The sequence below is a fragment of the Salvia hispanica genome, chromosome 6 (assembly GCF_029641045.1).
Source record: "Salvia hispanica isolate PSC_SH4W2 chromosome 6, Shi_PSC_v1, whole genome shotgun sequence".
Taxonomy (NCBI): Eukaryota; Viridiplantae; Streptophyta; class Magnoliopsida; order Lamiales; family Lamiaceae; genus Salvia; species Salvia hispanica.
The window spans coordinates 4661874-4799441 of record NC_142697.1 but is presented as its reverse complement, the minus strand read 5'-3'; the positions used below and the strand labels follow the sequence as shown (position 1 = coordinate 4799441).

At 36.9% G+C, this 137568-nt stretch overlaps 12 protein-coding genes across 31 annotated transcripts; 7 read left to right on the top strand and 5 right to left on the bottom strand.

The window, feature by feature from the left end:
• The first annotated feature begins 4102 nt into the window (after positions 1–4102).
• CRR1 (Dihydrodipicolinate reductase, bacterial/plant) lies at positions 4103–7572 on the top strand. 7 transcript variants are annotated; one of them, XM_089060327.1, is made up of 13 exons: positions 4104–4285; positions 4363–4457; positions 5365–5432; positions 5690–5834; positions 5913–6035; positions 6112–6186; positions 6269–6334; positions 6471–6566; positions 6649–6765; positions 6852–6944; positions 7022–7123; positions 7183–7269; positions 7349–7572. In XM_089060327.1, exons 3-13 carry the CDS (start codon positions 5386–5388, stop codon positions 7379–7381), a joined length of 984 nt encoding a protein of 327 aa, XP_088916453.1. In that variant the 5' UTR covers positions 4104–4285; positions 4363–4457; positions 5365–5385; the 3' UTR covers positions 7382–7572. The 7 variants fall into 7 exon arrangements, 4 of the variants coding, with proteins under 4 accessions (XP_088916453.1, XP_088916452.1, XP_088916455.1 ...); XM_089060329.1 differs by having other exon boundaries at positions 4106–4285; positions 5365–5533; XR_016132463.1 differs by lacking the exon at positions 4363–4457 and having other exon boundaries at positions 4103–4285; positions 7022–7118.
• A 7248-nt stretch (positions 7573–14820) lies between these two features.
• Positions 14821–15357, bottom strand: LOC148923103 (uncharacterized). The gene has a single exon (XM_089061392.1). The coding sequence runs from the start codon at positions 15355–15357 to the stop codon at positions 14821–14823; it is 537 nt and encodes a 178-aa protein (XP_088917518.1).
• Positions 15358–36410: 21053 nt separating this feature from the next.
• On the bottom strand, positions 36411–39095 carry LOC125207831 (2-alkenal reductase (NADP(+)-dependent)-like). Its single transcript, XM_048107330.2, has 5 exons — positions 38731–39095; positions 37946–38123; positions 37569–37735; positions 37407–37489; positions 36411–37044 (listed from the first exon to the last, which is right to left on the bottom strand). Exons 1-5 carry the CDS (start codon positions 38956–38958, stop codon positions 36666–36668), a joined length of 1035 nt encoding a protein of 344 aa, XP_047963287.1. The 5' UTR covers positions 38959–39095; the 3' UTR covers positions 36411–36665.
• Positions 39096–44247: 5152 nt separating this feature from the next.
• LOC125205557 (uncharacterized) lies at positions 44248–62908 on the top strand. Of its 2 annotated transcripts, XM_048104585.2 has the most exons (27): positions 44248–44487; positions 44574–44681; positions 45731–45906; positions 46561–46804; positions 46887–46954; positions 47038–47107; positions 47184–47537; positions 49464–49543; positions 49679–49730; positions 49932–50085; positions 50476–50563; positions 51076–51178; positions 51383–51470; positions 53452–53546; positions 54158–54337; positions 55391–55642; positions 56242–56337; positions 56809–56903; positions 56979–57042; positions 59046–59136; positions 59214–59287; positions 59816–60061; positions 60139–60212; positions 61404–61510; positions 61974–62092; positions 62301–62378; positions 62522–62908. In XM_048104585.2, exons 1-27 carry the CDS (start codon positions 44323–44325, stop codon positions 62729–62731), a joined length of 3531 nt encoding a protein of 1176 aa, XP_047960542.1. In that variant the 5' UTR covers positions 44248–44322; the 3' UTR covers positions 62732–62908. The 2 variants fall into 2 exon arrangements, with proteins under 2 accessions (XP_047960542.1, XP_088917115.1); XM_089060989.1 differs by lacking the exons at positions 44248–44487; positions 44574–44681; positions 45731–45906 and having other exon boundaries at positions 46687–46804; positions 46876–46954.
• Positions 62909–64300: 1392 nt separating this feature from the next.
• On the top strand, positions 64301–70382 carry LOC125203443 (DUF3754 family protein, putative (DUF3754)). 6 transcript variants are annotated; one of them, XM_048101785.2, is made up of 14 exons: positions 64301–64721; positions 64814–65071; positions 65238–65417; positions 66097–66232; positions 66681–67012; positions 67801–67930; positions 68729–68857; positions 68938–68982; positions 69146–69173; positions 69301–69397; positions 69490–69565; positions 69645–69698; positions 69771–69836; positions 70159–70382. In XM_048101785.2, exons 1-14 carry the CDS (start codon positions 64396–64398, stop codon positions 70300–70302), a joined length of 2001 nt encoding a protein of 666 aa, XP_047957742.1. In that variant the 5' UTR covers positions 64301–64395; the 3' UTR covers positions 70303–70382. The 6 variants fall into 6 exon arrangements, 3 of the variants coding, with proteins under 3 accessions (XP_047957742.1, XP_047957741.1, XP_047957739.1); XM_048101784.2 differs by having other exon boundaries at positions 69146–69194; XM_048101782.2 differs by having other exon boundaries at positions 69146–69225; positions 69476–69565.
• Positions 70383–78180: 7798 nt separating this feature from the next.
• On the top strand, positions 78181–80376 carry LOC125203570 (aquaporin SIP1-1-like). The gene is made up of 3 exons (XM_048101951.1): positions 78181–78579; positions 78967–79239; positions 80055–80376. The coding sequence occupies exons 1-3, from the start codon at positions 78277–78279 to the stop codon at positions 80199–80201; spliced, it is 723 nt and encodes a 240-aa protein (XP_047957908.1). The 5' UTR covers positions 78181–78276; the 3' UTR covers positions 80202–80376.
• Positions 80377–82698: 2322 nt separating this feature from the next.
• Positions 82699–86504, bottom strand: LOC125207290 (methionine aminopeptidase 2B-like). The gene is made up of 12 exons (XM_048106567.2): positions 86356–86504; positions 86101–86247; positions 85783–85822; positions 85585–85692; positions 84683–84782; positions 84444–84589; positions 84240–84331; positions 84044–84138; positions 83847–83943; positions 83469–83612; positions 83175–83392; positions 82699–83065 (listed from the first exon to the last, which is right to left on the bottom strand). Exons 2-12 carry the CDS (start codon positions 86234–86236, stop codon positions 82955–82957), a joined length of 1287 nt encoding a protein of 428 aa, XP_047962524.1. The 5' UTR covers positions 86237–86247; positions 86356–86504; the 3' UTR covers positions 82699–82954.
• A 1864-nt stretch (positions 86505–88368) lies between these two features.
• Positions 88369–91378, top strand: LOC125206136 (glutamate receptor 2.7-like). Its single transcript, XM_048105429.2, has 5 exons — positions 88369–88609; positions 88684–89942; positions 90032–90344; positions 90436–90818; positions 90894–91378. Exons 1-5 carry the CDS (start codon positions 88402–88404, stop codon positions 91326–91328), a joined length of 2598 nt encoding a protein of 865 aa, XP_047961386.1. The 5' UTR covers positions 88369–88401; the 3' UTR covers positions 91329–91378.
• Positions 91379–96093: 4715 nt separating this feature from the next.
• Positions 96094–101344, top strand: LOC125208533 (actin-related protein 7-like). The gene is made up of 7 exons (XM_048108169.2): positions 96094–96352; positions 98827–99042; positions 99274–99415; positions 100103–100347; positions 100467–100650; positions 100757–100824; positions 100925–101344. Exons 1-7 carry the CDS (start codon positions 96275–96277, stop codon positions 101075–101077), a joined length of 1086 nt encoding a protein of 361 aa, XP_047964126.1. The 5' UTR covers positions 96094–96274; the 3' UTR covers positions 101078–101344.
• An 804-nt stretch (positions 101345–102148) lies between these two features.
• Positions 102149–105547, top strand: LOC125205595 (MLO-like protein 1). 3 transcript variants are annotated; one of them, XM_048104637.2, is made up of 14 exons: positions 102149–102324; positions 102409–102466; positions 102670–102869; positions 102949–103065; positions 103128–103188; positions 103893–103993; positions 104103–104134; positions 104214–104291; positions 104356–104405; positions 104485–104525; positions 104612–104821; positions 104888–104955; positions 105034–105094; positions 105178–105547. In XM_048104637.2, the coding sequence occupies exons 1-14, from the start codon at positions 102202–102204 to the stop codon at positions 105388–105390; spliced, it is 1413 nt and encodes a 470-aa protein (XP_047960594.1). In that variant the 5' UTR covers positions 102149–102201; the 3' UTR covers positions 105391–105547. The 3 variants fall into 3 exon arrangements, with proteins under 3 accessions (XP_047960594.1, XP_047960593.1, XP_088916930.1); XM_048104636.2 differs by having other exon boundaries at positions 104060–104134; positions 104203–104291; XM_089060804.1 differs by having other exon boundaries at positions 103893–104134; positions 104203–104291.
• Positions 105378–109059, bottom strand: LOC125205596 (geranylgeranyl transferase type-2 subunit beta 1-like). 6 transcript variants are annotated; one of them, XM_089060807.1, is made up of 10 exons: positions 108920–109059; positions 107919–107973; positions 107536–107689; positions 107231–107347; positions 106734–106800; positions 106518–106666; positions 106043–106176; positions 105863–105961; positions 105708–105783; positions 105378–105609 (listed from the first exon to the last, which is right to left on the bottom strand). In XM_089060807.1, the coding sequence occupies exons 2-10, from the start codon at positions 107970–107972 to the stop codon at positions 105515–105517; spliced, it is 945 nt and encodes a 314-aa protein (XP_088916933.1). In that variant the 5' UTR covers position 107973; positions 108920–109059; the 3' UTR covers positions 105378–105514. The 6 variants fall into 6 exon arrangements, with proteins under 6 accessions (XP_088916933.1, XP_047960597.1, XP_088916931.1 ...); XM_048104640.2 differs by having other exon boundaries at positions 107536–107686; positions 108920–109058; XM_089060805.1 differs by having other exon boundaries at positions 108897–109051.
• Positions 109060–110625: 1566 nt separating this feature from the next.
• On the bottom strand, positions 110626–115113 carry ALF4 (aberrant root formation protein). Its single transcript, XM_048107621.2, has 14 exons — positions 114958–115113; positions 114677–114850; positions 114468–114617; positions 114217–114289; positions 113764–113939; positions 113618–113677; positions 113362–113512; positions 113166–113225; positions 112819–113087; positions 112666–112737; positions 112025–112102; positions 111729–111926; positions 111368–111419; positions 110626–111057 (listed from the first exon to the last, which is right to left on the bottom strand). Exons 1-14 carry the CDS (start codon positions 115006–115008, stop codon positions 110852–110854), a joined length of 1770 nt encoding a protein of 589 aa, XP_047963578.1. The 5' UTR covers positions 115009–115113; the 3' UTR covers positions 110626–110851.
• Positions 115114–137568: the final 22455 nt, after the last annotated feature.

Here is a 137568-nt window from a genome sequence, read left to right as displayed (position 1 = left end):
AGAAGGCTTGAAGAAGGGAGTCAATAGCTGAGGGCAACAAAGTCTATCTATACCTCGCTAGGTAGAGGAAGGGAAAGGGCCTATTTGAAGGAGTGCAGCCTGTTGGATTGACCTTAATCTTGTGGGGACGGTTGCCTAAAAGTTGAAGCTAGCTCATGCATATGTGTTTACGTGTTTATGTGTTTGTATGCTTTTCTTTAAGTGTTTTAGTTTCAAATTGTGTCTAGGTCTAGGAGTCTGTCTAGAGTCTAAAGAGTCGGTCAGGGGATAACCTTGCTTGAAATTCGCCTTATTCTTTTCTTGTCCTTATACTTGAGGACAAGTATGGTTTAAGTGTGAGCAGTTTGATAAGGCTAATTTCATGCATCGGTTATGTAGTGAAAAACATTACATTTTGCTGGGTCTAACACGGGTTCTAAGCCAGGTGTGTGACAGAATCGCTAGATCCAGGAGATGCTGGAGGAAATAGTCTAGCGAAGGAATGAAGTAGAAATGAGCAGAATCCAAGGAAAAAGAAGGCTTGAAGAAGGGAGTCAATAGCTGAGGGCAACAAAGTCTATCTATACCTCGCTGGGCCCCACTTCAACGCCTATAAATAGAGGAGCATGCAACACACAAGATATCACTCTTTTTCGCTCACTCTTAGCTCACACACAACACACACTTGGGAAATGGGAGATCTAGGGTAGTTTCGGTTTCAAGGGGGTTCATTCTTTAGAAATTTCAGTCGTAACACCATCCGCGTGAGAGCGAAGATACAATCTCTTTATTTTTAGTTTGTTTTGCACTCTTTTCGTTCGAACTTCACTTTTGGAAGTCGATTGGGCTGTTGATGTTACCGATTATCTATGCACTTCTGTCAGTTTTCGTATTATTTGTGTTATTTCAAGTTGATTTACGTTGATCCTGCTGTTGAGAGTTTTATTTCGGCAAGTTACATGTTGATCTCTGTTTTTGCTGCTTTGGTGCTCGATCTGGGAATTTGGTTGTAGATCTGCGGTGTTGTTGTTAATCGGAGGTTGTTGGTTAAATCGGAAGTTATGAAATGTTTCTTTGGGCTGGAGTTTGTGTCGGACGCTTGGATCCGGAGTGGATTTAGCGTTCGAGGTTGGATCTGAACAGGGGAAGTCGAGTTATGCATGGATTTTGAGTTTTCCGCTTGCTTTCTGTTTTACTTCGTCTAGCATCCGTAGATCTGTTTAGTTCTTAAATGTTACTCATCAAAATTGTTGAAATCTAGTCTGCTCTGTTCCGATTTCGCTAATGCTGTTTTCTTCTGAGTTTTTACGCAATTTGGTTGGAGAAGATGATGTCGCTGTTAGTTAGTACCTTAGTTAGTTGTTTTTTTTCAGCTTTTCGTCCGTACTCTGCTTTTTCAGTTATGGTCCGCATCGTCAGTTTGTTTCCCAGATCTAGGTAATTAGAGTAGTTTCTTAGATCTAGTGATTGTTCGGTTTAGTTTCCGTGCATGCTTTGTTGTTTCGCCTAGATCTAGCTGTTAGTGTAGCAGTTTAAATCCCAAGTCAAGTTTAATTTCCTCAACCCAAAAAATGCGTGGCAGCAGCCAACCCGAAAACAATCCCCAAATCTTTGAGCATGATTATTACGCATCCATCTCTGTGGGATCGATCCCTACTTCCCCGTGCTAGGTTTTAGTAAAGTGGTTGAGGGTTTTTTTTTTGAAGGAGTGCTCTGTGTGTCCGACGACCAAGATTTTCCGACGACCAACGAGTTCCTAGACCGTGTGATCTAGCGGATCTGCTGGACCTAGGAAACCTGTTATTTTCTTTCTGTGCACACAGTGACTACCCCATCTACTAGTGTGTCTAGTGGGACCTTCAGTCACAAACAGGTTCTCAAAGGCTAAGAATCTTTTTATAACATATTAATTCTTTTCCATGTCCACAACATCCATTTTCTCTCTAACTTTATATATTTTGACACTTATCTGACTATATGAAAGAAAATATAATTTTCCGTATCTTATAGAATAACTTTTATTGTCTCAATAGCAAATACATTTATGGTATATTTCTGAACTTTAGGCGATGATAGTTTGAGATTGCAAGGAGCATTTTAGTAATATTAGATATCTCATTATCGCAATAAGAAATACTTCCTTCGTCCCATAAAACTATGCACTTTCTAATTTTGGAAACTCTTTTCTCTATAATGAGGTTGTAGGACTCATTCTCCACTAACAATATTACTTACTTTTCTTTTATTCCTCTATTATTTTATCAATTTTGCATTAAAATTCACGACAAATCTAAAGTGTATATTCTTTTGAGACGGAGAAAATACATTTCTTGAGCTCAAAAAAATTATACTATGAATTGAAACATTCTTTAGACTCATCATGTCCGTGAAAAACCAATCCTTATATGAGAAGATAGCATACATACAAACATTGCAATTGATTTCCTGTTGTAATCAAACTTACATTGCGTTGTCTCGTTTGACAAAGAGACTCCAATATATTAAGCTTTATTAATTAAACAATAAAGATTAATTTTGCTTCTGAACATATGATCAAAATATGAATTTGATCTAAAATATTTAATTTTTAAAAAAATGATTCATAACAAATTAAAATATCGATGAAGTAGTCCTTTTTTTTATGATTCCGTAAAAAACTAATGGTCAATGCTAATTGCATAGTGGCATGACCGTTAGTTTTTCACGAAACTTTCAGAAAAGAACCACTCCAATAAAGACTTTATTTGATAAGGACATGTTTTTCAAAAATTAAATATTTAGGACCAAAATTGACAGATTAATCTACAATCTACACATATAATGATAACTTGTATGATCTACAACATGACTCCTTATCCTCTAGTTCTTGCATTATATTGAAATTCGCCTGATACAAAGACATTTTGCCAACTAGTAATTCTTAAATTCGTCAAATCAAAGTGATATAAATTTACATTTTATATTTCCACAAACTTCTTTAGGAAAATTATGCTTACATGCTTAACATGTACTCCCTCCGCCTATAAATAGGAGTCTCATTTTTCTATTTTGGTCCGTCTATGAATAGGAGTATAAATGGTAAAAATGTCTCATATTTCACCGACTCATTCCACTCACGTATCATTTAAAACTAATATAAATAAGTGGGACACATATTCCACTAACTTTCTTCCACCAACTTTTCTTAACATTTCTTAAAATCCGTATCGGAGAGGAATGAAACTCCTATAGCGGACGGAGGGAGTACTAATCTCAATTTCCAATAATCCTAAGGTCCAATAGTAGATGGGTCCTTTCTACATACGTAATTTCACATAATCACGCATTGATATTTAATTACGAAGCATATGAATTAATAAATGGTACTCCCTCCGTCCCCCATTAAGAGTCACATTTTTCTATTTCGGTCTGTCCCTAATTAAGAGTCACACTTCATTTTTACCATAAATAGTAAGTAGGTCTCACATTCCACTAACTCAATTCACTCATATTTTATTATAAAATCAATATATAAAAATGGGTCTCACATTCCACTAACTTTTTCAACCAACTTTTCTTTACATTTCTTAAAATCCGTGTCCGGTCAAAGTGTGACTCCTAATCGGGGACGAAAGGAGTATTTACTTAGGGTGTCCACTATAGTTGGCCGGGCCAAGCCACAAAACGTGGCCAAGTCATAAAATCGTGGCCGGGCCACCAACGCCCATGTTTTACACTATAGTGGACATGCCCAAGCCACCAAATAATTTAATTTTTTTCATTTTGTGTATATTTTAATTAAAAACGGGTATATTTATAGAATTTGTGTAGGAATGAGGTAAAAAAATGTGTATACTTGTAGAATTTAAAAAAAAAAAAATCAAAAAATATGGAGAGCCGCGGCTCAGCCGTGGCTCGTGGCCAATACAATTGGAGGGCCGCGACTCCCCTATAGTGGATACTCTTAGTTCAATCATTTGTCGAATTTAAATTTATGGGTTGTATAGAGCGTACTACGTGGGATGTTACGAAATTGAGAGCATATCAATCAGAAATAAATTTAATTCACAGGGAATTCCATATCAAAATTGAAGTATATAATGAGAAAGACTTTTAAACAAGACAATAAAAAAACAAGAGTTTAATTTCTTGAATTCTTTCTCAAAAGCCCATGCCCCATATTTCCCTCTAATGAAACATTATCTCTGGAAAAAAATGCAACTCTCATCCACAATTTTCCAATCATTTCCCAAATAAAACAGAGAGCAAGCAGAGTGGGAGTTTCTGTACAACTTTGGAGTGGATATCAAGTCTTCAATCAAGAAAGGTACACTCCAATTCCATCCAGTTTCAATATCTCTTCTCCTTCAGCATGTTCACATACAAATTTAACATTAATTCAAGCAACAAATCCTACCTTATCCACATCCACGTTGGCTGCTGCTTCATTTAATTCATGTTGGGCTCTCTTGAAATTGGATAGAAGTGGGCTGGAGATGGTGAGAATTTAAAATTAAGTCTATTCCATACTTAATTGTTTGGGTTGAAATAAATTGATACTTTTGGGAGAACATCGATGGATTAAATTAATGAACCCAGATTGATTAATCTCTCTGAAATAAAATCTTCGGATTAAATTAGAAAATAAAATGTGATTTTTATATTAAGGAATAAATCCAACAAGAATAAAATAATGACAGCCAAGTAAAGTGTGGGAATGGGTAAAGTCTCTTGTTAGACTGGCGTAAAGTTTAATGAAGAATCTCTCGAAGCTAAATTTTGCTTGTTAATGTGTTTCTAAAAAGGGATGACCACGATGAAAGTAATGTTGAGAAACGTAAAGTTATATGTGAAAGTTTTGGAAAGCAAAAGAGGCAGATCTTTTCTATCCTATTGACTGATATGGATAAAAATATAAAATATTTTTAAGATAATATTTGTTTAAGCAAATGACGTTGTTTTATCATAAATAAATTTGTTTATGTATATAAAGCTTATCTGTTTGATTGGAACTTATGAATCAAATTTGGGTCCGAGTGAGGATGGTGTCCCTACTCAGATTAGTGTACATTGGAAGGTGGCCACCTTCCACAGCACAAAGATGATATAGTGGAGGCCGTTGGGAGGTGGCCACCTCCCCGGCTGGAGAAAGATGTAGGTGACCGTGGAAGAGCACCATCTGCACGGCACTTGGTGTTCAGATATGGTAGAATTACAGAAAGAACTTAGACTGATCTACCGAACTTTAACTCACAAAGAATTTAGTAAGCTCGGGCCTTTAAGAGAAAACTCTCTAGTGTTACTTTGATGGCATGCCAATATTTTCAACGTATATGTGTATATTTCGACAATGTGATCACTGAGTACCTTTGTACTCAGCCTTGCATGTATTTCTTAAACGTGCAGGTTGAGCTGTGACAATGGAGAATGCTGAGCAGAGTTGATGATTTCCTTTTTATTTTAAGCTCTCTAAGGTGCATGTCTTCATACATGTGACCGTGTTCATTCCACTGCGTACTAAGATTATAGACAACATCGATTGTACTCCTATACTCAGATAAATATTTATTGAAGAGTAAGATTTCCATTCAAGTTCCTATGACATAGAGTTAAATTGAAAACTTTTCCCCTTTATATATAAGTGAATTTTTAGTTATTGTTTATCTCCTTTCTATTCTCCTTCTCTTATTCCCCACTCCTAGTCATCCCTAACAATGTGCTGCCGTGACAGAAACCCAAATTTACAAGTCAGAGTAGCCATGGCGGCAGCATCAACTTGCAGATTCCATCCCACAAACTATAAATATCTTCAACCTTCAAAAAGAGTAATTCCTTACATCTGTTGCACTGCACAGCCTTCGCAGAGCAACATTAAGGTTATTATATAAACTTAATTACTTGAGTTAGGCATATATTTTACTATAAATAAAAGAAATCTAAGAATTTGGAGTTAGGTGATCATAAATGGGGCAGCAAAGGAAATTGGTAGGGCAGCTGTGATTGCTGTGACAAATGCAAGAGGGATGGAGATTGCTGGTGCTGTTGATTCTCACCTTGTTGGACAAGACATAGGAAAGGTTATACATATTTCCTTGTTTTCCATTTATTTATACGTTTGAAATTGAGCTTTTTGGTTCATAATTTTGTTGTTAGGTTTGTGGCATGGAAGAGCCTTTGGAAATACCCATATTAAATGACATTACTATGGTATTAGGTTCCATTTCGCAGGTGAGAAGAAGAATCAATTTTACTGTAGTGAATTAGTGATCAAGAATATGTACTTAAGTTCTCAAAGTGAATACTACTGCAGTTGAAAGCAAACGCAGTTGTGGTGGATTTTACAGATGCTTCCTCGGTTTATGACAATGTGAAACAGGTTGGTTTAATTACATATGTACTGAAATGAATTAAGTCATTTAACAAGTTGCTAGGATCGATAGCTCCTCTATCTTGGAGTTATCTGACGTAAAATGTATGTTCTTATCATGGTTTGTCTTACTTATTTTCCCTAGGCGACGGCATTTGGTATGAAAACCGTAGTTTATGTGCCTCGAATCAATATGGAGACGGTTTCTGCATTATCAGCATTTTGTGAAAAGGCCACAATGGTCAGATTCAATTCACACACCTCAACCTCTTCAAATTCCTTCACATTTCACAAAATTAATACTGTTAATACATTACTTACAGGGTTGCCTAGTAGCACCAACTCTTTCCATTGGCAGCATACTACTGCAGCAAGCTGCAATTTCAGCATCTTTTCACTACAACAACGTTGAGATTGTTGAATCAAAAGCCACTGCTGGGGTACGTCGACTATTGATTCACTATTGTGACATTCGAGATGATGCTTGATACCTACTAATGTAGTAGTTTGGTTTTCATGGGAACAGGACTTACCGTCGCAGGAGGCAATACAAATAGCAAACAACATGACCAACCTGGGGCAGATGTACAATAGAGAAGATGCATCAACTAACATTTTGGTATGAAGAAATGTAAACTCACTCATCTTAATTACTCTCCTAGTATATATATGGATTCCCATATTATTTATTTGTAGGCCAGGGGTCAAGTTGTCGGAGAGGACGGAGTGCGGGTGCATAGTTTGGTTCTTCCAGGCCTCCCCTCGAGTACAACGGTCCACTTTTCCCGGCCCGGTGAGGTGAGGTACATTCAATATGAATACAACATAACAAACAATTCATATGATTATTGGAACAGGTTTACACCGTCAAACATGATATCACCAACGTCCATTCTCTCATGCCTGGCTTGCTTCTAGCAATCAGAAAAGTCGTGCGTCTTAAGGTAATTCCAACTTCATCTCAGTTTAGGAATGCATCAAATGACTAATATATTTATGAATTTGTTACCTGTGTTTATGCAGAATCTGGTCTATGGTTTGGAGAAGTTCCTGTAGCTTCACCAACACCCATAGATAGAAGCGAATGATTTATCACATCATTTCTTTTTTTTTGAGTTCTCACCAATTTTTTTGAAAATTCAGAGATAATCCTATTAAGGTTCACACCATTTTGTTGTTACTACTATATGTTTACATTTTTGTTTCTTTTCTATTCACGCGATCAAGGCACTGGAGACATCTTTACATGCTCTTACTCGAGACAATATTAGGTGAAAAGCTGGATTTTGATTACAACTAGTATTAACACTCACGGGACATAAGAGTTTCAAATAATGAATGTAAAATATAATAAATATATAGAAAATGAGAATTAAAAGCAATATAGAGATTTAAAAAAACAGAAATGTATTTATCTTGTCTCACTCAAAATGAAGAATTTACTATTCCCCAGTGAATGAAACATTTATGCAATTTTAATTTATAATCTAAGTGGAGTAAAAATAATAAAATTAATGATAAAAATAAGATGTGTGACTAATGATCAAAGAGTACGAATTAATTAGAATAAGATATACAAATAAAGAAAATATGTGTAAGCAAAAATATTTATTGAAAGTGCTATGCAAGTCATTAATCCAAATAAAAGGTAAATTAATATATAAATTTAAGAGCTTAATTTATAAAATAATAATTTGAAAAAATATATGCAATATTAGACATATCCATATTAAATATATGAACAATTTAAATCATTAAAATTTAAAACTTCTTTGAGAAGTCAAGTTAGAAAATTTTGTATTATCCAATAATCACATTTTAGTTGACTATTTATTTCTTTATTTTAATTTCAGACCATAGCATAACTTGATATACATTGCCAAAGACTAAATTAATTTTTTATATTGGAAAGAATAAATTTCTTACTTCCCGCCACATATACGTATAAAACATAAATTACTACTATCACTTTAAATAACTATAATATTTTATGCATCTTATTTGTTTTGAATAATGTTACAATTTACACTACTCTTTATATTAAGAAGTTATACAAACTTTATAAGTTAGATTTAATTTTAAATATATATAATTTCATCTTATTCCTTAGTTTAATCTATAAACTTAGTAGTATTGTTTAATTAGAGGCGAATTAAAATATAAGAGTTAAAAACTTTAATTGAGTAAATATAGGTTGAAAATTGTAAGCATTACATATATGTGTTGTTGTTTAGCTTGTGAATTAATTCGGAGTAAAAGTATTGCAATAAATGATTAGATCTCAATTTTAACCTAAATAAATGGAAGGCAAACTAAACTCTCTAGCACAATTCCAATTTAACTCAAATACAAGGCTAATTAATACTCCCTCCGTACACGAAAAATGGAACACCTTGTGAATGACACGGATTTTAAAGTAGAATTAGTAAAGTAAAAGAGAAATGAAAAAACTAAGAGAAAAGGGAAAAAAGTAAGAAAAGTGGTGTTAGTGAAATGTGGGGTCCATATTATTAGTAAGAGAGAAGTTGTTGAAAACTTTCCTTTTTAGAATGTGCCCTATTTTTCGTGGACAGCCAAAAATGGCATTTTTGCCCTATTTTTCGTGGACGGAGAGAATATATAAATTTAATAACTTAGTTATAAAAATATTAATGGTAGTGCTGATGCACTTTTTATTAGTACTAAACAAACCTGCAAGTATACAAAGTATATATAGTATAGCTGATACGCTCGGATTTTGCACTGTTTTAAGGCCATTATTTGGTCCGTTTTTTATGTCAAAGTCACTATACACGTCCATTATTTGTATATTTTATCTATTTTGGTATTTTGACGTGTTTTGTGAGAAATGTGCATAAATGAGCCGAAAAAAGGAGTCAAAACGCAAAGTCTGGAAATCTGGAGTCAGACGGCGAGCGTCGACCGCCGGCGCCTGGCGGCCAGAGCAATGAAGCGGCCCGCCTCGAAAAAATTACACTTGGAATAGAGTCTCACCCGGCGACCGCCGAAAGTTGTGCGGCGGTCCGCCGCCGAAGGAACAGAGACTCTGGACTCCAACGCGGCGACCGCCGGCCAAGGTGCAGCGGCCCGCTGGAGAAAGGCGGCGAATCCGATTAGCCCTAGATCTGCTCCAAGATTACCATATTTTGAAGATCTTTTCCTTCTACAATGAGGATTGACTTTTCCCTATAAATAGGACCTCAAGCTTCATCAACCATAGAGCTTCTTATTGCAACATAAATTACCAGAGATTAAAAGCTAGGGTACATCTTTGTGCAAGGAGTTGAAGAAGGATTTCAAGAACATCAAGAACGACAAGTATTCAACCTACGGGTTTTATTTGCTTTAGTTTTATGTTCAAATTGTCTTCCCTTCAATCTATGTGTTTAGCTTATTCCATCATGTGTAACTAAACTCATAGGATTCTATGGATGTGTTAGTAATGACTTTGGTTATACAATTCAAATTTTCTATTTAATATCCGTTTTATTTTACTTTGTTTCTTCCCTAAGTAATTCAGATGCTACATGATTGGGTGACACAATCTTGTATGATTTAATATAACTTGCTTCATAACTGTGAGAGAGAACTAGCGAATTAGGTTCACTTAGTAGACGCTACAGTTAGCTTCCCTTAAAACGGCACTATTAATTGAGAGTGAGGACTTTTCAAGGGTCTTAGGAGCGTTTTGGAGTTACGTGTTAGGATTGGCAACCCTAATCTTGTAATCAACGTTTGTATCGCATGAGCATAAGCTAGGCGACTCGTCCTATTAAAGTAATAACTGTGCTAGGGTATTGTAGTTTGGAATTTGTATAACCATAACTGTGAATGCACATCCCTGGAATTCCCTTATCTCTATATTTTATCTTTGTGTTTTATTTGCAGTTGTTATTTGCTTTTAATTGTTTTCTGTTTTCAAAATTTCCCAAAAACTTTCGGTTTTCCAAATAGTAATTGAGTTCTAGTAGAGGATAGACACTTTGTGTTCGTCTTCCCCGTGTTCGATATCCGGTATTGACCTTTAGCTATACTATATATACTCTGTATACTTGCAGGTTTATTTAGTGCTAAAAACTAGTGTGTCAATAGCTAAAGGTCAGTACCAGATATCGAACACGAGGAATAGAATCACAGACTGTCTACCTTCTACTATGCTTCTTTCACTATTTGGAAAAATGAGAGTTTTGAAAACTTTTGAAAACAAGAACAACTTGAAAGCAATAAAACAACTAATTGCAACAAATTAAAGAGATAAAGATATGAGAGATAAGAGAATTCCAAAGATGTGCGTTAACAGTTATGGTTATACAAGTTCCAACTACAATACCCTAGCATAGTTTATACTTCGATAGAACGAGTCACACTAGTTATGCACATGCGGTACAAGCGTAGATTACTAACACTAGGGTTGTCAAACCTAGATTTGTAACTCCTAAAAGCTCCTAAGACCCTTGAAAAGTCATCACTCTCAATTAACAGTATTGTTTTAAGGGAAGCTAATTGTAGTGACTACTAAGTGGATCTAACTCGCCAACCTCCTCTCACGATTATGTAGCAAGTTATATTAAATTTTCATCTAATGTGTCACTCAAACATGAATTATTACGGAACAACTTAGGGAAGAAACAAAATAAAAACAAAATGGATATTAAATAGAATACGGAATTGTATAACCAAAGTCGTTACTAACACATCCCTAGAATCCTATGAGTTTAGTTACACATAATTGAATAAGCTAAAAACATAGAATGAAGGGAAAACAAAGTGAACATAAGAAATAAAACAATAAAACTCAAAGGTTGAATCCTTGTAGCCTTTATCTTCTCTTGATTCCTTCTTCAACCTCTTTCACAATGAAGAACTCTCTCAATTTTATGCTCTAGAATTGTGAGGCAAAAAGAAGATCTAAATGAAGAGGTTTGAGGGGATATTTATAGTGGGAAAATCGAACTCTATGAGAATAAGGTAAAAGATGGCTAAGTTTGGTAAATATTGGGGAGAAAGTAGGTCAAACTCGTGAGCCGCGCTTTCGCAACGGGCCGCTGCATAATGGTTTGTAGCCTCTGACTCTTGGATAGCGGTCGCTATGAATAATCCTGTAGCTTCGGAAGCTCTTGTAGCGGTCGCTGCGCACTCTCCAGTGGTAGCTGGACGTCTTCTTGATTTCAGCACAACTTTCACCGGAGCGGGCCGCTACTGGTGCGGCGGTCGCTAGGCTCCAGCGGTCACTGTGCATGTTGCAGCGGACCGCTGGACTTCGTGAATGCTCCAGATTTTCAACTTTGACTTTTTCCTGTCTTTTTAGGCTCAAATATGCACAAATCTCACAAAACACGCCAAAAATACCAAAATAGAGAAAATATGCAAAATATGGACATGAATTGTGATTTTGACATTAAAAACAGACCAAATAAAGGTCTTAAAATAGTGCAAAATCCGAGCGTATCAACTCCCCCAAACTTACATTTTTGTTTGTCCTCGAACAAAACAATAAAGACACAAGAATAGACACACGGAATGCACAAGGACTAGACGTCGCAATTGCCTCAAAAGATGGAAGAAAAGATTAAGCATGTATTACCGCAATCAAATCAAGCAAGACTTATTAGTGCACTTTCATTACTAATTCGTGGAACACCTTGAATTTATGCACTCACATGTGGCAAACTTCCAAAGATGGGAAGTGTTCTTTCTCTCACTCTCAAAGCGTATATGACAAAGTGTATATCACTCAAATCATACATCATGCAAAGTTTACCATAGGCTTGCTCAAAGTCTAATCTCTCCTCTACTAGATGTGATTAAACCTCAAAAGTCTGAAAGGTCTTTATTTTTTATTGTAATGTAGGCTCTTTGGTAGGTGAGGAATATTTGGCTAAAAAGTGACTTCAAAAATAAAAATATCCCAAGTAGAGTTAAAGTGATTCCACTTTTCTAATAAACCACGACACTTTTAACACTTATTTTTCTCCTTCAACTCACTTTCCAAACCTTTGATTTTTTTTCTTTTCTTTTCACAACCTTTCTTTCTTTTTCTCTTTTTCTTTTTCATAAGCATCCTTTCTAGATCAAGCACACATTTTGAATTTTTCTATTTCACAACTTGCACTTTTCAACTTTTAAGCACACTACTTTTTATACTTTCCTCTTTATCTCTCCAATTCATTTACAAAAGATAATAAAAACTATACTAACCCAAGGAATTGTCCCCGTTTATTTGGCTTCCAAAGAATAGGCTCAAAATTGGCTCCAAAGGGAAAGTTTTTTAGAAGGTCGGAAATTTTGGGTATAAAAGTAGCTAAGAAAAGATGGCCTAACATCCTCCTAAATCAACTTAAACACGATGTAAACTTAGGCAGACTAGGAGCAAGTTCTAGAAACATATACATGAATGCAGATAAATCACACAAGAAAGAAATTAAGGCTCAAAACTCACAAGGTATAAGCATGATTCAAGGTGAACAAGTGATACGCTCGGATATTGCATTGTTTTAAGGCCATTATTTGGTCCGTTTTTAATATCAAAGTCACTCTACATGTCCAATAATTGCATATTTTATACATTTTGGTATTTTGACGTGTTTTATGATAAATGTGCATATTTGAGCCGAAAAAGGGAGTCGAAACGTAAAGTCAGGAAATCTGGAGTCCAGACGGCGACCGGCGCCCGCCGCGCCCGACGGTCAGTGCTCTGTAGCGGCCCACCTCGGAAATTCACGCTTGGAAACGAGTCTCGCCCGGCGACCGCCGGAGGTCATGCGGCGGCCCGCCGCCGGAGGTACCGAGACTCTGGACTGCAACGCGGCGGCCGCCGGTCAAGTTGCGGCGGCCCGCCGGAGAAAGGCAGCCAATCCGAATTGACCTAGATCTGCTCCAAGATTTACCATATATTGAAGATCTTTTCCTTCTACAATGAGGAATGACTTTTCCCTATAAATAGGACCTCAAGCTTCATCAAAATTAGAGATTCTTTTTGTAACATAAATTCCCAGATATTAAAAGCTAGAGTACGTCATTGTGCAAGGAGTTGAAGAAGGATTTCAAGAACATCAAGAACGACAAGGATTCAACCAACGAGTTTTATTTGCTTTAGTTTTATGTTCAAATTGTCTTCCCTTCAATCTATGTGTTTAGCTTATTCCATCATGTGTAACTAAACTCATAGGATTCTACGGATGTGTTAGTAATGACTTTGGTTATACAATTCAAATTTTCTATTTAATATCCGTTTTATTTTACTTTGTTTCTTCCCTAAGTAATTCAGATGCTACATGATTGGGTGACACAATCTTGTATGATTTAATATAACTTGCTTTATAACTGTGAGAGATAACTAGCGAGTTAGGTTCACTTAGTAGACGCTACAGTTAGCTTCCCTTAAAACGGCACTATTAATTGAGAGTGAGGACTTTTCAAGGGTCTTAGGAGCTTTTTGGAGTTACGTGTTAGGATTGACAACCCTAATATTGTAATCAACGTTTGTATCGCATGAGCATAAGCTAGGTTACTCGTCCTATCAAAGTAATAATTGTGCTAGGGTATTGTAGTTTGGAATTTGTATAACCATAACAGTGAACGCACATCCCTGGAATTCCCCTTATCTCTATATTTTATCTCTGTGATTTATCTGCATCTAGTTGTTATTTGCTTTTAATTGTTTTTAGTTTTCAAAAATTTCCAAAACTTTCGGTCCTCCAGATAGTAATTGAGTTTTAGTAGAGGATCGACACTTTGTGTTTGTTTTCCCCGTGTTCGATATCCGGTACTGACCTTTAGCTATACTATGTATACTCTGTATACTTCCAGGTTTATTTAGTGCTAAAAAATAGTGCATCAACAAGCAATTCACTAATGATGCACCTTTTAACTAAAACATCAAATCAATACGTCAAGCCATATTCAAACATAGATGAAATTAAATATCATTGTCAACTCAGTCTAATGCGTCCCTAAGCATGCGTGTTTCTAAGTTCTTCATGCTAAGTCCATGACATATTTTCAAGAAAATTCACCTTCGTTTTTTTTTAAATAATAATGTAACTAAAAACCAAAACAAATATCCTAAACTCACGGTCCACCACTTCATCCCCCCAAACTTATTTACAACAAAGTGTAGAATAAGTTTGTAGAGTCGGTAGGGGCATGAGTAAACTACTGAAAGCAAATAAAGATACCTTGAACTGCGTACGTGCTGGACGGGGTGAAAAATTCGAAAAATCATGCTGGAAACTGTATTTGGGCAGCGGCCACTGGCGATGGTCAGAATGTTTCCAGAGAGTGGCGAGCGGGCCGTTGCGCGCGTTGCAGCGGTCGTTGGCGAGAGTCCAGAATCCTGCGAAAATTTCAATCCAACATAAAAACGAAAATTAAACCAAAAGTACTTGAAAACTTAAGTAAAAATTGTCAAACACAAAAAACCAAAAAAATTAAAATTGTCTTAAAACAAAAACAAATGATACAAGTGCTCATTTAAAGTCATGAGCTTAACTTCATCATTCTTGATGAAGAGGAAAACGGGCATTGAGGTCTTCAAAGGCGCCAATGAGATAGGTGGTGTCACCCCTCATAGTTTGGCGCTCCTCTCTAGCCTCGGCGGCCATCCTTTGGAGCTCGGCAAGTTGTTGTCGTTGATGAACATCCTCTAGCCTTTGAGCCTTCCAAAAATTTTGTTCCGTCGCCCGCCAATCGCCTTGCGCTTCCCAACCTTGTTGATTGAAGGCGTTAACTTGTTGTTTCTCCTCCCAACGGTTGTCCCAAGTGTTGGACATGTTTTGCATGTAGGAGTACATCTCTCCTAGTTGGGCGAAAGTGTCGGCTTGGAACTCCTCTTGAGGATCCGGCCGTCCTCGTCGGCGGTTCCTCCTATTGCAGCGGTGGTGGCCCTCAACTTCCTCCTCCTCTTCTTCTTCTTGTTGCGGTGGTGCCCCACTTCCTTGAGCATGTGAATGCTTTCTACCCTCGTTGTATTGATCAATGGCAGCGAAAGTGAAGTCTTCCTCCGGGTCGAAGATGGGGGTGCGTAATGGCATGTTTCTCTTCTTGAATTTCTCTTGAACGGGGTTAGCCTCAATGGCTCTGCAGTGGGCGGAAGTGTCGAGCTTCCAATTAGCCTTGCTGTCCCACGTATCGACCTTAGTCAAATATGGGATTGGAACGGGAAAGTGATCCCGCTCCGTTTGTAGGAAAACGCTTGGCCACTCATGTCGGTCTTCAAAAAGCCCACCGCAAAAAGTACCTCATAGGTGATGAACATCTCACCCATGTCCGGAGTGAAATCTGTGGTCAGGATGCCAACGTGTTTGGCAATCGCCGTGATCAAGCCCCCGCAACAAATAGTGCTCTCGTCCTTCTTGGAGATGCGGTCGACATAAATGGTGAAGAGGATCCCAAAGTTGATCCCCTTCTTGTTGAGGAGACTCCACACCACGTCCAACTCGGTTTAGGAGACGCTCACACCGCCGGTCCGGGCAAACATCAACTGCATCATCGCCCGGTGGAGATATCGAAGGACGAGGTTGCGGATGGAGGAAGACTTGACATAGGCCGGGACAAAGTCCTCCCCATCTATGGTCATGACACCCTTATCAAAACTCATATGATTTTTATAAATATCTTTACTGTATATTTTTTTCACGAATTTTCTAAATTTTTTTTGATGTATAGATATTCGTAAATATTAAGGTCGCGGTCAATAGACGATACTTGAATATTGACACACTATTATTTAAATTTTTTTTGAATAATATCAATATATCAATATTCAAGTATCGTCTATTGACTGTGACATTAATTTTTACGAGTATCCATATCTTAAAAATATTTTAAAATTCTTTAATTATAAAAAGTTGAAGAATGAACTTTTCTTGGATGTCACCAAATTAAGTGATAATATTTAAGGTCAAATTATATTTTAAAAATATATAGTAAAGATATATATAAAAAAATATGAGTATGTGATAAGGTTATTAAAAATATATACCTTTCAAGGTATTGAGGGTATTTTCATCTAAAAAACTTGAAAATAGTAAAAAAGTACTTCGATTGATATTAACTTATAGTTGACGGTCCTGAAAATGTTATTTTTAAAGTTCACGGATCTAAAATGATACTTTGACAAAGTTAGTGGACAAAAAAAGATTTTCGCTCTTCTCTATAATAGGCGGGGGTATTTTCGTCAGCATCCTTTTAATAAAAAAAACAAAAATTAACACCTAAATCCCTAACCATCCGCAATTCTTCAGCATTGAACACTTGAAAATAGATCTAATTACGTGGGCCCCACCAGGTGAAGGGGTTGGCAGCGGAAGCGCACGCATAAATCAATTACATAATAATTCTGATTTATTTAGCGGATTATTTAGACAAATTCTATTCGCGCAATTATCACATGTATCATGCTCATAACTCAAATAAATCATGCTATAAATTAATTAAAACCTAAAACATGCTTTTCTACGATTTAGCTATTTTCCTTGATGATTCTCCAAAGAATCGCAGATAGCTAGCGCCTTCTCCACGTGAAGATCTTTAGTACTAAACCACGGATCTTCTGTCTGGTTCCCAGACTGTAAACTGATATCAGGGTGGGCTGATCTCACCAGTATACTAGGACTTTAATAAAGAAGACGGAAAACCTTTCCCACGGAGGAGAAAAATCGTCCCTTACAGTATAGGAGAGGGAGACGAAAATTTCGATGAAAAAACAAGTGTGTTTTCTGTCTCCTTTATTCTCCTATTTATATTAAGTCACATATTGGGCTCAGACAAGGATCTATGGAATGTTTTGGATATGGGCTTTGAAGAGCTGGACTTAGAAGCTAATGATGGTTAGCGAAAGCGTGTTCTAAAAAATAATGAAGAAAACCCTCGGTCCAGGAAATCCGCTAGACACTGGGTCTAGGAACTCAGAGAACCTTGAGCTACCTGTCGTTGGACACACAATCACTACCTTAACTCCCTCTTTAAAACCCTCAACCCGCTTTAGCTAGGAAAACTAGTACATGGAAGTAGGGATCGAATCCACAGAGATGAATGCGCAAGTAAACATGTTCGAAGACTCGGGGATTATTTTTTTTTTGCTGCTGCCACGCAACTTTTGGGGTTGAGCTTTAATTCCTAGACTTGGTAATTGAACTATTCTACTCTAACAGCTAGATCTAGGCAGAGACATAAAAGCATGCATATTAATCGAAATAGAGCGAGACAATTACTAGATCGAACGAACAATTTCCTGAATTAACCTAGACCTGGGAAAGCAACTAAATGTGGGGACCATTTTCTGAAAAGGTAGAGTACGATTGAAAAGCTGCAAAATAACTAACTAAAGGACTAACTAACAGCGACATCATCTTCTCCAACATTTATCATAAAACAACCAGCTAAAACAGAGCAAGAACGAAGATCAAAGCAAAGTAGACGGAATTAAACCGATAGAAATGAAGAACAGTTAAAACTAAAATAGATCTACGGCTACTAGACGAGGTAAAACAAGAATACATAACTTAAACAATCGAATGAAACAAAAACAAGCAGATCCAACCACGGGACGCTTAATCCACTCCGGATCCAAGCCATCCACAACAACCAAACATCATTTCCACCTCCGATCCTCACTAGTCTACGTAGATTCAACCGATCGACAACAGATTTCTTACAAACCAACTCCAAACTCAGATCAACCAACAATAATCAGCAAATCAAACCCAAAACAACACGATAAGATAAACGAAACATAAACAGACATATCCATTACAAAATACGAAATATCGAACGATAGAAACAACACCAAAGTCGAGCCTCGAACAGTAGACAGAAAATTTAAAAAAAATTGTTGCTTCGCCTCCGTAGAGACGGTGTTGCACCCAAATTTCCGATGAAACGAGAACCCCCCTACGATTTCCCCCAAGTGTGTGAGTGTGTAGAAAAAAAGTGGAAAACTAAGCTAGGAGATGAAAAGGTCTGATTCATGTTGATTGCGTGCTCCTTTTTATAATGGATAGAGCTTCTAGACTTTTCTTGCAATGCCCATTTTGCCCTTCGATTCAATGCTCTTTTGTCTAGCGCTCTTCCTTGTTCAGCTTATTTCCCTTATCGGCTTCCTCCACCAGGTGATCTCTATCTTCTTCCTGGGGTTGGCAATTTTCTCTACACACCTGGCTCAAAAAGGTTTGTTAGACCCGGGAAATCACAGAATTTATCCCTTAACCAATGCATGAAATTAGCCTTATCAAACTGCTCACACTTAAAACATACTTGTCCTCAAGTATAAAGACAAGAAAAGAGAAATAAGGAGAATTTCAATGCATGGTTATTCCCTGACCAAAGAGAACTCCTAGATCTAGACACTAATAGATCATGCATTAGCCCTGAAGGAGTGTTAGAAAATGTGATAGTAAAACTTCATGATTTTCTATACCCTGCTGATTTCCATGTGATAAAGATGAGTGACAACGAAACTGCTGAGTTTAGTGGCGTTCTTTTAGGAAGACCATTTTTGAGGACCGCTAAGACTATAATTGATGTTTTTGATGGCACCATCTGTTTAGATTACAATTGGCAGAAATTCACTTTTAGCATTGATGAAGCTATGGGGAAACCACTTGACGTGGAAAATCTCCATTTTGTGATAGGTAAATAGACGCACCTAGATCACACATAGCATGCTCGACTCTGACACCTCCTATAGTGATAGGTAAGGTAAACATCCCTGGGTCAGTCTGCTTCGACGGCATTATCCTCTTCTGAATTACTGCAGATACATTCACCTCGATCACATCTTTCCATCGGATTTTGCCTTGCCCGCAATGAACTCCTTAATGAATTTGCTAAACGGGGGCAGCTTCAAAGCCTCCAGGAACGGGAGATTGATCTCCAATTTTCCAAAGATCTCCATGAAATCCATGGGGTTGTCCTTTTTCTTCTTGGCAACCCCTCGGTAGGGAAAAGGTTTCACCCTCTTTGTTGCGTTGGTAGGATCTTCCTTAGAGGGTTCTTCAGCCTCTCCTTTCTCTTTTTCAATTTCTACCTCAGGCTCCGGGTCTAAGAAAAATGGGTCAGCCATCCGAGGTAACGGTCCTCCCAAATCATCGGCTTGGATATCATCCTCTGCTCTAACTTCTTCTTTTTGCTGGACTGGGTGGATAACATCCTCGTTCATCGGCACTGGCATTTCATCATTTACCTTCAGCTTGGGTCCTTCATATGCTTTCCCAGATCTCAGGGTAACCTGGTTGATATTTGCCCTTTCTGGTGGCTTTACTGAGGCTGGAATCCTCCCTTCATTCCCCCGCATGTCGCTCAGGGATGTCGCGATCTGAGATAATTGCTTTGACATCAGATCCATCGCGGCTTTGTGTTCCTGCTGAGCATCCTGGAGCTTGTGGACTACGTCATTATTTGCCAGTAAATTTTCTTGCATGTGCTGCTGAGAACTCACTAGGTCATGGACCATATCATCCAGATTCCTCTGGGGCCTGGAGTTCGGTTGACTGCCACTTGGCCCTTGACCATGATTTGGTCCACCCCCTTGATGCGGGCGAAAGTTTCCTTGACCTCCTTGGTTGTTGTTGTACTGATTCCCGGTCTCTGATTGTTGTTGTTCCTCTGGTGCGGGGGTACATATGAGTTTCCCTGGTTATTTTGATTCCTATTGTTCCAGTTAGGCTGATTTCCTTGACTTCCTTGACTCCAATTACCCTGTCCTCCTTGACTCCAGTTGCCTTGTCCTTCTTGATTCCTTCCGGACCAGTTGGATTGGTTCCCTTGGTTTCCTTCTGAGTTCGTAATCCGGAGTTGAGAGTTTTGACTTCCATCGGACCACCTGAAGCATGGATTGTCCCTCCATGGAGCGTCTTTAATATTCCACTGGTTCCAATTACTGCCCTGATTATTTTGGTTCCAATTTCCCACAGCATTTATATGGGCTGGACAATCCATCCCTCCTTGAGACCCGCAATAATTGTAACCATCCTCTGGACCCAGTGCTTGTTTATCTTTATTTGTTGGACCCGGTGAGTCGTTCTTCCCCAGGGCGGTTAGAATAGTCTTCTCCAGCTGCTCCATTCTAACATCCATCCTTGCATCCACTCGGGCATCCATTCTTTCTTCATTTTGCACTATTACTGCATCCGCACTTCCTCTCCTTAGGATGGTACGAGGTGAATCGTATGCCTTTTTTGCATCAATTAATCTTCCCAGTATCTCTCGGGCCTCGCTCACCTTCCTCTTGGTGAAATTTCCTCCACTAGCGATATTCATCAGGTCTTTAGACTCAGGTTTTGCCCTTTCATAGAATAGATAGTAGGTTTCTGCTTCCATCATCATGTGGTTTGGGCAAGCATCGAGCAGCCCCTTAAATCTGGACCAGTATTGACTCAACGATTCATCATATTCTTGCTTGCATTCCTGGATCTCCTTCTTAAGAGCATTCGTTTTGTTAGAAGGGAAAAAGTAATCCAGGAATTCCAACTTGAAATCCTTCCATGTGTTAATCTAGTCGGGTGGCAACCTCAATAACCACATGTTAGCGTCTCCCTTCAGCGCAAACGGGATCGCGCGTAGGCGGTAATCCTCCTCTATTGTATCGTTGGGCCTCTTCTGAATACTGCAAAGCTTACTGAACTCATTCAGGAATTCGTATGGACATTCATTCCTCTGACCCGAGAAATTGGGTAGAATACCCAGCACATTAGTTTTGATGTCGATCGCCCTCTGGCGCTGGGTAGAGACGATAGCCTAGGCTGGCTCGCCATCTAAATGGGCAGTGAGCCAGCCGATCTCCGGGTCGTCGTCGCCTGCATTGGCCATATCTTCAACGCTTTCCTCCTCGGTTTCTGAGGTTGACTTTGGTTCCTTCTTAACTGACGAAGTTGACTCCTCGTCGCTCTCCGAACTCAGGTGAACTGGATCCCCTGTTGTAAGCCCCGATCTAGTGGTAACTGGGAATATCGCTTCCTTGACCCGCCAACTAGTTTGGGCGCTTCTCCAACCAGGTGAGTTGTTCCAGTGTCCGAACCGGTAGCTCCTGTTCATAAACTGAAAAAAGAAACAAAAGAAAACATAGTAAATAAACTATTTACACCAAAACATTTGCAAACACACAAATAACACCATGCATCCCCGGCAACGGCGCCATTTTGAAGAGACTAGAGTAGACGTGCAGTGTTGTGTGATATATGTCACTCGATCTAACAGGTCCAGAGCATTCGACTAGACTTCAGATGCTAGAAGATCATGAAACTATCAGAAAGGGGTCGTTGGGTGCACTCTATTTCTTCAAAAACCTCAACCCACTATACTACAACTTAGCACAGGGAAGTAAAGGATCGATTCCACGAGGACGAAGGTGTTACGAAACTCCATTTGAGGATGTTTTGGGAAAAGGGGGCTGGCTGCTGCCACGCAATTTTGTGGGTCGAGAACTTAAAACTACTGGGTCTGAGAGATGGGAAAAACTTTACTCTACCTACTGGGTCAAAGAAATGAGAACGTACGGAACATGCATAACTTTTGAGAAATGAGATCGTACTGACAGGGTCTGGAAAAGCATGCAGAAAAGTAAAAAGACAAAGCAGATCGTACTGACAGGGTCTAGGGGACAATGCAGAAAAGCAAAGGACATGCAGAAAAGTACTGACATAAAGCAGATCTGGTTCTAACTACCAACAACTTCATTTTCTTCGGGAATCAAACGAGAATAGCAGATAAAACAGAGTATTAAACACCATGAAAACGGAGCAAACTTCAGATCTGAGCTTAAAACGAAAAATTAAAGCCTAAACTACCAGATCTATGCTACTGGACCTAAAGGATGCAGAAACAGAAAGTAAATAGCCATAATCATGCACAACGTAAACAGCAAACACCAGATACACGAAACTCCAACTCAAATACACCACGATTCAACAATTCCAGACATCTTCATACGCAAATCCACAACCTCCATCAACAAACCAACAGATCTCAGCTCCAAACATCTAACAATAAGCAAGAACGAAAGTAAAAAGCAAGAAATAAAGATCAACTCAGCAAGATCCAACAAAAACCAACATAAACTTCCATAATAACTAGAAATATGTTCGGATCCAGTAGATCAAAGCAAGAACTAGAGTTATGAAACTTAAAAAACAACAAGTACTTGAAACCGAAAACAAACTAAACAAAGCAAGTAAATATTGTTTCTTCGCCTTCACAAGGCGGTGTTACACAGCAGCAAAATGACGATGAGAACCACGATGGCCAGAATCTTCCATCTCCAAGTGCGCAGCCAGTGAAAATGAGAAATTTGAAGTGTGGAACAAAGGTATGGAACGAAAGCTTGAGCTAAAAGTGTGTAGAAGTGGTTGTCTTGTTCTTCAAGGTTGAGCTCTTTATATATGTGAGGCTCTGATCCCTAGGGTATCCCTCTGGTGATTTGACGCTCTTGCCCTTGAGTAAGACTTTTAAAATGATCTGCTCATGTTCCATTCTATTCCTGTCGCCAACTTTTAATTCTCCCAAGTCTGGACGACGACTTCTGATTTTTACTTCAATTCCATCTCTTTTGCATCTGCCAGGTCAGGTAACAACAACTCCTAGGTCCGGCTGATTTACTACGCACCTAAACTCATAAACGCACATTAGCGCCCCAAATGCACAGAATTTTAACCCTAAACCAATGCATGAAACGAGCCTTATCACATTCCATCTATGTTTAAGTGTGGCTTAACGTTTTGATTTGATGGTTTGGTGAAGAGGTGCATAATTAGTGAATTGCTTGTTCGCCTTGAATCATGCTTATACCTTGTGAGGATTTGAGCCTAAATTTTATTCTTGTGTGATTTATCTGCATTCATGTATTTGTTTCTAGAACTTGCTCCTAGTCTTGCCTAAGTTTACATAGTGTTTAAGTTGATTTAGGAGGATGATTGGCCATCTTTTCTTAGCCTACTTTTATCCAAAAGTTATGACCCTCTCAAAAATTTCAAATAATTTTTCCCTTTGGAGCCAATTTTGAGCCTTTAAGCCTTTTCTTTGGAAGCCAATATAATGGGGACAATTTCTTGGGTTAGTTAGTTTTTGCTATCTTATTTTGTAAAGGAATTGGAGAGATAAGGAGGAAAGTATAAAAAATAGTGTGCTTAATATAAAGAAAGTACAAGTTGTGAAATTGAGAAAAATTCCAAATATGTGCTTGATCTTAAAAAAAAAGAAAAAAAATGTGTGAAAGGTTGTGAAAAGAAAAGAAAATCAAAGGATTGGAAAGTGAGTTGAAGGATAAATAAATAAAGTGTTAAAAATGTCTTGGGTTTAGAAAAGTGGAGTCATCTTTACTCTACTTGGGATATTTTTATTTTTAAGTCACTTTTACCGTATGCTCAATGCTAACGTACATTGATTAAGAAACAATAATTTACAAGACCTCGTCTTTCAGAATTGACCGTGTTACCTTAAAGTGAACGACGCCCACAACCGGTCTACTAAAACAAAGACTTAGACTTTGTTAAGTTACTTATACATTTAAACATGTAATAAACATCCATTAAATGTAAAACATAACAACATTATGACAAAAATAATATGTTTATTCCTTTGGAAAATAAAATAAGACTTTTAACAGTATTCAATCACTCGAAAGGTGATTTCTAGTATACAAACTCTAACAATCTCCCACTTATACTCAAAACAACTTTCGAGTATACAAAAAAATGTGCACTACGTCTAATTCTCCCACTTATACTGAAAGCGAGTTGAGGTCTCGAGCGAGTCGAACTCCCATTCCTTCAACATGGCGTTCGAACGGTTTTACCGCCAATGCCTTTGTAAAGGGATCTACCAGGTTGTTCTCTAACGCAATCTTGACCACTTGTATGTCTCCTCTCTGCACTATATCTCTAATGATATGATACTTCCTCTCTATGTGTTTGCTCGCTTTGTGAGCTCTTGGTTCCTTCGAATTAGCCACAGCACCAGAATTGTCACAATAAATGGTGATGCTCTTGGGTAGATTCGTAATCACACCTAAGTCCATAAGAAAGTTCTTGAGCCATACAACCTCCTTTGCAACCTCCGAAGCGGCCACATATTCGGCTTCCATGGTAGAGTCTGCAATGCATTTCTGCTTTACACTCTTCCAAATTACGGCTCCACCTCCTAAGGTAAACTCATAACCAGAAGTAGATTTCCTCGAGTCTTGATCAGCTTGAAAGTCTGAATCAGTATATCCTAAAGGACATAGCTCGCCTCGTAGTTTTAACGTCCATCTGCCACACATCCCAATCCATGTAAGCTACTATAGACAATAGAATCCGGATCGATTTGATCATGGCCACCGCGGAGAAGGTCTCGTCGTAATCGACACCTTCCTTTTGGGTATACCCCTTAGCCACTAGTCTTGCCTTAAAGACTTTAACTCGTCCATTGGGTCCACGTTTACGTTTGTATATCCACTTGCTACCAATGGCAGTACAACCTTCGGGTAGGACAGATAAATCGTAGACGTCTTTGTCTATCATAGATTGTAGTTCCGAATCCATTTCACTTACCCATTGGCAATGATCGACATCCTCCTGTGCCTCTGCAAAATTCCAGGGATCTAGTACATTGCTGTCCGAGGAGTGATCCATAGATTCTCCCAAACCAATGTACCTATCGGGCTCATGAGAGACCCTCCCACTGCGGCGCGGCACTACAATATTAGGTGTAGAAGTTGAAGGTTCGGGAATTGGTTGTACAATTGGTACTTGTTCTTGGTTAATGGAACTTGTGACTGAAGTAAGCTCTTCTAGAACCACCTCACTGCTGGGTTTATGGTTCATAACAAAGTCTTCCTCTAAGAATGTCGCGTGAGTACTTACAATGACTTTCTTGTCTCGGAGAGTATAGAATTCATAAGCTTTCGATCCTTTGGGGTATCCTATAAACAAACATACCTCTGTCCTTGAGTCCAGCTTAGTTGGATCCTTTTCCAAAACATGAGCTGGACACCCTCATATCTTGAGATGCTCTAGATTGTGCTTGCGCCCATTCCACAACTCATATGGAGTAGCAGGAACAGATTTTGACGGTAAATTGTCCAAAATATGGCTCGCGGAAAGCAAGGCATGTCCCCAAAATGAAATAGGCTGTCGTGCATAACTCATCATCGATCGAACCATGTTTAACAAGGTCCTGTTCCTTCTTTCAGCTACGCCATTCTGTTGGGGTGTGCCCGGCGCAGTCAGTTGGGAATCAATTCCCTCTAGCGATAAGTAGTCCAAAAACTCGGCACTGAGGTATTTGCCTCCGCGATCAGATCGCAGGCTTTTGATACGTTTTCCATGATGCGTCTCAGCATAAGCCTTAAACTCCTTGAACTTGTCAAAAGCTTCAGACTTAAAGCGCATCAAATAAACATATCCAACTTTCGAGTAATCATCAATAAAAGTGATAAAATAGCGAAAGCCGCCTCTTGCCTCGGTTGACAGTGGTCCACACACATCAGTATGAACGAGTTCTAGTACTTCCTTGGCCCTATTACTTTTCACCCTAAAAGGTCTCTTAGTCATCTTGCCTTCCAAGCAGGATTCACACGTGGAAAATGATTCAGTATCTAGTCCTTTAAGAATGTCTTGATCCACGAGAGTTTGAATCCTCCTTTGGTTGGCATGACCAAGTCTAAGGTGCCATAAGTACGTTTTGTTCATTGAACTTGAAGGTTCCTTTCTTTTCTTTGAAATTTTCGATGCATTATTGAGGTCCAAATTTGTGATTATTAAATTGTGTAGATATGATTGTGTACAGATTGTTTTCCATGATACCACGACAGATATAAAAACCATCTTTCTTAATAACACAACTGTCATTAAAAGAAATCGAATATCCATAAAAAACCAAATTAGAAACTGAAATTAAATTTCTTCTAAAAGAAGGTATCAACAAAACATTCTTCATAACCAAAAATCTATCAGTACTAAAATGCAAATAAACGTTTCCCACTGCAACGGCCGCCACTTTAGTAGCGTTGCCCAGCTGGACTTCGATCTCTCCATCATATAGTCGTCTTGTCACCTGCATTAAGTCAGGATCAAAAAAAATATGATCAGTCGCACCAGTGTCTATAACCAAGTATGAGATGAAGTCGAAGCCAAACATGACTCGATGACTAGAGCTTGGTGCATACCTGTAGCCTTGCCCTTTTTAGGGCAGTCTGACTTCCAATGCCCCTTCTCTCCACACTTGAAACACTTTCCGGTTTGCTTCTTTTCCGACCTCCTCTTTCTCTTTTCCTTAGCTTCCTTAGGTGCGACCTGGTTCGTCACTTTCTTCTTTCCTGCGCCAGGCCTAGGGCCAGAGGAACGATGTGACGAGCTAACCATCGCAACCTTAGCTTGGTTCATGAGATCCTCTGCCGACTGAAGTTCAGTCAACAACTCAGCCAAGGTGTAGTTTCTTTTGTTCATCACAAAGTTGAGCTTGAACTGCTGAAAGCTAAGGGGCAGACTCTGAAGGATGATAGTAACTTGGGACTCGGCATCAATGACGCCTCCCAAAACCTCAATTTGATTGAGGTGGCTCATCATCTCAAGGAAATGGTCCCGCACAGATGAACCTTCCTTCATAGTCTTGCACATGATACTCCGAAAAGCTTGAGACTTAGCCGTTCGATTCTGAGTACCAAAGAGGTTTGTGAGATTTTGCATAATCTCGGCGGCAGTCGCCATGGCGGCATGCCGATGTCTAAGCACTGTTGACATGGAGGCCAACATATAACACTTAGCCATCTCATTTGCCTTATGCCACCGTTTATGTGCATCTCGCAGAGCCTGAGCGGCATTAGCCGCCAGCACTGGAGGCCGCGGAGTAGTGAGCACAAACTTGTACTCATCGGCCGTGAGAACGATGTCCAAATTTTGTTATCATTCTATGTAATTTTGGCCCTCGAGTTTGTTTTCTTTAAGAATTGCTGAAAGTGGATTGAGTGACATGTTGACGATTTAGTTTGCACTGCAAAACCGAATATTTACTATTTGTCATAAACTGAAGTGATGAAATTGAGGAGATTAACCATAAAACTTTTCAAATTCTCACAACTGTAAAATTAAAATTTTGTACCCTCAAGCAGAGGTCAATACGCATTAAAATTTTAACATTTTTACTGGTCACAACACCGACGAATAGTCCAGAGACCACAGCACCGCATGGCCGCCAAATTTTGCCTAAGCACGACCATCAGATTTAGTATTACAGAATCTTGTTTCTACAACACACTCCCATAACAATGTTCGTGCGTTGATAACAAGACCAAGCTATCTCGTAAAATTCTGTTTGGACTTCTGAAACTTGTAATTTCTTAGGATTATTGTCCCCACAGCATGGGTGGCGATAATATTGGAAACTACTTTCTAGTCCATACTATTTACATTTGAGAAGTCCACCTATATGAACTCGCTATTTCTTAGGATTATTGTCCCCACAGCATGGGTGGCGATAAGATTCAGAAATTAGCTTCATAAGTTGTGGACCAATCGATGGAAACCATATACAAACTTAGTTCGTAATTATCGCTTAGATATTTGAGTTATGGTTTTTCATTAATTATCCTTAGCCTTAGTGTAGATTAAAGGCTTAATTAAATTCTGTTGGCATTTAATTGACTAGATAATTAAATCTTTTATAATCTTTTAAACATCTTATTAAAGGATAATATATTAATTACTAAAGTTTAAAGTATTATTATTTAGATATAGTTAAAAATAAAACCCTAAATATTGACTTTGTGTTTCTGTCATCTCCGCCGCTCCGCCTCCTTCTCTCAATTCTCAAACCCAAAATCTCTCCACCTCTCATCACTGATTCACCAAGCCGTCGCCTCTAGCGGCCAGCTCCGGCACGGCGCCCCTCCACACCATCAAAGACGTCTTCACGGCTCCAGCTCCAGGCAAAACTCTACCCAAACCTTCAATTGCAAAATTATGTGACCCATCTGCCTCCCTCTCTACCTTTATTGTGTGGAGTATAATTCTGTATTTGTTTAAGAAGCAATTTAAGTATTTAATTTTAGATTCTTTTAAATTATGGATATTATCATGTTATTTTATGGTTTGTACTTTAAAAGTTGAAACTTTGTAGTTTGTATGCTTTTTTTTTCATGTTTTTCAGTTTTAGGTTTTTTGGTTTTTCGGTTTTTCATATAATTTCAGTTTTTTCGATTTGGTTCGATTTTTCAGTTTTTGGTTTTTCAGTTTTTGGGTTCGGTTCGGTTTCAATTTTATCCTAAATTCGGTTTTTCGGGTTCGGTTCGGCTTGGACGAAAAACCGAACCGAAACCCAAATGCACATCCCTAGGCATAATAGAGAATAGAGTAGACATATTTCATTTTTCATCGTTTGACTTTGAGTGAGACCTCCCAAAAACAATAAATGTTTTCCCCATATATGGAAGCAAATATAAAAACAAAAAAAAACACATAGTTAAAAATGGAGTGAAACAAGCAGATTGTATTGAAAGACTACGTGAAGGGTTTGATAAAGGAATCAATTTGATTCTAAAAACCTCAGAAATCAAACGGAATATTTCCAACGGTGCCTTTTTGGTGAAGAATCTCTATTTATCTTGCGATCCCTCATGGTGAAGATGGAGCGCAGTTATATTGACTCTTTTACTCCCGGCGAGGTCCGTGTTTTCCATTTTCCTTCACATTATACATGGGTTGTTTCAGGATTTCATATTATAATATGTCTAAAATTCCAAAAAAATGGCAAAGATTAGTTATTTTTCAGATATTCATGTATTACTAAATTCATAACTTAACTATTTTGCTTGTCAAATATTTACATTAATAAATAGGTTATTGAGGGATATGGAGTTGCCAAAGTAGTGGCTTCTTCGAATCAAAAATTCAAGAAAGGTGATTTGATTTGGGGCATGACGGGTTGGGAGGAATACTCTATCATCAAATCTACTGAGGCTATATTCAAGATCCCTTCAATGGATGTGCCTCTCTCCTACTACACTGGAATTCTTGGTAAATTTGTGTGTCAAATTATCCGTCGTGCATATTATTGTGTCAGTGCATATTATTATAGGATAATTTTTGCCTATAAATTTATAAATTTTCTTCAAATTATGGTTTTGCATATCGACTTTATAAATCACATGTAAATGATCAATCTATTAATTTGTTCTGATTTTGCAACCAAACTATTGATTCGTTTTGATTTTGTATTTTAACTATTAAATATGACATCAACCAAAATAATGATATATTTTATAGTTATATAATTCAATGGTTGAATTATGGTTATATAATTATATTAAACCATTTTAAAACCAAAATCTTAATCGGAAACAAAATCTGAATAAACCAATTGTGAAATACGGGTTTTAAAATGTTATGCAAACCATAATTTGGCAAGGGACCAAGTATTAATTACTCTACGTAATAGGTAATTAACAATAATAATGCACAACCACATCATACACGCATCGCTAACAAAAGTATTAGACTTAAGTAATAATCTTTAAATTAAATTTTCTGCATCTATCAGTGCATATTTTGACGATTCATTTTGTGAAGGTATGGCCAATATCGCTGCATATGTTGGGTTTTACGAGATTTGCTCACCGAAAAAGGGTGAACTCATCTTTATATCGGCTGCATAAGGAGTTGTAGGTCAGCTTGTTGGCCAATTTGCTAAGCTATTTAGGTGTCATGTCGTTGAAAGCGCAGGATCACAACATAAGTGTTAGAGTTTGTATACTAGAAATCACGTTTCGAGTGATTGAATATTGTAAAAATCTTATTTTATTTTCCAAGAAATAAAACAGATTATTTTTGTCATAATGTTGTTATGTTTTACATTTAATGGGTGTTAATTGCATGGTTAAATGTATAAGTTAACTTAACAAAGTCTAGTCTTTGTTTTAGTAGACCGGTTGTGGGCGGCGTCTGACATACTTGGATTTTACATGGTTTTAGAGGGTGGTTATGTATAAATTTGATCATATTTTGTCTATTATTGGACATGTTTATATCTACTTCTCTATTATGTTGGTATGTTGACCATTTTGTTAAGAATGTGTAGAAAAGGCACACAATATGTGGATGTGCAGCAGCCTTGGTTTGAGACAATATTTAGTGGAGATTTTGAAGTCCAATCAGCCCGTAATGCATATCAATCTCTTCGTCTTCGAAAGAGCTTCGCGTGGGTATCTCGCACACATCAATCGGAGTTCGGTAGAAGAAGTTATGGCCGTTACAAGAACACTGCGTTGTCCAGAAACTTTCAAGCGGCCGGGTGAATTATTACACTATAAATTCACCCGGCCGGGTACTGTAATTCTGCGCGAAAATGGCCAGAAAGTGGTCGAAAATGACCACCCGGCCGGGTGAATTTTGCTCTTTATAATTCCACCCGGCCGGGTACGATATTTTGGCGTATTCTCTTGCCAAAAACACGATTTTTTTATGGGAGATTAAAGGGAAAACGCCTAGGGTTCATATCATTCAACACTTACCGCCTCCAACACACACACACACCCCCAAGAACACCTTTGAGAGAGGGAATTGAAGATTAAAGACTTCCAATCAGAAGATTGAAGTTGTCATTCCATAGATTCATTCTCACAGGAGTATCTTAATCTTTTCTCCATGTATTTCATAGAATCTTTTGTTTTGAACATGGTTTTTATGAAGAACATGAGTAGCTAAACCCTATTTTGTAGAATTCTTGGTGATGATGCATTGATTTCATAGTTTTTATCCAATTAATTTTGTTCTTACCTTGCTCTTGTAGTTATTTGATTATTCTTGGGCTTATTCCTTTCAATTGCTTGATCACCACTTGATTGTGTAGGATTAATTAGATTAATCGGGAGATGAAATAATTAATCTGGAAATAAGAATAATTCACACCTTAATGCAATAAAACTCGGGAGAGTTGAGGTTTTGAGTGAGGTCTTTGACCTAATCTAGCTTTTGGGAGTTAGGGGTTTTAGGATTAGAAGGGGACTTCAATCTTAGCACCTAATCTACAGGTTTCTCACCTCGGGAGGGGGTTTAATCTATAATTGTGGTCGACTTAGTAACTCTAGAGATATCAAAAGGTAAGGCAATATGATTGGATAAGAGCTTGGAATTGTGCATCGGATCCTTGAGTTCTACAATTTTCTCCATATTATCTTTTCACTCCGTGTTTACTTGTTTTTATTTATTTATTTGTTCATTATATGCTTTTCGTAGTGTTAGAACAAAACCAAACATTTTCCGATTCTCTAGATAGTAGTCAATATTTGTTCGTGGTAGTTAAGTTGATACAAATTAGTCTCTATGGGATACGATACTCTTGCTTGCTAATTGCTACACCAGCCCCGTACACTTGCGGGTATCACTTGTATTAAAATAAGTTGAGTCAGCGTCCACTTTAAGGTAACACGGTCAGTACTAAACAAAGAAAAAGAAGAATTTCACGACCTAGATGGAATTAGACTATCCATCGTGAAAGGTTGCAATGTCAGTCCGCATATTTCTAAGCCTTAATGAAATAAGATGACATTGGTGTGGTAAAGCACTAAACGAATCTAACAGCAAGACTTGTCCTTGTGCTATCTACTGAAAGGCGAGGTCTTGATAAATATTTGTTTCTTAATCAATATAGGTTAGCATTGAGCATACGGTATTGATTATGCATTACTTTGACTTATCAAATGGTGCGGGTTTTTCGTAACCCAATAATCCTGATATATTGGGTAGTGATGATTAATATCTAGCGGTGCTAGGATTGCTATTATATTTAATCGTGCGTGAGGTGTGTCTCGTTTGATAATGTCCTCAAGAGGAGCGCAAAACAAGGTTTTATTATTCGGAACCTAGCTAGTTGGAGTTTGATCACTCTATGAATAATAAATAAGCGTTTCATGCTAAGTCCATTCTTGGAATTAATAAGAAATTAATTAATTAAGTCCATAACAGACATTAATTAATTAATGGACATTTTTATCTTAAGCGCGGGAAATGAAAGTTAAAACGGAAACCCGGATTACTTATAATTTCGGATTTGGATGGGGAGAGTTCAATATTACTTCTGTAGTGGCTGCTCGTATCCAACAAATCAAGCAATTTAATTAATAAAAAGTAAATTGGATGAGCTCATATCCAAAACCTTCCATAGATCCCTGTCCCTGTCTGGGCCCAAAGGAAATTAATATAAATAGGAGAATAAAGGAGACATAAATCATAATTTTTACTACCAAAATTTTTTGTCCCCCCCCCCCCCCTTATAGGAGTTGGGCGAATTTTTTCCTCTCCTCCGTGGAGTAGAATTTATGTCTTCTTTATTTAAGTCCTAGTATTTGACTCATGCTAAATTTGCAATCAATATGTCACCCACAAGTGTGTGGGGTATGTAGCATGTGGCAAGTTGAAATTATCGATCCTCGAAGACTAAATGCCGGCTTGAGTACTACGATGCAACTTTGAACACTATTTAGACTAATAGAAGGGGTTTTTGGTTTTTCTTAACTAAGATCAAAGAGCAAGTAAGCAAATAAGAGCAAATTAGGAAACTAAAGAAAATAAAAGGTAGTTTTCACACAAATTGGGAAGGTAGGGATATGGATCCGTTGGTATGGATCACGGGTGTTCACCTAGGGATCATGCTCATCTATTGGGTCTCATGTGTGGCTAGGAAAGTTGGGTTAGTTGGTTAGACCCCCTCTCGGGTGCATCTAACGCGTTGATCGGCCTCTAATGTCGGAGTCTCCTCCCTACACTTCAAGACCGACTCCTAAAACCTACGGACCCAAGCCCTCTCTCTAGCTATGCATCTCTCGATAACATAAAACGCACGGAGTTGTTGATTATTAACAATCTAATCAAGCATCTCTCAATGACAATAGTTAGAACAAGACATATCCAATTGGTAGCTAAGCAATTAGACAATGAAAAAGCCCAATAACCAACAAAACCACCACAAAAGAGATATATAAGCATAAATCAAGGTTTAACCCATGGATTCCATACAAACTTTACCAATATCCCTAATAAACACTTAGCTACTCATAGTGGAAGCTAAGACAAAAGAAAATACAAGAACAACAAAGGAAAACATAGTAGAAATGGAAAATAGAACTCCCTAAGGTGGACTTGATGTTGGGGAGAATCTTCTTCTTCAATATCTTGAAGATGGAAGCCTTCTTGCCTTCAAATCCTCTTGAATCTCTCGATTTCTCTCTCAATTTGAAGCTGTCAAAAACACCCGACCGGGTTTTCTCTCTGGAACCCGCTAGTTGCACGAAACGCCCGACCGGGTTTTCCGAGAATGGAAAACACCCGGTCGGGTTTCTTCTCTGGAATCAGCCATTTGCTCCATTTTGCTCCGTTTTGACCTGTTTTTACTTCAAAACTCCGACAAACTCATTACTTCATCTAATTGATGACTATATGAGTGAAAACATATTATAAACACCTTAATTCAACAAAAATATGGGTTAAACACCTCTAAGACCATCCTAAGCTATGAGTTTGTCAGTATTCCGGTGAGATCAGCCCACAATGATATTGGAGTACAGTTCAGGAACCAGAGAGAAGATCTGTGGTCTAATATTCAAAGCGTCACGTGGAGAAGTAGCTAGCCATCATCAATTCTTTGGAGAATTAATTAGTTATTATTTCTGCTCCGTAGAAAAGCATGTTTAGGTTTCAATATACTTAAAGCATGATTAATACAAGTTATGAGCATGATACATGTGAGAATTACGCGAATAGATTTTGTCTAAATAATATGCTAAATAGATCTGATTATTATGTGATTTATTTGTTCGATTAATTATTAAATTATGAAATCGACACGCGCTTTCGTTGCCAGTTCCTTCAATAAGGTCTTTTAATTATTCTTTTAAATTAATTTATTAAAATTCATCCACCAACTTCTTTTTTCAATTTGAATTTGCTTAATTTGTTGGTGATTAAATGAATATGGAATTTAATAGTGATATTTGACACACTACATAACTATACAGTCAAAAGTCAACTCTAATTCAAGGTTTAAAGTATTATGAATGTATTAACTTTAATAAAATACAAATAACCTCGGCAATTTCTTCATACTGAAGCAACAGTTTTATTTTGAGGGCTGCAATTACTTATGTTTTTAGAGTTAATTTATCTATATTTATATTACTTTGTTCAAGGTTGATCTTTTGAAAAACAAACAGGGGTTTGATGATGCATTCAACTACAAAGAAGAATCTGACCTGAATGAAGCCATAAAGAGGTATATATTTAAGTGGAAAAAATTTATTTTTACATATTCAATTTATAAGTGATAGAAGTCATAGGAATGTCAAAATTTATCTGAACCAAGTCTTTGCTACCTAGTGGGCCAGCTAGATATTGGTCGGGCCAGTCCGATCCAAACATACATATGGCCCATATGGCTCCAGCTCGCCACATAAATGATCAAATAATATATTTTTGAGCCCAAATTTTTCTTTCGGTCTAATGAGTTGAGCCCGGCCCGTGTTTCGTCATCTCTAATAAGTGTAAAATTTATCTAAACTATTTAGGTACTAGTAGTAATTATTTTATTTAAAAATGGAAATGATATCTCGAAAAGCGACAAGGAAAACTCATTGATTATGGAAACAAATTAGGAAAGTAAGTTAGGATAGTGACAAATTTGATTGATAATACTAATATGCTAATTTTATTTTTCCATGATCAATTTCAATTGACCAGGTCCCATCACTTTTTAATCAACTGTTTTCCTTCTTACTCAGATCAATCAATGCCAGATAATTCATTCTTAGTATAATGATAATCATATATTTTTATTATTCATTGGTGGTCATCTTTTATTGCCTTAGTTACCATAGTATGCAGCTCGCAACCGTGGGCTGGCCCGAATAGCCCGCTAAATTTATAGGGTTAAAATTGAAAATTTCTAGCTCGATAAATTACAGTCCGATTAGCCCGCACCCGATTAATCCGCAACCCGTTAAGGTCAGACCTAAAAACTAAGGACTAACCCGATTTGTTTGACTCCTAATTCAACACTTCATTGATTATTTTATAATACAGATAACTAAAAAAAATAACTTTCAAATTTATATTAAATATATAAATTATATACTCCCTCTGTCCCATAATAGATGACACACTTGTGAAATGACACGAGATTTCAGGAGATGTTATTTTGTGTGTTAAGTGGAAAGAGAAAATAATATAATTATAATAATGTGAGGGAGAACTTTTTCTAAAAACGGAAATGTGACATCTTTTGTAGGACAAACTAAAAAGAAAAGTATGACATCTATTATGGGACGGAGGGAGTACTAAATTTTATTAATATAATAATAGATAGAATAAATTAGAAACTTCAAATTCACTAAGAAAAACATTTAAAATACTAAAATATGCTTTGAAATTTCTTGATATTTACTCCCTTTGTCCGCCATTAGGAGTCTCGGTCACATTTGCGCACTCGTTTTGTAAAAATGAAAATAAATAGTTGAAGTGGAGAAATGGTAAAGTAAAAAAAAAAGAATAACTTAGATAAGACTCTTCTCAACATTATTCTCTCTCATACTTTACTATTTCTCTACTTTAACTATTTATTATCAATTTTACAAAACGAGTGCGCAAAAGTGACCGGGACTCCTAATGGCGGACGGAGGGAGTATGTTTTATTTTGCATAAATCTCAAATATTAGTATTTAATCGTGTTTATATTTGAATTTAAGCAGATATCTCAAATTTATCATAATTAAACGTTTTACATTTTATAAATATAGCTAATTTTCAACATTATTTATTAGATTGATCGCATGTTAAATTTATCGGTAGCTACCCGATTAACCCGTTAGGCTAGTCTAAAATCCGAGTTTTTAGGTTTAGGGTTGAACTTCCATAACCCGAAAAAACCATTACCCGATTAGCCCACACCTGAGTGACCCATAACTCGGGTAGGGTTGGACCAAAACTCACTGGGCCGACCCGATTGACATCCCTACCAGAGACGTCTATGGAAGTTAAAATTCAGAAATCTCGTATTTTAATTAAGTTTTATAATAAATAAATTAAATAGAAATAAAATAATTAGAGCCACAAATAGTGAAGGGAAGAAATAAATAAGAAATGGAGGATTGGAGGTGCTACCTCTTAATTTGTGCAATAGTTTGAAAATCAATAAAATTGCAATACAGATTGTGATATTTGGGATGATTAACCTTATTTAAGTCCTTCCTGTTTACCTTATTTAAGTCCTTCATGTTTCAATTAATAACAATACATCAAACTCATGACTATATATTTATAATTCATGATTATAACTTAATTTAAGTCCTTCCTTATTTTCGATGATTCACTCTTCGAAAACAGATTTACTCACGAGCAACCACCACCACCTGCTTCCCGACGTTGCGACCGGAGAATAAGCCAACGAGAGCCCCAGGCGCGCTTTCAATGCCTTCGGCTATATCTTCGACGTATGTGATCTTCTCTTCCTTGATTAGAGGCACAACCATCTCCATGAACTTCGGGTAGAGATGGTAGTGGTCGCTAGTGAAAAATCCTTCCATACGGACCCGTTTTATTATTACGTTAAGCAAGTTGTAGATGCCTTCGGGCTGCTCAAGGCTATATTGGGAGATCATCCCACAAAGCGCAACACGGGCGTTGAGTCTCATGTTGTTTAGCACCGCTTCGAGCATCTTCCCTCCCACATTATCAAAGTAGATGTCTATGCCATCGGGGAAATACCTAATAAACAACAACACAAATTGTGATTATTATCTATATAACGATAAATTACCGGAAAAACTATAAAATTTGGTCAAATTCTTTCAAAAAGCTAACAAAAAAAATTATATATTTGGATTTGCTATCCACAGACGTGGGATGATTGCGAACTAATCCATACTTCGTGGTTTTTTCAGCCGATTTACCAAACTTTGTGGTTTTTTGGTAGTTTTTATGAAATTTGTGTTGGATACAAAGGATTCTTTTCTTATATAAGAACATAAATATGTGTATTGTGTGTTAAATTACTAACTATTCTTCAATGTTAAATAAGTATACACATTTTTATAACAACGATAGATCATAGGAAGGCAAAAGGTCACCTCTTCAACGCTGCATTATAGTCTTGCTCTTCTTTGTAGTTGAATGCTTCGTCAAACCCGAATTTGTTCTTCAAGAGATCAACCTTCATCAAATAGCACATAAATCGATTACCAATCTAGCCAACAATCTAATAAGTTTTTGATAAGCTATTAGATTCTGACCTTTTCTTTGCTCCCTGCACTCCCAACAACGTAACAACCTGCGGTCTTTGCAAACTGACCAACGAGCTGACCAACAGCTCCGGATGCAGCAGAGACATACACAGTTTCCCCCTTTTTGGGAGAGCAAAACTCAAAAAAACCAACATAAGCTGTCATGCCAGGCATGCCTAAAATGATAACACCAAACACTTCGATTTTAGTCTCATGATCGTACATCTCCCATCGTTTTCGTTAACAGTTTAACTGCATACATAACTAGATAAATAACTTCAGCAGAATCACAAACAACTTGTTCTAGATCAGACAAATAGCACAAGGAAGCATGAATCAAGCGTGAAATTTGAAGTTGATAAACACAATGGGCTCGAGAAACTCACCAAGAATCCCCGTATAATAAGAGAAAGGCAAATCTTTATCAGGGACCTTAAACAATATGTTTGGATCTTTAATAAGGCTATACTCCTCCCAGCCAGTAAACCCCCAAACTAGCTCGCCCGTCTTGAAATTTGGATGAGACGAATCCAGTATTTTCGACACTCCAAATCCAGAAATAGGCTGTCAACGGAAAAAGGTCAAGAAACACAAAAAAATGCAACCAACATTGTATAAATGGAAAGATAACATTTTTTTATTTCTTTCCCCAAAATCTCAAACTATTCATCAAACAAGACCTCTGCAGAAAAATCAAAAAGACATAACAAACATTTTATCAATAGAAAGATATAGTTTTTATTTTTCTCCCCAAAATCTCAAACTATTCATCAAACAAGAAGCTCAAAAAGACATAACAAACATTTTAACTATGGAAAGTTACAATTTTTATTTCTTCCCACTATTCATCAAACAAAATATTACTACTCTGGAAATTGGCACGGGAATTAAAGAGATGTTGTTTTGTGTGTTAAGTGGAAAAAGAAAATAGTATATTTATATTAATGTGAGAGGGAACCTTTTTTTCAAAAAAGAAAATGTGACATCTTTTATGGAAACTAAAAAGAAAAATGTGACATGTACCCCAATTTATTATCTACACAATATTTTATTATAAGTCAATCTTTTTTTTGATAAAATAAAAAATTAAGGACCCCAATTTATTTCTATTCCAACAAGAAGAAAAATTAATTTCAACAAGAAAAATTTCACTTAAAAAAACTAAACTTACAGAATCCAGCGTGAAAGAAGCAATATAGTGGCCCTCGAGCTTCTTCATGCGGCTAAGAATGAAAGGATCACAAGATAAGTAGAGATTCTTCACCAAAATGGCGCCATCGCAACCGCTGGGAATTTTGAGCTGAATTTTGGAAGTTCTAAGCGACATATCAGATTTTTTCACATATGTTTCGACATAGTTATTGAGTACCACTTGCTTGTTGCTTATTTCCTCACCCATTTTGCCGTTAATTTTGGTGGGTTTCTGGTTTTCAACTTCATTGTTTTATATCTAAAAAGCCCTTGAAAAACTCTTGGCCGCACTATTCTTCTTAGAGCTGCAAATTAATGGAGTAGAAGTTTTGGTGGGTATGACAGGGAGCTCTAATAAAAAAAAAACAAAAATTAACACCTAAATCCCTATCCAGCCGCAATTCTTCAACACTGAACACTTGAAAAAGATCCAACTACGTGGGCCCCACCAGTCCATATAAGGAAACCCTAAACCCTAAACGGGTCTTTTATGACTTTAGGTTATGGTTGGCAAATTTTATTGTATTTGTAGGTCATTAGGTATTAACCTCACTATATTAGACTAACTCACGGCACAATATTTGACTTATAATTTTTATTTTGACTAAAGTTTAAATTTTGTCTGGCATATTTATTTAAAAAGTTATTTTGGTCCATTGTTTAAAGATTTTGTCAATTAGATAGAGTAATTGTATTTTAAAGTCCAAAATTAGGCTCGCATATTAAAAAAATCATATTTTGTCCTGTACATTAATAATTAATCAAGTGTGTTAGCTTATAGTTCTAACCTATGAGAAAATATTTCATGGACTAGGCATACGTAGCAAGGTGGATACATAGATTGGTATGCCTCACAAATACTATATTTATACAAATGGAATTCTCTCTCCAGCAGGAAGAATACACTACCTGCATGTAGTTAACAGCACAAATTCTTAAATATGGAAAATTTGAATAGTATACACAATGTCCACTAATAATATATACAATGAGGAGCGTCATCAAATAGTATATATACGCATTATAGATCCAACTTTTACGACTTAAATCACCCATTAATAATCTTTCATATCAATTAAAATAATTCAATACTACTAAAATGCTAGTACACCTTATTAGATTTAAATTACGTATACTTAAATATGAACTCATACAATTTTATACTACTGCTATTTATTACTCCCTCCGTTTCACTATAATTGAGTCATTTTACAATTTCGGAAAGTTTCTTCATAGTTGAGTCGTTTCCAAATATAGTAACTTTTTTCTCTTTTTTACTTTACTCTCTCTTACTTTTTCGTTCTACTTTATTCACTTTATACTTTATTCTCTCTACATTTTCCTCTTTCATACTATTTTATCTATTTATTTATCACACCCAACATTACTTTCTAAAACTCCGTGCCGAAAAGTTTTGCCTCAACTATAGTGAAACGGAGGAGTATTAAATTTAAATTAAAAAGTCACCATCTTATTTTTATGCCATTAAAATGATATTATACGTACAAAGTTAAAAAATTATTATAAAACCAAGAAAATAAAACTTTAGCAAACCTACACGTGGTAAAAAAAACCGTCAAGGACATTTTTTAATGCGATTAAGGACTCTAATTTGTGTTTCTAATTACCATCAACGCTTTAAAAAACGCCCTTATTTTTAGTATCTCAACTAAAATTAGATGTTGCAAATGGAAACGTCCTAAAAATCAAAAGATTAAGTTAATTTGTCCTTCATTTAGGAAGACTTTCTTTTTCGTCCTAAATGATTGTTATTTTTAAAAAAATTCCAATGCAAGTAATTGCATCAAAATTTTTGTGTTCCTAAAAAATAATTTTTTTATAGTGATTAAAATTACTTAATTATAAAACAAAGAAAATTAAAAAAGAATGGCGCATCTTTGAACTCCTGGAAATGAAAACTCAATTTTCAATTGATTTGAAAAATGATGGGATATTTAAGTTACGTATGCTTTATATATGGGTAGGTTTGTGTTAAAATGACAATCGCTCTTAAAGTGACACTGTGACACCACTTATACAGCAATATTATAAACGCTACACAACAATCTATAGATTGCTGTATAGCGTATTGGATATTGCTGGTCAAGAAAAATTGTTGTATAGTGTACAAAATACTGTTGGCCGTCTTTTTCAGAAATTTTTTTTTTTGTCACGTGACACCTTATTATTCGTCCACATCTACAAATGATTGACTAAGAATGATAGTGTGGTATTATTTTAAGAGGTAGCAGCACTCTAGAACTTCCCTATATAGTATTCAAATTTTCCATATTAAAGAATTTATGCCCGTTAACCTCGTGGTAGTGTATTCCAGCTGGAGAGGGAATTCCATTTGTCCAAAACGCAGAAATTTGCTAATGGAACGGTAGCAAATATTTAATATTCAAATAATTCAATTCATCCCAGCACCACCCCCCCCCCCCCCCTACCCCCCCCACCACCACCCGTACGGCCGTACCCACTACCCTATATTAAGTTGATAAACGATTTATTAAATCTGCACTTAACTTTATTTTTTAATCATCTAGTAGAAAACTTGGCATGAACTATTTCTTTTAATTCATTTACTTTTCTGGTAACAAATTCTATTGAATTTTTTCATAATTATAATATTTTTAGTTATATTTCATATTGAATTCATTCACATTAATATATTTTTTTGTTACACTAAAAATGCCATTGAATCCTTTCTAATCATTTTCTTAATATTTCGTATTCATTAATTGTTTTTGTAAATTGACTATTCTATGATTGAGTTTCAATAACGTACATTTGTTTTACAAGTAAGTAACTTTCTAGAATAATAAATAAAGATTTTAAACTAGACAACTCTTGGAAAAAGATATTAATTAATTAAAATTAAATAGTAGACTTAAATTGATTAATGGGTATTTATATCTTTAACACGAGAAATGATAAATTAAAGAGGTAAAGCCCGAATTACTCGTAATTTGGGATTGGACGGGCAATCAATATTATTTTACTGTAGTGGTTGATAATAATATTCTGTCGGACTTGTATTAAATTGGGGCTCAATTTAATTAGTAAAAGTCCAACAGGTTTGGCCCAAGTCCAACCTCCATGGATCCCTAATCAAGCCCTTTTCGATTCTGACAAGCTTTGCCCACCCAAAGGTCATTATCTGAGTTCGGGATACAGATTAGAAGATTCGTGGTTGAGTACGAAAAACATCTTGTGGAGAAGGTGCAAGCAATCGTCGATTCTTTGGAGAATCAGATCGGTAATTTTAAACCGTAGGAAATTCATGAATTAGGGTTCTTATTCTTTGTTTGTGAATTATATGTGTTCTAGCGTGCAATTGATTGTTTAATATGTGATTAATTGATCCCATAACGGTCAAATAGATCTGTAAATTTGATTTATTTGTTTATGCATGACTTCCGCTGTGCAAGGGGCATCTAACCCCAACAATCCACACTTATATAGAGGAGTTAGGATCATTACCAAGTCGATGTGGGACAAGATTTTAAGAGTTTTAACAGCAAGCGACCAAGTATCAATTACTCTGCCTAATAGGTAATTAACAATAATAATACATAACCACATCATACACGCATCGCTAACAAAAGTATTAGACTTAAGTAATAATCTTTAATTGAAATTTTCTGTGTCTATCACTACATATTTTGACGATTCATTTTGTGAAGGTATGGCCGGTATCACTGCATATGTTGGATTTTACGAGATTCGCTCTCTGAAAAAGGGTGAACTCGTCTTTATATCGGCTGCATCAGGAGCTGTAGGTCAGTTTGTTGGCCAATTTGCTAAGCTATTTGGGTGTTACGTCGTTAGAAGCGCCGATCCCAACATAAGATCTTTTAATTATTCTTTTAAATTAATTTATTAAAATTCATCCACCAACTTCTTTTTTTAATTTGAATTTGCTTAATTTGTTGGTGATTAAATGAATATATGCAATTTAATAGTGATAATAATTGACATACTACATAACTATACAGTCAAAAGTCATTTCTAATTCAAGGTTTAAAGTATTCATATGCATTAACTTTAATAAAAATTAATACAAATAACCTCAGCAATTTCTTCATGCTAAAGCAACAGTTTTATTTTGAGGACCGTAATTACTTCAAGTTTTTTTGAATTAATTTATTTATATTTATATTACTTTGTTCAAGGTTGATCTTGTGAAGAACAAACTACGAAAATGTACTCCCCCCATTTCTTCATAGTTGAGGCAGAACTTTTCAGCACAGAGTTTTAGAAATGAATGTTGGGTGTGTTAAATAAATAGATAAAAAAGTAAAAGAGAAGAAAAGGTAGAGAAAATAAAGTATAAAGTGAATAAAGTATAGAGAATAAAGTAAGAGAGAGCAAAGTAAAAAAGAGAAAAAAGTTACTATATACGTAAATGACTCAACTATGAAAAAACTTCCCGAAATGGAAAAATGACTCAACTATAAAGAAACGGAGGGAGTATATTCTTAAATGGACAAAATTTATTTTTACATATACAATTAATAAGTGATAGAAGTCATAGGAATGTCAAAATTTATCTGAACCAATGTCTTTACTAACTAGTGGGCCAGCAAGATAATGGGTCGGGCCTGTCCGATCCAAACATATATATGACTCATATGGCTCCAGCTCGCCGCATAAATAATCAAATAATATTTGGGCCCAAATTTCCCTTTCGGTCTAATGAGCTGAGCCTCGACCCGTGTTTTGTCCTCTCTAATAAGTGTAAAATTTATCTCAAATATTCAAGTTAGGTTTGCTTTTTCGGTCGGTTCTGGTTATAACTAGACTGGTTGACTAGTTAACCGATTTTAATTTTTGGTAAATCCTAAAACCGAAATCGGTCGGTTAAGACCGGTCGATTCCGGTTTCGAACCGGAACCAATTCCCGTTAAAATTATTTTAAAAATATTATGCTTTAATATTATTATTTAAATTTTGCGTAATATAAGATTTTATCGTAAAATATCAAGTTTTAATCGTGTAATATTATTACGTTCGGTCATTATCGAGCTGTGACAACTCGAATAGAATCGCTAACGGTAGAACTGAAATTTTTTGACACGACTCTAAAGTTAATGGGTTTGGATCAAACGTTATTGAGTTTGAGTCCATGTCAAAACCCAATAAAAATCTAATAATTTTTTGATTAAATTTAGATTAGATCAGATTGATATTGAGTTACTCCCTCCGTTCACGAATAAGAGTCCCGTTTTTCTATTTTGGTCCGTCTATAATAAGAGTCTCAGTTCATAATTACCATAAATGGTAAAGAGACTCCACATTCCACTAACTCATTCCACTCACATATCATTTAAAACTAATATATACAAGTGGGACCCCTATTCCACTAACTTTCCTCCACTACTTTTCTTAACATTTCTTAAAACCCGCGCTATTTAAAAACGAGACTCTTAATAGTGGACTGAGGGAGTACATGATAAAAATCCATTTCATATTTAATTTTTTTTATTTTTAATTTGGTATGATTGGTGTAGACTGTAGTAGTGAAACTGTAAGCTAATGCTAAACGAGGGAAAGAAGCAGTGCTCTGATGTCGTCATCGGCGGTGAAGTCATGGAGAACGGCGTTTCTGACTCTCAGGGACGAAAACTCGGCCTCGCCTCCTCGCGCCACCGTTGTCCGCCTCCTTGACAAATTAATTTTATCCCAATCCCACTCTCTCGTTGCTGCTGCGCCGCAGTTGCCCCCGCACGAGGTACTCTCTGCAACTTCCGATCTCACAAAATCTGATTTCATCCAACATTTTTCCTGCCGATTCATAATTTGTACTTGCACTCGCAGCTCACATCCGACTTTATGCTATTGCTGGAGTTGGTTCGCGACCACCTCTCTTATTATCAACAAGGAATTGAAGATGCTACTCACACCTTCGTTAAATTATCTGCACTGGTACATCTTTCATTGTAGTTGTGGATTGGATTTTCATATCGTGCTTTACTTTTGATGTTGTTATGAGGATTAGAGTGATGAAGAACAACTTATTGAGTCTCAGCCTCTCGTTTCCACTTTCCCCCTTCTTACCAAATTAGGGATTTCAACTCATTTTATACAAGTTGTTGAATTAAAAATCAGTATAATACAAGAGTTATAACACATTAGCACCTCTCAGATCTATTGAGCAGCCAAAGCAACATGAATGATCTCCTGGAGGTAGGTTTATTATTGGAATGATCAAGGATAATTATCATAATGAGAAGCAAATATAAAACTTGTGTTTGCCATTAAGTACGTTCAAATCAGTCACCTAAATCGCTCTACTTTATTACCTAAGCTATTCTCGACCACCTTGCATATGTAGGATCGTAAAATATTCTGTGGCTATTGTGCATAATTGAACTAGGTACCACAAGTAAGTATTTCTCTGCTCGCCTTGTAGATTAAGAAATGTCTTCTTCTAGTCTAATGAGTTAGAATCTGAAGATGCGTGAATGGCTTCTATAATAAAAATATTATCTTTGAAAATGTGATGTTGGACGCAGCTACCGTAAGTCATATCAAAATTAACACTTGGAACCAAGTCACGAACTACTAGTGAACATCCTAATCAGCTACCGTATCCTGTGCAGCTTCCATCGCAGTTTGGTCCCTCATGTTCAACCATTGTTGGTAACTTCTCATTTAATGATTTCCTATCGATTCCTCTCCGCTCAGAACAACTTCGTCTCGAGGCTGAAGTTAGAAAATTGACCCTCAACATTCACTTCATTTGGCCAAGTAGCATTGCTGTGATGAGTTTAGCTAAAACGGCACTGTTTTGTCAATGATTATCATATGAATTTGCATAACTAATTTTTGAAGTTAAGAAACAATTTTATGTTCTTATCACAATAAAAGAAAATGAGACAGGTTATGAGCTTGTATTACAAAAATTAATTGGCCATCATGATTTTGCAAACAAGTTTATGACATTTGCAACTGAATTTTTTCATTTGTTGCAGATCCATGGAATCAGTCATTCCTCTTCGCTCGAAATGAATTCAACAACGTGGGCCCTTGTGTATGACTCTTTCAAGAGGATAGTGCAGGTTTTCCTTGGAAATGTTGAAACAGAGATGGCTATTGTCAGAAATGCTGCTCTAATCAAACCCACCAAGGATTGCTTAGAAAGTTTAAGGTGTGGTGATTTTTCTTCCTCTCTCTACATCCTCCCTCCCCTTCTTCTTTCCATAATGTTGTAGTTTCAGGGCACATGAGAGGAAGAGTTGCTCCTAGACCTATAGAGCATGAATAAAACGGAGAACACAACACGGGACAATGTTATCCCCCAACTAGATTAATGATATTGTCCCTCAGCTAAGCTGATTACAGATTTATTTCCTGCATACCATCTTTATAGCTAGATATACATTTCTAAATATGTATCTGTCCCTTCAATTGCTAACCTTTTCCTCGATCCATCTTTTGACAAGAGTAAACAACCCGTGGCCAATACTGGTGTAGTTTTTCATTCCTATCACATGTCCCCTGAAATGTTTCTTTCACATGCTTAGATGATGTAATTAGCATAGTCATACTAAAGGATGCTTGTTTTCTTGGCACAGTGTTTCATTTCTGGGAATGCTTGCTGCTAGTTCTTTGTCTTAGCATTAGCTTAAAGCTGCTTAAGTTTATTACATTAACTTTCTTTCGAACTTTAAAACTTCACTTTCTCTTATTCCTTTAGTTCACAAAATTTTCTGACTTTGGCTTGCATCAACTGCACTTTTTGCCGATAAATTAGTAGATACATCACCTATGGCTAACAAACTGTTAGTTATTCAATTTTCAGGTTACTTTTCAGTTTATATAAGACATCTGCTTCACTCTCTGAAAATGGGCAACTGCTGAATTTTGTTCTTGAAGTGGTTGAGTATTTTCAAGGAGACTCAAAGCATTCTACATATTTTAATGACAACTATTCAGTATCCAGAGGTGCGTGCGAAGTCCTAACAGTTGCTTTTGCCATGGTTGGTGAAGTATACTCCAGAGTAGGTGCTTCTTTGCCAGTTGAAATCTGGAAGTCAACAGTTGTGGTATGTATCCATTGTAGTTCACTTGAAAAAACTGGCTAAAATAGCAACACGGAATTTATTTAATTGTTTAGCGATTTTGTAGGTCCTGAGAAAGGTTATGGACAGCTTGGCTTCTAAGAGTCTTTTGATGGAGGATAATACTGTTGCCAAGTAATTTTCTCTTCCTTTCTAATCAGATTTTTGTTTGAAGAATTTGTTCTTGAGAAATCTAATGGTGTTAACATATTGATCAGGTTTTATGTTGAGCTTCTCCAGTGTCTGCACTTAGTTCTTGCAGAGCCTAGAGGATATCTAGCAGAACATGTAAGAGACTATGGCATACATTGGTTGCATGTTTGGACAAGATGCTTTGCAATTATCCTTGTGTTAAATGTTTTAGGTGGCTGGCTTCGTGGCATCATTGAGAATCTTCTTCCCCTGTGGTCTTGTAAACAAGCCACCCGTTATGAATCAACAAACTAATCACATGAAGGGAGTTGGGTCGACTAGCCAAAACATGCCTTTTCAAGTATCAAATCAACCTAAAAGTGGGCCAAGCAGCCCTTATAGGCCTCCACACTTACGAAAAAAGGTTGCTGGAAATCAACAGAGTAGACACGAGGAGAGCCTAGCTTCTTCTATGCATGAATTTATTTCGTCTGATTCAGATTGCAGTGATAATGATGGATCAGTGATCGATAACAGCAAAGCATATTTAGCCAAGGCAAGATTAGCTGCAATTATTTGTGTTCAGGTTAGTTCATTTTCTCTTCATTGTTTTTTTCCTATGCTTCTTTAGTTGTGCAGGATAAATTTTATGGCCATGTAGATCATTCCTTTTCTAATATTGTTTAGAAACGCCATCTTCTTTCTACCTTAAGTGTCAACATGATCAGTCAAACTACCAAATTAGAAAGTTCTAGCATTTGATCATGGATTGTAAGCCAAGCTCATTTTCGACTTGGTTCCAGCCTGAACAGTTTTTCCAGAGAAAGCTTAAGACACATGCTCTCTATATTAAACAATATAAGTTGGAATACCATGCAACCTTATTATTTCACAACAAAACACATCAGGGACCGATTCAGCTATTTAGATTGAATTAGAATAACAAAGCCCAAAAAATGTTTGAATTACCATCGCCAGAGGAGGGGCTGGCAGATGATGTAACCCCATCTTTTATGAACTACTCCCTCCGTCCCGACTAAGATGACACATTGCTTAGCCGGCACGGGGTTTTAGGAGTTATTGGTTAAAGTGTTTAATTGGAGAGAGAAAAGGTGGGTGTAGGTATTAAAGTAGAGAGATGAAGATAGATGGATATTTTAATAGGAGTGAGAAAAAGTGGTTTGAGTGTATTAATTGGAGAGAGAAAGTTACCAAAAAAGGAAATGTGTCATCTTAGTTGGGACAAACTAAAAAGGAAAACGTGTCATCTTCAGCGGGACGGAGGGAGTAATAAATAATCAATTGAACCTAGCTTGGTTGAGGATTGTGTACTTGATGTTTTTGAAAAAGAATACATTCATTGTTGATACCATGTGCAACTGAACGTAGCTTGAGGGAAAAGAACCGAAAAGAACCATACCCCTTTCATTGTCAATGGAAATTCATCTGCACATGTTTCTTGAACATGCTTGTTGCAAGCATGGTTTCTTGAAACCTCCAATTGAGGATCCTATTCTTGCTCAGCTCTTTGTCTTTCACCAATAAGATGAGTGCCAAATAAACCATCTGACTAGTGACTGCAATCTTAATCTCAAGCTGTATATTTGTTGTATATTTTTTAAATCTTTCCTAGTAACACCTTTAGTTGCAGCTGCTGCATTGTTGTCTTCTCAAGCCATTATTTCAAATAACTGATCCACTCTAAATCTGACTTGATGCAAACTAGGAATGTTTCGGTGGACTTAGGGCTGGGGAAAAATATCGAAAAAATGATATATCGCTCGTATCGTATTGAAAAATATCGAAAAATTATCAAATTTTCGATATATCGTAATTTTCGTTACGATACGATATCGTATCGTAAGTTTTCGATACGATAACGATATGAATTTCCTTATATCGCGATATATCGTTTTATATCGAAAATACGATATATATCGAAAATTTTCGATATATCGATATTTTATTTTCGATATATATAGAAATTTTCGATATATATCGATATTTAACGATATATCGAATTTCGGTACGATATATCGAAATATCGATACGATAACGATATGAAATTTTTTTATATCGAAAGTTCGATATATCGAAAACTTTCGATGCGATAACGATATGAAATTCTTTCATATCGATATTTTCGATACGATACACGATACAACGTTTTCGATACGATATATCGTATCGACCCACCACTAGGTGGACTTAGGATAAAGCCCTCCGAACACCATCACGGCTAAAATTTCTGATGGGCGAATTGCACAAAGTAGAGAACTTCAATTGAGACCCTTATATATGTAAATATATGAAGACACTGCTACTTAAATTGTAATAGTTCCATATTTTCTAGACAGATAAAAAATACTACACTTTATTTTGTAGATGACTCTTCTCAAAATTAACCTTTATTAATTCCAAGTCAAGAATTTGTATCAGCAAAACTTATTTGTTTAAATTGGTAATCTATGTTATCTATTTCTTTCCTCTAACCCTTGAATTTCGCTCGAAGGATCTCAGCCGAGCTGATCCGAAATTGTTTACAGCCCAGTGGACAATGCTTTTGCCATCCAATGATGTGCTACAACACAGGTTAAGATGCTCTCCTCCATCTCTTGTTTATGATATGCTATGGTATATGAATCATTCATGGGTTTGGGTTCACTAAACATTTCTTGTCCTACTTGTTTTGTTCTTATAATTTATTTACTCTCTATCTTTATGTAGGAAATATGACACTACTTTGATGAGCTGCTTTCTTTCCGACCCTTCATTAAAGGTTTCATTATATTGACTGCTGTTGTCAATCAAACGAACCATTCCTCTGCTCTTTTTATTTTTATATATCTTTTGTAAATATCTATGCAACAATCTCTGTATTTTATTCATCCAAGCACTCTGGTCATATAGGGTAAATTGTGTTCATCTTTCCTTATTTGAGTTTCTGTACTAACTACTAAGGCTGTAAACTTTTTCTTAGGTCCGGACTGCAGCTGCTTCTACTATTATGGCAATGTTGGATGGGCCTGCTTCTGTTTCCCTACAGGTAGCAGAACTTAAGGAGCACTCAAGACATGGGTCATTTACCACACTTTCAAGCTCTCTTGGGCATATCTTGATGCAACTTCATTCAGGTATTTGGATTTAAAAGTTCGTTTGCTTGTTTGCTTGGTACTTTTGTCTTGTCACTTTATGCATGATTTTAGCAAGTAGTTCCAATTTTGCCAACTCCAACAATAGAATTCAGCGACGTGATGACACATCAGATGTCTTTGCTACATAAAAGTGAATTTTAGTCAAATTTTGTGGATTATGGTTGGTATAAGGTTAGGTTACATATTAAGGCATGATCATATTAAGGCATGATTGATGATTTGGTTCCGATTAAATTCACAAATTGTCCAATTTGCAAATAATTTTCAACATGTTGAGTATATCTGATTTTTCTCCCTACTAAGCCTTTCTAGAACTATGATGCTCTAAGAACCACAGTATGATTGACGGATATTCTTTATATTGAGCAGGTACATTGTATGTAATCAAACACGAAACCAGCGATAGATTGCTGGCATTGTCATTTAAAATCCTAATGCTTTTGATAGCATCCACACCGTAAGTTTTAGCTTCAGAACTTTTAAATTTTTTCCCACCTGCTTCTATTGTATTTGTCCCTTTTTTTAGATTAACCATATTAGGTTGAATATGTGAAGAAACAATGGGTTTACCAGTTCTTCGGAAGCCTCTATGATTAGTGAAGGCTTTATGCTCCTATTTTTATGTTCTATCACAACTTGTTCTTTGTTCATGCCTTCTTGGGTGTTCAATAAATAAATTTTGGTAGTCTTGTATACAATAAAACAATGAAGGCCTAAGTTCATTGTGCTTGACTTGTGTTTAGCTTTTATCCTTATTGAACTGATGAACCACAATTTTGGTAGAAAATTTGTTACCTTATTCTGTATTCTTGCTTTTCTGGAAAGAAGACATGGGGGTCCTAAGTCACTTAGTGGAGAGTTGACAGAAGTGGAACCTCTTATTAGAATTACTTGCATTAGCATTTAGTGGTGATTCACAAATGCATCAATTAAATGTTCAAATGGGTCCAACTGTTCTTCAATCAATAGATATTCAAGAATGCCTCCTGAGCTGCTCTCTAGGGTTATCTCTTCCCTCCAGTCAACAGTTGAAGAGGGGTTTCCATATCATAATGATCGGAATAGCTTACTGGTAAGTATCAAGCTCCATTTTCTGGCTTCTTTTGGGTTGTGGAGTTTGTTTATTTGTCATGTGTGCAAATTTCAGTCAATTTCTCAAAGATTCTATATGGAGCATAAATTTATGCAGAAGAATTTCTCCAATTGATGTGCAGTTTCCTGTTCTATACTCACTGTTGCCTTGAATTGATATCTTTGCTTGGTTCCAATTTTGCAGGCTGCGGCAATTGTTTGCTTAACCAGGGCTCTTTCTGTGTCTCCCTCAATGCATGTAAACAATATGCTGTTAGGAGAAATTTCAGCAGGTTTGTTGCATGTCACCATAATTCAACACCTACCATGTTGCATTTCCTTGTTCCTTGGTTGATTTCTTGTTTTGTCCTTGATATGAATGGGCTTGTAGCTGTCCGCTATTCTCAAATTAGGACCGCTTCCTCAAGAAAAATAAGTTGAGGAGAGACAGCAATGATAAATTTATCATTATTACAAAACTGCATACATATAGTCTCAGGGCTGTCTATCTATGATGGAAATGCCAACAAGAAAAGGAATAATACTTAGTTCTAGTTACAAATAGAATTGACTGGTAATATAATACTAATTGTACATGTAACACCATCATGTTTGATGGATCTTTTCTGGTACAATATGGTTGAGTATGTAGTTCCACGAGCCTTGTAGTTTAGTGGCAACCCTAACTATATAAAGTTCGATTCCTAGTTCCCCATCCCCAAACTCAGTTAAAGATGAAAGGACTGAAAAGTTTGGGTAGAATTAGAATACTCAAAATACTATTGGAACCAAATGTGATTTTATAGTTGAATTCTGATAAGGATAACTTTCTTTGTAAACTTATCTTTTCATTACAAAGAAATTTGATTAAAAACACAATGTAGAAATTATAAAGGGATGAGTAAGAATTGAGGCCCACCTATGACTATACAACTTAGTAATAACATCTCACTAGAGCTATGTGAGAGCATGCCCTAGCAGGCTTATACCTCTTAATAAAGCAGTGGTAGTAACCTTTTAGACCCACATACTACTTCAACCGTTGTATGAAACAGCTAACGTGAGATAGTTGAAACTTTCTGTACACTGCCAGTTGATACAATATGATCCAGAACTGAGTAACATAGTCATAATAGCACGCAAGTGGCACACATGGTCCTCCAATCACAACTGTAGACCAGAATACTATAAAAACCTCGAGCACAATACGTAGGCGTGGACGTAAATGTCATTCATGGCAGACCGAAATATTTCCAATGCAGTATTTAAGCCATATAACTTAAATAAAAACTTGAAATGGACGAAATGAGTTTCAAATGCTAAGTGATGTCCTCAGGTTCAATAGGTGCAACTCAGATACGATGATAACCCAAACATTTGCACTGTGAAGCTCGTCCAACATCTCTTGGATGCTTGGAATCGGGTACCTGTCTGGAACGGTTTTCTTGTTAATCTCTTTGCACTCAACAACGAATATACAACTAACATCCATCTTTGGAACTACCAATGTCGATGTCGAAGGACGGCGAAACCTTAGGGATTTTTAAGCCCATTACCAAATCTTCAAAAGCCCTCTGTTGTGCATGACCATAAAATTGTATGTTGGCAACTTGGTGACAAATTTTGAAGGCGAAGCCAACGCCTAAATTCGAGCATGCATCGATGTTTCTCCTCAAAATTGGCCATGTCGCCTCGGTGAATGGATGTTGTCAATTGACCAACCACGTCAAGGCGACCAAGACGGCCAGTGGCCAAATCTATCATTTGTTTTGTAAAATAAAAATAAAAAATAACAAATAAATTAATAATATGTAAAATAATACTCCCCTTGTCCTGCCTCACTTGAGGTATTTCTTTTGAGCACGAGAATTAGGAAAATGGTGTTCAGTGAGGAAGTGGAGAGAGAATAAAGTAGAGCAGATAATAAAGTAGATAAGTGAGTAGAGAATAAAATAGGAGAGATAATGAAATAGATAATTAGAAAAAGAGTAAAGTAGGACAAAGAATAAAGTAAGATATATTAAATGTATTGTTTTTTGCCTTAAAAAGGGAAATGACTCAAATAGTGTGGGACAATTCAAAATGGAGTAGGAATTAAGTAACATGGAACGAATGGAGTAGTATTTAGTTAAACATCGTAAAATTATCATATGTACTTTATATACACCTTCACCTTGTTTAGATCTTCTTTTATCATCTGTACTTTTTTTGATTAAGGAATTGTAATGTTACTTCAGGGTTAATTGATTTATTTGCATTATAATATTTGACCAGGATGTTTTGAAGGCCAGAGTTCTGGAGTTCTGTGTACCTTGTTTCGATATTCCGAACAATTATCAACCCCGTCAATAAGCTTAGAAGCACTTCAGGTGACATTTTTCTCTACTGAATAAACTAACATCTATTTCTATTTTTCGGAGGTGCACATGACATGAGCATTATGTTGTATCATGCCCAACTCTCAATTTTCCGGAAAATGCACTATTGCATACTGGTGACAACTTGTGGACATGAAATTTAGTTATTTGAACTAATCATTGTGAACAACCATTAACATGAATGATTGTTGCTATTACTTTTCTTTGTCTATGCCTCTCCTTTACTTTCTATTGATCCCCGGATATCAAATGGAGTGCTTGCCATTGCCTGATTATACTGAGTTTGAACCATGCTTGCTCTATACCACTACTAAGTCTTTAGTAGCCCACTTTCCTTTTTTTTATGGGCACACATGCCGTACGCCTTCAGCTCTCTAGTTTTTTTCTTGTTCTACCACGGGCCGTCCTCTACCATCCTCTATGTCTATGGATGCTTCTACATTTTTGCATTCTGTGCTTAACTACAATAACGGCATATGCACCCACTTACTCTGACTTTTGAAATGTAGAGCTTAATAATTTTAGTGTGAAGTATCCTCTGTTTCTTTGGTTCAGATTTAGTCAGACAATTATAATGTTTTAATTGTTTGCTCTTGCTGCAGGCTCTTAAATCTTTGTCTCATAATTATCCCAATGTAATAACCTTATGTTGGGAACAAATTTCCTCAATCATTTATGGAGTATTGGGTTCCTTTCCTGATGAGTCTTCAAGACTATGGAGAGGTAATGGTGAGCAGACTGCTGCACCATTGAAGGAGAGAGTCATTACTGCTTCTGTCAAGGTGGATTTGTTTCCTTTCGACATTGATGCCATATTTTCTCTTAGTATCTTCTATTATCTCAGCACATTTAAATGATCCAACAGCCTCCTCAATGTCTCAAATGCTTTTAGTTCCTCGCTCAGTATCTGATCTTCCTCTTACTGTATCAGTCAATTTTTGTTCCTCGCTCGGTATCCCTCATCTCTTGGGTACACTTTACCTTTGTAGTTAATACTCCCTCCGTCCCCAAAGAGTATGAACTTTGGGTTCGGCACGGGTTTTAATAAATAAGGGGAAAAGAGAGAGAGAGAGAGAGAAAGGGTAGTGGAAATAATGTTAGTGGAGAGTGGGGTCCACATTATTATAATGGTATAAGTGTTAATGGTGATGGTACAAGTTGTAAATAAAATGATGTGTAGGGGTAGTATGTTGTTTGAATTTTTCAAAATTAGAAAGTTCATACTCTTTAGAGACGGATGAAAAAGGAAATAGTTCATACTCTTTGGGGACGGAGGGAGTAAGAATTTTCAGGTTCATATCTTAAAGCTACCCTGTACATCAGCAAGGGAAGATACTTGTTTCTCCATTAGGGAAATACAACTGCCATTTAGAAAATCCTCAAAGAGAACAAAGCACAAGAAGTTTCGCATAGATGAAGTACTATATTATAATTGGCTATTTAATTAAGATTGGTGTGGTGACATAACAATGTTGAACACTCTAGTTAATTGAATGACATTTTTTGCAATCTTTTCTTTTTTTCTTTATACAAAATTGCTTTATCTCCTATGTTCTGTATTTCCATTTAAACGTCTCAACTGAGCCAAATCACGTATTATGTGCTTTTGTTATCATTATTCAATCAATTTCTCACATGCAGAGTGTTCTGTGCTAATTTATTAGTTCAGTATTAGTTTAAATTTTTTAACTAGAGCTTGGTGTGGGAGCTAAGTCTTTGTCCTGTCTTCTTTATATGCAGCATTGTTAAAAGTCAATATTTGCTATTTTTCTGTATCTCTGATGAAAAGTGACTTTCTAGAGTCTTGACTCATGAACTTGTTAACCTTCGTGCAGGTTTTGGATGAAAGTCTTCGGGCTATTTCTGGCTTTAAAGGAACTGAGGATATTTCAACTGATAAATCACTTGATAGTCCATTTATGTCTGACTACGTGAAAACGAAGGCAATCTCATCAGCTCCATCATACAGTTTAGAGATTCCTGTTTCAACTATTGATGATTCTAAAACATATGTCTTAGCAAGTGAGAGGTGGCTGGAAGCAACAATCAAGCATATGCCTCTCGTTATTAATCATTCTTCCGCGATGGTTAGTTGAAAGAAGATTCATTTTCTTCAAGTCTTTAACTGTGGCCATGTTTTTTATTAAAAATAAAGTAAATAATGATATAAATACCTCTTAAGAAAATGAGCTCCTAGAGATTTATTTCTAATTAGTAGAATGCATAATGTTAAATTAAACTAACCAGTATAAAAAATAAATTACTTCCTACTTTTTTGCAATTTTCTGTGGATGGATGATATATTTTTGGTTCGTTATATTGCAAAATGAGACATTGCAAATTCAAAATAAAAAATAAATATAAAATGCATTAAATATCTATAAGTAAATTTAGTAATGACTATTAAGAAAAAAAAAAGTAGTTGGACATGTCGAACCTTGATTTATTTGAGAACTACCTTGCTACCTTTTTCTGATAGTTTCTATGAGGATTTTGTATTTCTCCTTTTTTTCTTTATTTTCCATTTATTCAATATGAGGTTAATGTACTCTTGTTAGCTTCTTGATTCACTGAATGCATTAGTGTTTGGTGTTGAGCTGCATATCATGATGTATGCAACTCATTATATGAATCACAAACTCCTTAAGTTGTGCAAGTGGATCTCATTTTTCCTTTTCTTTGATAGGTAAGAGCTGCATCAGTGACCTGTTTTGCTGGAATGACTTCTCCTGTTTTCATTTCCCTTCCAGAGGACAAACAGGAATACATAATTGTATCTTCAGTAAGTCTGTTGTAAACTTGTAGCTACCTGTTCTTCCTGCTCTCTAGAACTCCTGGATTATTTGACATGTCTACCAAAATTTGTTCCATTTGCTTAAATCTTACTCCCTCCATCCATGAAAAAATGCCTACCGTTCCATTTTCTCCTGTCCACAAAAAAGTATGCCTAATCTATTTTAGGACACTACCCAATCTCCTTCATTATCAACCTCAATTCATTCATATATTTACCTAAGTACCACTATTAGGCATGTTTTTCGTGGATGGAGTACTTTTTATCTTTTGCTATATTTTTAAATTCTAATGCTGAGACAGAATTGTACTTGTGACTAACCATTAAACTACATAAACATGTTTGTCTGATGGCAGTAAATCCACAAAATTTCAGCCATCAACTGACTTATGTACCTTAATAGCAAGTTAGGACAGTGCTGATTAAACTCATTTACATTCTTGCATTTATTCTTTGCAGATTAATGCTGCACTAAATGACGAGGTTCCTTCAGTTCGGTCAGCTGCTTGCCGAGCCATTGGTGTTATTGGATGTTTCCCACAAATATACCATAGGTAAACAAAAGCTGGTAAGTCTCATAGTTTCCTGTGCTGGTAACCTGAGATATACTCAAGTTCATTCTTTTGCAGAGCGGAAGTCCTGGAAAAGTTCATCTTAGCTGCTGAGCGCAACACTCGTCATTCACTGGTCTCTGTAAGTTCTAATGCCTCTGATCCTAGTTCCTTTTCTTGCCTATCTTTTGACTTATCCTCTCTCTCTCACACACACAAACACACACGGAAACACATACGCAACACGTACACACATAATTAGTCCAACTCCAGAGTCATGATCACTTTTCACGTACTCCCTCCATCCCATTCAAGTTGACCCACTTTCCTTTTTGGTTTGCCCCAACCAAGATACCCATTACTAAAATTGGAAACACCTTTATCTCTACTTTATTCACTCTCTCTTACTATACTCTCTCCACTGAACACAAAATAAAACTGCATAAAATCCAGTGTCGCCCAAGGAAGGGATCATCTTCCTTGGGACGGAGGAAGTAGTAAACAAATATACTATTTGTTCTGAGGGTTAAGTTCTAAGTGCAGAGAACATGGAAGAGATGCTTAGACTCTTTAACAAAACATGATATACTAAAATTTCTATTTACCATCATTAATATACATGATATACTTCAAACTTTGACATTTCACCAAATGGCTTGTAGCTAATTCTTTTTTATCACCTTTTTTTCTGGTGAACGGGGTTCAATCAACAACCTAAAAAAAGAAGAAGAAAAGAACCATGAGATTTTGTTCCCTTTTATAGTTTTTGCTAGATAGTTTTTGCACATGCAGGATGTCCCATCTCCATTGGCGAATGCCCAATGCTTGCTCTTGACGCAGTTCCCAGATGGGCTTTTGTTACCTTCTTTACGATGGAATGACCCTCTGTATGTGCCGCTCATGGTCCACAGCCAAGCCCTTCTCACGCAGTAACAGTTTCATTGTACATTGTGGCTTTTCTACGACACCAAACAATTCATCAATTAACTCAGCCCCCATTTCTTCGTTCCCCATAGCCACAAACAATTAGAAGAGAAATTCTCTTATGTCCAAGCATTAGTTGCGGACTTCTCCTCAAAGATAAATCCTAGACGAGTCCTTCTCGTCATGAGTCCTACTAAGTACTAATCTGATCATATCTATTGAAGTTGGAAAAAGAAATTCATAGCATTTAACTAAATATAATTTGATTAAAATGATAATGACTACTCCCTCTGTACGTCATTTATAGGCCCATTTTGACTCGCCACGGGTTTTAAGAAAATGGGGAAAAGAGAGTGGAATTAATGTAGGCCCCACTTTTGTATGTTGGTTTTATAATAGAATGTGAATGTACTGATTTAGTTGGATGTAGGGTCCATTTACTCAAAATGCAAAAAAGTAAATAGGACTCAAAATCGCGGATGTACGAAAATGGTGAAGTGGGGCATTTTTTCGCAGACACAGGGAATAATAAACTAGATTAGTAAAAAGCAAAAGTGTTGGGCATGGCCACACTTGCACCTTTGACCTTTCCCCTTCTGGCATAACTTTATGTGTAACATGTAGTCATGTACAATCTCCAACACTTCTGTTGACATGCTTCTTATATCTTGCATATGTTTTCTCGGTTAGTTTAGTTGATTTCATACACCAAATGAAAGAAATGAGTAGGTTGCTTACAACATACACTTTTTCAGTATAACCTTTACCAGGCTCATTTTTCCTTGAACAATTGTAGGAAATTTGGCTTTTCAATAGTGGCTTTGTACGTTTCCGGAGTGACCCTGACTGAATTAAGCACTAATTAAGCACTTACATAGTTTCTCCAAGCATCAATTCATGAATTCTGTAGTTTCATTTAGCACATCATTATTGTAAGAACAATGTAGAACATCAAGTGTGATAGCTTTTGGTCCTAGACAATATGTTTTTTATTGGGTAAATATATGAGACCAATTTTGGACTTTAGTCATTTTTAAACCCCACTTTCTCTTGACTTTTGAAATTGATGTCTTAGTTCTATTATATTGTTGAACTATCTTGGTTGTCATCTCTTTGCATGAATTAAAAATTGAATTCTGAATGGGGGAGTTTCCTTGTCTCGTTTGAGATTTCTTTCTTTATGTTTTCTAATCAAATGAATGTATTAATTGTAATTTCCAGGTTCGTATTACGGCTTCATGGGCGCTAGCGAACATATGCGATTCTCTTAGTCATTGCTTGGATGCACTTTATGCTGGAAGAGGTTCAATTGGTGGGCATTGTTGGAGTTCTACCTTTGATTCACTGAAACTTTTGATTTTTTTCCAATCTAATGTCATACCTTGACAGGATCTACAAAATATTCTGAATCCACATCACTGCTTGTAGATAGTATGTTGCGACTGGCCAGGGACAATGACAAGGTACAGAGCCAAGTGCAACATTTTTCTAAGAGGCTGAAATCTTAATCACTTTAATGATTGAATGAAGCCTCAACTAACTTAGGGAAATTAAAATTCTCTTTTTCTTATCTGATTAACAAACCTTAGGATGCATCTAATGGAGCTGATTCTATCTGGTTACTTGTGTGCTCTTGCTATAGCATGTCCCAACTAGTGCTCTCTTCTTTTGCATGTCCCAACCTGTGTGAGTTTATGATGGCCTTTACATGCCCTTTCTTTCTCATGTCCCATCTATTGTGAATTCATGATCTCCTTAACCGAAAGCTGTATATTCTTCATCAACATAAATATCATCGTTCTTATTCTCTGGAGCAGTCAAACCTACATAATACATGTGCATAGACCACAGGTGTATGGTGTTATAATATGCTCATTAGTGGCAGTTGTAATGTGGTTTTAATATCTCAAAGCATAAATTTTCCCAGCACCTGTTCCCGGTGCATCTCTTGCCCTATTTTATAATCATGTTTTAATTTATATGTGGTACAGGTAAAAGCAAATGCTGTTAGGGGTCTAGGAAATCTTGCAAGATCTATCCAATTTACAAAGAATGTACCTGTTGATGGAGATCCATTGGATTCCATGCATTCTAAAATTGAATACCATGGCACACAAGGATTCAAGGATCATATAAAAGAAAGGTCACAATCAGGTCAAAGTTCCTCAGGGAGTTTTGATTGGCTTGATCAGATGGTGCAGGCTTTTCTTTCTTGCGTCACAACTGGAAACGTTAAGGTTAAGTGAAATCTGTGATTAGTATTGTGTTCTTTTTATTTTGTATCATTGTTCTTGAAACTGAGCATTGCTAACAGGTTCAGTGGAACGTATGTCATGCATTGAGCAATTTATTTCTGAACAAGTCTTTAAAGCTGCAAGACATGGATTGGTGAGTGATCTGTTATTGTAGTTGTTTTATTGGAGATGATGGAAAGACTCGAGTTACATGCTGTGCATGAAATTGGAAGTTTAATCAACGAGGAAGAACTCAAATTCTTTCAGTTTATCGAGTATGCATCATATTACTGTAATTCAACTTCAGTGATTAGGGGGGTTGAAATGAGTTGCTGAAGAAATCATTAAAGTTAGGGCCTCTACTAAAGTTTGTTTGAATTCTATATTTGTTAAATGCTAGATCATGATTCTCAAAGTTGTAGACATGTAGTGTGACTTCATTGCTGCTTTGGATATACTTAGAATTGAATGCTGACAGGAATGCCATTTGTTTGCCACCTTGCTTAGTGTAGAAAGTTTATCACCACCTGCTAATATGTGTATCCTTTCAATCTTATTTGTTATATTCTTTATGCTATTCTTTTCTAGTCCACAAACTTCCTTTCTTGATATGTACACTTTTGCAAGTTATGCAGTCGTCTTGATCTGATTTCTATCATTGTCTTGTGCAACTTATTGTTGTAAAACTATTCTCTAGTGTGGCTATTGAATGAGCTTTTCTTTAATCTTATACTTTTTCTCCATTTGTCATAAATCATAATCATACTAATATTGCAGATAATCCAGATATGTCCTGACTCTAATGTCTGTTGGGTTTAATGGCACATATCTGATGTCATGATCTTGTCTTGTTTTGAAAATTGCATACTACTCCCTCCGTCCCACAATAAGAGTCCTGTTTTGCCATTTCGGTCCGTCCCACAATAAGAGTCTTATTTCACTTTTACCATGAATGGTAAGTAGGCCCTACATTCCACCAACTTATTCCTCTCACATTTTGTTATAAAACTAATATATAAGTGGGTCTCATATTCCACTAACTTATTCAACTCACTTTTCTTTACATTTCTAGTAACCCGTGCCATAACTAAATTGGACTCCTATTCTGGGACGGAGGGAGTAATAAAAACTCCTTGTCTTACTTCCCAAATATAGCAAGTGTCAACATGTCTTTGCAGACTGTTTTGCTTTGATAACTAATTTGTGGTGAACCTTGTTGCTTGCAATAACTTTAGAAGCATCTGGGGCAGACTTCGTAGGCATCTAATTGAGTTATTAATTTGGATGGCTCATCCATTCTAATTTGCGATTGCATATTCTAAGACTTCAATTGCATATTTTGCAGGTCCTCATCTGTATTCAGTATCCTTTTGTTGCTACTTCGGGATTCCTCAAATTTTAAGATAAGGATACAAGCTGTCTCTGCCTTGGCTGTACCAGAAACTATAAATGGTGGAGTATTAGTAGTTATATACTATTAACTAGAATGAATCTACGTTAATAATATTTCCCTCTTTCCAACTCCTTTACCCTTTCTTTTATTGTAGTATTTGTTTTCATGAAGCATTTTTTCCTGTAATACTAATTAGCGAAAATTGTATTAAAGAAAATTGTTTGTATTCTGGATCTACCATAAAACAAAGGGAATGAGCTGGTAGTTTTTATTTACACTGTTTTTTGGGTTAAATCTTAGACCAGCTCAGCATGGCCTGTTAAACCATACCTCAAATGATTTGAAGCTTAATTGCTTTTTTGCTTAATTTTTTTTTTTTTCTTCTAGCAACTTATAGAACAGTCTTGAGTGATGTTTAGTATCATGAGATTCAGTCTCTCTTTTCAGTGGATCTTCGATCCTTATCTTGATCTGGTTGTATTTTCATTTGTAAGTTTTTTCTTATGTTATATTGATTTGCAGATTATGGAAAATCATATTATGATGTTGTAAAAAGTGTGCAGCATGTTCTTGAGAATTTTAAATCAGATCAGATATCAGAACCTTCTAACTTCAAATACCGGATTGCCCTGGAAAAGCAGGTCAGCGTGAAAAATTCTTATCAACTTTGTTTTTTTCTCTGAGTTATTAATATGAATGTACTTAAATTTGCTGAAGGATAATATCTGTTGTTAACATTTTGATTGTCCACAGGCCATAGTTGGCCATCAGTAACTTGTATGCTTTTCAAAATACATGGATATATTTGTGCTTACAATTTTTATATTGGTGTTTATTTGTTTGTTGCAGTTAACTTCAACTATGCTGCATCTACTGGGTCTTACTTCAAAATGTGATCAACAGGCTATACAAGATTTAGTTGTCAAAGTAAGACGAGTGACGTTTGCTGCTGTACAAATGTGGTCATGTTTCATAGAGTTGCCTGCTTAAGTGCACATTCTTTTTATTTGAAAGGTGTATTTCGTTTGTTTTGAACCAAGTATAACTGTTTCATTATCTGTTTCATATAGAAAACATCATTCCTTGAGATTTGGATTGAAGACCTGTGCTCGTCTGTCGGGGATACAAGTAATTCCGTTGATGAGGCAAAGCACGCGTCTGTGGACCAGAAAAAGGATGTTATACGCAGAACAATTCAGTCACTGATTAAGGTATATGAGAGCAGTAATCACCATCTCATTGCTCATAGATTTGAAAAATTGGCCACAAGGTTGGTCTAAGTGAGAGTTGTGTATAGGTAGCAATGATAACCATGAGAACAAAAATCATACGGAGGACAGATGTGACGAAATCAGTTAAAACTAATTTGCGTATTCAAATGTTGTATTCGTATTGGTTTACAAAAGATCTATCGTTTGTCCTTGAGGGTTCAAGATTAGCCCTCTTACGCCTACTAATTGATGGACCCGAGATGCATTTTTCCTAGCTCATGTTAGTGAAGTAATAAATATCAAGAAGTTCCAAGGGCAAGAAGAGTTAAAGACAAGGCCAAAAACCCTAAACCTAAAGGAAAGGTAAGGAAGCAACTCAAAAGGAAACTAATGAGTGCCATTGTTATAGAAAACGTGGTATTTGAATAAAAAATGTTTTGCTTGGAAGAAGAGAAACGTTGAGAATCAAGATGGCCATGATTAGGCAGAAGAGGTAGACACTCCTTTAATTCTAAATGTTGTTGAAAATGACAGGCAAATTTATGGATTATGTATTCAGATTGTAACTTCCAAACGTGTCCACGGGAGGAGTGGTTTGAAAATCTCGATTAGCCATGGAATTATCTTGGTGAATGGAAAAATATAACAAAGTGAGATGATTATTGGTGGACGAAGAGAGTATATTTTTTTTATTAACCGGTATATTTCGATTCAATTAACAACTTCCTAGATTATAGTTTAATAAAGAGGAAGACGAACCTCTATAAAGAGGAAGATGATTAGCGAAGTGTCTAATGACATCTGCAACAGATTCTCTAGAATGTTCTGAGGGAATGAATTTGCAGTGGAACGCGTTGGAGCCCACCTGACGGGACGGACATCACATGCTGGCTCGGAGAGGAACAAGCTATCACACCACGCGCGCCCCTTTTGTAGTCAATGGGTGTTCGACGTGATGCCTATTGGTTGGGCGTGGAGAAATTTCACAATATGGATCTCAATTCGCTAACCTTTTGAAATTTGATATTAAATTCACTGACATTTCAGAATATGAGATCGAGACGTGCGAATTATTCAGAATAAGGATTTTTATTATCTTTCTCTTCTTTTTCTTATTATTTCTCTACCATCCTCTCCTTCTCCCTCTCAAGAAGTATGAATTCAGTTGAGGTTTTTTATAATTCACGATCTGAGCCACTGATCTTTTCCTATTTCTCACGAATAGCCTTATTTTATGCAACAAGTGTAAGAGATGAAAGTCACAATTTTTTGAACAACAAAAGTAAACATTCAAGACATAATTCTGAAATGAAAAGCACAACGACTAGACAAAGAGATATGTAAGAAGAATAGGATGGTCCATTCATATATTTCGTGAGAAAAATAATAAGAAAAAGAATAGAAAAAAGAGAAAATTCCAATAAAACAAAAAATTTGCCATATTGTGAAAGGTAAACGAATTTAAACTCATATTTTGAAATTTCTCGTTGGGCGTGGGAGTAGGCTTCATTTTTCCTGATTTAAAACTTTTAATTATAAAAACTGATTTTTAAGAATATGAAATCAAATTTTATTTATAAAAATATCTTAGGATACGTGAAAAAGTGATGAATAGAGCATGCAACGTGGAAACATACTGAAACCTGATATGTGAGGTTCATATCATTCTCTCTCTCTAACCATTAAACAACAACTCATTCCCGAGTTGAGTTGAGCAGAGAAATTGGTGACTCATGTCAGTATCTTCGCAGACTCTGCGCTACTGCTTCAGCCCTCTCTCATCCTCATCCTCATCTTCTTCCAATCACCAATGGCGCCGTGCTGCCTCCATTCGCTGCTCTCCCTCTCCCTCGCTGCAGGAGCCTCTAATCCCCTCTCGAATTCAGCTGCATAAGCCTCTTCCGCCCTCGCCAAATGAAGATAACCCTAGCAATTCCTCCGGAATTCAGGTGCCGAGGCAGAGATACATCTCAGTTTCCAAATCCGAATTGCTAGACGCCATTGTCTCCTCTATGTTCCCCTCGCCGGAGGAAGCCACTCAATTTCTCTCTCTCTCCCAGTCAGTAATTCCTCTTCGATCTATTCCTAATCACTTTTAGTTTTCGGTGAATTTTACGCCTAAGTTAGTTGAATTGTTGAATTCAATTTTAGATGCTTGGATTCGATTCTTCACGCCGAACACAAAACCATTTTAGAGGAAATGAGATGTTACTATGATGACCTCACTCTTTCCGCCAAGACTAATGCTGATGATTTTCCACCTGTGACGAATGGAGATAGTGAACATGAAGGAGATGAGACTGACTCCAAACCCAACCTATCATTGCCCTTTGGTTTTACACTCGACTTCAATTCACTCTTCGATTTTTCATCCAGTAATGATGAGAGCAATTATATCAAGGCTTCCAGGTCTCTTCTATGTTTCTTTATTTACTAATGAATTTATTAGTGAAAATAACTTACTTCACTGCAATGTGTATTATTAGTGAAAATAACTTACTTCACTGCTTTCACATAACCTTTTTTCATTTTTGTATATGTCCTGAATTTCACCTATTCTTTAATTTTTGTTTAGAACTGCCATCCCAGGTCATTTTCAACGCTCTTTGATGAGACTGCTAAAAAATGCTGAGTTTGAAGAGTTGTCTCCCAGGGATTTGATGTTGACTTCTGCTCTAAATACTGATTATCTCCTCACATTGCCTATTTATGTTGACTGGAAAAGAGCATCACTGTCCAGTGTTATTGTATTCAGGTAAAAAAAAATGTGTACAATGATTGCCACCTACTGGATGTCCGAATTGCTTCATCTGTTCATATATTTTTTGATGCTCTCCGTATCATATCTGCATTATGTTCTTTGCTCCTTTGATCAACATGAATATGTATTTGCGTAGACAAGGAAAATGTCTCTGTTTCCAATATGAATCTTGCCATCCAGTTAGTTACTGTAAGAGAAAGAAGGGTGCCTTGATTAAGATATAATACAACAGTTGAATATTCTATCATGCAAGTTAACTAGCAGCAGTTGATCTTGGACTGAACCATGATTGTGTTGCATTTTTAGAGTTCTTGTTGGTTCTGTGTAATAGATAAATTTCTCTTCTAATTATTGTCAATTTAGATGTGTCTTTATCGATAAAGAAGAAAGCATATCCTGTCTTTTGTACTCTTTTGTGCAGCGAAAGTAGTTTTGAAAAATTATTGCAATTCTTACTTTTTTATTTACTGCTTTCAGTTCTTTGTTAATAGTTTATGTGGCTCTTGAACCGCTATATGGAGAAAACTCATTTCATATTTTAAATTAAACTCATTTCATATTTTAAATTTTTGCTCTTTCCATTTATTATAGAAGACTCATCTATGGTAGACCTTTCCTACTGGAATATTGGCAGGTCATTCACTCTTCCCACGTGATCATTTTTTATATACAGGCGGGGATACACAACTGAGAGGCAGAAGGGCCTGCTAATTGCTGAAAAACTGGATTACTTGCAATCAAAGTTGTTGCAGAACATCATTTTTCTTATCGCTAAACCAATGGGGAGATTAGGTGTCTGGTTGGATGAGGTAATTGGCATAACATAAGTTTTTCTATACTTTTTTATTCTTATAATTCTCTGTGTTTAGGTCACTGTGATCAGAATAGTTTTGTCTTTTGCACATAAGGTGTTGGACACACTATATCTGTAAATCATTAAATATAAATGATTAATGATGTCGGTGAGACGAGAACTTTCATGCACATTGTTTGACTAGTCTTGACCCAGAAACCTATTTTTATTTACTATGGGATCTGTTAAGCAATTTTCTTCTTGAGCAGAAATCCTTCCGAAGCCTCTTCATCACAAGAAATCCCATGTGCAGAACATTTAGTTATGGAAATATTCCTTTCTCCAGAGAAGGACATAATGCTTTAGTTTGTTACCAATGTTTGTTTCTGGAATTGATTTTGTACAAACTTCTTCGATTTCCTAGTTATATGTTTATGCAAATTGTTACAATGTTTTTGGAACAGATTTTCAAGAGCATTATACAGATACAAGATACAGCAGTTTTAGCCAAAAGATTTAAGCGTTGGCTTGACGACATGCCTCTTTCCCTGAAGTCCTATTCCTATGATGGAAAAATATTTGATGAGCTTGAAGGAATAGACATCTTTTCCAGTGAGTTCCCAATCTGGGTGGCTGCACAGAAAGCAGTAACTCTTTATGAAGGAATTCTCTCAGAATCTGGTCCACGTGAGAGGCTCTTGAGGAAGTTTCTAGCATGGGTTGGCCTAGTACCATCAATTCCAGAGGAAGCATTTGACCTTCACTTGGACAATAGTAGTTCTGGATCCAATTTAAGGTTTGACTAAATTCTTATACAATTCAAAGCCTGCATCTTTATGACCTATGGATGATGAATTAATTCAGGAGGCAAGTTTTCATTTTAATGCACTGCCACGTCCTCTTGCTGAATTGCTTCTCTCCTATTATCTTTTCTCTAATTTTTATGTTTTGTAAAATGCCAGTCAAGTTTAAGGAACAACTGAATAACTTTTAAGCTTTTTATTCAGAGACGGGTTATGAGTGATATTAAAATTAATTTCTAATCTGGTTATCCAAGCTTGTCAAATTTCTTATGTGTGTGACTAAAGGAGTTAGCCACCTTTGCTCGAAATATTTTGCGGCTGATACATCTATTATAATGCATTTTGTCTCATATTGTCTTCACTTCTGTTCCACAGTGAGGATGTTTCACTTTTCTGTAATTCTTCAGGTCCTCTTTGGAAAGATTTTCTTGTAGTTCTGCCTCAAGATCCTTTTGAAGCATCATATCTAAGCCGAACTTTAAGATGTTAGACAATGCATAGAAGTATTTGTGTTCTTTTACAATGCATATTTGGTGTTGGGTTTGATTTGGTCTACTCTCTTTCTCAAACACACCCACAAACATATGCCCATACAGATGCATGTTACTGCTGTTTTAAGGATTTAAATTCGGTGGATCTTGAGGAATCAATACATGTAGACATCAGCACCTTTAAGTTGAGTGCTGGAACTAAATAGCATGATATGAACCCAAATAATTGTGATATATCTGATTCTGAGATGAAGAGTTCTAGTACTTATAAGTTACTTTTATTTGCACAGTCCAAGTTTCCTACCAAGGATATCACTCAGTGACATATGGAAACCTGCATCCCCTAGATATTGTGGAAATGATATCAGGAAGATGTTAAGAACAGCCGTTTCAGTTCTATTCTCACGATCGATTCTCCAGGTACATTAAATGCACATAATATTTTCTAATACTTATTTTTGAGTTTTTTTCATCCTTTCTATGTGTTCATGCCTATAATCATCATACTATCTGTTGAAATTAGTTCAACATGCTGATGTCATTTCCATTTGAATTTACAGTTCTGTAAGTTGCAATTGGTTTAGGAATGTTAGAAGTGTGCACAATTTTTGTGCTTGGAGTTGCTTAATATATTGGATGTGATGCATAGGCGCATAGCACTCTGAGCAAACATGGAATGGTTACATAGCGGTAAAATGGCACAATGAACTTGGTTAGTAGCTACAATGTGTTTGTCCTTGTTTGCCAAAATGGTAGACATAAGTTGCTAAAATGTTGATTATACTCACTTATTAGCCTTTTAACATTCAATTCCCAACATATACATTAAAGTTGCTAAAGATATTTTTGTCATGACTATTGAGAACTATCTTATGGGCCAAGGGAATTATATATTGCAAAGACAATAGCAATAATTATATATATGAGCTTTCACTGTCACGTTTACAATAAGAGAATTTTGTTGGAACTAGGAAGTGACTAATTCTACTTTCTCAATCAGAATCAATTTTGAAGCTCTTGTCATGGGAACTGCAGAAACCAGGAGATGAATCTATCAGCTAACACAGATTTATTATCCTCATCCTGTTAGTTCCCAATTAATCTATTTGCTAACAAGTTATTTTGATAACAGGATGTTTCACAGTCTGCATGCCATTTTTCTTTGTATCACCATTTCAAATTATCAGTTCTAAGTTAAATAAATATGACTCTTTCTAGGAGCCAGCATTCCAAGAATTAATCTTGCTATATACCGAGAACAATGAAGACAGTGAAACTCCAGGTCAAGCTGAGGTGCCTTCATTGCAAATGAAAATCTTTGAGAGAATTCCTATTCCAGATTTACCGGTAAATGCTTCAGCACTGAAGGCACTCCTCTGATATGCTAATTATTAGTGCCACTAAAATGATATCAATCCTTTTTTCAGGTTGTTTTCCCTCACAAGCAGCTGTCTTTCCGCATCCTTGATGCGGTATCTTCAATAACTCTACTCTGATTTGTACATATCCCAAAATTGTTTTTCTGCCCTTCAATAACTCTATTCTGATTTGTTCCATATCCCAAAACTGTTAAAAAACATGTGCTGATCTGGTGGAATGATCTTACTTACAAACTTGACCACCCACCTTCTGCAGGTACGGTTGGATGCTGCAACAATATTGGGTCTGCTGGCATACTTCTTCAGTTATAAATTTGTTAACATTTTATCTTCTCCGTATGTAGATGCTCTTGTGATTTACATTTCCAATGAGTATTGTTTGTAGATTTCATTCATGTGTGTTGTTTGCAGATCTGCAATATTTTTGGATGCAGTTGCAGCCACTGCATTCGGGATATATACGTTTCGTGTACTTTTGGGATACAAACAAACACGGGATAGATATCAAGTGAGCGGAGCGAGCAAATTCTATTTCTTTATTATTTTTCCATCCAGTGTAAGTTTAGTCATCTAATGATTTATTCAGCTTCTGGTGAATAGGACGCTGTACGAGAAAACAGTAGCTAGCGGCTTTGGATCTATTCATTTTCTTCTTGACGCTTCTGAGCAGCAGCAAGTGAGAAACCTCAAGACGTGAAAAATTTGTTGGTTTTGGTGCTGGTTTTTGGCTCATTAGTTATGGTTATGTTATGCAGTACAAAGAAGCCATCTTGGTGTACGCCACCCTACTTATGGCAGAGAGCGACAAGGTAAGAAGCTTGTATTATTTGAAAGCAGGTGAATGAATGGTAGGAAGTGAGCAAGAATTTGGTTGGATGCAGGTGAAAAGCACCAAAGGCATTGCCCATAAATGCGAGGCGTTCATGTATGATGTTTTCCAAGAGAAGGTAAATATAATATTTTATCAAGACTGATAAAATACAACCTGCATATTTCCTACAGACTCCAAACTATTATCTAGATGGTTAGATTTTAAAATTTGATGTCAACAGATGTTAAATAACGTTAATCAGTTGACAATGTTGACGTTGTGTAGACATTTTCTATAGATGTTTTTTGTCAACTGTTGACAATAAATCATGAAATCTAACAGTCCAGATTATAGTTTGGAGTTTATATAATATATAGAGTTTGCATTTGATTACATCCCTGTCAAGACATGTATGTATCAGTGTGTTGTAATTGTGTGATAATTGTATTGGGATGTAGGTGGAAATGAGAGTTGAGAAGGCTATAGACACACTGTTGAGGTTGGGTTTGGTAGTGAAAAATGGGGTCGACGAAGTAAACCCTATTCCATGCGCCACAGCTTCTATCATTCTCAGAAATAGGTGGAATACTCTTATCAACTAACTGCCTACAAACATGTATTTCCACCACCACAATATTGTAAGCATTCATTTATTACGGAAATAGAACTCTTTTACACGTAACGTCGTCGTAACCGATTTGTTCAGTTAATTAATAAAGACTGTGTAGAAAAAATACCAAATAATTATCACCAATGATCAATTTAATTAAGGGAAACCAATGTGAAATAATGAAATAATTTCGAATGTGACAACTAAAACGTCCAATACCCTTATATTCTTTGAAGTCTCGTTTACCTATATTCTTTGGTATTTCTCAAGAAAAATCACACTTAAATTTTATAAGAAAGAGATTCACTACATCTTCATTCCATTCATATTTTATTATAAAAATTCATTCCATTCATATTTTATTATAAAAATTGGACTATTTGCTAACTCCACTTATAAGAGCATTAGCAATGTAGCATTGTGGGTCCATTTAGATTGCACACACAAAATAAGTGGTGGGGTGACTGCCATGCGCACGTTTAGGGCACGCGGCCGGTTTCGCCAATGGGATTGGTGTGTGCTCTGCACTCGTTAGACATGCTCGTGAGTAAGAATATGTATTTTTATTCAAAAAAATTTAGTTTTTTAATTTGATTGATAAATGTACATATTTAACTTTTTTATTTAATCAACAGTCAACACAAAATAATTGAGCTTTATACACATTTTATGAGTTGTATTTATTCAGATTATCTCGTTCCCGATGCTTTTACATTACATACATCATACTATGGGTAAGGGAGTATGTGGGTAGTTCGAAGTTAAAGTTGCTTGCGGCTCAAGAAAAAGTCGAGTATTATAGACATGCTTCGATTGAACTTTCATGTGATTTCTAAGCTATTTTTATTCAAATGATCTCGTTCTTTGATGCTGTTACATTACATACATCATATTAAAGGAGTGCGTGGGTAGTTCGTATTCAAATTTTGCTTGCGGGTCGAGAAAAACACGATTATAAGATTTATGCCTCAATTAAGTTTTCTAAGCAATTTCTAAGTTATATTTACCCAAATGATCTCGTTCTTCGATGCTATTATATTACATACTTCATATTAAGGGAGTATGCGAGTAGTTCGAAGTCAAAGTTTACTTGCGGCTCAAGAAAAACTCGAGTATAGTAGTTAGCTTCAATTGAGCTTTCTACACGATTGTTGAGCTATATTTATCCAAATGATCTCGTTCTCGATGCTATTACATTACATACATCATACTAAGGGAGTATGTGGGTAATTCGAAATCAAATTTTGCCAAGAAAAACACAAGTATAACAGTTGTGCTTCAATTGAGCTTTCTACGTAATTTTTGAGCTATATTTACCTAAATGATCTCGTTCTTCGACGCTATTGCATTACATACATAATATAAGAGAGTATGCGGGTAGTTCGAAGTCAAAGTTTGCTTGTGGTTTAAGAAAAACTAGAGTATACGAGTTATGCTTCAATTGAGCTTTCTACGCAATTTCTGAGCTATATTTACCCAATGATCTCGTTCTTAGATGGTAAAGAGAAAAAAGAAGAAAAACATGGTCTCGTTCTTAGATGCTACTCCATCTGTCCCAGCTAAGATGACACATTCTTTTTTCGCACTTGTTTTGAAAAAATGATGATAAATACTCCATCTTTAGAATAGAGAAAAAATAAAGTAAGTTAGAGAATATTGTAGAAGACACCATCTTTTATATTATTATCTTTTTTACATTATTTTCTCTCCATTTTAACTATTTATTATCATTTTTTTAAAATACGTAAAAAAAAGTAATGTATCATCTTAGCTGGGACGGAGGGAATATTACATCACATAATATGCCCACTATCTGGTCATAGACATCCATCGCAGATGGTTTACATTTGTCCAAGTACTTTTTGTGCCCAACTAACCCCAAACAAGCTCCTTTGTGGTTCAAGGATGTGCTTGTTGAAATCATGTATTGTATGTGTATCTTATTGCACAAGATGGTGATTAGGGACGGATCTAATGTGCAAGGAGGAGGGGCAAATGCCCTCCCTCAAATTTCATATCTATGTATAAATTCTATTGTAGAAAAAAAATTAATATTAGTTTCTTCTTTAAATGCCCCTCCTCAAGTACTTCAAATATTCCTACATGTATTTTTGCCCCTTCTATGATCATTTTCAAAATCCGTCCCTGATGGTAATAGATGGTGAATAACAGAACATCCCCTATTGGATAGACTGACGACATGGTCGATGCCTCAAGCTTCTCGACCGTAAGAAGCCCCTATATCAAAGAGCATATCAAATACACTCTAATTGTTTGATAAGTAAGTAATACCAAGATAGAGAATTATATATGGACATTTCTAATTGTTTGATATCATAATTAAGCTTAACTCAAAGCCCAATATAAGACCATAGCTAAAGGTGTCAAGTGGGCCGGGCTGGCCCAGTCCGGCCCGGGCCCGGCGAGGCCCAGCGACTTTTCAGCCCAGCCCGGCCCAGGCCCATGTTTGTGCCGGGCCGGGCCGGGCCGGGCCTGGGTTTTGTTTATAAATAATGGGCCCAGCCCGAGCCCGGGCCCAGTTGGTAAGTGGGCCGGGCTGGGCCGGTTCTGGGCTGGGCCAAGTTCAAAATTTTTATTGTGCTAGATAAATATTAATTTTTCTATATTGGAATAGTATATAGTGTATAATGATTTATAAATATATATTTCCACAAAATAAGGAATCAAGATTTTGCTACAATTTAATATATTCCCAAAAAATTTGTGTATTAATGTTATAGATTACACACGTAAATGTTACATTATCCCACAAAATTAGAATCATGACACACTATAATTATGGAACTATTTTTAATTGAGATATATGAAGTAAAAACTAATACTATCTATAATTATGCAAATCAATTAACCATTGAATTATGCAAATCAAATGTATTTATGGAAATCAAACTTGTTATAAGTTTTAGTTCAGGTTGAGTAATTAATTAATTGATTATTTTTTGCATAATATCATTAATAAAAAATTTATGAAAACATAAAAATATAAAATAATCATGCATCTAACAATATATTAATAGAAATGAATATGCATGAAATCATATCCAATCTTCATTGTTTATACTCATATAGTCATATGCATATATACTAATACTACTACCGTAAGGCATACACATTAATGCATATTACAATTTGCATATAAATAGTAAAATAGATAAGTAGTCATCACTATTCACTATAATTAGGGAGCTATATATGATAGAGATAAATTATTAACAACTAATCTCTATAATTATGCATATCAAAATAATTATACCACAATCAATTTTAGGATCCTCTATTTTTTTTAAAAAATAGTCAATACTACTCTATAAATATGAAAATCAAATTTATTAGTATAAGTTTTGATTTAAGTTGAGTAATAATTTGTTAATTGAATATTTTTGCATAATGTTATTAATAAATAGTAGATATGGACATGTTATTAGTATATTATTATGTTATCCACAATTAAAACAATTGAAAGAACAAACAAATATAGGAGTAGTAGTATAAAACCAAGCAAATAATTAGATTCTGCCTGGGCTCGGGCCGGTCCTGGGCCTGGGCCGGGCTTCGAGTGGGCCTGGGCTCGGGCCGGTCCTGGGTTTGTAAAAAGGCCCAATTGGAGCACAATTCATCTACTCGGCCCAGCCCAAGCCCGCTTCATTTCATTGGCGGGCCGGGCCTGGGCCGGCCCATACCGGGCTTGGGCCGGGCTGGGCTGGGTCGGCCCGGCCCATTTGACATCTCTAACCATAGCCCTATCTAATCTTACCAAAATTATAACATTAACCTTGTTTATGTATCTCACCAATTTGTCAAGTTAAGCCATGTTATTTAATATACAATACAAATTTAGATAATTTCTTTTCTATCAAACAACAACGGAAAAAAAATCATATCTTTGCATATATTGACATTAAGCCCGTATTTCTTATCTTGTTTTACATATCTTCTCATATCCCATCTTTTATATCAAACGAGTCCAAGAATATTACAAACATTGTGGATCGGAGCGTGATTGTGATGCCCACTCCACACTCCAAATCGATTTATTAGAAGAAATTTGGGCGCTTTTTGGTCATCTTGATCCTTTTTTTTTTTTGACTCAGTAGCTTTTAATACTACATTCGTCCATAAAAAATAGACAAAATTGTAAATGACGTTAGTTTTATTGCGGAATTGGTAAAGTAAAAGGGGGGAGGGGAAGGTGGTGATAGTAATGTTAGTGGATTGCGGAGTCCATATTTAGAATGAAATATATATGGTTAGTATTATTTAAAACTTTCTATAATTATAATTGGTCTAATAATGGTGCATTAACCAAAATGGTAAAATTAGTCTATTTTTTGTGGACAATAGTATTATTAATTATCTAATTTTTTATATTTAGATACAAAACTATTTTTAATTATTTGAAGCAGATTGCGTAATTTATGAAAAAAATACTTCATCTGTTCCTAAAAATAGAAATCTTTTCCTTTTTCAGAAAATATATTTCTCTTTAATAAGGTGAGATTAGTTTTTCACTAACAAACTTTTCTTTCTCTCTCTTATTTTACCAAGTTTTCATTAAAATTTGTGCCATTTTAAGTGTTTCTATTTTTAAGAGACAAAAGAAATACTCCATCCGTTCCACAGTAATAGAGGCATTTCATTTTGCGCACTTATTTTGAAAAATAATTATAAATAGTTAAAGTGGAGAAAAAAGTAAAGTAAGAGGAGAGAATATTGTAGATAAGACTCTTCTCTACATTATTCTCTCTCCACTTTAACTATTTAATATCATTTTTCTAAAACGAGTGCAGAAAATGAAATGCCTCTATTACTATGGAACGGATGAAGTATTAAATAAGAGATACTTATGAGTAGATGAATAGTGGACAAGGTGGTTTGAATAGAGAATGTAAACTCTGACATTTTTCTTTTTGGATCGAAAATTAAAAATTGAGTAACTATGATAATTAAATTAATAATTTAAGTGTAATAAAGGAATATTTAATTAATTCTAATATTTTAATCAAATACGATAATTTTTACTTAAAATAAAAATAATCCAAATAGTTTAAAATGAGCTGAAAAAGAAAAGAGCGAACATGAGATAGATGGAGTAAACAAAATCTTTGCAGAGAATAAAAGTGTTTAGCATGTAGTAGTAATTAAACTCTTTTGTCTTCATTAAAAATTTTAAAAATAATATTACTGTATATTGAAATATTACATACATAAAATTTATAAAAGCAAGAAACTGATGAACCTATAAAAGAAATGATATATAATCAAAATAAATTTAAATTTATTAGTATTGGGGAGTGATGAATTGCTAACTCATCATTTAATTGCTAACTACACCTAATTTAATGTCATAGGATTTTAGAAAACGTGTGATCTTCAATGTAGTAATTTTGCCACGTGTAATTTTTGCCACGTGTAATTTTCATTTTTATTAATAAAATAAAAAAAGATATAAAAAAATTCCAAATTAGGGGTTTGGATGAAAATGTCAATATAGTATTTCGAAAATATCAACACAATGCTTTAAGAATGTTAACTCATTGCTTATATTGACATTCTACATGTATTATATTAACATATTTTATATAGTATGTTAACATTTCTGCTGTACGAAAAAATTAAAAATTTTTGAAATTTTTTTCAAATTTTGACGTCGGAACATATGCATGTAGGATATCGTTGGAATCCTTATGAAATTTATCTTCAATTTGATATATGTTATATGATTTAAAGTTTTGGGATTTCTTTTTAAAAGTTAGTTATAACTAAACATGTAGTTAATTGACATTACTACTCCTATTGATATTTTTTGGAATTAATCCTATATAGTCTTATTGATGTTTTTCGTTGATCGTATTGACATTTAGGGATTAATGATCTAAACCCTTAATTTGAATATCTAATGGTTATTATTTAGGGCCGTTTTTTAACTTAGATATGCTAAGAAATGGGTAAAATAGTTTTTTTATCTATGTATTTCCCTTCTGTTTGATACACCAGAAATGCTTAACTCAAAGCCCGAGAATGGGGCTAGGCCCGTCTAAGCCTGAGGAAATTTTCCTTATTCTACTCGGTTACATAACCCACCAATTCGTCATGTTTTCTTCCACTATCCCTACTACTTTCACTCTCTCGTTTCCCGTTTCGGCCTTCCCAATCGATCTAGCTTTCAGCATCAAGATACATCTCTCTCACTATCAATTTGCTGTTGGTGGCAATTTCGACCCCGACGGTAGTGTTTTCTAGGTTGGCAGCTCTTCAATTTCTTGAGTAAGTTTCACTTTGGGCTGCTGTCAGAGCACAAACACTGTTGTACCATAGCTGACGCCGATTCTGTGGTGGGTTTCTCCAGTGGCTGGTAGATTTTTTGAGGATTTTTTGATTGGGTTAATGATTAGGCTGGTATGCTGTGACCCCGTTCGATTCAGAGGGTTTTCGTCGGAAGGCAGTGACGAGCTATTATTGCTTTGAACCCTGGTTCAATGCGTTTGATAATCTAATTGAATTGGTTACTGTCAATTGTCATCGATGGTTTGAGTTTGGGTTAATTTGATTTCATATTCCAAAGGTATACGGAATACTTTCATTTTTGACGAAAATACGTCATCAATGGTGAGAGTTCTATTATTGTTTATTGGAAGTTGCAAAATGGGTGATTAATGACTTATAATGATCAATACTTTGGATAATAGAAAATGGAAGTTGCAAATTGTGAAAATGAAAGATGTAGAAGATGAACAAGGTGTCAATGGAAGTTGCGGAACATTGTTGACTTAATAATACTCCCATTAATTAATAAATTAATTTACTAATTCAACAACTAAATACATACAAATCTTGGAGGATAATTTTGTCATTTTGTGTTAACAAATATGCTATCTCTGAAACGTATATTTTGTATCAAATAATAGTAATAAAACCTTAGGGGAGTGTTATATTGCTAACTCAATACCTAATTGCTAACTACAACTAAATAATAGCCATTAGATATTCAAATTAAGGGCCTAGATCATCAACCAAGAAATATCAATACGATCAACAAAAAACGTCAATAAAGCCATAGAATTAATTCCATAAAATATCAATAGGGGTATTAATGTCAATTAACTACATGTTTAGTTATAACTAACTTTTAAAAGAAATCCCAAAACTTTAAATTCATAGAACATATATCAAATTAAAGATAGTTTTATAAGGATTCCAACGATATCATATATGCATATGTTCCGACGTCAAAATTTGAAAAAAAATTCAAAAATTTTTCATTTTTTTCGTAAAGCAGAAATGTCAACATACTATATAAATTATGTCAATATAATACATGTAGAATGTCAATATAAGCAATGTGTTAACATTCTTAAAGCATCGTGTTGACATTCTCAAAGCATTGTGTTGATATTTCCGAAACACTATATTGACATTTTCATCTAAAATCCTAATTTGACGTTTTTTTTTATCTTTTTTTATTTTATTAATAAAAACGAAAATTACACGTGGCAAATTATAGACCACACGTTTTCTAAAATCCTATGGCCTTAAATTAGTTGTAGTTAGCAATTAAATGATTAGTTAGCAATTGATCACTCCCCTAAAACCTTATATGCGTATATCTTAACACAATGCCCACGTGTCGTATCTTGACGTGCATATCTTTATATATCTCACATTCCTATTCCTATTCCTATTAGTATTACTCTTACTTTGATTGAAAAGTGCAATATGTCAAGCTGACCTGTAATCCTAACGGGTCAGCCTGTCAATTCATTCGGGATGGATTAATTTTAAGATTATTAAAATATAGTCCTAAGTGATAACCCTATAATTTTATCGATTATTTAGGGTGAGTCGCGGATTGCATTCTCTAGTTGTAAATGTGGACTGAGAGAGTATAAAAAATAATATAGCCAAACGTAGAGGGAATATAGCCCACATTCCTCATTTATATACCGCGATGGTTGCCGCCGTTATCAAGGCCGCCGTCGGCGATGCTGCCCTCACCTTCCTGTGGGTTTTCTGTGCCTCTTCGCTCGGCGCCCTCACCTACGTCGTCTCCTCCGCTCTCGGCGTCGCCCCCGGCCTGCCCTCCCTTTTCATCACCACTTTTCTCATCTTCATCCTCTTGTTCATTTTCGGCTTCCTCGGAGATCTCCTCGGCGGCGCCTCCTTCAATCCCACCGGCACCGCCGCCTTTTATGCCGCCGGCCTCGGCGGCGCCGACTCTCTCATCTCCGCCTCCGTCCGCTTTCCTGCTCAGGTCCGATCCTTCACTAATTAATTACCTAATTAGGTTAATGATGAAATCACAGTTGATGCAATCGCAGTTGACTTGAGAAGAAACACCGATTTCTTCTACCTAATTCCTAGAAACTGATACAACAACTTGTTGTGAGTGGATCTATGAAAAATTGTACTCTCTATTGGAATTAGATTTAAGAAATTCATGTTTAAATGTTAAATTGTGGAGAGAATAAAGTAGAAGGGAAGACGAAGCATGAGAGAGAGGGGATTTTGCCAAAAAAGAAAACTATTCAACTATTTTGGGACGGTCTAAAAATAAATACAACCCAATTACCTTGAAACGGAGGGATTATTAGTTTATCGATGCAATTACTGTATCGACTGAGTGTGAATGTGTGGACAGGCAGCTGGTGCAGTCGGTGGAGCGGTGGCGATTATAGAAGCGATGCCGGTGCAGTACAAGCATATGCTCGGGGGTCCTTCGCTGAAGGTCGACACCAACACTGGAGCAATTGCTGAGGGGGTTTTGACCTTCCTAATGACCTTGGCTGTGCTCTTCATAATCATTAAAGGTCCTAAAAGCATGTTTGTTAAGAATTGGATGCTTGCTATATCCACTGTGTCTCTTGTAGTTGCAGGTACCACTTATACGGGACCTTCCATGAATCCTGCTAATGTGAGTCATTCTCATCCTCACTCTTTACTTGATTTTGATTCCTTCTACTTTCATCATTTATCTTCAGTTGCTCTTCTTTTTGACACCAACCAGTCATAGTTCTAAGAGTAAGACAGGGCAATATGTGCTGTTTCTAGACTTCTACTTAGAGCAATTTTCTTAACATTACACTTTACCACATAGTCAAGAAAATAAATGAGCCCTGTGAAATATTTTTATTGAGATTTTAGAATGTGACAATATTGAGGAGGTATGAGTCCTGTGTGCATCAGTATAGTCATAGATGACTTTCTTTTTAGTCTCAGGGATGCAATAGTTCGGGTACACGAATGTAGATACTAGTCGATTTGTGAATTTATGGTCAATATCTAACCGTTTGAAGCTATTAACACAACAATATGTTTTCAACACCGTATTCAACTTGTTTCAGTCCATCCCTTTACTCATCCACTGTGTGTTCCCTTGTGTTCTTTTTCTAAAACAAAAAAAGTGAAAACTAGAATCAGCACAGCACCTGTTATGGCAGATTTATTTATATAGGGAGTATATGTTAGGGTTAGATTTATGTTATGGCCTGTGAGCTCACAGCAATTCTGTCTGAGAAGCGACATAAATGGTTGCCTGTCTTGACAATTTGACATGTCATATGGTATTATTTTGAGTGATATTCTATTAATGGTTATGTGTTTTTGTGTGAAATTGTACGTCTTCGTTGCAGCTTTAGTTTGCATGTATAGAACAAATGCTATGATGCAAATATTCATGCATATGAGATTGTGTTTTTGGCTTGAAACAAGTATGGTTTATGTGTGCAGGCATTTGGGTGGGCTTATGTAAACAATACACACAGTACTTGGGAGCATTTCCTTGTGTATTGGATCAGCCCCTTTGTCGGAGCAATACTGTCTGCCTGGGTTTTCCGTTTTCTATGTCCTCCACCCCCGAAGAAGAAGAAAGCTTGAAAGCGATATTCAACCATTGGATCAGTATATTAGGAACATATTCACTTCACTTTACTATGACAATTTAGGTATTGGATGTAGAGCTTCAGCATAATGCAAAATATTGTACTTAGCTGACATTGTGTTGTGGTACGTTCAGTTCATTTCCTAGTCAATATTGAATTTGCAGTTGCAAGTCGTGGTTTCATTCGGTGTTATCAAATCTCGCCTGGGGCGTGGCTCGGCCTTGCCTTGCCCCATAGTATCTGGAGCGAGCAACGTCCTGGGGGTGCAGCTGGGTAGTTGGGGTCGACGACTGGGGTGCAGGAAAAAAAATATGGTTTATATTTATTGTCATTTACACGTCTTTTGATCCTAATAAATAGTCGCCCAATAATTAATAGCGCAGTAACTAATAAATTCTTCTTTTTAAACAAGATTAAATGTCTATGTTTAATTCATGGCTAAATGTCAATTTTAGTTCTAAACATATGCTTAAAATACTAATTTGGTCCAAAACATTCACTTTTTAACAAACGGGTTCATAACATATGAAAACACTGTCGATTTGGTCCTAAACATACAAAAACGTTGTCGATTTGGTCCTAAATTGACGATTTCGTCAATTTTCTGACGATCAGCCGTGAATTAGCAAAATTTTTTATCAGATAGTAATTAATTGAAATTAAATTAAATTTAAATTAAAATAAAATTAAAATAAAATCTCTCACATCTCTCTTCCTCTCCCCCTCTCTCCGGCGACACCCAATACATCACTCTCCCTCATCAATTCTAAAATCCGAGATTTGTAGTTATAAGCCTAAACCATTGGTTCCATCAAATTGCTTCGAACCCCAAACTCTAGTTGTTGATTCTTCAATGGCGTTTCAACAATTTCCACATCCTTCCCCATGATGAAAGGATTCCATACTCCATTCCACGAATTCAGCAGTTCACCCAAACACCTCGCCACCTCCTTCATCGACAACCTCCTCTCTCTGCACGACCTCACGCATTTCGCCGACACCATATCCCTCACCCTCGCATCCATGGGCGCCGGAGCCCTAGGATCGTACTCGCTCATTAATTTCCGCTTTCTTATCAGCGGAATCGCCCAATCCACCACCAACGGCGACGAATTCACCATATCCAACTCTGGCGGTTTGGAGAGCTAATCAAAGGCGGGTGGGCCAAGTTGGGAGGCGAGGATTGATGTGGAGGAAATCGTACAAATTGTCGCTGCTCATGAATTCAACGAGGAGGCGGCGGCCGTGGGAGTTGGTGGACAAGCCGAGAAGGTTGACGAGGGAGGGGCTGTAGAGGGAGGAGAGGATGTCGATCTCGTTGTCGAGGTCGTTGGCGGAGGGCTTTTTGGAGTCGGAGAAGTTGGCGGTGGCTAATTGGAGATCTTTGTAGGTGAATTCTTGGATTTTGATGGGGTGGGAATGAGAATCGGATGTGGAGATGTTAGAGTGATTTTGCAGGAGGTAACCCTTTAGAATTGATGAGGGAGAGTGATGAATTGAGTGTCGCCGGTGAGAGAGGAAGAGAGATGTGAGAATTTCTATTTTAATTTTTTTTAATATTTTTATTTTATTTTATTAAATTATTATGATCATTATACTAATTAAGTCAAAAAATCGTTAATTAGGTTCTGACCGTCAGAAATTAACGGTTCCGCCAAATTAGGACCACTTCGTTAATGATTTCAAATGTTTAGGACCCGTTTTTCAAAAAGTGGATGTTTTGGACCAAATTGGTATTTTGAGCATATGTTTAGGACCAAAATTGACCTTTACTCTTAATTCAATTACACCTTAGAAAAGTCGAAATATATGCATTGAGATACTCCCTCAGTCTCCCAAAAATAGAAAAATTTGAAACAAAATGGATATAGTAAAAGAGATATAGAAAGAAAAATGTATTAGTGGAAAATGGGTCACACTTCGTTAGAGAGAGAAATTTCCATGAAAGAAAAGTTTTTATTTTTAGAATACTAATAAATAATGAAAGAATTTCTATTTTCAGAGGACGCAGTGAATATATAATATTGACGTATGAATGGAATTGATTTGGTGAGATCAAGATGAAGGTGATGCACCACCGATCTCTCCCTCCAACCGCATGCAGAATGGTCTCCGTTGAGACCATGATGCACCTCATCTACACCAACATGCCCCCCTCTGCAGTATCGATAACACCATGATATTATGGAATCAACCATGGACATAGAAGCTATCAAGCCATATGGTGTTCGACTTGCAACTCAAATATGCAGAAAGATTTTGGCTTCTGGTATTAGAGCTATACATCTTTACACACGATGGTGCCTCTCCCCTTCCTTATCTCAACAATTTATTTTGCTTCGATAACAAGCCTTTCGTAGAATCTTGGGCTCATTGACTCAGTCCAAATTTTCCAACATCCTTGCTTGGAGACCTCCAGCAAATGTTTTCCGTGCAAGAGGAACTGTCCATCCTATTTTCTGGTAAGCATTATCAGACAACACTCTCTCCGATGAAATCCAAATAAAGCTTCATTTTGTTTACAATATCGTTTAGTCTGATCTTGGGCAGGGAGGTTAAGTAAAACCTAATACTGAGTACTGAGTAGAGATGCAAAAGCCACAGAACAGATTATACAAACATTCTCTAAGGGAAAGAAAACAACAGAAGAAAATGATTCACAATAGACTCTAGTTTATAAGAAATCCAAGCACGTGACAAGAAGTAATATTAAATTAAAGGAGTAGGTAGATTCTTCAAATGTCTTCATCAGTAGTCATCACCTCTTGATACCACTTCTTTACAAGTTGGACGAAGCAAAATCGTATGCTCAAATTGAGAAACATAGCTGCCTTTGACATCACAAAGAGGAGGGTATGGCTGCCAAAGTTCATCAACAAAAAAAACACCCTCTCTCAGTATTCAGTTCATAAACACAATGGTATAAAGATCAACATGTTAGTCAGCTCTGGAAGTGCACAAGACTCACCTGAACAATGCCAGCATCGCATAAATTCTTCAGTGCCATCAAATACTTGGTTTCCCCAAGGCGATCTAGATAACGTCTGCAGAAAGCCAAGGTAGAAAAGTTCTTATTGATAGTTGCCAAGAGCTGTTTTGCTCTAGGCAACCGCAGTGGAATGTGGCCAGCATCGAAATTCTTCATGTAATGGCTGCACTCCAGGTCTTCTCTCACGTGTCCTTTCCCTGCAGGCGTAATTTTACTTCCACATTCAACATAACTCTTTCAACAACAAAAAAACAACTTCCTAGAGGGCATTACCTGTGGATCCAAAAGTCTCTATGGCATAAAATTCACCCTCTTCCATTTTTGTTTGCTCTCCTCCTTTTACTATTGGTACAGATTTCCCTGCATGGATCTGATATTGCCCAATACTGTGCCCGTTCAAATTTCTGATACTTTTAACTGCAAATCACCCAAAACATCCAGTTCACAAAATAGTTTCATTTCATACAAAAACTGCAGCAGATATCGGGCAGAAACAATTGTTAATTTGTTTATTTTTTGAAATCATAGAAAGGCATATAGAGCACAATCCAGCGATCCAATTTCATGAATGGTGAAGAATACCAAAGTACTAAACACAGAGACAAATGCACATTGAGAGCTGGAACATCTATTTGTCAGTTAAAATTATACCCTGGAATGTCTTTCCATTGATTTCAACCTCATACGACTCCATGACCTCTTGAATAGCAGCACCAACATCACACAAGCGCACATCAATTCCAGCTTCCTATTTTTTACAAACAAAAACATCAGCAGCAGCTCCAAACTTTCTCTAACAACGTCAATCATATAATCATACTTATAAAGATTTATTTTCAGAAACCCACCTTGATACCAGTATTTGTGGCTTCACGTGTGGCCTCAAGCAGTGGATTGTACATTGGGTTGAATGCCACGGTAAATGCACAGTCCACAATACGCCCTGAAATAAAGCAGAGCAAAAATCAAACTTAAGTCAAATACGCAATAAAACAGGAGTTAAAAGGAGGCTTCATTAAAAGCAAATAGCCACATCTGAATTACCATCAATGTGAGTTCCAAAATCAAGTTTCATCACATCATCATACTGAAGCAGAGTTTTGTCCCCCGAATTTGGAGTCCAATGGGCAGCAACCCTGCAATAAAAGTAGGCTGAATGAATTCATCATAAAAAATAGCACTAAGACTCAGACCAGTGATAGCTGAACTAAAAAGGATGAAAGAACCTCATTTGAAATCAATCCTTACGAGTTCAATGAGCATCCAGTGGGGAATGCAATGCCAGCTTGTAAACCATTTTCAGATATCAATTTACGAACTGTGTTCTCCAAGGTCTCACACAGATCAGTCATTAACATTCCAGGTTTCACGATTTGCCTAATGTATTTCCGGACCTACAAAGGATCACAAACTTAGAAACTTGGAAGTTGATAAACACATCTAAGCCAAGTTTTTAACATACATGCTCATATAAAGTTCAAAGCTACCTGACGATGGACTTCGGCTGCTTGGCGAACTGAATTATAAATTGGTTTCTCTAGTCGCTCCAGTTCTCTCTTTTCCTCAGAAGTAGTTCTCCACAAATTACTACATTGAACCATTAGCCAATGAGATTCCTTTGAGTTTATAGTAAGAAAATATCAATCTAGATAGTTTTTTCATTTTTGTGCAGATACTCTTATACAGGTTTAGCATACAGTTAATTGGTTTGAATAAGTAAGTAATGACACTTTAGCATATACTCCATAATTGTGTTTATATGATACGTGGAAATCAAATTGCCTATCCACCACCATGATGATATGACATAGTAAATGATACATGCAATGCACCAGGATATGGTGAAAGCTCCTACTCTATGTTAAACAACTGTTACACCTTTGCAATGCAAGGGTTATGCCTTTATGATCTTTATTTTTAACACAAAAAAAGTCAAAACTCAATGTATATACAATTAAAGCTACTAATGGGCAATACAACAAAAGAATAAGGCACCAAGATAACACACATAAATCTTTCACCGACAAGGGTTCTCAAGAATCATCAAGATTGACTATGACATCAGTATAGGCCGATATTAACTCTTTTCTATCCAAAAGTTACCCCTTGATTGACAAGAACTATTAGCAGCTATTCCTGAAAATACATGACTGTCTACTATATCTAATTAGCTGTACTTCCCTTATTTATGTTTCAATACAATAAGTCCCTTTTCTTTAACATCCATTTTATGTACCATGAGATCTCATCCTATTTTTTGGCATGGAATAAAAACCTGTGAAGATATACCTTCTTCAATGAGGGATAAAAGTCGTTGAATTTAGGTAGACATAGCAATCATCACATAATTAATATACTAGAATGATGCTGTATTTTTAGTTAGACATACTCGTCCTTATACTGTTGAATTTCACCCTCTGGGAACTCGCCAGATGGAAAGAGGTCGACTACAGGAATCGATGGTGGATCAGTTTGTTGGGGTGGTCCTTTTTTCTTCCTGCGAATCATAAGACATTCTCCAAATGATTTGATTTTTCAAACCTAATAAATGAAAAGAGGGAAATGCGCAAAAAGAAATATATCTCACTTGCTTTTACTTTTCTTCTTCTTCTTCTTTGCAGCAGCTTCTATAATGTTCAAATGCATATACCAATGTGAGAGTCAGGAAAGGAGGGAACGTTAAGTAGCTACAATCAGCAAATGAATTTAATCCAAATAGTAACAGCCACAACTGATTACACTACTGCAACAACTCAATTGGCATGGAAAGAAAAACAAAAAATCAGAGACGGTTTCCTGTTGCTACCCGAACTTTTGCAGAAACCTTATTTTGATTGCAATTTATCTTCATCATAATCTCACTAGCTAAGCTATGAAAGAAAAATGGAAGCGGCGGCGTAATAACCTTGGGGCTCATCGAGAGTTAGGTCTTCAACTTTATCCTCACCCTCTTCGGCTGCAACTTTACTAGCGCTAGATTCACTGGATCCATTCACCAGGTCGTCCACGCGGGTTGCGGCGGAGCTATCATCGCTGGCCATCTCGATCAACACTGCGCAAACCGCAAAAGAGGTCAACAGCGGAGATATGTACGTGAATTAAGAAAATTTCGAAATAGAGCTAGGGTTAGAAAAGAAATTGAGGGGGATTGAGGGAAAACCAGAAAGAGGGAGACGCAATATCGGGAGCAAAGGTCGGGGCGGCGGAGAAGCGAATGCGTTTTATAGTATACACACCACTGCTATTTTTGTTATCATTCCCCTTGTCGATTTCCAAATTTTTACCCCCAAAGATACCTAGGTCCTAGTAGTACTTGATTTCTTTCTTACAAATGGCTAAAGATTTACATTTTATCATTTTAATTCATTTCACATAATAAAGAGTCGTTTATATTTCACTTACTTATTTTACTAACATTTTATCATAAAATTATATAAGTAGATTGAATAAGTTAGTCCACTTTTTAACCCACTTTTATTTACATTCTTTAAAATTTGTGTATACACCAAATGTATCTCTTATTATAAGAAAAAGGTAGTAAATGGCCATTTTTTATACTTTTAATCTTGTATATCGATTTTAAAACTTGAAAATAACTAATGTGTATCGAATACTTGTATATTTTTCATAGTTTTGATGCATTTTTTTAATACTCCCTTCGTCCCATTACATGTGACATATTTCGTTTAGGCACAGATTTTCCGATAGTGATGTTTAGTGGTTAAATAAAGAGAGAATAAAGTAAAGTGAGAAAAAAATAAAGAGAAGAAGCAGGAGAGAGATAAAGTAAGAGAGAGAGATAGAGTGTTTTTTTTTTTTGCCATAAAAAGGAAATGTGTCACAGGACAACCTAAAAAGTAATGGACATTTAGAATAGCACGATAATTAATGGATAATTGGTAAAGTAAGAGAGAGACAAAAAAAAGTAATTACAGTATTGTTAGTGGAGAATGTGGTCCACCTTATTAGAGAGGAATAAGTTACCAAAAATAGAATGAAATATTTTTATGGGACGTCCCAAAATGGAAAATGTCCTTATTTCTATGGGATGAAGGGAGTAGTAGTTAATTGTTTAAAACCTTCTATATTTAAAAAATAGTCTAATTTTGGTGGACGACCAAAAATGGTAAAATTTGTCTATTTTTTATGGAGGGAAGGAGTGAGATTTCGGAAAAAGGGATTAAATTCGCTGACCTTTCAGAATATGGGACCGAGACATGCGAATTTTTCAGAATAAAGAATTTTTTCTTTTCTTTCTCTTCTTTTTCTATATTATTTCTCTCACAACATTTATCAGTTGGCCAAATTACCCTCGTATAGACAAAATAAAATGCTTCTAAAATTCTTTAAACCCCATTTTTTTTTTTTTGCATATTCCCGGAGGTGGAGATGGCTGGTAAATTAAAAACTTAGATTTGGTTTGAATTGTACAAGTATGGATTGCTTGATTGCCAATATCCGGCTGATTAGTTTCAAACAAAATATGTTATGTAATTATGTTAAATTGTTAATTAACCTGCAACCCGCAATGAAACAATTGCAAAAGCAGTTCGAATCTGCTTTTATCTGAAAGTCATGAGCAGTTTTATAAGATAAAGACACAAGAGAAAATGTTTATGATCATATACTTGGTAATTGACACGAGCAGAGTGAAAGTCATCGTTATGAAATGAGCTCTATATGCAATGTTTGCTTTTCGCGTGCATCCTAATTTGTTTAATACCCTATTCCCTTTCCCTTGTTCATCATGTTTGTCTGATAGGTAGAAGAATTAAAGAATTGGGGTATAAATTTTATGTGGATAATGAAAAAAAGGAAGAGAAAAATGAGGAAAAAGCAAAAATCCCTTATTCTGAAATTTTCACATGCATCAACGTCAATGAATTTAATTCTAAATATCAAATTTAATCCTTTTTTCCAATTAATTTTTATAGACGTATCAAAATATCATAAAAGAATTATTTATTTTGAATGGAGGGAAATATGGTTGTCAGCTTTACAAATAATTGTCAAACTTTAGAAGATTAGAAACATTTCTCTTTCTGGAAAGACTGCAAATTGCACAGGTGTTCCAATATGTGTTGTGTGTGGTTAATATTATTTGTCAAGGTTATATATATATATCACCTAGTGTAGAATTCTTCTTAAATTTTGGATCTTTCAAATGTAGAATTCAAGATTGTGTTGCTGTGCTATTCTTGTATTGATGAGCTTTTGTGTTGATCAGTTCAATCGTGGGAATGCAAAGGCTGATGTAGGAGTGATTCTTGATCTCGATACGACTCTCGGAAAGATGTACATGACTTGCATATCCATGGCGATCGAAGATAGAAACGCCAACCACAGCCATACCACCATGATTGTGCCTCATTTCAGGGATTCGAGGGGTGATGTTGTTGGTGCAGCTTCTGCTGGTAAATTTGCTGCTATTCAACTTGTGTTTGAATAAGAAAAAAAAAAAGGACTAATTTTGATTAGTTTTTTGCAGCTATAGAAACCCTTGGCCCACAAAAGTCCATTCAAGCAGACTTTGTGATTGATATCGGTGACAGAGAGAGAGTTCCGATTATATCTCCAGCAACGAGCCCGGCTCTGCCCCTTAAGGAAACGCCATACTTCATTAGATCAGCATGGTGCTCTTCTTCTCAAGCTAAAGCAATTGCAGCAGTTGTAAAAGCTTTTGGTTGGAAGGAAGTTGTGCTTGTCTATGAAAATACCATTTATGGGAGTGGATTGTTACCTTATTTAACTGTAAATCTACTACAAAGCAATGTTGTTATCTCAAATCTGAGTTTTATCCCTCCTTATGCTAATGATGATCAAGTTCTTCAACAACTCTTTAACTTGAAGGAGATGCAGACGAAGGTCTTGAATGTGCATATGCCGCCAGACATTGCGTCTCGCTTCTTCCAAATGGCAAAAGAAGTTGGGATGATGACGGAGGGGTATGCTTGGTTGATTTCTGATCCATTAACCAGTTTACTGAGTTGTGTGGATTCGGTCACTACTGAAGCGATGCAGGGTGTACTCGGTGTGAAGGCCTTGGTTCCAAGATCCGAGGAGGTTATAAGATTCGCTAAGAGATGGAGTAAGAGGTTTCGTGAAGAGAATCCAAATATTGAGAGAGCAGAACTCAATGTTTTTGGACTGTGGGCATATGACGACACCTCAGCTTTAGCAGAAGCAATTGAACGAGTTGGACTTCCGAACCAACGAGCTAACAGAGGAAATTTAGCACTTGCTTCTATTCTTAGAAACTTCACCTCCAAAGGGTTGAGCTGCGATTTCAATATAACTAATGGTCAGTTGCAATCGTCTGCATTTGAGATAGTGAATGTAATTGGGAAAGGAGACAACACTGTTGGATTTTGGACTGAGAAGTATGGGATTTCAAAGGAACTAAAGTTAAATGGTGATAAGCCAGTTTACTCCACAAGAAAGGTAAATCTTCGAGGCATCTTGTGGCCAGGACAAACAAGCAATGTGCCTAAAGGTTGGGAGATTCCAACAAGTGGGAAGAAGTTGAGAGTTGGAGTTCCTGTCAAAGACGGATTCAATGAATTTGTCAAGGTTGCGTGGAATCAAGAAACTAATGTTGTCGAGGCAAGTGGTTTTTGCATCGATATTTTTGAGGAAGTCATCAGATCAATGCCGTATGCTGTTATATTTGAGTATATTCCTTTTCCAACCACAGATGGCCGGAGTACTGAATATTACGACGATCTTGTGTATCAAATATATCTTGATGTAAGCCAAAACAAACTAAGCATTATTTTGTCATATTCTTTTCCATTGATCACTTGTTATTGAAGTACTAATTCTTATGCCAATAACAGAAATACGACGCTGTTGTTGGAGATGTGACCATTTTAGCTAACAGATCAAAGTACGTCGATTTTGCCTTCCCTTACATAGAATCCGGTGTTGCCACTGTTGTCCCAATCAAGGATGTCGAGAGGAAGAATGCTTGGATATTCATGAAACCTCTAACAGCCGGCCTATGGCTAACCATTGGGGCATTTTTCATCTTCATCGGATGTGTCGTGTGGGTTCTTGAGCATCGTGTAAATAAACATTTCCAAGGTCCGCCTAGCAAGCAAGTTGGGATGATCTTCTGGTTCTCTTTCTCAACACTTGTTTATGCACATAGTAAGTCGATAATTCGTGATACCTTATTAGTATCTACTCTTTAGAGACCTCATTCTTGTTCTGTCTTAACTAGTATGAATTGTTATGCCAGGGGAGAAAGTGAAGAGCAACTTAACAAGATTTGTGGTGATTGTATGGGTGTTTGTGGTGCTGGATTTGACGTCGAGTTACACTGCAAACTTGGCATCCATGTTAACAATGCAACAGTTCAAGTCCACATACATGATAATGAAGGGAGAATACGTCGGCTTCCAAACTGGCTCCCTAATCACTGGATTTTCCAACAGTGTAATATTGGGCGATTACAACATCAGATCATATAGCTCGTTCGAGGAATATGACAAGGGCCTCTCCCAAGGTACCAGAAACGGAGGAGTAGCTGCAATCGTTGATGAAATTCCTTACCTCAGGCTCTTCCTTAGCATGTATACCATGATTGATCAGAAATACATAAGGACTTCCAGTTTCGGATTTGTAAGTAGCTTTTCTTAGCACTTCGTCTCATTTTCATCGAAATAATAAAACTAAGATGTTACTTACTCGTGACAGGCATTTAGAAAGGGTTCACCACTAGTGTCCGATTTTTCAACCGCAATATTGAGGCTTAAAGAAGATGGGAAGATCGATACGATTGCAAGACGATGGCTTGGACCAGAAGGCCGCTATGGTGATGGCTTAGAAAGCCTTGATTTGGATCATTTTACTGGTCCTTTTCTCATTGTAGGGGTGTCATCATCAACAGCTCTAGCTATATTCTTCTCCACATTCCTTTATCAGAATCAGCAAATATTAGCCTCCTCGGGTTCGATCAAGGAAAAGCTTCATGATCTTGGTAGAGCCTTTTTTGCTAAGGAAAAAGATGATACATCAAAGCATTCAGAAACTAGTGGAGAAATAGTTTTAGCACAAAGTCCATCAATCAAGACTTCATGTGATAAAAAAGGGATGCATTTCCAAGATGAAAGGCTCTCGCAATACAGATAGAGGAAGAATTTAACGCAATTGATGCAGATGTAGAGACTCCTATCCATTATGTAGAGAGAGAGTGAGGTTATTTGCCTGTACATGAATATTTGTTATACTTAAACCACTTTAAAAAACTTTATTCTTAGAGCATATTCACTACATAGATTTCAAAATTTTCGATATAACTCCATCTTTCAATTGTAAATCAACACTTTAAATTTCAAGCACAGTACAATCCCAACAGCAAAATAACATTTTTTTAAATGTTTGTGCCTTAAAAGAGTGCGGGCTACTTTATTCTCTATTCAATTATTTATTTTATTCTTTCTCTTGCTTTATTTTTCTTACATTTATCTACGTTATTCTCGCTCATGCTTTATTCTATCTTCATTTATTTAATGTGTTTTTTCTTCTACTTTATCACTCTACTTAACTAACACTCTTTCCTTAATCTCTATGCAATAATAAATGCTTTAAAGTGCAGTAGGATTGAGGGAATATCTTTTAAAGTGTTCGTTTGATAAGAAAGATGGGATATAACAAGATTTGTAAAATAAGATAAGAAATGCGGGTTTTGTGTCAAGATAAACTCAGATGAAGGTTTTTTCGTTGTTGTTTGGTAGACAAGAAATTATCTAGATTTTGTATTAATAAATCAAATTAAGTAATACTCCAATTAATTAACTTTGATATAAAACACCTATATTTCACGAAGAACAAAGCAATTCCACCCCAAAAATTGAGAATTTGGAATCATTTCAACAAAAGTACATACTGTATCATCCACCAATTCAAGCAAAATTTATGGAAAATCAAATAAGCCCAGATCAACCAAAGGATCATTATTGCCTTACAGATTCAAAATGAAAAATTGGTTGAACTTTCAAATAGAGAAAATTAAAAAGAAAAATTGAAAAATCACAATATCATCTTTGCATATTCTATAACCTATATTCATCTAATTGTAGAAATCAAGGAGAAACCCACCCCAAATTTCGACGACAACAGAGTGAATCACACTTCACACTCTATGTGAGATCAATCAGTCAAGCACAGGAAAGCTAGGTAATGAATCGGCGTCTACTAGTGAAACACACTCAAAAAATTGAAGGGTAACCAATTCGCCGAGATTGAAAACGCTAACGCCGTGATTAATGTCGCCCTGCAGAATCCGGACAGACGCCATGATAGAGGAAGGGGTGGGGTTGCTGGTGGTACGAAATTAGGCGACATGAAGGGGAAGAAATAGGGGAGAAGGGTTCGTCAGTGGAAGATTGATGCAGGATATGAAACATAATTTTTTTTTCTTGGTAAATAAATGAGATAGGAATACTATCCGACCAAATTTGTGAGATACATAAAATTTGCGGGCTCGGATGAGCCATAGAAAAAAACACGGGCTGACATAATTGGTTAACTATGATATCAAACGCTTAGAAATAGTCGTATTAGTGTCTATATCTAGGCCCGACTAACTTATCAAACGGGCCCATAAATCACATAATAGGTTAACTATGATATCAAACGCTTACAAAACTAGTATCTAAAAAATGGGGTTTGCACCTTTTTAGTACTAAATATTTATAAAATCACAATTTTAGTCAAAAAGCTCCATAAATCCAGAATTTAGTTTCGATTTAACTATTTTACTCTTCAGCCCTTGAGGGGTGTATTTGTCCATTTAGCTTGATTTGATATCACAAATTTGGTGCTTGCCTATTTCAAAATTACAAAACATGTGTTTAGAAATATTGAAAATCATGAATTCGGTTCTTTTCCACAAGATCGAATGATACATCACCTACTGCATTCTTTACTTTACCCAACAATGGTAATGTAAACATACAAAACGCAGGTCATCACTACCTTATCTGTACTCTTATGTGTGTGTATTACTTAACCAAATTAGGATCAAAGTTCACATAGTATTTAGTCACTTGAATAAAATTCGTATATGCAATCCATACTTCTGTTTGGGACCAAAATAAGAAGAATAAAATGAAGAACAAAATTTTATTCTATTTGGGACGAAAATAGGAAGTATGTATTAGAATCGGAAAATAAATTGTAATTAGGTTTTAGTTTAGCCTTTATTTCCAACCTATATATAAGGCATTTTATAAATTGTAGTCAACTCTTTCATAGTGTAGTCAATAAAGATATTTCTCCTTCTCTCTTCATTCTCCCGTGATTGACGGTTTCTACATTTTCCCCATCCTCCTTCAGTGGAGGTTTCTCCAGTACTATTCAATTCTCTATATTTTAGAAGTATGGGTTACACATACGAATTTTATTCAAGTGAGTAAATACTATATGAACTTTGATCTTAATTTGGTTAAATAATACAAACATTTAAAGAGTACAAATAAGCCAATGATGACCTGTTTTGTATGTTTTTTAGTTTATCCGTGTATAAGAGTTCCGATTTATTTTTATTATAAATAGTAATAAGGTTTCACATCCCATTAACCATTCCACTCACATTTCATTTAAAACTAAGTGGGACGCATATTACACTAATCTTTTTCCATCCATTTTTCTTAACATTTCTTAAAACCGTGCCGCTAAGAAAATGAGACTCCTAATGACGAATGGAGGGAGTACTTCACCATACATGATCTGTGCATATGCAAATTTATATGTATATACTTCTTCTATTCGTAGTTTAAAGTAGTACTCCCTCTGTTCCAAGTTACTTGAGTTGTATTCTATTTAGGGTTGTCTCAACAGAATATCTAATCATATATACTTTATCCTTTTTTTTACTTTCTCTTCTGTCACTAACTTTATTTTCTCATCTGTTATATTTTACTTTATTTAACTCACTAAACACAACTTTCTTAAATCCTCGTGCTGAAAAGAAATACATCAGGTAACGTGGGACGGAGGGAGTATCATTTTGATTCGATACGAGTATTAAGAAATTGTGTGATTTTGTGAGCAAAAATAGAGAAATGAGTTAGTTGAATGGAAACTCCACTTTTACATATTGATTTTGTGAATATAATGATTTAGTATAATAGTTTGGGCCACTTACCTAAATTGAAAAATATAAACGGAATTTTAAATCACGGACATCTCAAAATAATAAAATGAGACATGTTTTTTCACGGAAAGAGGAAGTGCTTTTTATTTATTTATAAGAAGTTTTTCTCTTGAATGAAACGGGTCTCTGTTTTCATTTATAATATATATTTTTTTTTTGTCTTGTATGAAATTTTACTATTATAATTAAGTTTATTTTTGACAAAACAAAGATCCTTATACTAATATATTTTGTTTCATTAGGTCATTCTATAAATATTGTATTCATTAAATCTTTGTATTAATATATTTTGTTTTTATTTAAGAGATTTTTAAATTTTTAATTTTTAATTTGATTGGATTTTTTATAAAGGACTTCACAATTGAAATATCTTTTCTTGAGTTAGTTAAATTTATTTACTTTTTTCTTTGATATCAACTTATAAATATTTTTATTTATTTTAATAATTTTTGAGTTAATATTTCAACTGGAATAATTTTAAAATAAATAAGAAAAAAAGAAAAATAAATACTCCGTGACAGAAGAAAAATTAATTAAATTTTGAAGTCCACTAGTTAAAGATTTAATCAAAGGGGAGAGGTAAAGTCTTATAATTGTCATATTTTTTGACTTCTTTTTATGAAAAATCATGCTCTAAAGGGAAAGGTATTTGATAAGGTACTATGCATTTTCTCATTTAATTTTTACTTCTAAATCAATGGAGAGTAAAATCTCCATATTTGTCTTCTTTTCATGAAAAATCATTCTTCAAAGGGGAATGTATTTGAGAAGATATTACATTTTATATTTTTTTAATGCATTTTGTACTATTATTTTATTTCTTTTAAAATGATTTACCTTTACTTTTTTCCTTTTGAATGTGTTATTTTTTGGAAGGATATACTATTCAGGGACCGATCTAGTATACAATGAGAAGGGGCAAATGCCCAACCTCAATTTTTCATAACTATGTAGCCATTTATATTATATTACCTTAATATACGTAAATTCACCCTATTTTCCTCCTTACATTTAAAAAGTTAATATTTTATTTGCCCCTCCCCTAAGAAACACGCCACCTTATACCTTTACATTTAATAATATTATATATTTTGTTTTATTTTAATATTTATTTATTTACAAGTTACTAATATTTTTCCCCTCCAACTATAATTTCCTGGCTTCGTTCCTAATACTATATCACCTTTTAAGATAAATAGATGATAAACTTCTTTCTTTTACCTTGCGTTGTTGGAGATGCTCTTTTTCTATACATTTTACTTTGAACATGCTCTAAGAAAATGTTCATAAAATAAAATATATCTATACAAAGACTTTACAAACTAAAAAATTATAGAAGGATAATGAATAAAATGTTCTGTTTTTTTCGTCTCACATGAATATGCACTCTTTTCTTTTTAGTTCGACCTACAAAAATATGCATTTTCTACTTTTAGAACTCTTTTCTTTTTAATGAGGTGTGATCAATTATTCACTAATAATACTTTATTTATTTTCTCTCTTACTTTACTAATTTTGTATTAAAACTCATGTCAAGCCCAAAGTTCATATTCTTTGGGAACGGAAGAAGAGTATTAAAATAAGAATCTTAAGCTATAAATTTCCTTTTTTTTTTTATGGGTGAAGACTGGTTATTTTGAAACATCGTAACAGTATTAAATTAAATTACCCCCCAAAAAAAAAAAAATAGCTACTAGTAAATTGATTAATCCAAGCAAGCAACAGTGCAGAGACCATTTAATGAGCAGATTCACATTTTCAATTCCCAATTTCCAAGTTTGCTCCTTCCTTCACTCTGCAATACCCTTCCCTATACATAGAGACGACACCGGCGTTGCACGACGTCGTTCAGCTTCACGCATCGCATGCATTTGCTCCCTCCTCTACTCTAAAACCCTAACATTTGGCCGCCGGAGATATGGACGCCGTCGTGATTGACGCTGGCACTAAGATGCTCAAATCCGGTTTTGCTGTTCCCGACCAGCCTCCTTCTATGGTAACTTCAATTTCGCCTCACCTTTTCTCCTCTGATGTTCGGTGTCAAGGACTAACCTCCGCCCTACGTTCTATTGCTCAAAGCACTCTTCATTTTGCTATGGCTCCACTGTAAAAAATTGACCAATTTTGCTGTATAAGAAGACGTGAAACCCTTACTGTTACAAAACTGGGATGCTTAACCCCTTCTTTCTCAAATCAATTTGAAGCAGTAATTGTGTTTGGTTACGTCTTTTTTCTTCTTCATTGCTGTGTGTTGTAGAACTATTTTTATCTGAGCATCATCCAATGGATGGATCCAGAGAAGTTTTTTTGAGTTTGAGCTGGTTTGATTTATTTACGCCCCTTTTTACTTGACAAAAGAACGTCGATTGTCCTGTTTAACCCTATCTCTGCAAAAGCCTTGAGTTACAACATCGGAAGGAGGCTCAAGTATTACTCCCTCCGGCCTTCAGTTTTAGTTTAATTAGGAAATTTTTAGTCATCCTCATACTGCATTATTCAGGAATGAAAAAATAGCTAGTATTTGTGACCCTAACTGTGATCCTTCCATGCAATCCTCAAGCACATGGATGCATTGTAGTTATGCAGTCGAATGGTATGACTGCAATGAAGTTCATTTTTTTTGTAGCTATTGTAGTCTATAGGCTCATCTGACCTCTCAACATAATGCTGATCCTAAAAATATTCTAAAATTTATGGTATATAGTATCAGTGGTAGTGCTATTTAGAGCGCAAAGTTATAAGTTCCATTTCTGTCACAGTTCAGTTCATCATAAATGATCAATAATAAGATGTTTCTGGTTGCTCTGTGCCAGAGAGGCACATGGATATTAAACTTGAAATTTCTTTTCTTATTCTCTGATTGAGTGCGGATAGAAGAATGAAATAATGACTTATGTGCAGATTGGCTTAATTCTGAATAACTCAAGGGATTTGTGTTAAAAGCTTTGAAGGGATATTGTTTCCTTTTAGACTTTCCATTTATGTCACATATAGTTTATTAGTGTCAGTTACCTAGGGTTCAACTCATGCTATTGAAGGCAAGAGCGCCCGCCCTTTCTTATTTGAGTGAAATGATGATTCTCAACTCATTTCTTTTTGAGCATCTACATCAAGGACTCCTTATACGATAATAGGTTGTCCACGTGACATTGATTAGAAAGGCATTTAAAGATAAGCATTTCCATCTTTAGTTTGATCCTCTGCCAATTGTTATTGAATCGGTTTGATTGGAAAATATGAAGATTTAAGAAACAGGTACATCAGCCCCAATAGGAAATAATCTTTCCATAATGAGGAGGAGCTATACTTGGAAGCAATTTATTTATGGCAGATTTAAGAAGCTGAGTTGTAATTCTAATTTGTGCTGTCTTAGAGAACTCTATTATGCTAACCTAGATTCTACTTTTAATATTTAGCAGTAATTTTTAATGTTTTAAAGGGATGTCAAGATGCTCTCCGAGGGTCATTATTGACTTTTATCGCTCACACGTCAGCTTTAGTACCATGGAATAAATGAGCATCTTCACCACCTTTTCCCCTGTCCTATAAATGAACATCGGCTTAGTTTTAGTTGCCCTACATTTCAACTTTTCTCCTCCAATTTCTCTATCTCAATTCATCATCCACCATTGGGCTGTCGCGGTTCCTCTGGAACTCAATTTGGAGCATGGAACCAGCTGTGGTTGACGCTGGTTCTAAACTTTTCAAATATAATCATGCCCTTCCTGAATGTGACCCTGAGGTAATATTTCTTTTATGATTTAGGGAAATAATGATTTTATTGGGAAGCCTTTAAGGTGATCCAGGTGAGATCGCGATTTGCGAGAAAAATTTGGTGAAACCCTTACCTTTGATCTCAGAATGCTGCAAATGAATGTGTTGAAATTACGGGTCTGAATTTGGTACCGGCTAGGGGTTTAAACTGGATTTAATGCCTAAGGGTTTTAATGTTTGAGTTTCATTTTGGAATCATTATGCGTTAGAAAAAATGCAGACTAAACGAAATTGAAAACTGATACCAAGATCAGTGATGGATCCATTTCAGTTTTAATTGCTTGAGCTTCTTGACTATTCAGTGATCAATTAAGGAAACAAACTAAGATTCCCAAATTGGATTTGAAGAAATTTTGTGGTCCTTCATCATTTGTTCAAGTTATCAATGTTTATTATGTTTCAGTTATTTAGTTTTCCCTTCAATTGAAACTTGTGCTCCTTTTCTGTTGCAAAAATGTGCTTCAGTTATTTAGTTTTTGTGAATGGCCCAGTCTATATTAATGTTGCACCTAGTAAATTCTTAATCTTTTATACATTTCTTAGTGATTTACTTATTATATTGGATATATGTTGTTCACCATTTTCAGTGCTCCATACCCTTTTTTAGCACTTGTCTACACTTAACTATGATGATTTCTTTCATTTATGCCATTTTCTCTTACATACTTTATTTACAATGTCCCCTCCTCATTTTAGGTAATTCCAACACAAATGCAACGTGTACCAGCAGATGAATCCTTCACCGATTCTTCCTCCCTCGAAAGTGTGACTATTGATCCAGTTGTCCGAGGCTTTATCAGAGATTGGGATGCCATGGAAGATTTACTAAGCCATGTGTTATATACTGGTCTTGGCTGGGAGATTGGTAATGAAGGCCAAATTTTGTTTACAGATCCACTGGCAACTCCAAAGGTTGGTTTAGTCAAAGTCTTCTCTTTGTCAAATTTATATCTTTCATTTGTTCCTGGCCTTCTCAGATATGTGTTGTTCTATAAAGTGCTGGTAATGGACGTGTTATTGACCTTTAAATAAATTAAATTTCAAAACTATAGGATGCTAATGTAGCATTCAAATCATGTGACATGGGAATATATATTGTTTAAACACTTCTCTGATCTGTCAACGTCATATATTGTGAAACAGGCAGTTAGAGAGCAATTGGTACAATTGATGTTTGAAAAGTTCAACATCTCAGGCTTTTTTGCATCTGAGCAAGCAGTGCTATCACTTTATGCTTTAGGCCGCATTTCAGGATGCACAGTTGATATCGGACATGGAAAAATGGGTATGTGTTGCTGAACCTGCTGTTTCTGATTTTCCTTTCTTGAACTGCTGATGTGAAGATGACATGTAGACATTTATTGGCCTGAACTACTGTATGAGCTTGATCTTAACCCATTAATTATGTAGTAGTGGTAGTTTATTTATTTGAACTCAAACATATATCTAAATTTAGTAAGTGGCAAATCATCTGGATGTCTTGTTCTTTCTTTCTACGGTTAAACAATGTTTAGTTAGATACAAAAAAGTTAATTGCAAAGTCTTGTGGAACTATTAACCGTTAATATGCTGCCATTCCTCATAAAACATTGGGAAAAAAATAAAGAAAAAAAGGAATTTTACCTTATTTGCGAAACTTTGTCTCTCGGCTCTAGATGTGTTCTCTCAGCTTTTTCTTTTACTCATATGGACCAATTTTTAACTCAATAATGATAATGGAGTGGTCTCCTCTGTTTTTACTCATATGACTTTATCAGCCATTTTTGTTTTGGCAACCTGTATGTTTTGACTTGTAGGTAGCTTCGATTAGCTCAAGTTTGAGGTGTTCTGCTTATTCTTCATTGTTTGTCGTCAACTCTATCTGTATCAAGTGTTCCTTTTGACTGCCGAAGGACTTGACCTAGGCCAGTAGTATAGTTTGTCTCTGGTACAAGTTCTGTTAACAAATGGTTTATTTTCTCAAAATTTTCAGATATTGCATCAGTAATAGAAGGTGCTGTTCAACATATATCATCTAGAAGATTTGAAATAGGTGGTTTGGATTTGACCAACTTATTTGCTCAAGAACTCCGTACGTCCAATCCACATGTGAACTTAAGCATCTCTGACGTGGAAAAGTTGAAGGAGCAATATTCCTGCTGTGCTGAGGACGAGGCTGCTTATAGAAGGTTCCAGCAGGGATGCCCTGAGGAGCAACACACTCTGCCTGATGGACAGGTTATATGTATTTCTATCTGCTGGTGAAATGAGAGAGAATCCCTTTGCATATCACACATTTCTTTAGATTCCGATTGTTTACAGACTTTGGTTTGATGTTCTAATGCTATCTAATTCAGGTGATAAAAATTGGAAAAGAACGGTATACTGTTGGTGAGGCCTTATTCCAACCATCAATTTTAGGTTTAGAGGCTCATGGAATAGCTGAGCAGCTTGTTCGTTGTATCTCAACTGTGTCAACTGAGAATCACCGCCAACTGCTGGAAAATACTGTGCTGTGTGGTGGAACTGCCTGTATGACTGGTGAGATGTGATGATTGCTTTCTTAAGTTATCATTGTTAACTTTATATTATGTCTCCTATATAAAGCTAAAGGAAATGCCTTGATGTTTTATCCCTTCGGTTGTAGGTTTCGAGGATAGGTTTCAGAAGGAAGCTGCTCTCTCCTCCTCTGCTATCCGTCCTTGTCTGGTGAAGGTATAATCCACTACTAACTATAGCAGAGCCTACCATTCGGGGTGCATACAGTTGAACGTTTTTTTATGCACAGCACATCTAATTGTGTCTTATTACACAGGCGCCAGAATACATGCCGGATAATGTGACAAGACACTCAGCATGGGTGGGAGGAGCCATACTAGCCAAAGTGGTGTTCCCTCAGAACCAGCATCTGACCAAGGCTGATTATGACGAGCACGGGCCATCTGTCATCCATCGCAAATGTTTTTAAGCATTGAGATCAACTCTGGTTGAGGTAGTTGCTAGGCCTGTGCGTGCATCAGTAATTGAGCTATTATCGACTTAAGCAAAAACTACATGTCGTATTTTATGTGCGTATTCTAGATGCTGAAGGCTTGAGTTGTAGCTAAGTAAAAACTACATTTTTTTTCATGTTTCATGTGATACTCTGGATGCCTAAGGCTTGAGTTGTAGCTTAATAAGTAAAAACTAAATGTGGTTTTCAAATATGAAACTATTTACATCATTCAACTTTTAATTTCACTGTGTTTTGAGTCTGAGATTTAAATCCAGTAAACGATGGATGACGCTATAGGGAAACAATATCATTCTCAAAATGGGTTCTATGTTGGAACCTTTTCATCTACATGAAGACCCTTCTTCATCCTTGCAGCGTCAATGAGCTCTATGCTCCCTTTTAGTTTTGTTTTTTTTCTTTTTGAAAAAATTCTATCTCACATTAGCATAAATATATGTATTTTCTCTACTTTACACACATCTTTCCTTCCGTCCTATATATACAGAGAGTATTCAACAAATAATACTCCTACATTCTTTTATAGTATGGAGTCCATAATCCGCTAACACTTCTTCCATCACATTTTCCCCCTCTTTTACTTTTTTCCCATCTCTATTTTAATTTAATAATTACAAATTAAAACTCGTGTAATTTATAAATTTGTCTATTTTTTGAGGAGATCAGTACCCAAATGTGACATCTATTATAATATTATAGGATATGTGACATCTATTATAATGTTATAGGATGGAGGGAGTAATAAAGAGATGGCCTCAATTAAATTTTATTTATTTGCAAAGGTGGGAAATGAAGATGTTGTAAACGTTGTTCACACGACAAGAACTAATTGCCATATGATAGGAACCATCGACTAATGCGACGACCAAAAAAGGAGCAAAACAACAGATTAGTTGCAACTTAACATATTCATTAAAATTGCCTTCGTGGAAGTCTACGTCAAATTAACTTTTTGTGGACCTAAACCATAATGCAAGTTGTCCCAATTCAACATTTTAAATGCAGTCTCCCTGCTTGACTTGCTGTGGTAGCTATTAAGAATTTAAATGGAATTATTAGGAAAGAGGTGATTATTAACAATGGCCGGCGGGGGAGACGGAGAGAGTTTGAAGTATACGCCAACGTGGGTGCTGGCGTTGGTGTGTACGGTGATCGTCGCCATCTCTTTGATTGCAGAAAGAATCCTTCACTACACTGGCAAGGTTATAACATTTCTCTTGTTTTTGATCATTTGATTTGTATGATGACGATGATGATGAAGATGATCATGTGATTTGTGTGTACAGTTCTTGGTGAGGAAAAAGCAATGGCCCCTTTTCGAAGCGTTGCTCAAGATTAAGGAAGGTAAGCGAGCGAGTGAGAGAGAGAGGGTTGTATATACTACTTGCGTCCAGTCTTAGTTGTAGACAACACGAGCTTTGATGCAAAATTGGTAAAGTAAGAAATGATTAAAAAAAGTGGTTAAAGAGAAAACTTACTACTATTAAATTATAAGACTATTTTTCATGGACGAAGTTAGTATTGATGGGGCGAGCGGGTTGATGCAGAGTTGATGTTGCTTGGATTCATATCACTGCTGCTCACTGTTTTCCAAGATAGAATCAGCACAATATGCATAGCACAACATTTAACATATGACTGGCTACCTTGCAAAAAGGAAAAAGATGATCAAGAAGGCGATGGTGGTAGTGGCCACCGCCGCCTTCTTGCAGCGCCATCTGATGCTCAAGGCCATTGTCAATTAGAGGTTCTAGAAAAAGGAATTCAAATGCACATATTTATGATAATTGGGATGGATTAATTGATATATGTATGTATGTATGCAGGGGAAGGCTCCATTGTTGTCTCTACAGGCATTGCATGATCTCCATATATTCATATTTGTGCTAGCTGTGGTGCATGTTGTATTCTCTGCTCTAACAATTCTCTTTGGAAGCTTACAGGTTGGTAAAAACAAAAACACCTTGATAAGTGTGGCTTCTTTATTAATTGTTTTGTACTGCAGATTCGGCAATGGAAACATTGGGAAGATGCTATCCAGAAAAAGGAAGGCGATCAAGAACAAGGTAATGTACACATCTCCACATACGTCGATCCAACTTGACCAACTCGATAGAAATCTATAGGATTCCATCCCAAAACCAATTGGCAATAGGAGAAGTGACCTATGAGACTTATATAATGGTTTTAGCTTTTTTTATACATGTATGGGATATTGTCCTATGGAATCCTTCAAGATGAACCATGGCGCGGGGGTAGTTTTTTCTGATTGGGTTGGACTAGTAGTCCTCTACCGAACTGACCCAAATTTATAGTCCAAATATAGTGTTGGGGTCAATTGATCGATGACCCGCTCTTTGCTACTATGATAGAAATCCATATAGAGAATTCAATGGGGGATAGGAGAAGTGACCTATGAGACTGATATAATAGTTTCAGTTCTCTCCTTACGAGATACTCTCTCTGTCCGCGAATAGAAATCTCGTTTTTCCATTTTGGTCCGTCCATGAATAGGAGTCTCAGTTCATAATTACTATAAATGATAAAGAAGTCTCACATTCCACTAACTCACTCCACACACATCGTTTGAAACTAATATATACAGGTGAGACTCATATTTCATTAACTTTCTCCCACCCACTTTTCTTAACATTTCTTAAAACATGTACCGAAAATAAATGAGACTCCTATTCGCGACGGAGGGAGTAGTATTTATTTGTGTTGCAATTCTTAACACAACTAAGTTGGTGTGTTTGGTATACATACGCAGGGCAGCAACAGCAAGAAAAAGTAACACACATCCACCAGCATGATTTCATTAGAGGGAGGTTTCTTGGCATTGGGAAAGACTTGGCTCTTTTGAGTTGGCTGGTAAGTGGTAGCTCTCATTTTCTTCCAAATACTACACTACTCTTTCTTGTAACTCTTCTTTTTCAGCACTCCTTTTTCAAGCAATTTTATGGATCTGTGAATGAACTAGATTACACCACTCTTCGCCGCGGCTTCATCAATGTAAGCTTCTCACCTTTACCACTGCTCTCTTCTCCTGCACAAACAACCTTTACAAGTGTTTTTTCCAGAATCATTACAGAGATAATCCCAAGTTCAACTTCTACAAGTACATGCTCCGTGCTCTCGAAACTGATTTCAAGAAAGTCGTCGGTATAAGGTCGGTATTTTCTCACCTTATCACACTGTTACAACCTTGTTTACTGATTTTCTGTCCCATGCAGTTGGTATTTATGGATTCTTGTGGTGCTTTTCTTGCTGCTCAATGTTCATGGTAACTTCTCAGTTCTACTTCCTCCAAGATTAAATCTTTCCACCAATGCTGGTTTATATACATAACATTTATCATGCAGGATGGCATGCATATTTCTGGATTGCATTCTTGCCCTTGATTGTGAGCCCTCTCTCTCTCTCTCTCACACACACACACACACACACACACACACAAACCTAATTAACCTCCTTTTGTTGATTTGGTAGCTTCTTCTTGCTGTGGGAGCAAAACTTGAGCACATTATCACTCAACTAGCAAGAGAAGTGGCTCAAAGGCATGTAGCAATACCTGGGGAGCTTGTGGTGAAGCCTTCTGATCATCATTTCTGGTTCAACAAACCGCGTCTCGTCCTCATCCTCATCCACATTATTCTCTTCCAGAACTCCTTCGAGATCGCAGTTTTCTTCTGGGTGTTGGTGAGATATGATTGTTTCCCTTCTCCCTGCAACACTCCAAACTCAAACATCATATTGCCGCTGCAGGTCTTGTATGGCTTCGATTCTTGCATCATGGGAGAATTCGGCTACATAATCCCCCGGCTCATAATAGGGTACATACACCACACTCCTACACATCAGTTTCCCATTTGTTAAACAAAAATATAACACGACAATGTGTTCGTGTATAGGGTGCTGGTGCAGCTTCTTTGCAGTTATAGTACCCTGCCACTGTATGCCATTGTTGCTCAGGTATGTCTGCTTTCCTCTATAATTTAGAGAAACATACAATAGTTTTCAGTTTTGTAAGAGTTTTCTCGATTTCTGGAGTGAAGATGGGAAGCTCATTCAACAAGGCTATATTTGAAGATCACATACAAGCCAAGATCACAGGCTGGGCAAACAAGGCAAAGATAAACAGGAAAAATGTAGACGGCGGCAATAAAAAAACTCCCTCGCCGCAGCCACCTGCCACGGAGTCGACCACAGATCAAGGCAGAGAAATTGAAATCCAAACTATAAGTGCTCCATCAAATGGTCAGAACTGAGGGATTTCAGAATATGGAGCTCTAAAAAGAATGTAATTCAAGATTTCTGAGTAGTCAATAATTCATATATAGCCAAAAGAGAAGTACATGTAGCACTATAAATCTATTGATCAACTGCGAGTTTTCAGGTGGTGAGGAAAATTTTGTTTACAACATCCACAGGTAATGCATAAGCTGGATCTATAGCTTTGAGTCCGGGATATTCAAGAAGCGAAAGACCTGAATTCACCAAAAAACAAATGGCCAAGTGTTGCATTTTAGCAAGTAAAACATACAAAAAGGAGGGCAGTAGTAGTAGTAGTAGCTCAAAATCTTACCAGCAACACCAAAATAGGTGTGGAAGACATCGACAGCATCATCAGGTCTGTCTGAGATTCCACCATTCTCTTTATCCTGCGCCATTCAAGGATACAGCGTCAAAGATTACTCTATACATGTAAGCTTCTGTCAATTCCAAGTGCAAAACAATAACCTGGCAATCTAAGATGAAATCAGCGAGCTTCTTCTTATCAATCCAGTGAACTCTATCAATCATAATCAAACTACTAAGAACCCACCACGAGTAGCATACCTGGAGTTGGGAATATAACGCTAGATCATATGAGAACGATATTCATGTTGTCAGATTTCATACGAGGAAAGAATCACTCACATCAGGAAGCTTCTCAGGGCGCCCGTTTAAACCTCCGGATTTTACTTGACGTTCACATAACCACCATCCAAGGAGATCCTTGTCAACATGATCTAGAGAACCAGTGATAGCAAGAGCTCCCACACAACAGAAAACTGCAATAACAACTCAGCAACATGTGTCCACATCAGTTAGTTTTGACACTTGGGCCAAACATTTCATTTTCCAGAAATCCAGTCACAGAAATCAATGATTTTGTGGTATGACTTCTCCCGCAGCGGAATAAGAGGGATTATGACTCGTACTAAGTTAAGTTATCAGGTTTATAAATCTGTAGGTATTAATGTTCTCTTTATATTCAGTTATATAATGAGTCAATCACTTAACAAGCTAACCAAAGATGCAGTACTGAACCACAACATATGATACCTTTTGTACTCATTTACTTTCGACAAATTTTGCAAGTATGCGAAACACCTAAAGACATGATACATACTTTGTCCTGCATGAGATTCTGCTCCAGGTGTGCATCCAAATCCACCATCTAAATTCTTGCAACCAACGATGTACGCTACAGCTTTTTCTACATTTATCTTATCCAAACGATGTAGTAATGCGAGAGAGCATATTGCAATATAAGAAAACCTGAAAATATGCAAAGACTGGTTATTTTTCCAACCTAAAAAAGTGTTGGATTAATAAGAAAGCATACCTGGTATCCACTTCACCCCAAATGTCACCGGAAAATGATCCATCTTCATTCTGTAAGCTTGCAATATCTAGCTAGTAGGTTAAGTGCTTACGTAGTATTCAATTCTGATTCTGTGTTCGACTATACTATGGAATAGATAAATTTCAGCAAGAGAAAAAAATGCAAGTGGAAAAAATCATCCATCAGTGCAAATACATAATAGCAACCACCATCTGGCACTATTAATTTCAAAAACTATACTAAAGAAGAAAATATATACTTCCTCCGTCCCTTACAAAATGAACTTTAGAAGGGACACAGGCTTTAATGCACAATCGGTAAAGTAAGAGAGAAGAAGAGAAAAGACAGTAGAAGTAGTGTTAGTGGATAGTGGGGTCCACATTATTAGTAGTGTTTAGTTGGATTTGTATATGTAGCACAATACCTAAAAGGAAATAGTAGTTCTTATTTTTAAGGGACAGAAGGAGTATATAGTTATATCTATTATTGAAAGATACAATTGGCAACCTTCTCAATATCAAGAACATCTATCTTGTCAAATAGTGCTAAAACCTGAATAGCACTTAATGTGTAGAGCAGGTGAGGATCATGCCCTATATTACCACCAAAACCACCTGCATAAACCAAGGGACAGTAAGATGATGCGAGTTTATCCGAACCAACCTATTTAACATCTTCAATCAAAAAAAATAGTGTAAAGAACTAGCTGGAACCAGAACAATGTGAAGAAATAAACAATAATTTTGACTAATATCAATCTAAGGCAAACAATGCACGCAAAAACTAAAGCTTAGATACACACCAGATTGATCCTGACATTCCATGATCCACGAAACAACCTTGTCATGATCCACTGCATCAAGCTTTCCTAAAACATCCAGAGTAGTCAATCCCCAATAAGCGCCATTCAACCTCAGGTGCTCCATCACCACAGACGCAAAATCATCCTTTTTCTGCTACAAAAGGGTGCTCATTAATACTAGAAATACCTCACCAATTCAAGAATCTAGAGGCCTTGTTATCTATAAGAAACCCTGTCTTAGTGTATGTCGTATCATTTCTTAATGCCATTCTTTTATAATGTGCATTTTTCAGCAAGTTTCATTCCATAACCCCGGGGGGGGGGGGGGGGGGAACAAAACTTGGTACAGTAATCTACAAAGTAAAAACGAATATGAGGCCTACCTTTTCAATTGATACGATATATTTGACATGTTTTTCAACCATGAGCTCCCCCATTCTGTCATTTATTCAAACACAAAAAGTCAAACATAAGATAAAATAAAAAGAGCTTTAAAATATAACATCAAGAACAAATTTTCAACATCCAATATCTTAGCTGAAGTTACTCCATAAAAGAAAATTGACACAATAGCATACAAACAAATCTTCCAATATTAGGGTGCTCACTTCAGTTTGCCAAACTGAACAACAATCTTGTCAAACAAAATCTCAGAAAAGGATGCATACCCCGGTTTGAAGGCAAGTAGTGAGTATTCAATTTCCGATTAGATTTTTTGCTAAATCTGAACCAAACCAAAATTCTAACTTAAACAATCACCGTACTGCACCAAATTACCTAAATAAAGCAAAATGGTAAAACCAAAAATTTTCATATTAAACCAAACAAAATACGAATAAAAACACTGATCCCACTTCTCCCTATTCCATTCAAAGTGACACAATACTTTAATCTCTTTCACTTAACATGCTAAACTTTTTTAATCTCTCGTGCTGAACTTTATTCTCTCGCCACTTAAACATTGTTCAATACTGCCTAAAATCTTGTGGCTTCTGCTATATCATAAAATGCCTTCTTTATATTTGACTTACCTCGTAAAATTGGAGTATTACAAAATGCAAGTCATTTCTAACTATTGACAAATCATCAAAAGAAAATTAACAAAAAAAAGGGACCAAATGCTAATACAAAGAACAACAGCACAAGGGAGAAGAAGAGAAATACCATGTGAACCCACTCCGATTTAATACAAAATTTCGAAAATAATCTAATAAAAACAGCAAAAACCAGAACAGGCACACTGGCTGTGTGGGAAACAACTAAACGGAAGAAAAAAAAAACAGCAAGAAACAATTAAGGAGCAAGTAATAATGAATAAAATAGAAATCTAATACGCATAAAAATTAACAATATATTACTACTTGAGTGTGGGAAAGGAGCAGACACAGGCAGCGGCGGCGGGAAGAAGCAGACGGTGGCACGGTGGCAAGGGGTCTGTGTCGCGAAATTCAGAATTAGATTTTGGAGGAGGATATCAATGTAAATCACACGATCTGCTTTCCTGAAATATAGGAACTTTTAGAATTACGCACCTTTTTATATTCAACTTGTAACTTATTCCGAAGTATTAAAAAAAATAGAACCGTTTGAAACGGCACAAGTTTTATTAAAACTTTTAAACCTTGTCCCACATCGATTTCCGATCCTAGTTCATACAAGTATGGATAACCCTCCCATTAGCTTTATAAGGCCTTTTAAGGATGAGTGATTCATTTCTGATAGATTTTAATACACAATTGGTAAAGTAAATGAGAAAAATTAGTAAAGTGAGAAAAAGAAAAAGAAAATAGATTAAAGTAAGAGAAAGGAAGAGAAAAAATAGTAAAAGTAGAGTTAGTGGATTATGGAGTCCATGTCCTAATATAAAAAAGATTTTAAAATTTCTAATGATCCAAAATGGAAATAGTTGTTATTTTAAAAAAACTTAGAAAAAAAATGGATAAAATCATAAAATATGAGAAAAGATTGAAAATAGTGATAGTGACACATGGATCCATTCCTAAGGTACAAAGTTTTTATTTCTAACGAAAGGATACATGTAGTAACAAATTAAATCATAATTTTCACTATTTCGATAGTTGTACTAGTATTTTTATTATTATTATTCATAATATTTTGATTTATTTGGAATTATTAGTCCTACATAAATATTAACCAGTTTCTATTTTTAAATAGCATAGGTCAATAGATTTTTACTATCGTTTATATTTTTCTTCCCCTTCTACTTCTTAAACTACACTTCTTTCGTCCCTTATTAAGAGTCTTATTTTATCATTTTCATCCATCATACATTAAAAGTCATATTCCACTTTTACTATGAATGATAAGTAGGTCTCACATTTCACCGACTTATTCCATTCACATTTTATTTTATTATATATAAGTGAGACGCATATTTCACTAACTTATTCAATCAACTTTTCGTTATAAATCCCGTGTTTAAACCAAACAGAACTTCTATTCTAGGACCTAGAGAGTAATTAACAATACTTCAACGGAGGAAGTGACCTTTTTTAGATTATGGTGCTATTATTACTTAATATGGTTATCATTGTGGTTAATTTTGTTCGTTTAGCATTTATTTTGAGATAGAAAAATTATAAATTCGAGTCTAAATTAAAAATATTAATTAGGTCGGTCCATTTTCGGGTAAATTCCATTTAGGTTGTGAGATAATTGGATTGGAATTTGTGATCTTAACCCTAAGCGTTCGAGTTTAATTAGCTTGGCAGGCCAAACATGTACATATCAAAATTAACCCAACAGTAATTTTTTTATTTCTAAGGATCCTAAATTTATACTTAATATACAAAAGTTAAAGATACTAATCATAGAAGTATAAATGCAAATATGATCAAGTACAAAGTTGTATAGAGCCCATAAAGTGGACTAGACATCAAATTCCAGATAAGTGGTACTCAGGTTGCGGGCTGATCGAGTATGAGATTTACCAGTTAAACATTTTCGACTCTAACCTCTAAATTTAGCAAGGTTAATCCATGAGTTTCAAGCTACACTAACATCCCTAATCTAGATCTTTGGAGCGTGCAAATTTGAACAGGATCTCATTATTTTCGATAGATCCGAACACAAGCCAAAAAAATCCAGTTTTGGATCTGTTACAGAACAGATTATAAAAGTTTGAATTTCAGCAAATAATGTACAACCAAGTCAAATGTTTTTGAAGCATTTTAAAAAAGCCAAACTAAACGCTATTCTTACAATATTAAAAGCAATGGATCTCACAATAAGATATGATTATAGTTAAAAGACAAACGTGCCATGCCTGGAATGAACAACTAACATCTGCCACAAGTTACAAATGTTTGAGCTTCTCTTCAACGAGTTCGATGCAACGGTAGAGAACCAACTCCACTGGGTTGAGTGCACACATAGAATCATCAGATTCTTTCATGCTTCGAGCCATGGTTCCACTCACCAATACACGTAACGGGAGAAGCCATTCCTTGTATACTTTCTGCAATTTCTCCTTGGCTAATATTCCACTACTGTTAGAATTTCCTGTATCACCGTCTCCATCACATCACAATGCAATATACAACACTTGGTTCGTGTATATAGGAACTTAGTTTTGGTGAGTCGTGTGAAATTCAAGATCAAAGGTCAAGACAATTTTCATTATTTTGAGGGAAATCTAATGATTAATTTCATATACATGTAGCATATAATCATGTAGTGGTTAGGTCTATATAATACCCTACATCGTCGACTTGTAAAAGGGAGGGTGATCACAGAAACTCCAAAACTGAAGCAACAAGCGCAGTATTACAAGATACGGAATTTCTATGATTCCAAAGACACTCGTGCTAACCTGTTGATTCAGTGATCAGTATAAATCTATAGAGATTGAGAGCTGACAAAACCTGCATCAATAGAAGGTAGATTAATTGCATTGCAACACAATTTACTCAGCATTAACTAGGATCATAGTCCCAAAAAAACTTATTAACATCTTTAAATGCCCCAAGAAAAATGGAATAACCAAAAAATGTCACCAAAAATGAAACACAGCATAATATTATAACCATGCAACACTAATGAAAATAAAATGTTTTAGAATTTATGACATTCCATTATTTTCAAAAGCAAATTTAAAAAGGCAGGCATGCGTAAGGGTCATGGTGGGGAGGGGCCGCTAAAAATTGATAAGCATAGAGAGGAGAGAGGTTAACTGCGTCACTGTCCTCGGGAAGGGATGGAGGTCCACCCTCTGGAGGCCTGAGAACCATTTCAACCAATTGTAGCACAGATGGGTTCCAAAGCGATGTGGATTGACTGACTTCGCTATTTGGGAGGGTATCCACTGATGCATTTCTTTTCACCAATTCCAATCGCATTTCCTCTCTCACACAATCTATAAGTATTCCAATCTGTAACCCAGAGGACCACATTCTCAACATTAAAATTGTCAATTCAACAGGCTTAGCAGTTTTTCATACTTTCAAAATGAGAGTACCTAAGAGCCTACCATAGAAGGAGAGTTGCTATTCTTGATCAAAGCCATTAAGACATCAAATCTCCAAGGAGTTGGGATGTCTGCAAGCATCTGCATATATAAACAATAAATCATGCCCATGAAAGTATTCAGTGGAAAATCTAGAAGACTTTGTTAATAGCTTCTGCGACAGAACAAGGAACACGATTAAGATAAAAGAAGTGATATGTTAGTGAAGGACAATTTATCACATAAGAACAGCAGTTATGCACCTAAATCCGGAAACACGATCTATAGACATTTGAAGTAACTCAAAGCTTCATAAGAACAAGTACATGAATTTTTATTGGAATGAAACTGCAAATTGCAAAAATTTCTGATGCACAATACAAGCAAAAAATACAAGAATTCTGTGATTACTATCATTTTAAGCTTGCTGGAAAGCCTGGAAGCAATAGAGGCTTTTCTTGCTTTAACAATAAAGATAATTAAGAGACTCATAAGATTTCTGAGTTTTTAAGCACTAGATAATGATAATGCCATTAAATGACTGTTTTTGAGAAATTTTCAGAAGCATGTTGACTGGGGGAGGGTGGATTAAAACTTAACAAACCATCTGATAATCTTCTCGTAGAGAAGAAGATACTCAAGATCTAAAGCACCAGAAATTTTACCTTCTTAAATGTTAGAAATGCTTTCTTTCTTAGTTCAGTCTCTGGAGTATACATGATAACCATTGTGACAACCTAATAATAACAAGTCAAATGAGTAAATGGTATAAACTTGAGAGTTTAGGAAAAGGAAATACTTATACAGTACCAACCTACCTGCAAGCTGGTATACATAGTTGGCATATGTAAGGAGTAGTCCACAAATTCATTGTTTGTATTCGACATGACGCCATCCATGATACATGCAATGAAGCTGATACCATCCCACTTCAATCCCCATGGCATATTGGCATATGAGAATAGGTACTTTAACATGCCTACTGCCTCCCATCTTCTAGTCCAGTTACCTTTGAGTTCCATTAAGACAGAGGTCATATCAGCTTTGGCAGCAAAAGCAATCTCACCATCCCCAAAGCCCCAAATCACTGGATCAGTCAGAGCAATTAGATCAATATCAGGTCTTGGCAACATCAACTAGAGAGAGATAGTTGGCAATTACTAACCAGCTAGTGCCGCTCCAAGCTTCACTTGAGAAAAGCAATCCACGCCAACTTCACTATAATCTGTAATTTTAGTTCAAAAAGGATCACAATTGTATGGCATCCACAACAAGGAGAGGTAAGTTTCTCCAATAGTTATATATGCAAACAACCTAGAGATGAATTATGATATACTCATATGAAGGCAATAATAAGTCACCTCCAATAACTAGTTTAGAGATCATATCAACTTCACATCCTGTTACCAGACCAATATAAGACAAATCACAATGGGGAAGGAAGTCAGACAATTGCAGCACCACGAGACGACATCTCAACTTGTCACTTGCCATTCCATGTGAAACAAGAGCCTACACATCAAGGATGATGCATTATTACATAGATGATGGCATCAAATCACTATGAGACAACTTAGTACAGCCAAAACTAGATTCACTTTCACAAAGATTGTCCACCATGATCTGCAAGACATATAGGCCTAACAAAGCGTTCAGTTTCCTGTTGTCCTCGCCTTCCTGCCATATGTGATAAAAATATCATTGCATAATCAGGTAAAGACACAAGATAAAGCAAATAATGCAGGATGGTTAGTGTTACCTACCAACTTTACACTGATTGTTCTTATAGAGCTGGCAATGCCAGTTGTTCTATTAAACAATTTCTCATAATCTGTATCTTCGTCATCGGACTTCAAGCACAAGGTTGTCAAAACATTAAGAATGATTGGAACTGCGTGTTTTACTTGTTCATAGAGCCGCCTCTGGATCAATACGATAACTGGAACCAGAAAAGCATGAATAACTATTCAGGATAGTTCAATGGGAGGTCCTTAGACTTATTTCGTACACACGGATATCAAGGATTTCAACTTTCAAGCATTAATTTTTGCTAGAAACATGACAAATCAGAATCTATTTTCGGGGCTCGGCATCAGAATATGTGTGTGATTAACCTTCCAGCATACAGACGAAAAACATGAATAAGATAAATGCAAAGGGTGGGTAAGTAGCCAACACTATCACCCCTAACCATGTATAGATAAATATAAATATACCTTTTGCGAGCCCCGTAAGAAGAGGTATGAAGCAATCAGGAAGCATGAATGGATCGCTTAGAGAAGATATTGCCTGTCATATTGCAAATATCATCTTTACTTTATTTGCAGGAACAAAAGCCAAATGCAAGTATTAAGCTGATAAGGAAATGTTGATTTTGCATATTCAGTAATGCACTGCTTGCTTGATATTTGAGAGGAAGATCAACAAATACATAAGTTAAAATTAATCAAAACCACACTTGTTATACCTCCAATAAAATCGAAAGCATCTCTCGTGGACTACATCTCTCTACGAACAAATCAACTACGCCTTCTGCGACCTCCAAACACCTATCAGATACACAAGCAAACCGCGCCACAGCCTTGGGCAACTCAAAAGCTAACGCATCGATGATCTCCTAAAAGAATAGTTCCATCTCAATCATCGAACATCAGTAACAACGAATTCGCGACATACCTGTCCAAGCGCAGGAGTGGCGACGTATTGATGAATTTGAGTGATAATTTCAACCGCCAACTCTTGCGAATACTGAGGCTCTTCTGCTATCAGCGACTCGGAGATTGCATTGAGGTTTTTTACGAGTTCTGCAATCGATTGCTCAGAAGTGGCGTAATCACCAGCTACGATCAGCTGCGCGCATCATGAGAGGAATTGCTCAGGAATTCGGGAGAATTGATGCGTAAGATATGAACAGAGACAAGTAGAAGCGTGGGGAAACATGATTAAGAGTCCATTACCTTGGCGCATGAAGCTAGGGTCTGATGGAGAGTGGTGAGCACAGAGTCCATCGGAGCTTTCAGTAATCAGTATCAGTCGGCGAAGTTATCAAGAGAGAGAGAATTGATTGGGCTAATCCCACACAAAATAGATCCAAGCGATAAGTTGGGCTTTGAGAATGGGCCACAGGACCATTATGGCTCAACAATATATCAAAGCTTACAACCGTCATTTCCTTCTTTTAGCAATTACTCCATACATTTATTCTTTTTGGATATCTCAATTAAGTTAATTATTTCCCTTTTCAACTAAAAACAAAATATTCACTCACTCTTACTTTATCTATCACCTACTTTAATCTTTTAATCTTTCATACTTTATTCATCTCTCATACTTTTTAACATAATTTCTTAATCTCCGTACCCAAAAGTTATGTCTCAACTTAGTTGAGACGGAGACAGTACAAGTTATTTATGATGAGACGGAGGGAATACTATAATATAACAGCGATATATTATTTACCTACGTAGTACTCCCTCCGTCCACCATTAGGAGTTCATTCCTTGGGGCACGAGTTTTAAGAAATTTAAGAAAAGTGGATAGAAAAAAGTTAGTGGAATACAAGTGAGAGTCCTATCTATGGACGGACTAATATGGAGTTAGCATACTGGCCACTAGTTACATGTCTTGTTACAACCAATTTTCTCAACTAAATTCATGATCTTAGAGCATTCACAGTAGGCCCAGTCCTCCCATATTCATCCCAAAAATACCTCCCGCCCACGGCCCTCTAATAGTTTTTTAATTCTTTTTAATTGATGGTATTTATAAATATATATTGTGATTAGTCGGTGGGTTCGGGAAATCGCTATGGTGATTCATTACATCTAGGGAGAAAGAGAGTTGTGCATAAAAATTAAATAAATTAAGATAAAATGGAACGGTGACGGCTCGGCGGCCACAATAGGCGTTGTCCCACACGACGGTCGGATGGTCGCTTATTGTGAATGGTCTTAATGTTGGATCACAATGCTTGAACAAAGAATTCACTACCTTGGAATTTGCAACTTTCAATTCACTTTCCTCTGATAATTCTTAGGCCTCAGAAATTACAAGTGGTCAAAATCTGGTTGAACAAATATGATTATACATTATACTATTCAAAAGAAAAAAGAAAGAAATATATGGATGGAAATTGAAAATTAATAGCTATGCGTATGCGTAGGTGTGTGTGGTGGCGGACGAGGGCGCGAAGGCGAGGAGCATGAGCAAGGCGAGGATGAGGATGGGCAGCAGCAGCAGCAGCGACGGCGGCGGCGGCAGCGGCGGCAGCACCACGGGCAGCACCAGCAACGACACCGTCAAGCACAGCAGCAGAAACATCGACTCCAATGTGAAGTATCGAAACATTCTCTTCCCATGCCCCAATCGCAATGGATAATTACTACTCAATTCATATTCATTCTTCACATCCGCATCCCCATTTCTCGATCTCCTCAGATGGAGATTCATCAATGCTGTTGATCTCGACCTAGGATGCTCCCAATTCATCACTCAATCTCCGATCTCTCCTTTTCTTCAATTTTAGCGATAGATCTCGTCTCTTCTCTTTCAATCAACACGAATCTCAGCTGAATTCTTCTCGTCTGCCCTTCAAAATTACAAAATTATTTACAGATTCACACACAAAACAGCACCAGTTGTTGAAAGAGGTTTGGAATGTGTACCTTTAACAAATTGTAATGCAGATTTCGCACTCCACAATTCTTCCGTTTATTTCTTCAAAACTCAATATTGAAACTGAGAACAGGAGTTTTTATTGCTGCTGGGAATATGGGTGTTCGATTAACAAGTTGAGCCTTGTGGCGGTATTTTTATTCCTTGTTTACCGGGAGGGGTGGGTGCAAATTGCTTTATTAGGTAGGAAGGAAGGGATTTGGGTGGATCATGTGGTTGTGTTTGTTGCCTTAATTAAAAACTTTGGAGAGAGATACATGTATGCATGATTAATTATTAACTAGTATTTGAATATATTGAATTTACATGATTGAAAAAAGAGCCCCATTTGCCCATTTGTGTGCATGAGAGAAAACCATGGGCAGACAAGGGGGGTTTGGGGGTGGATTCAGTGTATGGGGGCTGTTGACAAGCAAATATTTTGATGGATTGTTCAATCTAATCTAATGAATTTGAATTCCATGGCCATCTCTAGGTTCTTCTCCCCTAGTCCCTTCATCCCATCACTATCTCTCTTTCTATTTAGGGTACTTAAGTGTCTTTGATGGAGTATATAAAAAAGGATTAATAGTCTTTTAAATTATAAAATTTAATTTAATTTCTGGTCTAACGCATGAAGTTTAATTTTCCTTTTTTTTTCTTGTTTCTTTTTCTATTTTAATGAAAAAAATATTATTTTGAACAACATTAAAAAAATGTTTTGTATATAAAATAGAACAATTGAGAAAAAATTGAAACTGGGTGATTTTATATTTCAATTTCAAATTTCATGAGATAAATAAGACCAGATTTTGACTAAATTTTAAGATTTAATAGCTATTAACTCTAAAAAAAGTAAAATTTTATTAGTTTATTCAATATATGAACATAGAAAGTTAACAATATATAATTTCTCAGCTTAAGTATCAAATGGATCGTTGTTTTGTGGAAAGAAATTCAAGTAGTAATTATTTTATATGTCAGAAATACATTGCCAATATATATGTACATACATATATCATATTAACAGTTCAATGTAAATGAAAGATCTTAACTAAAAATGCATGGTTACAAACTTACTATTTTCCATTACTAACTCAGTTTCATTTACAGCAACACATTTTTATTTTAAAAATGTTACATTCAAAGTTACACAATTCTAAAAATAAATAATTTCACTATTTATTATTTGTTCTCTCTGCACAAAAATAATTGAGTACTAGTATTATATAAAATCATGTGCCTAAAAAGAAATACTCCTAATATACTTTAACGAGACTAGGATTATTAAATTTGGAATTTTCACTTTACTGTGTTTTTCCTCAAGTCTGGAAATTCGGCTGTTTCCTCTTTTTTTTACAAAAGAGATTGAATTTTCTTTCTTTTCAATTTTTAAAATTTTGAAGTCAATAAAAATTGCATGCCATGGACGTACCTACTCATCGTTGCCAACACGAAATTCTGATTAGGATTAATAGGAAAAAGAAGTTGAGAAATGTAACTGTTGATATTTTTCACTTAAATTGCTTGAAAATGATTTTAAATGAATTAACGATGAGTCGACCTCAAGTAAGTTTCGTTTTCACGTTTTTATTGCTTCTTGGTGTGAACTCAAACTCAAGATATTGTGCCAAACAAAGTAATTATCTTTCATTAAAATTAATTTTTTTTTTGCCATTCCGAGCATTGGAGCTCAAATAAGTTGATAACGTTAACATCTAGCCACATATCGAGCATTGGAGCTCAAATAAGTTGATAGTGTTTATTTTTAGTGATTTGCTAACATCTAAAGTTTCTTGGGCTACGCTTGGGATTGGGAAATGAAATTCGGGCAATGGAATTGGAGACTTAACCAATTCTAGTATTTGGTATCACAAATGAAAATATAGAATTGGAATGGAATTCTAATTCCAAATTTCCTAATCACACAATTTCAATTCTACATATTAAACCAAAAAAATGTGATTCCACAACTTTCAAATCCTAGGTCAGAAGAGAAAAACACGGATCCTATATACTCCCTCCGTCCCCTATTAAGAGTCACTCTTTGACCGGGCACGGATTTTAAGAAATATAAAGAAAAGTTGGTTGAAAAAGTTAGTGGAATGTGAGACCCATTTTTTATATTGGTTTTATAATAAAATGTGAGTGAATTGAGTTAGTGGAATGTGGGACCTACTTACTATTTATGGTAAAAATGAAGTGTGACTCTTAATTGGGGACGAACCGAAATGGAAAAGTGTGACTCTTAATGGGGGACGGAGGGAGTATATGTGAATCAGAAGAAAAAGTGGGTCACTATATCATATCGTCTTTCTCCCCCCTCTCCCATATCTCTTCCCGACGACGTTGTGCCCTAATTTGGGAGCAAACTTCTTCTAGCAGTGGAATTGTAGTTTCAAATTTTAATTATGTAATTTTCTTATTTAAATTACAAGTGTTTCTTTATTATTTGTGTTTTTAGTTATGTAACTTTAGTTATTTAATGTAATTATTTGTTCTTTTATCCTTAAAATCTTAATTTAAATAAAAATAATAAATGTAAAACTATTAAATTCATTTTAGTACACATAGATATAGAAAATGTATAAATATTCAGGCAACTATGTACATATCTCTAATATTGTATTTCGAGATTAAATCTGTATTGTGTTTGGTTTCTAAGATTGAATCTGACAACTCAATCCTAGATGGATAGTCATGTGATAATTTGTCATAGCCACCCCATTCAATTAAAATATTCTAAGAACTAAATCATAGACTACATTTCATTATTATTATGTCTAACAATATGAACAATCACAAAAAGTATGAGTTTCTATATCAAATTAGTCTTATTTTTTCCTATTGAGGTGTCCATAAAAAATTTTGATCTCTATCTATGTTTAGAAGAAATTTTTTCTCTAATGAAGTAGACCTCACTTTCTACTAATTATACATCAATCGACTTTTCTTTTTATCTCTCTTACTTTACTAATTTTACATTAAAATTGATATTATCACTACTAAAACTAATTCTTTGTGAATGAACGTATTATTTTTTTAAGAAAAAGAAGCTATAATAAATCATCACGTTGGTGCCCACAATAGAGATCTAAACTAACGATCACATTCCATTTAGGCTCATAGTCGTGAGACACGACCATAAGACATTGTCATGGCTCACGTTGACAGCCCAAAATGGCACCAACAACCTTCTTATATAGTGGTCTTAACAATAAATTTGTTATTCCCTTCGTCCCATTCAACATAATTATCTTCTTTTTTTTTTCCTTTTTTTGGTATCAATTAAGATTGACCATTTCATTTCTACTTATAGAATAAACCCCCTTCTTTCATTTTTTTTTATTAAAATATTTAATAATCTTTTTCTCTCTGTCTCATCCTACTCAATAACTCTCCACCTAATATTTTGTGCCACTAAATGTGACTATTGTGAATAGGGCCGAGGGATATGATTTTTCTAGTTTTGTTAGAGATCTCCAGTGGAGAGGTAAATAGAATAGTATATTAATATAACTATCATATTTACTTTTTTTTTATGAAAAAATATTCTCTAAGGGGAGAGGTATTTTAGAAGATATTATACATTTTTGTATTTTGAAGAGGTATTTTTACCTCCCCATCAATGGAGAGGTAAAATCTTATAAATACCGTATTTGCATTCTTTCCATGTAAAACCTTCTTTAAGGGGAAAGATATTTAAGAAGGTATCACACATTATATTTTATAATGTATTTTTTTACTATTATTTTATTTTTTTTAAAATAATTTATCTTTCTATATACCTTTTCCCTTTAGAATGTGTTACTTTTTAGAGTGAACTTCAAAAATGGTCCCTGGACTATGGGTTTATATCGAAAATGGTCCTTGGACTTGAAAAATATCACCAGTAGTCCCTGGACTAAGGGTTAATATAAAAAACGGTCATTTTGCATTGTTTCAAGACGAAAATGCCCTTTTGAGGAGTTTTGGGGGTTTTGGGCAATTGAGTCTTTTTACACTTTTAATATTTTAAATCTGATATTATTTCAGTTATGTACTAAATCTAATATTATTTCAAAATTATCATTCTTCTTCCCTTATGTCATCCTTCACTTTGTTTCTTTATTTCAATATTAGATATAATTTATAAAATAAAATTTTAAATTTTGATTTTTAAATATCAATAAAATTTTTTAATTAAAACTATTAATTCATGGACACTATAAATATTGATTAAAACTATTAATTTTTGTTCTTTAATACTCCCTCCGTCCCGGATAATTCGTCCCACTTTGACCGGACACGGGTTTTAAGAAATCTAATGGAAAGTTAGTTGAAAAAATTGGTGGGATGTGGGTCCTACTTTTAAAGTATTAGTTTTATAATAAAATGTGAGTAGGAATGAGTTAGTGGAATATGAGGTCCACTACCAAAAATGGTAAAAGTGAAGTGGGACAAATTATGTGGGACGGACCAAAATGGAATACTGGGACGAATTATCTGGGACGGAGGGAGTATAATATTCAGCTGAATTGAATAAGTAAAAAAAATAATATTAATCATGATGGGAAAATAAGAGCTATTCTATTTAGCCTTCGTTCGGTTGTTATAATTGCTTGTGATTGAATATTATGAAGTTGACTAAAAATTTTATATAGGAGTATTTTTGTTGAAATTTTCTAGTCATTTTGATTGTTTTCAAATTAATAAACGAAAATTATATTAGTCTTACATTAGATGCATATTTATTTCAAAATAAATCGTGTTATATGATCTATTTATGATTAAAGCTATTAAATATTGATTTAAACTAAGACGTTGTCGTATCTTATTGATTAAATATTAGACACTATCAAATATTGATTATGACTATTAATTTTTGTTATTTATTAATTTTTATAATTAAACAAATTTATTGATATTTAAAAACTAAAATTTAAAATTTAATTTTGTAAAATTAAATCTAATATTGAAATAAAGAAACAAAGTGAAGGATGACAAAATGGAAGAAGGATGATAATTTTGAAATAATATCAGATTTAGTACATAACTGAAATAATATCATATTTCAAATGTTAAAAGTGTAAAAAGACCAAATTGCCCAAACCCCCCAAAACCCCTCAAAAGGGCATTTTTGTCTCGTAACAGTACAAAAGGGTCGTTTTTGATATTAACCCTTAGTCCAAGGACTACTGGTGATATTTTTAAAGTCCAGGGACCATTTTCGAGATAAACCCATAGTTCAGGGACCATTTTTGTAATACCCGCACCCTTATTTCCTTCCTTTCGTTTTGTTATTGTCGAACTAAAGATGTAAGTTCTCTTTTCACGAAGAGTTATTGGAACTCGAGCCCTTGTTATGAGATTTAATTCTTTTTAGTTGCAAGTAAAAGCTAAAGTAATCAAATGAACTAAACAGTTGGAATTTTCATTGTAAAATATCACGAATTTTCGAATAGAAATTTCGAAATGCAATTAACGAGCAACTAATGTTCAAATACTACAATACTTAGAACAAGGCTTAATTAATGACAACTAAGAAACAAAAAAAAAAAGATGAAATATGCATGGAACAAATGGCAACGGGTCTCTTCTTCCGGGCCGGAAGTCGCAGCCCTCTCCGATCAGCCCGTTGGGCCGAGGCATCAAGCCCGTCTCGGACAGCAGCTTGGCAGCCCAAGTCCCCTCCCAACCTGCAATGTAGGGACCATCTTAAATTGCTAAGAAACAAAAGGAAATAAGGGAGGCTACTAATTGAAGAAAATGGACAACATCTCTTTAGTGGAGAGACCAAAGACTTACCCAAAAGGGGGCAAGTCCAGCCTGCAAATCCTCCACCCTAATGCAGCACCTGTTTCTCACCAGCCACAAGCAAACAATGAGAGTTAATAGCCAAGTACTAAGTACTCAAATAGAGCCAATTCTCAAGTATATCTTGCTGCAGAAACATAGTCAAAAGGGGATCTCTACAAGAAGGGAACAAGGTAGTATAACAGTCAAATTAATTCCCCATAGTACACCAAAGCTCAGCCTATAAAGACCTCTCCACACCACATACCAACTCCTTTCACACACACTTCAAAATTTCAGCAAAAACAGAGAGTTAGAGGGTGGAGCAAGTAGTGAACAGCCGCAAAGTCAGCCACTCCTTCGTTTTCCAGAGTTAATACACCTCCATTTTCTTTTTCTCCCAATCAATTTTCATGTCATCATATAGAGACACCACAACTTAAGAATCACAATCAATATAACACAAGCACACCCTCTGCCCTTGTTTAGAACATCATGCTAGCTCAAGAACACAGAATTATAGCTATAGAAATCTCATAACAGTAGTAGCATTGTTAGAGCTTTAACACATAAATGGAACAAGAGTACAATAGGCTGCCTTTATGCTCAAAATCAGTAGCACGCATATGTAGAATTTCGTTTCAGGGAGCTAATGTCCCTCCAAAATCAACTCATTTAAGCACAATCAAATCGAACACCCCCCCTCCCCCGGCTGTTAATTGAAAAAAAAAATACAGAGAAGAACATAACTTGGAGTAGAGAACTTATCTTCGGGGTGAGTCGGGGCTGTTCGGAGTTGTTTCGGGGACTATCGTGGCGGTTCGAGAGAGACTCGGCGAAGGACGGTGGCTGCCGGTTTCGTATGGGCAGCAGGGGCTGACCACGTGACGAAGGCAGCAACCGTGGCTGGAACTCCACGGCGAGCCTAAGCTCCTGAGGTGAAGACGGCAGCGGCGAATCGCCGGAGAAGAGGGGGGAAGGCGGAGATGGCTGGAGCGGCGCAGCAGGCGGTAGCCCTGCTCGTCGGGCAGCCGAGGACTTCTCCGAACTCGACGGAGAGAGAGAGAGACGGGAGTTCCCACCGACGGAGCTCCAAATTTTCGCCGAGGATGAGAGTGACGAATGGCGACGGAGCACCGGCGATTGAAGGAGGCAACGCTGAATTCGCCGGGGAAAAGAGAGCGGAGCCATTTGCGCAGAGAGAGAGAGAGAGGCGATGCCTCCTCTCCTTCTCCGACGGTGCAACATCAGCAGGGCAGCGACGCGGGATGCCGAGGGAAAACGCCGGCGGCGCTTCGGCAACCCGGGTGGAGCGGCGCCTTCACCGAGAGGAAGGAGGGGGATGAGTCTAGGGATTTTTCCCCCAAATCGATTTCTGTGAGAGCCGATGGAAGTGAGAAGAAGTTTGGGCCTCTTTTGTTTTATTGTTTAGGGCCTCTTCTTATTTACTTTGTTGGGCCTCTCTAATTAAAGAAATATGGACTAAGGAAATACTTTAGAAATGGGCTGCCTTGTTATAGAATTTAATTATGGAGTTTGGGCCACCAACTCAAATTAAAGTATGGACTAGGAATTTAATTAAATCATGAGCCCACCTATGTTGCTCAATCAAATAATTGAGGTTAAGTAATGGTCCGCCAATTAATTCTACGATGATAAATTTAATTCCCGGACTTTAGTATTAGCGCTCGAATAATTTATGGTACGAAATGATGAATAGACCTCGAGTCTATTTTAGTGCTTGAATAAAATATATAGGAGGTAACGCTCTTTCGTTAAACGAATAATTGATAGACCTCCACACCAAACTAAACCGCAAGATTTATTTAGTGCTCAAGGACTACTTATGAATTAAGAAAAAGGAATAAAATGATCACGCACTTAGGATGCATTCATGTTTAAGCTTAATGGATATCTCAAAATCTAATTAAGTATCATTTTATTTCCTAAAGGGACGTCGTCACGCGTCGTCTAAGGCCAAGTTAAAGAACTTACGGATAGAGATTTTGCTTTGAGGTGGGCATTCTTTCAAAACGTGATTTCAGTATGAAAATGTGAATCTTTGCTCAAGTATGTTGTCATGCCATGTTTTGTTTTATGATTACCTATCTGCTTGGCTATGCCAATTTAAGTTAAATCGAATTCGGGTCCCAGTAGGGCCGCAAACCCTACTCGGACTAGTGTACACATGAGGGGACCGTGAGCTAACAAAGGAGTTGGCCGGTCCAGTGACCGTCGTGGAATGTGGCCACATTCCCGGTTCACATCAGTTTCAGATATGGTATATCTATGTTACGTGATTGTGCAATCAAATCTTAATGAAAAGAAAAGTATTTAGTGACTCGGGTCTTTTAAGTAAAACCCCGTGATCACTCAACTGTGGCATTGACAAAATAAAGATAGAACTGTTTTTGGCAATGTGCTCACTGAGTATATCAAATACTCAGCCCTGCATGTTATTTTCAAATGTGCAGGTTGAACGTGGACGAGCAGGCGAAGGTGTTGGGAACGATCCTTAAATAAGTAGATAGGTAGCCCAAGGTAGTATGTCTCCATACATACTACTTTGTCTTGGACTTTTCCGCTGCATTAGGATTTTGTACTAGGAATTTATGAACCTAGACCGCACTCTGACTTTATTTTGGCCTTGATTCACATTCGCCTATGAGACTAATGTCCTATGTTCGACTTATTAGTTATGTTTATCCCATTATATTGTTTCTAAAGTGTTATTTAGTCACGTATAGATGCAATCACTACCACTAGGGGGTATGTGGTCGTGACAGAGTGGTATCAGAGCACCGTTCTTTCGCTCTGGACCCAAGAACCTTCTTTCAAGCCTTAGTCTAGAATGATAGTACTAGACTAGAATATGACTAAAATGGAAAGTTTAAAAGGGACCCAACACCTCGCCTCGTGACGTTCAACCGCAGCAAAGGAGGTAAATACCTATGTTCTTAAAATTTTCTAAAGGAAATTTTTTTTTTCATTCATGCAAAAACTACGCAACTTTTTTTTTTCAAGGAAATGTATCTTTCATGAAACTTTATGAGTTGCTTTTGACATTAAGTGTAATGTGCTATGCGTGATCAACTATGTGATCTTTGAGCTTATGGTGATGGAGTTAATAACTCATAGCTGGGACTATGCATGCGAATCTAGAGCGCCTAAGAAAGTATATTAGGCTAGAATACTTATGAACAAGTAGTTGTGAATGACAACTCTTTCACCGCCCCCAAGAGCGATGAAATCTATGGGGACATGCAAGTTAGGGCGAACCCCTCACTTTTATTCAAGTATGTAATATTAGACGCGAACTACGACATACTATATTACGGCCTTTACGTTTTAACGTGAACACGTCCAAATTTTGAGGACCCACGCGTCACTCAAAGCCAAATATTCATATGATCTACCTTCCACTTGGAAACCCTACTGATTTCTCGATATGACGACTAGTACTATATCTTCCACTTTATGCATATTACTTTTATACCTTATATACTCCCTTTACACGATATTGAGAGCCTATCCTTCGTGCAGATGGCACGACAGCGCTATACCCACCGTAGGCCGCTCCGAGCCGGTGCGGATTCCGAGGCAGTCGTTCGCTACTTCCGGTCCTACCGTCGCTGCCATGGGGATACGCTGGCGGAGTTTGTGGCCCACTATGCGAAGTTATGGGATGAGGCCAATCGTCATGGGGTGAAGGCCTACGAGGGCATCATGAGGCTCGTTGATTTGTTTCCCGAGGAGTGGCGGAGTTGGATGATGGCCACCGCCGAGTTGTACACTTCGTCCCCGCCTCCCACGTATGAGTCTATCAGAGATATGCCCGGTTTTCTGAGCGCAGTCTCAGCGGGGTGCTTCCACTTCGGTGATGGGCCCCCACCGGAGACGCAGGCACCCGGGAGTGAGAGATTTCGCAGATTGCCACCCTTGGCCCTCATGCGGGGTGCGGACGGGGTATTCGAGGAGGGACAGTCATCTCGGGCTCCCGCACGCAAGAGGAGCCGAGTAGAGATCACTCCCGACTCGACTGATGAGACCGAGTCTATGGGGAGCAGTATGAGAGATAAGTATGATGACAAGGACCCAGAGGAGGAGAGTTCAGACGAGGATGAGATCAGTGGAGTTCGTTCCCCCACCACCGGTCGGACCTCCACCAGAGATACCTCCACCTCCAGTAGAGCCCCACCCTGAGGTCCTACAGCAGCCTCTCCACCCCGCGGACCTGGCCTTCTACCGGGGATTGTATCTTTATGCCACACACATCGACAGGGACTTTGTCTCGAAGCCCCACATCCCTGTCGCACCAGTGGCAGCCCCAGAGCCACCAGAGCCCGTTGTAGTGCCAGAGTACCCCGAGGAGCTACTGTCTCCGATCGAGGCGCTCCATCAGGGGACTAGTCATAGCGACCCGGTGTGGATCAGCAGTGACTCTGAGTAGGATTGATCTGACGGGCCTCAGACGAGTTCGTTGTAGTAGCTTAGCATCATGTTTTCTTATCCCATGTATCGAACGTTGTAGGAGCTTTCTTATTTCCCTTTTGCCCTCACATGTATCAGATATTAAGTCCTCTCTAGAGGCAATTTTTTTTTCCCTTGACTTATGACATGTGATGTTTCTTGGCTATGTTATTCGATATTTGTTATTTTGCTCCTTATGTTCAAGAGAATGGTGCATTTAATGAATCTAATGCGTACGATCATGACATTCGATGAGTATAAATCCATGTTAACCTTGTTATCCTTAGAACAGAATGCCACCAAGGAGACGTGCCGGACGGCCAAGAAGGAATGGCGAGGTGTGAAGAGTTGATTTTCTTGCTTGCTGTATCCTATCAATTTCTAATTACACACTTCCTAGATCCAGTAAATCAACTAGATCACAAGGTCTAGAGACTCACAAGACTGGAAGTCTGGTCGTTGGTACGCAAGCAAACCTTCAAAACCCTCAACCACAGATACTAAACTAGCACAGGGAAGTAGGGATCGATCCCACAGAGATGGACTCGTAAAATACATGCGTAGAGAATTGGAAACTATTTTTGGGTTGGCTGCTGCCACGCATATTTTGGGTTGAGGAATTTAACTAAGTGAATTTGGAAATAAAGTATGCTATGCTAACTGCTAGATCTAGGCAAAAAATGAATTATGTATAAGAACTAAATCAAATCAACTACTAGATCTGGGACTTCTACGAACATCTCTAGACCAAGGAGATTAAAACAAGTGGGGACCAAACTCTGAAAAAGGTAAGTACGGACAGAATCGAATCTGCAGCCTAACTAACTAAAGCATCAACTGAAAATGACTTCATCTTCTTCAACGAACACAAATAAATGCAGAGATCGAGAAAAACAAACTCAGATGTAGATTGGAAACATAATTTTAACGGTAAACGAAACAACGACGGAAATCACACTACTAGACGAAGCAAACCAAGCAGAACAAAATCCCCATAATCTCATGCACAAATTTCACCTCCCCTGTTCAGATCCACACTTCGGATGCTAAATCCACTCCGGATCCAAGCATCAGAACAAAAATCCAACCGAACACAACTTCAATACCACGATTCTCGAATCTCCTAAAATATTCAGCAACAAATTCAAGAGAACATCTCAAATAAACAAACCAAAATAGCAAGCATCATAATAATCAACACGAAATCTAACTTCATCAAAGCAAATCAAATGTAAATAGAACGGATAAACTGATTCAGCAACAAAACAACAAGCTCGACTTCCAAACGTGAAGTTCGAGACTGAACTGAGTACCAAACAGAAATTTTAAAAGAACAATTGTTTCTTCGCCCTCAAGGGACGGTGATGCACTGATACGAGACTCCTGAAAACGAAAACCACCCCAAATTTCCCATATCCCTAGTGTGTGTGCTGAGAGCGTGACTGTGTGTGGAGTGTAACCGATCTGCCATTCTTGTTGCGCACTCCTTTATTTATAAGCTTCGAGGTGGGGCCCAGCGAGGTATTGATTGACTTGATTGCCCTCAGCTTTTGGCTTCCTTCCTCTAGCTTTTCCTCGTGATTCCGTTCCTGCTCCTCGCTAGATATCCTCCTCCAGCATCTCCTGGATCTAGCGCTACACACACACCTGGCTTAACAAAACTTGTTAGATCCAGCAGAAATGTGATGTTTTTCACTACATAACCAATGCATGAAATTAGCCTTATCAAACTGCTCACACTTAAACCATACTTGTCCTCAAGTATAAAGACAAGAAGAAAAGAAGAATAAGGCGAATTTCAAGCATGGTTATCCCCTTGACCGACTCTACAGACTCTAGACAAAACTACTACACTTAGACACTAAAACAAAGAATACATAATCACATAAGATGAAAACACATAAACACATATGCATGAACTGGTTTCAACTTTTAGACAACCGTCCCCACAAGATTAAGGTCAATCCAACAGGCTGCACTCCTCCAAATAGGCCCTTTTCTCCCCTCTACCTAGCCAATCTGTCAGCTCGTCAAGATAGCCTTTTACTTCCCCAATTGTTAGATTCACTCGATCACTCATTCCTCACCAGGGATGTTAGGACCGATTCTCTCTTAAGTTATTGCCAACCACTGAAACCTCGGGTTATGAGAATTCCTCCTTCTATCCTCCGTCACTATCCCCCTTTTTTTTCTTTTTTTTTTTTTTCTTTCTGGACTTCGTCCAGCTTATACCTCCTTGATTTCCTGGACTTCGTCCAGCTTATACCTCCTTGATTTCCTGGACTTCGTCCAGCTTATACCTCCTTGATTTTTTTCTCTCTTTTTATTTCCTCCTCTGGACTTCGTCCAGCTTATACCTCCAGATTTTATGATTATATATTTTCTCCTTTCCCCCTTTTTTATTTATATTTTTTTTTTTTTTTTCTTCTCTTTTCCTTCAGCATTCAGTGGCAGACTTTTGACATATGTTAGCTCTAAGTGTTATCACAGGCTTATAACTCACCTCTAGAGTAGGGCTTCACAACTGAGCAAGTAAAGGCATTTACTATCGTTCTCGCTTCATTCAGATTGGTTCGGCTTACTAAAGAATCAGGCTTCTAAGTTGGAATACCTCCTATTTTCAATTGCTCTCCCTAAGGGAATCTGCCGTATTATATCCACTAGTTCATGCGACACACCCCTAGACCTACGACTCCTCAAAGCATAATAACACTGCATTGATTCCTCTCCCCCTCCCACTTCACTCAAGCTTGTCCTCAAGCCATCGTCGTGAAGGGGGGAAAACAGAGAATTCAATGCAGAATTAAACAACAATTCTAAAAAAAAACAACTTCTCACACTTAGACCGAGCAACGGGCTAAGTGGGAGAAGAACAAACCAACAGAAAACACAGAACTTCTCACACTTAGACCAAGGATTGGGCTAAGTGGGAGAAGGTAGCATAAAACACAGCAAAAACATGAAAATAAGACACAGAAAAGAAAAAAAAACACAAAAACTAAAATTTACTTGGTCTGGGGAAATTGTTCATTTCTGGGGCTGGCTCCCGCGAGAGCCAGACGGTGGTGGAACACTGGGGCGGTTTGTTTTCACTTTCTTCTTCGCTGGTTGCTCCAGCTCTTCCTTTCCTTCTGCAGCTTGATCGAGTCCTGGTTTCCTCATTAGCATTTTCGTCCTCGGTGGATTTGGAACTTTCTCGGGAATAGTCGGGGTGGTCAACTGCTGGAATGGCTTGATCGAGGGACTGCTGTGGATGATCTTCTGTGCCTCGCCACTTGACCCAGGAGTCGACTTCGACTGGGTCAAGGGAAGCGTCTGATGCAGCCATTTCAACATCCGCGTAGATATCTCCACAGCTTCCGCCACTCTTTCACTTTGTTTGGCACATTTCGTGGCCAAATCTGCTACGTTGCTGCTCAGAACTTTTACTTCTTCCCGACTCCCATTGAGTTCCTTCCGTATTCCCCCGAGTTCCTTCATCATCTCCTTTTTCATCAGTTGCATTTCCTTTTTCATGTCCTGCACCTCCTTCCTAAGCTCTTCCACCTCTTCACTTGGCATGGCCTCCTCAGCTTCCTCCGGCTCCGCCTTCGCTTTATCTCCCAGCGAATAGAAGTAAGTCTTGTTGCCTTGAGTTTGCAACAAGCCCTTGTTGAAGAAGTAGTCTACGCTGAAAACCTCTGGGCGGTCGCACATCACGACCTCGGGAGCAAGCTCGGCGATCTTCACCTCAATGTTTCGTTGCAGGCATGACATCAGCGACCGTACTCCTCCATAATTGTCGGCATTTTGAATTTCAAATTATAACTTCCCTCCTCAACTGCTCCTTCATGCACTCTTCCTCTAATTGATTCCCTTGACCGCGACCTAAAAAAATATGAAGACCCCAGACTCCTGGGTCAAGGTTAAAGTACGAGACATAAATCCCCTTTGAGTTTGGGTCTTCGAAAATATTTTTGGAAATTTTTGAATTTTTATTTTGTTTGGATTTTCTTTGTCTTCTAAAGCAATTAAACTATGTACAATTACCTTTGAATATTCTCGAATCCCCTGGATCAGTGTGTAAAAACATAACATTTCCCTTGACCCAGGAGTTCATCGAGAATATTCCTTTGTCTGGCTAAGTGATAACTGAGAGCGCACGTAGTGGTATTTCCTCCACTACGCATAGCTCAGAATTATCCCTATAGACTTTCAATCGATGGCCATTAACAAGAAAAGGGACCGAGTTAGGAGCACTTCCCTGGATTTCCACTGCTCCGTGTGCGCGGAGGCCAACGATGGTATATGGACCTACCCACTTTGACTTCAACTTCCCTGGCATTAGCTTGAGTCTGGACTGAAATAGAAGTACTTTCTGCCCCACCTGAAGTTCCTTGACCCGGAGGTTCTTGTCATGCCAGAGCTTCGTTCTTTCCTTGTACCACATTGCTGAATCGAATGCCTCTAGCCGTAGTTCCTCCAGCTCCTGTAATTGCAGCTTCCTTTCTTCTTCACATGCCACAGACTTCATATTCATTTCCTTAATGGCCCAGTATGCCTTGTGCTCCACTTCCACGGGTAAGTGACACATTTTCCCAAACACCAACCTATAAGGTGACATCCCGATTGGTGTCTTGTAAGCAGTTCTATACGCCCACAAAGCATCGTCAAGGCGTTTACTCCAATCCTTCCTTGTGGTGTTAACTGATTTTTCCAAAATACTCTTTATCTCCCTATTAGAGACTTCAGCTTGCCCATTCGATTGGGGGTGATATGGTGTAGACAATCTATGATGCACGCCGTATTTCCTCATGAGCGCTTCTATAGTGCGGTTGCAGAAGTGTGTTCCTTGATCTGAGATAATCGCTCTAGGAACTCCATATCTGCTGAAAATGTTTGACTTCAGAAACTTGGCCACCTCTTTAGACTCACAAGTGGGCGTAGCCTTCGCCTCTATCCATTTGGAAACGTAGTCTACAGCGACCAATATGTAAGCATTTCCGTACGACGACGGAAATGGGCCCATAAAATCCATCCCCCAAACATCGAAAATTTCGCAGATCACTATGGGCACTTGGGGCATCTCATCTCGTCTCGAGATTCCCCCTGTCTGTTGACACCTTTCGCAGCATTGACAGTATTCAAAGGCATCCTTGTTCAATGTAGGCCAGTAGAATCCACTGTCTAGAACTTTCCTTGCGGTTCTCCTTGGTCCGAAATGCCCTCCACACGCCAAGGAGTGACAATGATGGAGTACATCTCTTTGTTCCCATTCAGGAATGCAACGTCGAATTATCTGATCTGCACACATCTTCCAAAGATAAGGATCATCCCAGAAGTAATATTTGGCTTCGCTTTTAAGCTTCATCTTCTGGGCCCGGGAGGCTTCCTCTGAACTTGGCACCTCTCCCGTGACCAAGTAATTTGCCAGGTCTGCGTACCATGGTTCTGCGTTACGTACGCGCTTTCCTCGATCAGATTCTCCTGGACCGGTTAAAACTAAGACAGATTCCCAGCTTATCGGTCTAGGTGGTTCGTCCATATAGTACAAATGCTCTTCGGGAAAAACATCGGGAATAGCCTCGTCCGTATCTCCTTGATGAATTCTACTCAAGTGGTCAGCCACTCGATTCTCTGTTCCTCTTTTGTCTCTTACTTCCCAATCAAACTCCTGTAGAAGTAGGACCCATCGAATTAGCCTTGGCTTTGATTCTTTCTTAGCTAGCAAGTACTTTATTGCTGCATGATCAGTGAAAACAATAACCTTTGACCCAAGAAGATAAGGGCGGAATTTTTCGAACGAGTAGACGACAGCCAACATTTCCTTCTCCGTAGTATCGTAATTCTTCTGAGCTTGATTTAGTGTCTTGGACGCATAGAAAATTACGTAGTTTTTCCCATCTATCTTCTGCCCTAGGACGGCTCCCACAGCGAAATCGCTCGCGTCGCACATTATCTCAAAAGGGTGATTCCAGTCCGGTGCCCTGATAATTGGTGCGGACACTAGTCTCTCCTTGAGCAATTGAAATGCCCTCTTGCATCCCTCATCAAACTCGAACTCCACATCGTTGTGCAGCAAATGAGTGAGTGGTTGCGCAATTTTTGCAAAGTCCTTGATAAACCTTCGATAAAACCCTGCGTGACCGAGGAATCCTCTAACTTCCTTTTGATTTGTAGGGTAAGGTAGCTTTGCAATCACTTCCACCTTTGCCTTGTCCACTTGTATTCCTCTTTCAGAGACCACATGACCTAAAACAATCCCCTCAGTTACCATGAAGTGACATTTTTCAAAATTCAGAACTAGATGTTTCTCTTGACATCTTTGCAGCACTAGGTCAAGGCTGGCTAAACAAGTGTCAAATGAGCCTCCATATACAGTGAAATCATCCATGAATATCTCGATGCACACCTCTAGTAGATCCGAAAAAATACTCATCATACAACGTTGGAATGTCCCTGGTGCATTACATAGACCAAATGGCATCCTTCGGTAGGCATAAGTTCCAAAAGGGCATGTAAATGTGGTCTTTTCCTGGTCCTCTGGGTTCACGAAAATCTGGAAATAACCGCTATATCCGTCGAGGAAACAGAAATACTGTTTGCCAGCCAGCCTCTCTAGCATCTGGTCAATGAATGGTAAAGGAAAATGATCCTTTTTGGTGGCTTCATTTAGTTTCCTATAGTCGATGCACATCCTCCATCCAGTGACCAGTCGAGTAGGCACCAACTCGTTCTTGTCATTCTTCACCACTTGTATTCCAGATTTCTTCGGTACCATGTGAACCGGACTGACCCACTCGCTATCTGGAATAGAGTATATGATTCCAAGGGACAGTAGTTTCAGAACTTCCTTGAGCACTTCCTCCCTCATGTTTGGATTCAGTTTCCTTTGTGGATCACGCCGAGCCTTTGCCCCTTCCTCTAGTCTGATGTGGTGCATGCAAAGATCAGGGCTAATTCCAACTAGGTCAGAAAGTGTCCACCCTATGGCCTTCTTGTTCCTCCTTATTACTTCCAGCAGCGCACTCTCTTGGTCTTCAGTCAAGCGGCTGTTAATTATCACTGGACAAGTTTCTCCTTCCTCCAGGTATGCATACTTTAAATTTTCAGGCAAAGTTTTCAACTCCTTCTTCGGTGTGATGGCTTCCTGAGGTAAAGGGTTCTCCGCCTTACTTCTTGGCGCCATTTCCTCTAGATTCGCTCCCTCGTCTGGGCTCTTCTCCTGAACAGATCTGGCTGATTGGAATGATAGTGGCTGGTGGCAGAATGCCATGATCGCTTCATTGATCTGATCATCTGTCAAGTCCTGTGTGAAAAAAGTTTCACACCATCCTGTCACCTCCTTTTCTACAGTCTGGCTCAGCTCCGAATTGTCAAACTGTTCCTGCATTAGTTTAGTCTCAAGATATTCTTGGACTAGGGGGTTAATTACATCTACAACATGCAAGTTTTCAACATCAAGCGGTTTTTTCATAGCTTCTTCAATGTTGAAGGTGTATTTCTCCCCATGATAGTCCAGGCATATGGTTCCATCAAACACATCAATAACAGTCTTCGCGGTGCGAAGGAAGGGTCTCCCCAGTAACACCCCACTAGACTCAGCAGATTCATTACCCCTCATTTTTATCACATGAAAATCAGCTGGGTATAGGAAATCATGCACTCTGACTATGACATTTTCCAATACTCCCTCAGGCGATATGCATGTTCTATCGGCCAACTGAATCACTACTTTAGTATCGACCAAACTGACTCCCACCAATTTTTTATATATTGACAGCGGTAGGACATTTATCGAAGCACCTAGATCACACATGGCATGCTCAATTTTAATATCACCTATAGAAATAGGAAGAGTGAACATACCTGGATCTGTACACTTTGACGGCATCCTCCTCTTTTGTATCACGGCGGATACATTTTCTCCTATAACAATCTTCCCATCAGGTTTGGTTTTTCCTGCTATGAATTCCTTGATGAACTTGCTGAAGGTGGGTATTTTCAGAGCCTGCAAAAAGGGTAGGTTAATCTCCAGCTTACTAAATATTTCCACAAGGTCCTCAGTATCATCTTTCTTTTTCTTGGCTTCTCCTCGATATGGGAATGGTTTGGGTCGCTTTACTGCATTCGTGGAACTCCCTGCTGGGGCTGCACCTGTCTCCCTGCTTCCCTCTTTAAGTTCCAACTCAGGTTCTGGATCAAGGAAAAATGGGTCACTTAGTCGAGGCATCGATCCCCTTAAATCTCCCTCCTGGAGGTCATCCTGTATAGGAATTTCTCTGAGTCCAGGATCATCTCCTCGAGACTTCTGATTCCCCTTTTCTCCGTTCATCTGTGAGGGTGTCTCCTCGTTTATCACTTGCTTCGGTCCTTCATAGCCTTTCCCCGATCTCAAGGTAATTTGACTAATATTTGCTCGGTCTGGTGGTTTGACAGTGGCAGGCAATTTCCCTTCATTTCCCCGCATTTCGTTCAGCGACGTGGCCAACTGGGACATCTGCTTTGCCAACATGTCCATGGCAGACTTCTGCTCCTGCTGGGCATCTTGAATTTTGTGCACCACGTCATTGTTAGCCTGCATGTTATTCTGCATGTGTTGTTGGAAATTTACCAGGTCATGCACCATGTCATCAAGATTCCGCTGTGGTCGGAAACCTTGAATTGAACTGGGATTAAATCCTTGATTTTGATTGGTTCCAACCACCTGGTTCTGGCGAAAATTTCCCTGACCTCCTTGATTATTGTTGTACTGGGTTGCTGGACCTGGGTGACTCTGTTGGAAATTTTGATTGTTTCCTGAATTGTTCCTCTGATGCGGTGGCACATAAGAATTCCCTTGGTTGCTCTGGTTCCTGTTGTTCCAGTTATGCTGATCCCCTTGGTTACGGAAATTCCAGTTGTTCAACCCCTCTTGCTGCTTCCCTGCCCAGTTAGAATTATGCTGTGGTCCTTCCTGATTCCGGCTGGGCCATGTCTGCTGGTTCTCCGCTGGACCTGGGTGTTGTGACTGTGGTTGTTGGTTCCCTTCAGCCCATCTGAAACAAGGATTGTCCCTCCATGGTGCCTCCTTAATCTTCCACTGGTTCCAGTTGGTATTTTGATTACTTTGATTCCAATTCCCCATTGCATTCACTTGAGCTTGGAAATCTCCATCGAGTGAGGGATTATTGTAAAATTGAAGCTGATGTTCCTCTTGACCTGGGTTTTTTTCCTTATCAGTCGACCCAGGGGTATTTTTCTTTTCAATGGCATTTAGCAGTGCCTTCTCCAGTCGATCTATTCTGTCTCTAACCTCTTCTCCTTCTCGTTCCTTAACTGTGTTCGCGGAGCTTCTCCTCATGATAGCACGCGGGCAGTCATACGCCTTCTTCGCGTCGATTAATCTTCCCAGAATCTCGCGTGCCTCGCTTGCCTTATTCTTGGTGAAATTCCCCCCGCTCGAGGAATTCATTAAGTCCTTGGACTCAGGATTTGCCCCTTCGTAGAATAGATAAAATGTTTCAGCCTCCGTCATCCTGTGATTTGGGCAAGCGTCAAGCAGGCCTTTAAACCGAGACCAATATTGGCTTAAAGATTCATCGTAGTCCTGCTTACACTCTTGAATCTCTTTTTTTAGAGCGTTTGTCTTATTGGACGGAAAGAAATAGTCCAGGAACTCCAATTTGAAATCCCTCCATGTGGTGATCGAGTCAGGTGGAAGCCTCAGCAACCACGTGTTTGCCTCTCCTTTCAATGCAAATGGGATCGCTCGCAGGCGATAGTCCTCCTCGGTAGTTTCGTTAGGCCTTTTCTGGATGCTACATAGCTCACTAAACTCGTTCAAAAACTCATACGGGCACTCATTCCTCCGTCCAGAGAATGTAGGCAGAACGCCCAGCACATTCGTCTTGATCTCAATAGACCGCTGGCGCTGATTTGACACTATGGCATGAGCTGGCTCTCCGTCGAGATGTGCAGTGAGCGAACCAATCTCTGGGTCTAGGTCCACTAAGTTTGCCATTACAGATTCCTCTTCCTCCTTTTCCGAATGCTCAGTTTCTGACGACGACCGTGGATCCTCCTTCCCCGATGAATTCCACTCTTCTTCACTCCCTGATTCAAACGGAAATGGATCTACAGTTGACAACCCCGATCTGGTAGTTATGGCGGATGTTGATTCCCTGACTTGCCACTTCAACTGCACGTTCCTTGACCAAGATGGGTTGCTCCAGATTCCTGACTTTGAACCCTTGCTCATAAACTGCCAAAAACGAAAATCAAAAGATCAAACTATTTACACCAGATCTCTAAACACATAAACAAACTACGCCATCCATCCCCGGCAACGGCGCCATTTGAAGAGTTGATTTTCTTGCTTGCTGTATCCTATCAATTTCTAATTACACACTTCCTAGATCCAGTAAATCAACTAGATCACAAGGTCTAGAGACTCACAAGACTGGAAGTCTGGTCGTTGGTACGCAAGCAAACCTTCAAAACCCTCAACCACAGATACTAAACTAGCACAGGGAAGTAGGGATCGATCCCACAGAGATGGACTCGTAAAATACATGCGTAGAGAATTGGAAACTATTTTTGGGTTGGCTGCTGCCACGCATATTTTGGGTTGAGGAATTTAACTAAGTGAATTTGGAAATAAAGTATGCTATGCTAACTGCTAGATCTAGGCAAAAAATGAATTATGTATA

Excerpts from the sequence above, each read along its gene's own strand:
- LOC148923103 (XM_089061392.1), bottom strand. The coding sequence starts at position 15,357 with ATGCCATTACGCACCCCCATCTTCGACCCGGAGGAAGACTTCACTTTC.
- LOC125205557 (XM_048104585.2), top strand. The coding sequence starts at position 44,323 with ATGTCGTCATCGGCGGTGAAGTCATGGAGAACGGCGTTTCTGACTCTC. Across the intron at positions 56,338-56,808 it reads AATACATAATTGTATCTTCA|ATTAATGCTGCACTAAATGA; the intron begins GTAAGTCTGTTG and ends TATTCTTTGCAG. Across the intron at positions 60,062-60,138 it reads TCACAACTGGAAACGTTAAG|GTTCAGTGGAACGTATGTCA; the intron begins GTTAAGTGAAAT and ends CATTGCTAACAG.
- LOC125205595 (XM_089060804.1), top strand. The coding sequence starts at position 102,202 with ATGGCCGGCGGGGGAGACGGAGAGAGTTTGAAGTATACGCCAACGTGG. Across the intron at positions 102,467-102,669 it reads GTTGCTCAAGATTAAGGAAG|AGTTGATGTTGCTTGGATTC; the intron begins GTAAGCGAGCGA and ends GGGTTGATGCAG. Across the intron at positions 104,406-104,484 it reads CTTGCTGCTCAATGTTCATG|GATGGCATGCATATTTCTGG; the intron begins GTAACTTCTCAG and ends TTTATCATGCAG.
- CRR1 (XM_089060326.1), top strand. The coding sequence starts at position 5,386 with ATGCTGAGCAGAGTTGATGATTTCCTTTTTATTTTAAGCTCTCTAAG. Across the intron at positions 6,766-6,851 it reads AATCAAAAGCCACTGCTGGG|GACTTACCGTCGCAGGAGGC; the intron begins GTACGTCGACTA and ends TCATGGGAACAG. Across the intron at positions 6,945-7,021 it reads ATGCATCAACTAACATTTTG|GCCAGGGGTCAAGTTGTCGG; the intron begins GTATGAAGAAAT and ends ATTTATTTGTAG.
- LOC125206136 (XM_048105429.2), top strand. The coding sequence starts at position 88,402 with ATGAGCTTTTGTGTTGATCAGTTCAATCGTGGGAATGCAAAGGCTGAT. Across the intron at positions 88,610-88,683 it reads TGTTGGTGCAGCTTCTGCTG|CTATAGAAACCCTTGGCCCA; the intron begins GTAAATTTGCTG and ends AGTTTTTTGCAG. Across the intron at positions 90,345-90,435 it reads AACACTTGTTTATGCACATA|GGGAGAAAGTGAAGAGCAAC; the intron begins GTAAGTCGATAA and ends TTGTTATGCCAG.
- LOC125207831 (XM_048107330.2), bottom strand. The coding sequence starts at position 38,958 with ATGGGTGAGGAAATAAGCAACAAGCAAGTGGTACTCAATAACTATGTC. Across the intron at positions 37,736-37,945 it reads TTATTATACGGGGATTCTTG|GCATGCCTGGCATGACAGCT; the intron begins GTGAGTTTCTCG and ends TTATCATTTTAG. Across the intron at positions 37,045-37,406 it reads TATAATGCAGCGTTGAAGAG|GTATTTCCCCGATGGCATAG; the intron begins GTGACCTTTTGC and ends GTTGTTTATTAG.
- LOC125203443 (XM_048101782.2), top strand. The coding sequence starts at position 64,396 with ATGTCAGTATCTTCGCAGACTCTGCGCTACTGCTTCAGCCCTCTCTCA. Across the intron at positions 65,418-66,096 it reads TCCAGTGTTATTGTATTCAG|GCGGGGATACACAACTGAGA; the intron begins GTAAAAAAAAAT and ends TTTTATATACAG. Across the intron at positions 69,398-69,475 it reads AAACACGGGATAGATATCAA|CTTCTGGTGAATAGGACGCT; the intron begins GTGAGCGGAGCG and ends TGATTTATTCAG.
- LOC125207290 (XM_048106567.2), bottom strand. The coding sequence starts at position 86,236 with ATGGCCAGCGATGATAGCTCCGCCGCAACCCGCGTGGACGACCTGGTG. Across the intron at positions 84,783-85,584 it reads ATTCAACAGTATAAGGACGA|TAATTTGTGGAGAACTACTT; the intron begins GTATGTCTAACT and ends GGTTCAATGTAG. Across the intron at positions 84,590-84,682 it reads CAGCCGAAGTCCATCGTCAG|GTCCGGAAATACATTAGGCA; the intron begins GTAGCTTTGAAC and ends GATCCTTTGTAG.
- LOC125203570 (XM_048101951.1), top strand. The coding sequence starts at position 78,277 with ATGGTTGCCGCCGTTATCAAGGCCGCCGTCGGCGATGCTGCCCTCACC. Across the intron at positions 78,580-78,966 it reads CCGTCCGCTTTCCTGCTCAG|GCAGCTGGTGCAGTCGGTGG; the intron begins GTCCGATCCTTC and ends ATGTGTGGACAG. Across the intron at positions 79,240-80,054 it reads CTTCCATGAATCCTGCTAAT|GCATTTGGGTGGGCTTATGT; the intron begins GTGAGTCATTCT and ends TTATGTGTGCAG.
- ALF4 (XM_048107621.2), bottom strand. The coding sequence starts at position 115,008 with ATGGACTCTGTGCTCACCACTCTCCATCAGACCCTAGCTTCATGCGCC. Across the intron at positions 113,226-113,361 it reads CTCTAAACTAGTTATTGGAG|ATTATAGTGAAGTTGGCGTG; the intron begins GTGACTTATTAT and ends CTAAAATTACAG. Across the intron at positions 112,103-112,665 it reads CATTTCTAACATTTAAGAAG|ATGCTTGCAGACATCCCAAC; the intron begins GTAAAATTTCTG and ends TTATATATGCAG.
- LOC125208533 (XM_048108169.2), top strand. The coding sequence starts at position 96,275 with ATGGACGCCGTCGTGATTGACGCTGGCACTAAGATGCTCAAATCCGGT. Across the intron at positions 96,353-98,826 it reads CCGACCAGCCTCCTTCTATG|GTAATTCCAACACAAATGCA; the intron begins GTAACTTCAATT and ends TCCTCATTTTAG. Across the intron at positions 100,348-100,466 it reads ACACTCTGCCTGATGGACAG|GTGATAAAAATTGGAAAAGA; the intron begins GTTATATGTATT and ends TATCTAATTCAG.
- LOC125205596 (XM_089060807.1), bottom strand. The coding sequence starts at position 107,972 with ATGGGGGAGCTCATGGTTGAAAAACATGTCAAATATATCGTATCAATT. Across the intron at positions 106,177-106,517 it reads AGAATCTCATGCAGGACAAA|TTTTCTGTTGTGTGGGAGCT; the intron begins GTATGTATCATG and ends TTGTTATTGCAG. Across the intron at positions 105,610-105,707 it reads CACCTATTTTGGTGTTGCTG|GTCTTTCGCTTCTTGAATAT; the intron begins GTAAGATTTTGA and ends TGGTGAATTCAG.